Raw genomic sequence first — 131,804 nt, 5'->3', positions numbered from 1 at the left:
GCTAAAGGTTAGCCCAAAAGTCGCCTGTTGAGTTGAACACCCAACTATGCTAATTCTACTTGACCTGAATGTACACAACCGTCAATAACGCTACACAAGCGACCTTGACCTGAATGCATACAGCCGTCAATAATGCCACTCAAGCGGCCTTGACCTGAATGCATACAGCCGGTCAATATGCTACTCAAGTGGCATTATACATGAGCGACTCTTAGCTTAAAAGCCGAAAGGTCGAGTTGCGAGTAAAGCATCCAGCCAAGGTGCCAATTATCATGCCAAGAGCTCACGTGAGCATGGTTGGACAGCTACCTGGTCGAAAGGCCGCATGGGTGTTGTCCAAGCCAACAATTATGATGCCGAGTATATATGATGCAATGGTTTCTCTCAGCTTAGCAAGACAGCAAAAGTACCGAATTAGCCTTGATAAAGCAAGCGGCATTATACCCGATCAGCTCTTAAAAAGCCTAGAAGTCGAGATGTTGATGAGGGCCATCCGGCCATGCTGTTGATTATCATGCCGAGAGCTTGCTTTAGTTCTCATGAGATGGTAAGCAAATAGTAGCAACTCCAGCTTAATTGGTTGCATGAGCTTGCTATGATGACACTATGATTAATACTATCATAAACGCAAGTAATGCAATACAGGCAGCATTATGTGTGATTGACTCTTAGCTTAAAAGCCAGGAGGTCGAGATGTTGAGCAAGACATCCGGTGATTTGGTGTGCCAACTTGAAAACCGGCATCAAGAAAGCTGGCTGTGTGTATATGAGTTGAGCCATGAACTGTCCGGATGGCTGGCACTATCGAGCTACTCCTCTATTACTTTGACAAGCTGCCTATTAATGTAGGAGTAAATTGGGAAACCGAGCATGGTGTCTTTGATGGTAGCCAAGTTTGTGATGAGTATTGTGCTATTATCATATGCCGCCAAATTTATACATCCATCATCCATTATCCCTATATGATGAGAAAGCCTCAACTTGTTGACTCAAATACAAGCGGCAACTTGGCCAAACATCAAGGACAAATGCAAGCAGCACTTCGCTGGGTTGAGTCAGCCGGCACTTGATTTGATTTCTTGAATTATTTAATATTGGATTAAATCTCCCTCAAGGGCAATATACTGACCGGAAAAGGTCTAAAAAGTATGTTGAACTAGCTTTTTACATCTAATAAATGATAGCTATGTCTCCCTATGGGAGAAGCACCGCCTGTGCAATGTACAAGCGGCAAAATCTAAACATACCGTCTGCTCCAGCATGAGCAGACACAAGCTAAGTCCAAAATCTTAGCAGCTAAGCGTTGTTCCTTTTAGAATAACCTAATGACGCCAATGGCCGGATGATATTTGAAACCGTCTGCTCCAACATGGGTAGACATCCGGCGACGCCCATCCGGGTGGAATCGTCGCAGAGAGCATCTCCCATCCGGGTGGTACATTGCTCTATAAACTGAAGCCAATGGCGGATGATGAGGTAGATAGCCGGATAATATTGAATGCTTACCCACCTGCTCGATGGTCGACTGCCCGCTTGATTTGGGGCAATTACCATAGTGGGGCTAAAAGAAATAAGAGTCGATATCTGTCTAGTTCAGCGGCAATCATTATTATGATTGATTAACTTAGAAAATGTCATACCATTCGCGGTATCAAAATTTTCCAAGTTAATCAAATCTCTCTTTTATTGAACTAATGGCGACCAAAGAGACTTAAAACGGCAACAAATAAAGCCTTAATTTCGAAAGGAACAATCCCTCTTAGAAAGAGAGATTACTCCTTCTGAGGGGCTAATGTTTAGGGTAAAAATACCCTTGACGCGTGGGCCAATCAAAGTCTGCCACGTGTCACCTCAGGAGAGCCCAAAGTGGACCTATCAGGGATCGACACGTGGCAAGCAGATATTCAAAAGGGTTTGGCGGCCTTCAAATCCCAAATCCCTAGGCAGCCCGTTAGTCCAAGGTTTCCGTAACCTAGGATGGGCACGAATCCCAAGACCCTATAAATAGGGAAATATTACCACCTCAGGGGACAGATTGAATTCACACATTCAATTCAGAAAAAGAGAGAAAACACTAAGATATTGAGGCAGTCAATGACTGTCGGATAACCTATTCTCACCATAGAGAAGCTCGATCTCGGAATCCGAGAGGATCCTCCCTTATTTTCCGCACTTTTTACATACTCCATACATGTTCTAACTTGATTGTCGGAGGCGAAACTCCACCCAACCGGAGTCTCCGTTATTTTGCAGGTACAAGCGTCTGGAATCCAGTCTTGCTATTTCACCAAATGCCATAAGCCTTTTCTAAATACACCTAATGCCACTGACAAATATCACATTGACACCCCGTGCCATTAATGAGGTCTGGCCGTTAGTTGACCCCACCATTTGCCACGTGTCACCTTCTGATTGGTCCGTTTTTTAAAAACAATTTTTTTTTTTAAAAAAAAATAATAAAAAAACCAAAAAAAAAAATTTAAAAAAAAAAACAGAAAACCCCAAACCCCACCCACCACCCTAGCAGCCACCATCCCAGCCATGCCGCCGATCCCAGAACTCTACTGCCGGGACCTGCACCGGCAAGCGTGTCGGCAGCCGCCGGCCCCACTCCTCTTCCCCCGTCGTGCCTGCCAACAACAACCCGCAACAACAAAATCAACAAACAGCCACCAGTTCAGCCACCGCAATTGACCACCCGCCACCAATCGCACCTCTACAGCCCGCAATCACCAGTTCGCCTACCGCAAACAGCAATTCGGCAACCAATTACTACACTTCCGGGATTTAATTGCAGCAATTTGGCAAAGAACAACTTCAATCTTGAACCCCAATTGAAACCTGAATAGTGCGCTCATGCCGTGCTCTCGAGATTCGTGGTGACGAACCCACTAATACACCATTTAGGCACTGCATACTTCGGTGACGATGATGAATTTTGGTGCGTGCGCATGGATTGATGGTTTTGGGCCGTTGATCTTGATCGACTTTGTGATGAACGGTGATAATGGCGCATGGTTGGTGTAGGTGTGAAACATGAGATTATTCCCATTGAAGTCCATGCAAAATAGCGAAAGAGGAGGGGAGGGGGGAGGGTTGCTTCAGCGGCCGCCGGCGCGCCTGTCGATGAGGGTGCGGGTCGGCGGCGACAAGGTTTTGGGGTTCGACGGCAGGGAGCAGGTGGTTGAAGGGGTGGTGGCTGGGGTGGTTTTAAGAGTTTTCTGTTTTTTTTTTAATTTTTTGAATTTTTTTATTTTTGTAAATTTTTTTTTTAAAACGGACCAATCAGAAGGTGACACGTGGCAAGTGGTGGGGTCAACTAACGGACACTGACAGTCAACTAACATCCAGACCTCATTAATGGCACGGGGTGTCAATGTGCTATTTGTCAGTGGCATTTGGTGAATGTGGAAAAGGCTAATGGCATTTGGTGAATTTCGCAATTGCTCAGTGGCATTAGGTGAAATAGCCGAATAATATATATATGTGTTTATTAGTGACGCCGCTAAATCAAATTCTGATAAATAAACGTTATGCATTTTGTATCTTGCATAGTTGCATTACCTACTAATATCGTTTCGCTTGTGTGTTTGATGGATAGTATCATAAATAACTTATTGGTATCAAACATATATACTTTCACTTCAAATGCACTGATCCAAAGCTTATGCCATGAAATCGAATTTTTTGCACAAATTCATAAAAAAAAATTCAATTTTTTGCGTGCCAAACTCTTTACTCATTATTTAGGGTAAGAAGACGAGTTTGACAAATATCAAATCAAAAAAAGTTTAAAACTAATTTTTAAAAAAATATACAGCTAAGATATGATAGAAAGTTAGAGGTGAAATGAAGAGGTGAAAAAATTATTTGCTAATAAGAAAATGAAGATAAGAGAAAAAGGGGTATAACAAAAAAATTATTTTAATATAAAGTTTATAATAGTAATTGTGAATAGGATTTCACAAAAGGAATTGAAATTTGAATTGTAACAGTTCGAAATTTCATTTGAATTTCAAATGAAATTACACTTAGTAGAAATAAGGAACCACTTTTATATTTAAGCCTTCTTTGGTTCACATGGGAATTGAAGTTACTTTCCATGGGAATTTAAATTTCATAGGAAATTTTTTTTCCTTATCATTTTTCTAGAAATTAAGCTAAATTGTTTGGTTGATACTATGGGAAATTGAATTTCCTAGAAAATTCAACTCACCAAGGAGAGAGTTGGTGAGTAATTTTCCATTGGTTTGTTGGAATTTGTATTTGGAATTGCTAGTTCCCATGCTTACCTTATTTCTCTCTAGGCAAACACAATTTCATTTTAATACTTCCTAGGAAATTTGATTTCCAAGGAAATTGACTTCCAACCAAACAACACCTTAATTAAATATTGACAACTCATAATGTATGTTGAGATCACATGTATTGAGTGTATGTATGTTGGGTCCACATACATTAAATGTATGTGTAGTTAGTAACCCCCATTCAACCACTCTTCTTGAAAACGTTTTGTAGCTATTAACATTAATTTTGAGATCCTTTATGATTTTAAGAAAAAAGTTTGAATATTAAATGTCCAAAGTAGATTTTATTTTATTTTTTATTTAATGTTTACGGAGTATGTGATAACATTAACATATACTTTTTATATTTCATCAATATTGCAACAAGGAGAAAGTTACGCATCTCAAACCAAATTTATATATTAAATACCTATAATTATATGATAGTTTAAACTATATGCAGTTGATATTTTTTTTTTTTTGGTGTACATAAGCAGTTAATATTATGAAGGCATATTACAAGACGAATCTAAGAAGACCCCAAATGACTAGATTTTTCTGAACGTATAAATTATAATATGTGGCCAAACAACAATGATGAATATTACAAAGTTCAATTGTTGCAACAATAGTACGTAGAATGGAAGAAGTATATACACACATAATTTAAAAGTTAATACTTCCTCTGTTTCTATTTATTTGTCTAACATTCCTAAAATGGAAATGTCATATTACTTGACCATACTATATGTGGTAAGTTTTTAGTGGATAAATTCTCTAAATTACCCTAAAAAGTACACATGGAGGCAAATTTTGGAGGTAATAAGATAAGTCATGTGCAACAAGGCCCACAAAACTACATTTTCTCTATCCTCTCCTTAAATATTGTGTCCAAGGCTATGGGTCAAGTAAATAGAAACAGAGGAAGTAGCTATGAATCAAATAGTATGATGTCATCAGCATGGCATAATAGTAATTAAAGTATTATGGTATTTGCAACAATAATCTTGTGAGTGATGATGTCATTGTGATACCATTCAACATTATATTTATGATCCGTCACAAAATGTGGTGATAGTTACATTCTTATTTACATATCTAATTTCAAATTTTTACTACGGAGTACTAATATAAATTAAAACCTTCATAATGAAAAGCTAGAGTAAGGAAAGAGTAAAGGAGCTAGCAAGATAGTCCTCCTGGCTATTATCTTTTTCCAAAAAAAATTGCAAACATAATTCAAAATGTTGAAATTTTTACTAGCTATAATATTTTTGATTCTAGGAATCATAAAGCAACCATGTGTAATCGGTAGGGGGCTCTACCCAAGCCGTTTTTGGGTTACAATACAAAATGAATTTAATTTACAAACTCTCGATGTTCATTGTAGGAAAAATGCTCCAGATATAAAAGATCTGGGGTTGCAACACATAAAGGAGCAGCAAAATTTTAATTGGACATTCGTAGATGAAGCTAGGACATCCACACATTATGGTTGTCATTTAGCATGGTTACATGGCCATCTAGACTATGAAACATTTGTTGATGATGCACATTATGTTGATGGACTTTGTGGGAGTTCTGAATGTATTTGGAAAGCAGATGAAGAAGGAGTTTCTTTGTATGATCATAAGAAGAAAATATATAACCATGTTTATGGTTGGGAGAGTCCTAATTAAACCAATATTGGAGTTTGTATGTTTTTACTAAATAACATGAATTAAAATAATAAAGCTTTCACCTTTATATATGGGTATTTTCTTTTATCTCATTTCTAATTTTTTTCTATTTGGTTTAAGTTGATAAAAAAAAAATTCAAACTAACTTAGATTGGCTATCACATCTCTCATAATTCTTCCACTTATTTTTAGCTGTAATATTTTTTATTTTACACTATTCACACATGTACTTTTTACTTTGAATATGTTTTGGGTGATCTACAATTATGAAAAATCATATTTATGTGGGGAACATTTGCATGTTAGATTTATCTTGATGTACAATTTCAAGCATTAATTTGTTTGTGATTTTTATTATTATTTAATGGTTAAAGTTATGAGTTGGGATGTTCAAAATTTATGTTTTTGTTTAATTGTACTTATAGATAACAAAACACTAAAACTTACGTTCGATATCCCAATGCACATTAGTTCTTCTTTAGAGGAGTTATTAGGTTTCACACTAAATTAAAAATCCAATTTGAAGACTGTTGATCAAGGGATTTAAATATTGGAGATGGATGGGGAAGATGGACTGTTAAGGCAAGAGGAATTATAAAAATTGTCAATAATAAAATAAACTCAAAGGGTGAAGTAAAGAAGAACATGTGGTTTATATGGTTTGTATTTTCATATAAAAGGTATAGAGGTATAGATGTGTTTTCATATAATAGGTATAAATTACTTATTAGAGAAAAAGAGAAAACTACTCCCTCCTTTTTAAAAACAAAAATGCTAGAGTTGTGAATGCGCGGAGTTTTAGGGGTTTTTATTGACTTTAAGGCTTTGTTTGGTTGATGGGATTTGGCCAGATTAGAAAAGAAAGGAAGTGAGTTTTATTATTTTCCCATGTTTGGTATGATAAATGATAAAGGAAAGGGAGTGGAAAGAAAGAGTCTTTACAAAATTTCACTTTCTTTTCTTCCCAAAATTGGAGGAATTTGAGAGGAAAGAGAAAAATAAAATATGTTTCCTTTCTCTTCCATTAATCTCCTAACAATTACCAAACATCGAAAAATAAAATCACTTTCCTTTCCCTTCTATTCCTTTCTTTTCTCTTCCTTTCCTTTACTAATGTTGAACTGTTTAATCAAAAAGGGCCTAATAAAATACGAGTGAGATGTAAGTGGAATATAATAAAAATTTGGAAGAAAAGATAGTAGGTTATTATTTATTGAAAAGTAAAAGGAGCTGAGAGCGAGGGAGTAGGGACCATTAAAGGAGAGAGTGGAGACCATAGTTGGGTAAAGTTATATTTCCATATAGGAGTGAAAGTTCGGTGTTCGGTTTGGATTATGGGCCAAACCGAAACCAAACCGAAATAATTCGGTTTCAAAATTTTCAATCCGAATCCAAACCAAATTAGAATTCGGTCCAAACCAAACCGAACCGAAATTCTAATAAGCAAACCGAAACCGATCCATAAATCGAAGTTTTTTACCTCATATAAAAAAAAATTAAAAAAAACTATGCAAATTATATAATAAAAAGAAAAAATAACACAATTTAAATTGATAAATAACTTTAAAACTATTTTATATAATTAACTATTGATTACAAGGCTTAAATTTTCCCACCAATAATATTAACATCAAATGACATACAGATTAAAAAAAAATAATAAAAAATAAAAAAACAAATCTTGTGCCCATCAAAAACTTCAGAGTTCAAATTCATCATCAACATAACCTGAAAACAAGTGGTGAGGGACGAGTGGTGGTGAGGCCTAAGAAACAAGAGGTGGTGAGGCCTGAGAAATGAGCGGTGGTGAGGCCGTGAGGGACAAGCGATAGTGAGGTCGTGATGGATGAGCGATGGTGAGAAAGGACGAGTGGTGGTGAGGTCGTGACGGACAAATAGTGGTCAGTTTGTGGAAGGATGAGCGGTGGCTGAGTGAGAAAAGGGGAAAAAAAGCAGAGTTGTCGCAACTAAGAAACTAAGGGAAAGACCGAGGAAAGTTGAAAGGGAAAAGAAAGAAAAGAAATTAGGGTTTTGATCATATATGAAAGGGATATGGGCTGGGGTATTGGGCTTTATGAAATTCGGTTTTCGGTTTTTGGAAGGTCAAAACCGAAACCGATCCACAATCCATATTTTTTGAAAATCCCAAACCGATCCAAACCGAATTTTCAAAAAAAACCGAATTGAATTGTTAATTCGATTTGGATCGGTTCGATTTGCAGTTTTAATCCATATTACTTTCACCCCTACTTCCATATTTTGTTTTCGAAAATAATTATGGTGCAATATTTGTGAAACTTCCGTAAAAGGCAAGTGGTGCAATAATTAAAAAAACAAAGGAAGTATTCTTAAAATGTAAGGGATTTCCAAAAGAGGAAGTGTAAAAAAAAGGCCGAATAAGGCAAGTGTAGCATTTAAAAAACGGAGAGAGTATTAATTATTTGTTGGCTCCACTACTTGCAAATTATCTATTAGTGGTAGGTACGAACTTGCTTACAATTAATAAAAAGTCTCAACCATTGAAGTTAGAATCAGATATTGGGGGTGTTTGGCAAATGGCTTTTGGGTTGATTTTTCACCATTAGTTTTAAATTTTTTTATCTTTGTCAAACAGCCAAAAAAGTGTTTAGTTGGTAAATGGCTTTTTTGCTGAGTGAAAAGTAATCTTTTCTACCAAAATGAAAACTCTGACTTACTAGCTATTTGGTACTTTCTCAATTTCGTAACAATTGCAACGTGTGGTGTTAACAAAGTTGTTGGATATCTATAGGGTAATGACCAAAAGTAGAATTTTATAATATAAAGTATAGTTAGTAAGATATATTTGATTGTTAGTAGGAAAGAAAAATAATAATAATAAAAAATAATTTACGTGGAGTTGTAGGAGAGATAAATAATATGGAGTACAATAGTAGTTGATCCTTATCAAATAAGAATATGTTGCATTATTATGAAACATATGTAAATGGAAATTGTTGCGATTATCACGAAACAGAAGAAGTATTGGCTTTTGGCTTATCCCCTTCCAAATTACTTTTCATTAATAATCAATAATTAACTAGTAATTATTAATAAAGAATGCCCATTTGGGTAGCTTAACTAAGCTTTATTAGTTTCTAATTAAGAAAAAAAAATCATTAATAAAGAATAATTATTAATATTTACTACGCATTAATTAATAATTAGTTATTAAAAATTAATTGGTTATTAATTAAATAATTTAATTATCTAATTAATATAATAATTAATAATCATTAATTAATAACTTTTAATAATTTACTCTTATTAATAATTACTTTTTGTATACAGTAATAATTTTTTAAAGCTCCATACAAATTATTATGAAATCATAAATTAACAACATTAAATGGTTTATTAATTTATTTTGGTTTAAACTAATTGATAAATAATTAACAATTAAGTATTATTATTCTTCCTAATTAATTTTTTATATTAATTACTAAGACTCCAATATATAGATGAATAATTGTACATAATAACTTTTCCTAAAAAAAGTACACATAATAATGTCTTTAAAGGTCATAGTTATGACTGATAACCAATATCAAACCAATTAAGTTAAACAACCAACAACCAATTGTCAAACAAGGTTATTAGCTTAGCCATGAAAACTAACTTAGGAATATCTTATTTGCTTAATGAAAAGATGAAAAATGGTATACAACTACTTATTGACAAGTGAGCACATTTAATCTAGCTATTGGGGAATAGATTATTTTGAAATGAAATAAGCTTAAAAATATTTGTGCCAAGGAAACAATCAACTTACCATTGGATCGGAGATGTTAATAGTTTATTCTCATTCATTTTCATGTACTGCCACAATCTTATTATATTTATGTGCAAACTCAATTGTCGAAAGTATTCAAGAACGGAAGGAATATTATGAAAAAAACTATATATGTATATTTTTACATTTGATGACAACACATGTTACCATGCCACATGCCACTTACAAACATGTAACAAACTAAAGAAAATGCGATTTTACCAATATTGAATAATGAGTAACAAATCACTCATTTTCAGTTAAATGACTTAATTAACATCTAAGAAATTCAATTTTCGCTTTTATTTGATCACCCACAAACATTAATACTCTATATCTTCTGCCTACAAGAGTAAAAGATAAGAGATTTATTTCATTAATAAATAAACAACTAAATCTAAACATTGGTTAACAAATATGCACTAATAATCTGTCACATCTCACAATATATAGTACATTGCATTCATGTAATTTGCTACTCCGTATAAATTATTTCGCATCAAGCTATTGTATCTTCCTAAATTCTTGAATCATGAGTAGAATGATTTTTTTTTTTTTTTTTTTTGTATCTATCTAATCATTCAACAATTGCATAAATTGCAAATAGAGTTACATCTCTCTAAATATCTAGTGAATTTGGGGCTTTCTTCCACATGATTAAATAGAACTAAATCTAAAAGTTAAATAGAACATCTCGCGATAAAGCGTACAAAAATTAATAGATGAAAAAAGTCCTATAAAAAAAAATCATTGAAGCCATAAAGTGGTGATAAATTTGCTAAGATCACACTCTTATGAAAAACAATGTTCATGGTCAATATATTTTTAATTTTTATTTTATGGCAATTAAGGAGAAGGCCCATCGTATGAGGGGGTTATTTTGGAAATCTATCCTACAATAAGGTTAGTGAGATTCGACTCCTGACCTCACGTCTGAAAGTCGGAAAACTAGTCAATTACTTTAGCCTTGTATTTCAATGTTTATTGTCATCAATATAGCTATACCCAATTAATGATGAAATTGCATTGAACATATTTTGCTGAGCAATGGTGCAATCAAAGAGACAAAGGAAGCAATAAATTTGTAACAAATATCTTTATTAAATTAAGTTTGATTCATAGAGAAATAAATATAAGAGAGTTTAATAATCCCAAGTTCCCACACGCATAGAATGTGTAGTTTTAACATTATACAAGTATAACGCACCATCATCTGCTTTCCAAAAACAGTGACGCCCGCCACAATCATCATCGACAAAAATTGGGGTGTCAACAAAAGCTATAAAATTAATATGGCCATGGTCTGGCTTTGTCAAATTACACTTATATTTTATTTGTTTCATAAAATGACTTTCGAATGTCCAATTGAAATTACCACCTTTTGGAATGTTTTGAACTCCAAGATCTTCATATTTATCACCACCCGCACAATGAGCCGTAAGAGTATCATTGCTTAATACATTATCAATTTGTACCACATAGCGTGCTTTAAGGAAGCTCCAACCCATCACCAAGGGTTGATTAATGGTAATTAAAGTTAATTTTCTTTTTGGTGTTGGTATAAACTTTGTAAGAAGCAATATCTCTAGCTTAGTTTTCTTTAATTTTCTTGTTTTACATGTTTAAAGCTCAATTTTTGTGTTACTTATAGTGGTCTATAAGTGAGTAGTAAGTATGATTAAAAGCTACGGAAATTGTGGATAATAGAGGTTTGACTAGTCAATAATGGTTTTCGTTAATTTTAAACGAGTGTAAACCCTTTTTATTTTGTATTGATAGGGTTCATTAACTTTATCCAGCTGGTATCTACTGCCAACAATAATGCACCGGTTAAATTAGCCACCAATAGGCTTTGCATGTGTAAATGTGGACACAAGTCATTATGTGCAAAGACCTTTTCTTAAAAACTATAGTCATTTATTATATTTGTCTTTTTTCTATCTATTTATTGAGTATGAAATCTGTTTAGATATTATGTTGATGAATTTATAAAGCTTTGAAAAATGTAAGATGGACTTTTGCCTTTTATTTTTTTCGGGGGAAGATGGACTTTTGCTTGAATCTAACGAATAAATACGTTATTTCATGTAAAATGTCTTTAGAAAATATAGACAGTAATAAATATTAGTGGAAATTAATGTATCTTTGGTAGAAAATCCTATTCATGTCCATGCATGTTGATTGTAGTCAGTCGTCAAACAATTGTTATTGAAATTTTACCAATGAAATTATCGTCTAAAGTGAACAAGTGATCCATTTTCATGGCTGATGGACTGATGGTTGGTCACGCACAAAGTAAATTAAGACTCCTAAATTTGATATATATTAACCACTTGATGAACATTAGACACCCCCTCAAATAGATCAATTTAAATGGGTTAAACTTATGATGACTAGCAAAATATAATGAGCTAATATTGTTACTATGGCTGAAATTTAAATTCAAATTTAGATAACAAGTACTCCGCATTAATTTAATTGACATGTATACAATGTGTGTCCCTTTTAAAACAAATAGAAGTATAAAAAATTGATAAACTATAAATATCCAGGTAAATTTCATGTAATGCTCACCCATCTTGCCATCTTTCTTGATTGGGGTTGTTCAGATGATGGTATCAATCATACCAAACTGTAGTCCAAACCGTTTCTAATGGTTGATTTAGTTTATATTACGATTTTAAAATTATGATTTTGTTTTATAATTTTTTTTCAAATTAACCATTAGTTTGGTTTTATAATTTTTTTTCAAATTAACCATTAGTTTGGTTTGGTTTTAAATTTAAAGGTAACCATACTTTAAATAATTGTTTTATGCATAAAATGAGTTAGTATTGTCATATACATATGGATCGGAGTACTCCATATATATGTGATTATGTGTAGCTTGATGTATTTTATTTTGCTAAATGTTGATTTGTTTTCAAGTGTTTTATTTTACAAGTTAAACCTTTGTCGTACTAACTTTCTTAATGATACAATTATCTTCATTAAAAAAAAATTGTATAAACGCAAGTCAAATAAAACCAAACACTTTTAACACGGCTTGGTTTGGTTCAGTTTGACATATAATATAATTTGAGTTTGATTTGGAAAAATTGTACTTTTACAGTTTGGTTTGGACTAAGACCAAAACTGCACTAATTAAACCGGATTGAGATAACCCCTAATAATTACGTTTGAAAACTATTTAATGTTTACACACCTTCATGCAAATTAAACATTAACTTCAAGATCCCTTATGATTTTTGGAACAATATATATCCAAATATTAAATGTCCAAAATAGTTATAATTTTATGTTTTTTTTATTCAGCATAAGTTATGTAGTATGATAACAACAAAATGTGCTGATATTTTCTTCTTTTCAGATGCATAATTTCAATAACTTACTACTATAAATTAAGAACTCCAAAAAGAATCCAAAAGCTAGGAAAGAGTAAACGGACAAAGAGAGTCTACATACCTAGCTTTTATCTTTTCAAAAAAAAAAAAAATTTAAACATAACAAAGATATGTTGAAATATTTACTAGCTACTATAATATTCTTGATTCTAGGAATCATAGAGCAACCATGTGTGACAGGTAGGGGGATTTACCCAAACCGTTATTGGGTGACAATAGAAAATGAATTAAACGTACAAGTTCTTGATGTTCATTGTAGGGAAACTGCTCCAAAAATGGAAGATCTAGGGTTGCAAAGTATAGAGGAGCATGAAAATTTCAATTGGACATTCATAGATGAAACTTGGACATCAACACATTATGAATGCCATTTGCCATGGGGTCATGGCCATTTAGACTATGAAGCATTTGTTGATACTCCACAATTTGTTGATGGACTTTGTGGGAGTCCTGAATGTACATGGAAAGCAGATGAAGAAGGACTTACTTTGTATGATCATAGGAAGAAGAGATATAACCATATGTATGATTGGGTCGTGCCTCCTAAATAAACTAATCAAAATTTGTAAGTCAATAATTGACATGAATTGAAATAAAGTCTTTCAATATATATGGTAAATGAGTATTTTATTTTCTCCGTTTTTTTTTATTTGATTTAAGTTAATTAACATTGAATTAAAATTAGAACCGGGTTTACATCTCTCATATCATCTCTATTTATTTTACTTGCTATATTTTGCATTTTACTTTTTTTTTTTGCTTTTTTTTTTTTTTTTTGCATTTTACTTTATTCACTCTCTAATTTGACTTTTATATTTTTAGTTGGTTATTTATAGTAAAAAAATCATATCTATATGAAATCATATGTTTGATTTGTTTTAATGTACATCTTCAAAACACTTGTATCACCTTTTTATATTTTTACTTCAAACAAGATCAACCGATTTCCCTTCTTTTGCAATCAGTTTCGCTACAGCACCCGCTGCTCTAGCTAATTGTCCACCCCTTCCAAGTGTGATTTCTATGTTATGTGTGGCTGTGCTTATTGGTTTTACGAAAAAGCTTCTATTTCCTTTTCTTTAGCTCTTTCTTTTTCTTACCATCATGAAAAGGGTTTCAAAGGCTTCAATTCTTCTTCTTTTTCTTTCGAAAATGGATCCTGCTACGTAAGGTAGTATACCTTCTCAGATGTCCAAGGAGGGCAACATACATCAAAAGAATCCTTTCACGTGTAGCCAGAGAATTACCGTAATTAGTTGCGTAAACTAAATGGCGGACCGTTAAGGGGGCCATTAGGGGCCTGGCCCCTTGTGAGGCCCAAAATATTTTAGGTGATTATGGATATAGCATTATAGCCTAGTAAAAAGAATTATATAGGAGTAGGCTCAACTATAATGTATATGGCTTCTTATATTTTTACAACTGCACGGCTAAAACCCACTTTTGAGTAATTTGATCTTCCAACCAACTTTATCTCCTAATATCTAGATTATTTAGTTATTCAGATTAATTTAGACTTATAACTACAATATTTAATTTTATTGATTTTTTATTTTATTTATTTATTTATTTATTTAGAAAATTTAATTTTATTGATTTGGCACTTGAGAAGTTGAGATTTTTGGGAACTGAGGGCACTTTTGTATCAAACATTAATCTTTTACGAAATATCAAAGATCTATTGGTAAGTTATACGGAGTATTCTTTTATTTATTTTAAAAGAATATATAGAGTGTTTTATACTTATTCAATTAATTGGCGGGCTAGACTTCTGATGCAATGAATTTTGAACTTTTTTTATTAGAAATTTAGTGTTTTTTGTTGTAGTATTAATGTTATGATTCTTATAATGAAATCTAGAATATAGTTTATTTGGTTTTATTTTTAATAAATTTGGCAATATGAATATTATTTGTTTTTATTACTTCGGTTGTACTTTCTTAACACATTTAGTTTGATCGGCCCCTCAAAGATTTTTTTTCAAGATCTGCCACCGCATAAATGTAAACTCGTTCCCAACCCACCCGTTTCATATACCAACCCTATTATGACTCGAACTAATTATGACACAACCTTAATTGAAATTGTCTAAAATATATTGAACGAAACTAACTTGATAATTATTAGCATCGACCCAACCCGACCCTTCAGCCAAATGAACCCATTTCAACCCAAAATCATTTCAACCTGACTTGAAACCGAACCATCAACATGACAATGTTATTATACCCAATGTATAATGAACTGTTTTGATCATATCTGATCTCAATCAACATGCAATCAACAAAACAGATGGAGTAACAAGTATGTCAACAATAATTTTATTAAATTTATTTTGATTCATTAAGAACTACTTATGAGAAGGTTTAATAATCCCAAGTTTCCGCAATTACATATTGCTTAAGCTTAATATTATACAAGTATATCCCATCATCAGCTGCTTTCCAAAAACAATGTCGTCCACCACAGTTATTATCTAAAAAAGGTGCGGTATCAATATAAGCTATGAAATTAATATGCCCATGGTCAGGCTTTGTCAAGTTACAATTATATTGTATTGTCACCTTAAATTGACTTTCAAATGTCCAATTGAAATTAGCACCTTTTGGAATGTTTTGAACACCAAGATCTTCATAATGCTTTGCTCCACCCGTGCAATGAACCATTAGAGTATCATTGCTTAATTGATTATCTATTTGCACCCAATAGCGTGCTTTAAACAATCTCCAACCCATTACTAATGATGGCTGCTCTCTGGTAATTAAAGATAATATTATGATTAGTAAAAACTTCAACATAATTTTTATTTGGTGTTGGTATATATGAATTGAAGCAATATCTCTAGCTTACCTTTTTTTTCTTTTTTCTTTTTTCTTTTTTCTTTTTTTTTGTGTGTTTCTTTAAATCTCAACTTTTCTGTTATTTATAGTGGTATAAGAGTGAATAAGGGATGATTTCAAGCTAAGGAAATTGTGGCTAGTCGGTTACTTCTCTTCTTTGTTGATACTACTTATTAATTATTATCTCCGTTTAATAATAATCGCAACACTTTGATCGATACACATGTTAATGCACAACTTTAATCATTAATACTTGTAATTATATATTATTAAGAAGTATAAAAGTTTGATCTAATGTAAATATATATAAAGATTAACTCAAAAACTATTTTACAAAGCAATATATCTTTTTTAATATATTGATAAAAAAATATAATTAAGTATCTATATAAATAGTGTAAAAGTCAAGTGTTACCATTATTACAAAACGAAAAGGAAACAAGTAAATTTAGGCTTTGTTGGTGTAAATAAACTTCTATAGTCATAACCGTCTAGTACCAACAATGCATTGACTGGTGCCCCATTTATGGATTGCATGCATAAAAAATGGACACAAGTCATTCTGAGCATAGACTTCTTCATGGAAACTATGTCATTTAATACGGAGTAAGAAGTATCTTATTTTTGCATTTATTTAGTACTCTCTTCGTCTCCTAATACAAAGCCTCTTTCAGATTTTGTACGGGAATTAAGAAAATTGTAAATTCTTTAAAACTATGATTAAAAATACATATGTGCATGTGGGGTTAGAGAGAGATAGAGAGAAAGAAAAAGTAGTTGGAAATAATTGAAGAGATAGAGAGAGAACGTGTTAGAAATTGATGTTAAAAGTACAAAAAAGTGAAGGAAAAAAGATGACAACTCATCATAAAGAGGGTAATAATGTCAAAAAATACAACCTTTAAATAGAAAGTGGCAATCTATTCAGATACTATACTCATAAAGTCATAAGTACAAGGATGTGTGTGTGAAGTCATAAATACAAGTATTTTTTTTTTTGTTGAATACAAGTATGAAGCTACAGAAAATGTGGATAACTGGATATCATGAGACCTGATCGTGGGCAGCCTGGCCCACTGGCCCAGCCCAATTGAGAAATTAAATTATAATAGTAGTAGAAAATATTCTAGTAAGATGTTGAATATAATGTGGAGCCAACAAAATTAATCCCTTCGTTTCTTATTTGTTGCAACATTTATCATATTTGGATATTTTATATTACTTGCAACAAATTTTTTTTCTTCATTATTGGAAACTTTTTTCTGTCAAAATGGCTAATATAACCTTATTTAAAGTTTGTTGCTAATCAATGGTAAGATTGTAGCTAGAAATTTAGAATTACATGTAGCTTGAGAAATATTAGCTGGCACAACTAGCTACAAGGGTTGTAGCTAGCTGTTGCAGCCTGCAGATGCTCTAATAACTCGATAACAATAAGTAATTACCAAAAATAATAGTCACTATACTAAATTATCGTAACTAACAACTTGAAATTCGTAACTAATAATTTAAAAAACCATGACTAATAAAAAATAAAATATACTACTACGGAGTATGAAGTAACTTTTCATTCTTTTCTTGTGAATCAGATAATATTGTAGCAAGCAATAACTTTTTTTTTTTTAACTTTGTTTTGATTATTTAATATTCATAACAGACTACTTATAGTTATAGGAGAGCTTATCCCAAGTTTCCGCAAAAATATATTTCTTTTTCTGAATATGATACAAGTAAATCCCATCATCAGCCGCTTTCCAAAAACAATGACGCCCACCACAACGTTTATCTATAAACTTTCTCTCATCATAAAAAGCTATAATTTCTTTACTACCATGATTAGGCCATGTCAAAGTACAACGATATTGTAATTGCATCCAAAAACGACTTTTGAATGTCCAATTTAAATTACCACTATTTGGAACTTCTACAAGCCCTAGATCTTCATGGTGAGCACCAGCATCACCCATACAATGAACATCAATAGCATCTTTCCTTAATTTGTTCTCTATTTGCACCCAATAACGTACTTTTAGCAAACTAAAACCCATCACTAAGGGTTGTTCTATGATTATTAAAGATAATATTAGGATTAATAAAAACTTCAACATCTTTCTTTTTGGTGTTATTTTTTATGAAGCAATGTCTTGCTCTTTTTATTTTTCTAATCCCAATTTTTGTGTTATTTATAGTGATCAGGGGCGGACCCACCTTTAGTCATAGTGGGTCCGGTGACACAGTATTTTTTTTAAAAAATAAAATATCAAAGAGACCCCTTATTATAGATAGGTGGTCTCGTTGATGCTGCTAGTGGTAACAACAAACAATATCAAAGAGACCCTTTATTATAGATAGGGGGTCTGTTTGATGCTGCTAGTGGTAACAACAAACAATGTCAAAGAGACCACTTATTAAGATAGAAGATCTCTTTGATGCTGCTATTGCTACAAAAGACTGTGTGTTTTTTTTATATATTAAAGAGACCTGTTATTTATATAAAAGGTCTCTTTGATGCTGCTATTGCATTTCACACGTTACTTTCTTTTTCATTAAAGAGACCAGTTATATTTAATAACTGGTCTTTAAGTTATCTCACTTTTTTTTGTATAATTTTTTAATAATTTTTTCCCCCTTTTTATATCTTATATTTGTACAACTAATTTTAATATTTCCCCATAAAGCTTATCAATTAACTAAAAAATCATAAAGTTAATTCAATATAATAATTTTATTGTACCATTGGTTTATAACATGTTATTTGTAGTATTTTCGACTTGTAAAATTGAATTCTTAAGTACTGTATTTGGTTGTGATATGAATTTTTGTGTCCTATTTTTGGATTGAAATCAATTTGGTATATGTATATATACATATATATGTATGTATATATACATATATATATATATATTTTATATATATAAGTTTTGGATTGAAATTAATTATGAACAAGACATGGAAAAAAAATTGTACTTTCACAAATGATCAATAATTGATGGTGACACACTATCTCGGAAATCCTGGATCCGCCACTGATAGTGATGTTAAGATTGAAAAGTGGTGAATTGAAGCTAAGGAACAAGTGAATATTATAAAATATGAAGTAGTCGTTTAATAGGAATCACCTTTCGTACTCATGAAATCTATTTGGATTTTGGATATCAAGTTCATAAATGCAGGTAAGGAAATTAAATGTGGATACTTCAAAATCTTACTAGTATTTTAATTATGAACGATTTGTTTAACGTACAGTGTCCGTACAAGATATGTTAAGTTACAAAAATAATTATATTACAATCAAGAGGTTGTATTATCAATCCCATTAGAGGCAATTTTGGGTGGAGATTCTCTTAACCCCCCCCCCCCAAAAAAAAAAAAAACACCACTCTGAAAAGACTTAGTACTCTAACCTAGATCGAGTTGACCTGTAAGAGGTTCCAGTCGGATATGACCATTCTCCTTACCTTTTAGAAAAAAAAATTACTTATTTCAAAAAAATCAAAAATTACTCTTTTCAAATTATAAATAAGGAGTGGTACGGTGAACCTTAAAGATAAATTAGAATTCTCATAGTCATAGACTCAAAGGTCATTATAAATAATGATGAATTTTTATAATTTCACTTTAAGGTTATTAGAACTACAAAATCTTTTAAGTCTTATTGTGAATTCATCATTCATGGATAGACATCAGAGAATCCTTATTGTAAATCACCTTTCCTTTGTCCCAATTTTAAGTACCTGTATTTCAGTATTTCTAATAAGATGTTCCAAAATTAAGTGCTTATTATAAAATCTCACGTAATTTATTATAATTTAAATTATAATAAATATTCTTGTTACTAGGACACACTTTTGGGTAAAAAAAAAAAAAAAAAAAAAGAACAAGACTGCAATTAACATTTGCTTATAAGGGCAAAGTTGTTCAATATTTCATATGACAAAAATGGAAGATTCCAAATGAGGGCATTTTTTCATGGAGATCCTTATTGTTAGAAAAACTTCCCTTGTTCTTAATTTGAGTTCATAATCACAATAATCCATGACTTGCACTAAAACACCTTCAAAATTCTCCAACGATGAGAAAAGTTCAACCATATCGGCATCAAAGAAGAGTTTGGTACATGGAAATTAAGGATATAAATGAGAGTGTTAATCTCTTTGTAAAAAAAATCTCATGTTTGTTACGAGAGAATAAAGAGAAATTGACAAAGAGGATTAGGAATAAAGGTCTTATATTCCTATTTCTATTCTTATATATACATGAGAATAGTTAATAAAAATGTAAGTGGAAAGGGCCAAAGAGGGTTAGGAATAATAGTCTTAAATTCCTTTAAAAAAATATGTGGAGGTTGGTGTAATAAGACAGGAATTGTGAGAGTGTAATGACAAAGTTACCAATTGCCATTGGTAATAAAAAGGAGAGAAGGCTAATTTTCTAAATTTGTAATATACAAAGTGTTTCCTAATTTCTATGCATTTATATGAATCACCGAATAAGATATTTGTCCCAATCATCCACCTCTAATTTTCAAACTCTCATTCGCATATGTCAAATGCCCTCCCAAAAAAAAAAAAAAAAAAAAAAAAAAAAAAACTATAAATTCTTGAAATAATTTAGGCGGCCCTACACCAAATGCACACGAGAACACGAGTGAAGCAAAATGGTAAAGATAATGACGATAAGAATAAGTTCATAATCATAAACACATCATACCTCCAACCAACAAGTTGTAACGGTATATTCTTCTCCAAAATACACAATTTCCTGCAAACACGATCTCACTTGTTTAACCATTGCTAACATTAAAGTCTAGTGGATGTGGGGCTTCCACATGATTATAAAGGGACCAAACCAAAAAAGTTGAAATCATGACAAAGATGTCCTATTCTTGTCACAAAAGTACCAAAAAATGAGTTGGTATTGTGACCCTTTTATTAGCACTTTAGCAGCATATTCCCATTCAATCGGTGTCACCAAGAGGCCAACCATCACAGTTGATCAACAGCTTCGGATTTTCGAAAACTAAACAAAGGCACCAATTTTAGTCTTCCACGGCCACCATTAAACTTGCGCTGAACAATCACAAATTATTATACATTGATAACCATATCCAAAACTTAGGATATCCATAAGAACTTGAAAATTGTAATATGTAAGACTGTAAGAGTTCACAATCGACATTTTCAGGTTCCAAAATGACCTGAAAATGAGAATCATAATGCTCTTCTAAAACACTCTTGATATTGGCTTTACACTATTATCAGTAATGCTACCCAACTTATGACGAACATAATATAGAGTATTGTTGCTGCATTAATAATGCCATATTTCTGTCAAGAAGAACACTTAATAAAAACAGTAACAAAAATCACTTCTAAGCATATAGCAAAAAAGGCATTTGACTATCTATAAAGCAGTGGAGCCCATATACGATCTAAAACAGTTGACGGCTTCTCTGCTCACTTAAAAAAAATTACATCATTCCTTGCCATCAGCAGCACGTAGAGAGCCTAGCTGAACTGGAGCTTGGGTGGTCACGACCTTTGAAGACCCATAAACTGACAGGTCCACACCTTTAGTCTTTTCTTTTTCGATCTCTTCCTTGATCCATTTGTATGTTATCCTTAGCCCATCCTATAGGAACATGGAATAAGAGGATGAGGTATGGTTTGAGCCTTTTAATGATCGCAGCAGATAACCATTGAATTACAAAATAACCAATTACAAAGATAAGCTTCTGAGTTAGGAAATTCATGAAATCTACCTTTAACCTCATGGTTGGAGACCAGCCAAGCTTTTCTTTAATCAGAGTGTTATCAGAGTTACGACCACGGACACCCTCTGGGCCAGGAATATGCTGGATTGGAAGTTTCCTATCCTCAAAGCTCAAAACAATCTCAGCCATCTCATTCATGCTAACCATCTCATCACTTCCAATATTCACTGGCTCTCGGAAGTCTGATTTGGTCAATCTATAATGAATTTACAAAGTTCAGTAAAATTAATACTGCACAGATAATACATAAAGGTAGTAAAAGCAGGAACCATAACAAGTTAATTCTATGCAGCTTACAATTCTACCTTCTTTTTTTTTTTTTTTTTTTTGTTTTTGAATAGTGCTTAGAATTCTACCAAATTTAGGCAGCTACAGCACAAATTTACATATTCAGCCACTTTCAACTTGTGTTCTTTGGCAATCGAAACAAACCAAAGCACCATTTATGACAAAACTAAGCATATTTTGCAGGAAAAGAATTCTGAAAAACCCATCCAAAACACAATTCTGAAAGCTTTTACCAGCATATTCCTAGAAGTCAACCACATTAGCATACAATGACTCGGCCATGGAGGAATGTCTTAAGCTCTTAAAGGTTCAATATCACATGGAATACTCAATTTGTAAGCACTCACCTAAGTACACCTTCCACACATTCATCAATGAAGGTGAAGGATCGAGTCTGCAACCCATCACCCCACATCTCAAACTTGTCAGTAGAAGTAATAGCCTTCCTGCAAAAAGCAGCTGGAGCCTTCTCCCGACCACCTATACATGATTAAAAAATTAGGTAAGAGATATTATAGAGCAATATATTCAATATAAAAAGCATTATTATGAATTGTTTAATGATGAAATAGCAATCACTTAAAATTTATTTCACTCTTGGTTCCGAATAAAGCAAAAGGCATGTTTGATCATTCTAAGAGTATCTAGGCCAACATAAACATTCCACCGAATAGGAGGCTTTAATCACATGGTGTTACCTTTCCAGGTGCCAAATGGACCATAAATGTTGTGGAACCTTCCAACTCGGCATTCAATTCCAAAATCGTTAGTGTAATGCTTGCACAACTCCTCGGTAGCAAGTTTTTCCAAACCATAAGCATCTTGTGGCTAATACAAAATGTACCCAAAAGGAAAGATTATACACATAGCCGAGTGTTTAATCAAGCAAAATTTTAACATCAAATATCCCAGGAACCTTACCTCTGCGGGCCAAGCATCAGACTCTTTGAGACTAACACAATCAGTTTCCAACTGCTTGAATTCAGGGTAGATACACGCACTTGAGGCATAGAAGAACCTGCACCAAGTTTTCAAAAGAATCATCATGAACATTTTGAATCTGATTTTCACTCAAACAACACATAAGAAAATCCCATAAACACCACAAACAGCTACTCCTAAAAATCAATTATAGTTAATGTATAAGAATCAAACCTTTTAACACCACTGATCCTGGCTGCCTCGAGCATATTGAAACTGATCATTGTATTGTTATACATAATAACAGAGTGATTAGACTGGATAAAACCCATGCCACCCATATCAGCAGCAAGGTTAAACACATGATCAACGTCTTTCGTGACCTTCAGGCAATTGTCCATCACCCTAAGATCAACAAGATGAAACTCATTACAAAACATGTCCTCGGTCATGTGCTCATTCTTCTTCCAGTCCGAAGCTATGACATAGTGCCCTTCACGTTTCAAACGCCGAGCAATGTGGGATCCAATAAAACCACCAGCTCCAGTGACCGAAATTCTCAACTTCTCCGACGGCCAGTACGGCTCCCTCTCAAGCTTGTCATAGGTGTAAGCACCATAGTCATTTCCATCATTACTCCCCATTCTGTTAAAACGTTTAAATCAACCAAATTGCATGATTCAGAACTCAATTTAATCCATCCTATCATTCCATTTTAATACGAAGTAATAAACATTACAAATTTACAATTCCACTAATTATCATTAACAATTACAACAGCAAATAATTTGAATAGGAAATAACAAATTAAGCCAACAAGACAATCATATGTCATACAATTTGCTAATACTAATTTTAATAACAAATTAATTAAGTATTAATTACGGCAAATCTACCGGTTCATAGTAAACATAAATAAAGATGACACATTCCAAAACTATATTTTAAATATTAAAACAATATTTTACTGAAACGTTCTAGATCTAACCGACACCCCCATGAAATATAAATCATAATACAGCTAAAATTCATCATAAAACACATAATTCAGCACATAATTTAAAGACAGGCGCAAAAATTAAATGAAAAAATCATCATACAATACCCAATTCATCAAAAATTCCAAATTAAATACATCAAAAAACACAAAAAACAGCCCTACAAAACATAATTTTAAGCCCAAATTCAAACAAACCCAGAAACAGAGAAAGACTAAATTCAATTAAAACTGAAATTATGAAATGAAAATCGAAAACCCAGATAGAATCTTACCTGTTTGGGAGGAATTTCGAAGCGTATTATGAAGGGTAGATGAGAGAGTGTAAGATGATAATGAAAAGGTGTAGGATGATAATGAAAAGGAGTCGAAAGGCAGGGAAATGAAGAGAGGAGAAGAGAAGAGGCAACTATAAATAGGCTAAAGAGTGGTGAAGAACCGCAGAGCGATGACCACTCAATTCTCTCTCTAACTTTCTCTCTCCATCATTATCAACCAATGTTATGTCATCTTCTTCTCGTTTTACCAAGTTGGAAAATTTGATTTTCCCAAGATTTTGGGTTTATTTGGCCAATTGAGGACTATAGGCTAGCTTTTGGAAATCAAACTTTTTTTTAATTGTTGTGTTCACATTTGATTAGACACCTAACACATCTTGTTTGTGTTGTAATTGCATCATTTGCATGTGATTAATGTGAATAGTCATTGGTCAGATCATTGTTTAGTTGTTCTGCTTTACTGAAATTTATCCTGCTCTGCTCAAAAACTCAAAAAAACTAAGCCTAAGTGTGTTTTGTGCATATGCGAGTTGTGTCTAGAACGGATTAGGAAAAGCCCTATCGTGTCTGGCTAGTGTAGGCATTAATAATAATAAAAAAAAAAAGCTCGTGCATAACCCAACCCACACGTTGTGTCAAAATGAGTAGTGATGTGTCAGTGAACCTTCATAGTCATTTTTAATATATTATGTAAAGTAGGTTAGCATGTTGGTCGGTCTACTATGCTAGTGTCGGGCTTGTGCCAATTTTTAACAAAAGATGTCCATGCACAATTCATGGCTCACTAGCATGTCTCCCATGTTGTGTCAGGCTTGTGGCGGGTTTGTGCTAGGTCAAGCCATTTTTATGCTATGCAACACGTATGCAAACCCGAGCCATACCTAACTTTAACATTGAATAATAACTATAGATTTATTGCCATGAAGGCTTAGTAAGAGTCTTCTCTTGTCATTTTCATGTTTGGATAGAAAGAAATGGAAGGAAGGGAAGAGAAGAGAAGAGAAGAGAAGAGAAAGGGAAGGATGCATCATCCTTTAATTGGGTACCTAAAATAAGGATGGAATGAAAGTAAATTAGAAGGATCCATTTTCCTTCCCCTTTTAATAAATCAAATCCCTCCATTATTAGAGAGATTTGGAAGGAAAATGGAAGATCACCTTTTCCCTTCTCTCACCTCCCTCACTGCAAGAAAACGCGCTATTTCCGATGGATTGCTTCCGATGGCCACCTAAAACCGTCGGAAATTTCTTTTGGTTTTTAAAAAAATCCAATGGATCAAGCCATTGGAATTTTCCGATGGCCTTAAAAATCATCGGAAATCGTATTTCCGATGGCTTAAGCCATAGGAAATTTCTGATGGATTTAAAAACCATCGGAAAATATAAAATTTCCTATGGTTTTAAAAGCCATATGAAATTTCCGATGGTTTTAAAAACACAAATCGAAAATTTCTGATGACTTTTATGAAATAAACCATCAGAAATTAATTTAATTAAAAAAAAAAGTGGAGAAACCCTAATTCTATACGCCCCCTTATACCCTTTTACCAGTCGCCCCCTACTTTCTATCTTTCTCATTTCCCCTCTTCTATTCTCTCTCCTCTATTCTCCCCTCTATCTCTCTCCTCTCAATGTTCTCTTCTTCTCATTTCTCCTCCTTCTCCTTTCCTCTCATCCTCTTTCTCATTCTTCAATCGTCGCACCGCCATAAGTTACCGCACCGCCGTAGGTTCCCTAGCTGTCGCCCAATGTCCATGTTATTAAGGTCTAATTTTTTTTTTATTTATGATTTTAAACAAATTCAAGGTTTTTAAGGCCGCATTCGACCATGAAAACTCAAGATCTAGAGTTTTCATGGTCGAATTTGGCCTCATAAAACCAAATTCAAGGTGAAATTCGAAGGTATGAACTTATTAAGGTAAATTCGGGATGAATTTATGGCCGATTTAAAGGTATGTTATTTTTTATTTTTAATCTCTTTCTTCTAATGTTGTTTTTGAGTTTCTTTTCCTTTTTGTTTTTTTTTTTGTTTTTTTTTTTCGCGTTATGGGGCATGCATTCGTGGTGGGTGGGTTTAAGGGGGTTTAATTTCCCTGAGGGTGGGCTAGATTCAAGGTGGGTTAGGGTTGATGTGGTAGAGGTGGCAGTATAGGGTTTTTGTGGTAGTGGAGAAGGAGAGAGTGTGGTGTGGTGGCTGGTTGTTAATTTTTTTAATGTGTGTTTTTTTTTTAAAACCTAACTAAAGTTAATTTTAATGTAATATTTTACTTGTAAGGTTAACATGGTGGTTTACGGTGGGTGGATTTAGGCAATTTTAGGTTGTGGGTTGCAAATTTGGGGTTGGATAATGGCGATTGAAAGGGTGGTTTAGAGTGGAGGGAGTGAGGGAGGGGACGACCTTTTTTTTTTTTTTCTTTGCAGTCATTTCCGACGGCCTGGCCAACGGAAATTTCCGACGGTTTATCTGACCATCAGAATATTCCGACGGTTTTGGCCATCGGAAATGTAATACCCCGTATTTTTGAAAAGTATTTTCTAAATAATTAATTAATTAATATTTTCTCAAAAGGGTATTTTAGTAAATTATTTTACTATTTGAATTTTGGAGCCAAAATGATATTTGAATTTTGGCCAAAAGTATTTTAAAACTTAATTATTATTTTGGGATTTTGGATAAGATTTATTATCCATTTATTTTATTTTAAAAACCGGATTATTTATATATATTTCGGATATTTTAATTAAGCAAAACTTATATTTTATTATTTAATTAGGAGGTCCGAAAATTCCTAATGATTGGCTATTAATTTCAGATTTTCCTAGTGTGGAAAATATGATTTTCTTAGTTAATTTATTTAGTGAATAATTGGTATTCTCTTAATTAATTATTTTATACAATATATATTATTTACACAATCAGTTTTAATCCTTAAAATCTAGCAAAATAACTTCCTAAATTCTACTAAAGAGGTCCGAAATTTTGAGCTGTGGAAGCTCAAAATTTTCGGCCATTTTGATTGATTTTGGGGTGATTTATTTTGGTAGTTTGTATTTTTAACTATCTTCCCTAATTCTATTGCTTTTCCTTAATTCTTAATTTCCATCTCCTAAATATTTGATCATCTTATTTTCCTACCTTATATCATCCTTGATTATTCCCCAAGCAAAGCCATTTGCCATATTATTTTTCATGACAAACACTTTCCATAAATTAATTATTCCTTAGTCACCTTAATATTAAACTTTCCATAATTCTTTAGCGCTCTTCTCCAAGTAATTTCCTTAATTCTTTTTACCATAATTCTTCTTACATTCTCTTACCATAATTCTTGCATAAGCTAGTCTATAAATACCCCTTGAATCATAGCTAAACACTCACACCAAATTCTCTAATTTCTCTCTTAATCTCTCCTCTCTTTCTCTTGCTTTTACACGGCCACCACCACCAAACATCACCTCCACCGCCGGCTGCCACCTGCCGCCGACGCCAGCCACCGCCGCCACCTCAGCAGCCACCTGCCAGACGGCTGCCACCCCTCCTTGCCACCACCTTTCTTCCTCTTTTCCTTAATTTTCTACCTTTTCTCTTAATTAATTAATTATTATTATTATTATGGGGGTTTTATAAAAATTATTATGAGTGTTTTTAATTAAATAAAATCAGTTATTATTCAATTTTATGAAAAATAATTTATTAGGTTCATGTACATATAGTTGGGGTTTTTATTTTAATTGTTGTGATAATTTGTTAACCTTATATTAAATAAGGTTATATTTATTTGTAGGGTGTGTTTGACAAGAGTTCTTGAGGTCCCTTTTGTGTGTTTGCTAAGAAAGGATCAAGGTACGTTTAGGTGGCTAGATACCTTCGAAATTGATTGGATTGAATAAGCATGTTTTATATAATTTTTATGATGATTGAATTAAATTGAATTGAATTATGATTTATGAAATAAAATATGTTTAAAATAATTGTTTTAATAAATGAGTTTGAAGGAATGATTTTATATCATGTTTTGAATGATTAAATTATTTATCATGTTTTAAAGAGTTTGAGTTTGAAAGCATGTTGAATTAAATAAATAGAAGGTTTTGTATTGTTTTATTATAAAGATTGGAATTATTGATTTAAAGAGGATTCATTAAGTTATAAAAGCTTTACAAGCATGAATATTATATTAATCCCACTATGCGGATTCATTGAATACTATGGACTTTGTATGACCTAATCTTTCCTCTACAATAGCCTTTCAACATAAAGATACTAGCTTGGGGGTGTGCACACTTAGAGAGGAATTGGGTTTTTGAAAAGAATTGATTTTAATAATCACTATCATTTAATTATTGAGTATTGGAATTATATTTGAGTATATTGAGAATTGATTTTGAAACCATAAATTTGGAATTATTGAATTAATTATTGGAATTGATTTTAAAAGCATGTTTGCTAATAAATTGAATTTACTTATCTTGCACTTATCGTACTTAGCATATTTTGCTAATTCGTATTTCCTATTTGTTTTGGTTCGCCCTATTTACCTTAATGGTAAGCAGTGTTGACTATTTTCAGGTGGAGTCAATAAATGAGCATTTTGGGAGTCCCAGTATATGCTTCACCTAGATCTAGGAATGTTGGTCTTTGTTTCTATTTTGAGTACTCATAACATTGGTTACTATTTTTTATTAAGTATTAATAAAGAAAGAGTTTGAATTTCCGGTGCGAAGTTTTAGTTTTAATTAGAAGTTTGAGTAGCCTTGCGTGTTATAGTAGTATTTCCGTAGAGGGAGATTTGGGGGTGTAACAAGAAATTTCCGGTGGAATTTCTAGGGTTGTTCAGAGTTCGGTTTAGACCGCACCAAACCGCAATTTTATTGTTTGGCGCGGTTTGCGGTTTGAAAATTGCGGCGCGGTTTTTTGAAAATCAACAAACCGCGGTTTGCGGTTTGGTGTGATTTCCTAAAAAATTTAGACCAAACCGCACTTTGATGCGGTTTGCGGTTTTTATATTATATTTTTATTAAAATAAATAAAAAAAACAACTAAAATATATGAGCTAGTCTTTGACTATTAGCTAATTAAAGGTTAAAAAAAATATTTTAATATTTGAAATATAAATTAATAATCTCAAAATAAAATAAAAGTTTTGTTTAAAAAAAATATGGTTAAACCGCAAACCGCACCGCACCAAACCGCATTTGCGGTGCGATTTGAAAAAAATACAAATTGCAATTTTGCGGTTTGATGCGGTTTAGGATCCAAACCGCACCGCGAATACCCCTAGGAATTTTGGCCATCGGAATCCAAATTTTTTCCGATGTCCACAAAAAACAATCAGAAAACTGATTTCTGATGGCTTTTCCATCGGAAAGTGCAAATTTCCGACCAAGGAATTTCCGACAACCTTTTTCCGATGGAACGCCATCGGAAATCAGTTTTCCGACGGTTTTTGAGCAATTTCCGATGGATTTAAGCCATCGGAAATAGACTTTTTTCTTGTAGTGCCTTTCCCTTCCCTATTTTTCCTTCCCCTCTCTTTCCCTTCACTATTGTTATCTATTAGAATTTTCATGTAATTCAAGGTACATCTTAAATCGTAATTATGTGACCAATAGAGCCTGTGATACAAAAATGAAAGTATGAATTTGGAACGGTTTAAACATTCTTGCTATAGGAAAACAAGATATCCCGCTAAAATTCTAAATCAAATGTCATGTCATGAATGAGTAGAATATGGTCAGCACTTTCAAAATAAAGGTTGAGCAAAGAGTAAATCCACAAATACTTAGCTAAGTAACAAGAAAAAGGTGTTTTCATTTTTTTGTTATCAATTTTCAAAATTATCAAGATTTAAATAAGTTTGACTAATTTTTAATTCATTATATGACATATATCATATCATAAGATATATCATAAGATTTGGAAAAAAAAAAACAGAAAGCAACAACAATACCAAACGAACCCTTTAGTTAAAGAGTTTATTTTTATTAATGTTGGGGATACCAACAAATCATAATCTAAAGTTAAACGATCTTACATAGTTTACTTAATAATTTTGGGCCTCCAAATGTCAGTAAACATATAAATTTGTTTTTTCTGATTATACAAGTAAATTCCACTATCATTTGCTTTCCATAGACAATGACGACCACCACAACCTAAATCTACAAAAGGTAGTTCATCCCTAAATGCTTCAAATTGTATATAGCTAGCTTGCCTTGTCCATTGCAAGTCACAACTATATCGTATTGTTACCACGGGATCGGTATTAAACGACCAATTGAAATGACCATACACAGCAATCTCATGATATCCAAGATCTCTGCGTTTCAAAGCATGTTTTTTACAATGAATAACAACAGTATTCGTACCTGATAATCTATTTTCCACATCCACCCAATATTGTGCGGGCGTAATGCTCCAACCCATTACAATTATTAGATCTAGGACTCCCATACATAATATTAGGACTAGTAAATATTTTAACATTTTTTTTGGATGTATTAGTTTAAAATTTTTGAGAGGTATCTATAGTATTTTTGTTTAATTATCAAAAAAAATTTGTGATGATATCAATGAAGGTTGGTGGTATTTATATATGTAATAGTAAGAAAAATCTTAACAAGGAAGGAACACTTGAATGTATTCAAATAGGAATATATTGATGCATTAAAGATTTATGGTAGCTAATTTGGAAGGAAATCATACTAATATGGTAGATAATCGTGATCACATATCATAATCATGATTTCTTACCAAAATTTATCACCTTTCTTTTGCCCCAATAATTATGATAGTTGGCATTAAATATGTTGGGGGCATGTTAAAATTGAGGCTGATGAGACTAGATTGTGATCGGTCAATCTGTTAGACTGAAATTCATGTGAGAGAGAAAAATTATTGAGAACCACACTTTGTTTGTGGTGTTTGGAGTTTATACAATACCATTGAAATTCTTTTTAAATATCGTTGAAAGTGTCTTTTGTTTCATTACAATATAGGCGTACATAGTATCATTTTAAAGTTTTTATTATTTACCAAAATGCATTGTTAGGCATTTACCAAATACCTAAAGGTTAGCCTTTAGAATTACCTTAAAAGTGGAGTTACTCTACAATAACAAAGCTTTATGAAATTCTGATGAATACTAGAAAAAGGTAACCTAAAACCCCTCCAAGCCCAAATAAATTAATTGTCCTTAGTGAACCTATTTCTTTTTAATTAGGACCAAAATATGAATGCTAAAGAACTGTCCTTTTTTTTTTTCCAAATGTATCAGAAAATGACCAGAAAAAGGGTAGTAGGCATCCTTCATTCTTGGACCAAATGAAAAACAGAATTTCTACTCCTAACACCGTATCAGCGGGGCCTATGACTTTTTCAAACAAGCTTCAAATTCTTCAACAATTAAATGACCAGAAGCAGCAGAATCCCCAGCTGCTGAACCAAAATGATCACGAGGATCAACAACATCAACACAACTTTCAACCAAGCTTCCCTTTAAGGTCATTTAACATCAATAACAGTGGTACCAACCTCCGTAACAACCTCAAAGCCTCTCAAAAACAACTGATTCCAATTTACATTAATCCATTGCAATAGCAGATTCTAAAGACTAATCTACGTACTAGAAGTGCGGATTCCAATTATTAATCCACTACAACATCTTGATGTACCAGATGTGCGGATTTCGATCAGTGATTGATCCACTACTGCATCCATAGAGTATTCAAACGACTGTTACACAACATCCTTTCTTCAGCAACGTGAAAAAAAAAACTACACAGTATATATAATGGTATTAAAAAGAAGGTATGTTGTACGTTATGATGTTGGAGCAAGTGGGGGACTATCATTAATATTGGAGACATAAGTCAGAAGACGAAAAGTATAGCAGCTATCTGACTGGATAAAGTCGTATCTCCTAATAAAAAGAATTACCTAAGTCCTCTAACTAAAGTAGATAGGGAAGTAGGGTCGAATCCATAGGGAAACAATGTCTTTCTATTCCTAATAAATTAATATAATCTAGATTATCAAGTAACCAAACTATTTTTATTAGAATTAAATTAAGTAGAATAATTAAACTAAAGCAAATAAAATTGAGGGGAAATCAATAAATCAAGCCTAGGTTACAGGTTCATCAATAAATAATATTCCAGCGTAAAACACAACAATCAATCATCAATGCATCAGTTAATCAGATCGTAAAGGGCTTTCGCTACGTATTACAATCACAGAATTAAACTACCAGTATTAAATCGCATCTCTCGAATCTTGACTTAACCATTTATAAATTAACCTGCCTATTGAAACTAAGCCTAAACATCAATTCTCATCTCTCGAATCTCGAATTAATATTGCATAACTCATACAATTAAACCTAGCCAAATCTAATTGCATAGCATTAAATCAATCAATAGGAAATCAATCGAGCATTAAAAATAAACAATAATAAATTACCCCTTCATATTATTTATGGATCCCCACAACCCTAGAAATAAAACCACTCACACATTAAAATCTAAGCTATTAATCAAGCAATTAAATTACTGAAAATAAAAGGGAAAGAAATCATTACCCAAATAGACGGAAATAATGAATTGCATAAACCAAAAGAGTTGAGAGAACAAGAGTATTATTCAAAAGTTTAAAAATAAAAATCTAGAAATTAACTAATGGATGATGTCCGCAAATCTCGCTTAACAAAGTATATTTATACTTAGGCTCCTAAATCCTAAAACAAAGTTTAAGTCGGAAAATCGCTCCTCAAAAGCACGCGCCCGGTCAGGCGCCATCTCGCTCGGCCGGGCCCGCCTTCGGCTGGCAGCCTTCTCATCTTCGCCCCCGGTCGGGCGCGCTTCAGGGCAAAGAGTGTTTCCTTCCTATCTTCCTCGCCCGGCTAGGCGCGCCTCAGGGCGAGGGCTTCCCCGGTCGGGCGAGCATCCAGGCAGCTTAGACTTCTTCGATTGGGCTATTTTCTTGGCCCAATCCAAATTTCCTCTTTGGGTCCTTAAGACTCGGTCCATTGCCTCTGTTACTTCTCAACTGCCGAGCCCTTACATCGGTTTGATTGCTCCAACGCGGTCTTGGGCTACGGAATGTGGTCATATGAACGCGATCCTACACCAATGCTCGTAGTGGCTCAAATAAGTTCGGGAAAATGCTCCAAATCTGCAATTTCCTATAAAACAATACCAAAGCTACGAAAACACTAGAAAGCACATATTAGTAATATAAGTAGCTTCGCAGAACCAAAAATACTCCTAAATATGACCAAGGGACGGGGGTAAAACACTATATAAAATAGACATATCACTATCCTTGTAACACCCCCAAATCTCCCTCCACGAAGATACTATAATAATACGTATATAAATAATGTAGAGATAGACTTGGACGTATTACCGTCATGTGAAAACGTAAAGCTTTACTCATAATAGCAGTGGAAAATAACTGACTTTTATTAATAATTTTAATAACCATAATATATTGTTTGAAAATATTCCAAATAAAAAAAAAACTTGTATGACTCATGAAATAATAAATTCATAACTATGTGAGCACAATCCCGACTGAAGCATGCACACAAACTCCACACTTGAAATCAAACCTTCTTACCAATAATGGTAAACAGGGCGAACCAAAACAAAAAGGAAAACGGATTAGAAAAAACGCTAAGTACATATAAGTGCAAGGTATGCAAATACTTTTATTAGGAAAACATGTTTTCGGAATATTTACTTTTATTTTAACATGTCAATATATGACTTTCTCAAAATTCATCACTTTCCAAAATTAGACTTTTCAAAATTAAACCTTCCGAACATAGTAATGTTCATCAATAGAAACTTTGCAAACCATAGATTTCCAAATTTATAAACTTTCCAATTTTAGACAAATTTCCAAAACCAATTTTTCTCACCTAAGATGTGTGCACACCCCCCAAGCAAACCAAATTATACTGAGGAAAAACCAGATCATACGAAGTTCATGGTCTCACTTAACCAGTCCCGGATAGAGGAACAATAAATATTAAATACTCAGGCCTATAACACTACTAGAAAATAGGTTATTTCCGACGGAAATTTTTCGTTAGAAACACCCTATTTTCCGTCGGAAATAGTTGTCGTAAAAGAATTTGTAGGAAAAACGACATTTTCCGACGGAATTCAAGCGTTGGAAGAGATTTTTCGGCCCGAAAAAGTTCGTCGAAAATTTCCGCGAAAAAGTCAAAAAAAAAAAAAAAAAAAAAAACCCACCCCTAAACCGTACCCCTTCCGCTCCTAAGCCACATCAAAATTCACCCCACCAACACTGCAATTCACCCACCACCACTGCCTAAATTCACCCCATCACTATCAAAACCCCCCACCACAACCTAGATCCACCACTGAAACCCCTAAGCCATAACCGAAACCACCCCAACCAAAACCCCACCCACACCAAACCGAAACCACCACCACCAGAGTTTAACCAAAAAGAACAAAATTTACCAAAAAGAAAAATTAGCAAAAAAAAAAAACGAAAATTACCATAAAAAATAAAGAAAATTACCCAAAACAATTAAAAATAAATAGACAAATATACAATTATTTACCAAAATTTATAAATTAACATTACAATGACATCAATAATTAACTAAAATTAGAATTTAAAAGAAAAAAAAAAGCTAGATCTATAATCTAACCTAAATTAAAACAAGATCTACAATACGGTGGTGTTGTTGCGACGGTGGCTTTTCTTGCGCCGTTGTTGTTGTGCGGTGTTGGTGTTGTTCTTAATGTTGGTGATTGTTGTTGATGTCGGTGTTGGCATTGACGTTGGTGGTTCTTGTTGTTGTTGTTGTGGTAGATAGTGTCAGCATTCTTGGTTTAAAGAGAAAGAGGGGAAAGAACAGGGGAGAAGGAAGAGGCCAGAAGAAACATGCGGTGTCGGTAATTATTGTTGTGGTGGTTAGAAAGAGGGGAAAGAAGAGGAGAGAAGAAGAGGAGAGAAAAGGAGAAGATGCGGAGAGAAGAAGGAGAAAAGGAGAGAGAAAGAGAAAAGGGAAAGATAGAAAGAAAGAGGCGAAAAGTGAAAGGGGGGCTGCTGCATTAAGGTTTGTGGTTTTAAAGGGTTTTTTTAAAAAATAAGATTCCAATGGAATTTAAATCTGTCAGAAATAGTAATTTATGACGGAAAAATCCGTCGGAAAATATATATATTCCAACGGATTTTTATTTTGTCGAAAATCTCCGACAGATCTCCGACGGAATTGTTGAATTCATCGGAAATATCCGACGGAATATAATTTCGTCGAAATTTTCGATTTTTTCCGACGTAATTTTGTGTCCGTCGGAACCCGTCCGTCGAAAATAGGCTATTTTCTTGTAGTGTAAATTAATTAACACTTTAAAGATCAAACCTTTAAATCATAAAATTATATTTTACTTATCATGATAATCGTTATTTCAAATCTTTCATATACTCAACATTTATTCAAACAATCATTAAAATATTCACAAAAAACATTTACCAAAACATGCATACCAACTTGTACAAAGACCTAGCCACCTATACGTACCTTGATCACAAGAAACTTAGGTACGATTACACTTGACTACGATCGAGAGACTCCTCCTACACAATTAAAATAGTCTTAATTAATATAAGTTTAACAAGTAATCACAAAACTATAAATTCTACTCTACTTGTGCATGAAATAATAAAATAAAACTTTATTTCTCTTTGACAATATTTTAAATTAGTATCAAATTAATAATATTAGTATCAAAATAATAATATTAGTATCAACGTAATAGTTAATAGCAATAGTATTAGGAGAATAAGATGAGGAGTTTTTTTTTTCTTTGATTTTGCCGCAAGGAAGGAAGTAGAGGGGAGCAGAAAAGGGCAGTAGGCAGTAGGTGGTAGGCGGCAGCAACAGTTGGGCGGCAGAAATGGGTGGCAGCAGCTAGCTTTAGGTTGCGGTGTTGGTTTCTAAGCATGAAAGAAAAAGAGGGAGAAGGAGAGGGTCGTGAGGTTTGAGAAATAGAGAAGAGTTTTTTTTTTTTTTTGGTGTGAATGAGTGAGGAGAATTACGAGTCTATTTATAGGTGTTTAAAGGGTAGTAAGATAAAGTTCAAGGAGGAGTAAGGTTAGTATAAGAACAAGATAAATTTAGGTTTGTTAAATGAATTTAAATACACTTTAGTCTAGGTTAATTCATGTGGAAAATCTAATGAAAAAGATGGGAAGAGAAAATAAGATATATGTTAATTTGGTTAAGGGAGTAAGATAGAAATAAGCAAGATAATCTTGGAGAAACTACTTAAGTTTAAAAAAACCATGAACTATGCTATCTTCTTCAACTTTTAGGCCAACTTAAATTATTTTTTTAAAATAAATTATTAATACAAAAATTATAAATTAATTAAAAAAATAATTGATTTTGTTAATTAATCAAGTTTATCATTGTAAAATACATTAAATAAAATACTTAGATAATATCAAAACCAAAATTTGTTGTAAATAATATATATGTTAGGTGTTATCTTAAAACTATTAAAATTGTTAAATATTATGAATTAAGATAAAAATCCGAAAAATAATACGTACGACATAAATATCGAATAAAATATGGACCGACGAAGATTAATAAATATTACTTACAATTAATAATTTAGAAATCCCGAAAATAATTATTCAAATAATTAAATACTTATATTTTGGAGCCAAAATTTAAAATTCATTTTGGCTCCAAATTCAAATAATTTAAGAAATTACTAAAGTATTTTCCAAAAATTTGGGGTATTACAATCCTTGTTGTATCTATAGCTTTTCTTTCCCTTTTGGTGCACTTTTATACCAATTTTTATGATGTTGTTATTGAGAGAACTCAGTTGGAGACATTATGGAAAAGCACTGGGCTTATCATGTTCTGGTGATGGTATCCATACTGGTTGTTACAATTTTTATTGGGCGGTGCTCCCTAGGTGACTAGATTTTAGATATCTGTTAGTAAGAAAAATGTATCTCATCCAAATACTGCATAAGTTACTTCTATGGATGTTGACAGGCATGCTTACTCATTTTATTTGGTCTTTCTTGAATAGGTTATTAAAGCAAATTCTATTTTTCTTCGGTACTCCCTCCGTTCTAGAATATCTGACATGGTCAACATTGCACACATGTCAATGCACTAATTTGAATTTACTTTTATGTAATTAAATATTAATGAAAATTATTTTAAAAAATATATTATGAAACTTTATATTAATACATATTAAACAACATATTTCATGATAAAATATGTTTTTATTATGTTAGTAAAAAAATTATGGTCAAAACTAATACATGAATAATGATTAAAAAAAAAAAGAATATGAGAGAGAGAGAGAGGTAGAGAGAGAAAGAGAGAAAACCCCTCCTGAACCACCGCCACCCCTTGTTCCACCTTCCATCTCAGCTTCCTTCAAAGCCATTCTCTAGAATTCCGATACCCTTCCACCCCATTTCTCAGCCACTTTTTGTTCCTCTAGCCAGCCACCCTCCTTCAACCCAGAAACTGAAGCTTTTGTTCCTCTCCCAACTTCGGCTTTAGCCCCCTTGGCCTCTCCATGGTCATCCTCTGTTATTATCAAGCCCATAGGGAAATCCTTTGCAACGGATTTTTTCATTCAAAAATTAGTGGTATTGTGGAATCTTCCTACTCCGGTGTCAATCTCTAGCCTTGGTAAGGGTTTCTTTGTGGCCAAAATCCCACCAAACTTACTTCCATCTGTCTTAAATGGAGGTCCTTGGTTTATCAATTCAACCTACCTCTCTGTTCAGCCATGGAAACCAGGGTTTAGGCCATTAGAAGCCTCTGCCTCTCTGGTTCCGGTGTGGGTTTCCCTACCAGAATTACCAATGGAAGTCTTTGTTCCATCCTTCTTGAAATTAGTTGGCAATCCCTTGGCACCTTCCTCAAATTAAATCCAGGACTTGGGAAGAAGCATTTTAAAGTGGCACGAATGTTAGTATTAATTGATGTGGCGGCTACACTAAAATCGGTTGTCTGGATTGGTCATCTACATCAGCCATTAATTTGGGAAAATATTCCTCTGTTTTCCATAAATGACATTCTTCAGGGCATGAAGCCTCCAAATGCAAGGGTTTTCTCAAACCGGAGCCCCATCCTTCTCGGGTTGACCCGAAAAAGTCCATGCCTTCTGATGATGGTTGGACTATTGTCAATCGTAAAAAGAAGAAAAGTCAACTAGCCAAACCCAATTCAAATCTTTGTTGAAAAAAATCTTTTTCACTTACCCGCCTAATTGATTTTGAAACTACTAAAAATCTTGCTTCCTCTTACCCAAACCAAGATGACGTGTCACCTCCCACTTCACATGATCTTGCTTTAATCCCTAGCCCTTAATTCCCAAAGATCTCATCCCAGCCGCCCGTTCTCTCCCTTTTACCCAAACCTAATTTCACTTTCATTCTTTCTCAGGTCTCATTGCCTCCCCTTCTCACCTCCACCACCTTAAATGGATCCCAATTCTCCCCCCTCAGCATGCTCATCGAACGTCCAACATCTCCTTCATCTTCAACAAGCCATTGCTCAAACTCTAGTGAGTGCTTCCACTCCGGATCATCTAATTCAACCCTTTCAACATCCCTTTTTCAACCCACCATCCACGATAACCACCACTATGAAGGGCCCTTGCCCATCAGCTCTGTACGTCCGGGAGAAGCTGGTTATGACTTGGGCGGAAGTGGATTCGAACGAGTAGATTTACTTTGTGACGACTCCGAGGTGTAGGATCAAGGGGGAACCTTGGATCTTGCGAAAAGCCTACCTTCGCCCCGAGCTGATAAATCCGCCATTCGACGACATGTGCATGCTAAAGGAAGGAGACGAAGAGGTGTCTCCTCCTTACCTCCCTTCCATAGAAGATCTGCAAGGTTTCTCACCTCAGGTAGTCGCCTATGTGGAGGAGTGGATGAACACTCTGCCTCCATCATCTCAAGAACTACTTCCGAGGGAGAGGGACTTCCTGTACTTGGCGGATCTAGTGCCCATCTTGCCTCAATCGAGAGAAATATATATGTTGACCTTAACCCCAACAAAACTCCACTTCGAAATTCAAGCTCCAGCTCTAGCCATTCTCAATGTGCCGATTCGAGTCAAGCAATTGGAGATTCGAGGAATTGCGGGCAAGGATCTAAACACTAGCGTCCACTTCTCGGAGATCTCAATTAGGCCCAAGGACAGGGACTCCTATGTTTGGGAGATGGGCAAGTTCTTAGCTCTGGACGAACTGACACCGTGGGCTGCCAACAAGGAGCTTCACGGCTACCCCCCCCTTCTGCTGATCTAATGATTTTTTCTTGGAATGCTCGTGGTATAGCTCGAAAGAGCTTCCGAAAAAATGTAATGCACCTCATCCATACTCATAACCCTAACCTCCTTCTTTTGACTAAGCTGCACACCTCCAGTTTCCTCACAATTGGGGTCTTGAACGACCTCCCTTTTGATAGCCGCCATGTTGCTGAGACCATAGGCTTCTCTGGGGCATAGCTTTTCTTTGGAACTCCAGCTCTGTGGAATTCACCTCCCTTCTTACTGATCTGCATTCTATTCATGGAATTGCTAAGGTAAAACACCTTAATTCTTCTTTCTTTTTTACTGGTGTGTATGCTAGCACTGAAAGTAAAATAAGAAAAGCCATGTGGACTGATTTTCATGCTATTTCTGATACTATTGATTTGCCATGGGTAGTTATTGGGGACTTTATGATATCTCCTCCCCTTCTGAGAAACTTGTGGGTAATCTTGCTTCTGTTGCTAGATGTAATAGATTTCTTCATGTTGTTGATGCCTGTGGTCTAGTTGACGTGGCTTCACATGGGTATAGATTCACTTGGACTAACAAAAGAAAAGTTAAACAAATCATGGAAAGACTTGATAGAGGTCTAGTAAATTCTCTATGGCTTCAACTGTGGCCTCAAACTAATGTGAAAAACTTACTCAGACACTCCTCTGATCACTACCCTATTTTTCTATCTCTCTTCTCCCCCTCCTCCAATCCCAACAAGACCTAAGTGTAGGACTTTTAGGTACTATAAGCGGAATTTCATGAATCAAATTCATATGCACCTAAATCAGGATCACATGCATAACACACAAGAATCACATAATTATACCTTTGAAGCATGAATTCCACGTAGCTATTTGATCAGCAAATCAGGGAGAGAATAGAGCCCCAAGCATGACTCCTCTACTTGGTCCACGAGATTCGAACAAGCGTCCACCAATACTAGATTGGTCGAGTAAGGGGGAAAACCACTATCACTACCTTTGACGGACAACTGACCACCACGACGAACCACCACCACCTTGCACACGCCGGCGGCGAGAGGGGAGGTGAGAGTCGTGAGAGAGAGAGAGTTTGAGAGGGCTAGGTTTCGTGTTTACTAATTAGGGTTTTTACAAAATAACAGTCAGATTGTTCTCTTAGAAAAACCTAGGCACCTAGTCTACTTATAATCCTATTATAATTAGACTAGGTTAGGAAGCCCACAAACCTCCAAAACTCCTCCATATAGCCGGCCACTTAGGGGATGAGGCCCATCATGGGCCTCGTCCTCTAATGCTTGATCTAGGCCCTTTGTGTGACCTTATAGGATCCGTCCAATTGGGCTTTGGCCTATTTTATTAGCCCAAAGATAGTTAGCACCTCTAGCTATGATATAACGACGACCCAAATGAACAAACTTAATTATCTCCATAATTTGATCCATTTATATATTTAGTAATTGCACTTGACGAAGACATAAATCCTTCACTAAGCCCTTTAAATTTGAGCCTCTCTGGTATTGTGAACTAGCATTCCTTGATCTCATCCCTCAAAATTGGAACCCCAATCCTCAACCCTTTCGGTCTAAATTGCTTGCATTATCCCACTCAATAACCTCTTGGGCAAAAGAGTTTTCAGGTAATCTCTTCCATAAAAAGAAAAGGTAAATGGCTAGAATCAAGGGCATCCAACTCACCCTTGAAGTTCACCCCCATAACCAATACTTGTGGAACTTGGAAGATTCCCTTTCTGAAGAGTTAAACTCCATCCTTGATCAAAAGGAACTCTATTAGATAACTAGAGCCAGAGAAAGCTGGCTTCAGGGAGGTGACAGAAACACCAAGTTCTTCCAGCTCTCTATAATCCTTAGAAGAGCTAGAAATAGAATATCCTCTCTTGATGATAGTGTGGGGAATACCATTTCTGATCCTGTCCAGCTCATTTTAAAGGGCTTTTCTCCTCTTCTAAGCAAGCCATGAGGCTTCATTACCCTTCTGGAAGTATATCTCTAGCTTATCCTCCCTCTATGGATGAGCTAAAGTTTGTTGTCTTCAAAATAGGTGCCTTGAAAGCACCTGGATGGGATGGTTTCCATGCTTTGTTCTATTAGAAGCATTGGGACGGAAACTATAAAGAATGACCCCTTTCTTCAGATTTCTCAAATCTTCAATCAAGGGTGTGTGCCTGAGGAGATAAATAAAACTCTCATCATCCTCATTCCAAAATCTGAATCTCCCAAGACCATCAAGCAATTTAGGCCAATCAGTCTTTGCTCTACTTCTTACAAGGTTGTCACTAAAATCCTTGTAAATAGGCTAAGGCCTATGCTTCATTCTGTGATTTCCCCCAATTAGAATATCTCCCTTCCTGGCAGGGGCACTGAGGTAAATTATATTGTGGCCTCAGAAATCCTCCATTCTATGAGAATAAGGAAAGGCTGGAAGTAGGGCTGAGCAAAACTATCTGAAGATCCGAAAATCCGATGATCCGATCCCCATCCGATCCGAAAATTATGGATATCCGATCCGGATTTTTCGGATATTGAATCGCATATCGAATATCCAAATTTTGGATTTACTCCCTAAAGGCCCAAGGCCCAAATCTACTAACCCTAATTAATAATCATTCCCTCAAACCCCTCCACCGCCTCTGACTTTCTCTATCCCTTTCTCATGTATCTCTCTAACTTTCTCTCTCCTCTTCATCTTCTCAAATAAAAACAAAAAACCAAAACCACCTTCTTCCCTACCGCACAGCCACTCAGCCACCACCCCTCCCCCTGACTGCGACAACCCATCGATGGCAGCATCCTCCTTCTCCGACCGGCGCATCCCAACCTTACCTTGCCTGGCCGTCGCGATCCCCCAGCCCCTCCCTAAACCCTAACCCCGCTGCTTCCCCTTCTTGCTCCTCCTCCTTCCCCACCGTCGCGATCCTCCGCAGTTCGCACATCCCAATATGATAAATTGATGTATTTGTTGGCCGATATTGTTGATTTGGTGTCTGGAATTTGTGCGGCATCGAGAAGAAATTGGTGGTGTTGGTGGACGAGACTGGCGGTGCGTCTTACTGGTGGTGTTGGTGGGTGAAACTAGGCTTGTGGTTGTTGCGGTGCGGTGGCTGATTTGCTGATTAGGCTGATGCAGTAGGGATGGGTTTGCGACGGCAGCAGGGATGGGGGTATGGGAGGGGAAGGGAGAGGGTGGTTTTCGGGGCTAGGGGTGGGAATCGAAGGGTGATTCGGGGAGGGGGGTTGATTTCGCTGAGTATGTGGTGGGGAAGGGGGGATTCCAGTGGTGGGGGATGAGGAGAAGGGCTGCCGGAGGGTGGGGTCGTGGGGGATAGGAAGGGGGCAGTCGGAAAATAGGGAAAGGTGGCGGTGGTGGGGTTGTCGTGGGTGGGGATGGGATGGGCTGGCTAGTTTTTTTTTTTTAATTTTTCTTTTTTTTTAAATTTTGGATAAAAACCCATATTATTAGATGGGTTGGATATTGGATATCCGAAGTATCCGATCCGAAAATTTTGGATCGAATACGGATATCAAATATCTTATTTTTCGGATACGGATATCCGATCCGTGCTCACCCCTAGCAGGAAGGGCTTCTTTGCTATCAAAATAGACCTAGAAATTAAAAGGCCTATGACACTTTGGAATGGGATTTTATCCATCAAGTTCTCTGTTATCATGGCCTGGATGCTATGTCCATCAAACTCATCATGAGTTGTATCTTCTCCAACTCCTCTTCTATGTTATTCAATGGGCAGCCTTCCCCCTTCTTCCCCTCCTCTAGAGGAATAAGGCAAGGGGACCCTATCTCCCCCTACATTTTTATCATGTGAATGGAGTTGTTGTTAGAGATGATCTCTGAAGCTTGTTCTGATGCTTCCTGGTTCCCCTTCAATTTTCTAAGATCCTCTCTTTTAATCTCCCACCTCTTATTTGCTGATGATATCCTCTTATTTGGAGAATCCTCCCTTCAAACAGCTTCTGCAGTTATGAATGTCCTGGACACCTTCCTTCATCTATCTGGATTGAAGATGAACCCCAGCAAAAGCAAGCTCTATTTCTCAAAGAACACCTCTCCTAAGCTAAGAGATCATATCTCTCTTCACTTCAATGTCTCCCCCACTTTTGATTTGGGTACCTATCTGGGCTTCCCTCTATGTGACAAAAGACCTGCTAAATCTACCCTTCTTCCAGTCATTCCAAAAGTTCAAAACAGGCTTGCTCAGTGGAAAATTAAGTACCTATCTAAGGCTGGTAGACTTATGTTGATCAAGTCAACCCTGAATTCCATCCCTCTCGACACCATGCAGTGTATCTTTATGCACAAGTCCATCCTTCATTCTCTTGATGCCATCACTAGAGATTTCTTCTAGGGAGCTAGCCTTGACCACAAGAAGCTTCCGATGGTGGCTTGGAAAAAAATTATCAAATTTGGGGGTCTTGGAGTGAGGTCTAATGTGATCTCCAATGAAATAGCTATGGCCAAGCTATGTTGGAAGATGCACTCCTATGACAACCTTGCCTCTAAGGTTATTCATCATAATTATATTGCTAACAGGCCCACCTTTAAGCCCTTCAAATCTGGTTCTCATATCTAGCAAGACATGGGAAAAGGTTGGAACCTTTTCTCTTCCTCTACTGCTTGGGTTGCTGGTCAGAACTCTCAGCTCTCCTTTTGGTATGATAAATGGTGCGTGCTCTCTTGGCTCTCTTAGACAGCTCATTTATGGCCTTTTACCCCCCTCTGATGAATCTCTCACTATTGACCAAGTGACCAGCCATGAGGGGTGGGACTTCTCTGCCATCTCCGTGCATCTTCCCCCTGATATAAAGGAGAAGATTCAGTTTATCAGAATCGTCCCTGGTACTGAGGATAACCTTATCTGTTCTCATGCCAGTGGGGAATCTTTTAATGCTTCCAGCCTTTATTCCTAGGTCTCGCTGGAGTCTAATGGAGTTGACATTAGCTCAGCCTTTAATTTTTGGGAGGCAATTGGACTGCTCCTATTCCCTCAAAACTCAAGACTTTCTTGTGGCAAGCAAGCCTAAATGCCCTCCCAACCAAGCAAGCTTTGGCTAGGAGAGGCATACCAACCTTTGCTTCCTGCCCTTTTTGTCAGGTTGTGGATGAATCCCCAACCCATGTCTTATGGAAATGCCCAAGAGCTGTTGAAGTTTGGCAGATGCTAAGCCCCCCTATACCAACTTTATACACTTCAAGGAGTGGATTAGAGTTAATTTGACTCATAACTATTCACATGATGGCATTCCTTGGCTCTTATATCTTTGTTGTGTCATGTTGGCTCATATGGAAGAGAAGGAATAGTTGGGTCTTTTCCCAAGTTAATACCCCTCTTCCCTCCCTTGCCAAATCTATCAAGTGGTTATGTTCTGAATATTTCTATGCTTAACCTTGTACCCCTCCAACTGATCCCTTTAACAAGCTGATTCATCTTCCTCACCCTTCAAAATTTGTCATTCTAGTTGATGCCTCCTTTAATCAGCACACCTATGAGGTGGGCATTAGGGGTATCTGCTACACTTCTTCTAAGGAGTGGTCAGGGGGCTTCTTATTGAAGTCCAAGTCTGAAGATGCCAATTTTTCTGAGTTCCTAGCTATACTAATTGCTGCTGCTTAGGCTAGTTATCATAATTGGAGTGATGTGAATATATGCTCCGATTCTAGAATTGCTATTACAAGTATTGTGGGTGCTCCTAAAATTAGAGACAAATATTTAAATATTGCAAGTGTTTGCAAGGAGTTTATAACAAGGATAGAGGAGCTGAATGTTCAGTGTCTCCCAAGAGGCTAGGTGATTCAAGCACATCTGCTGGCGTCCGTGCTTGGTGGGAAGGAAGTGTTGTGGGCGTCATTAGTATGTTATGTATGGATCCTATGTTTGTAAACTTTAACTGTGATGAACTCCTAGCTCCCCTAACTGCTACTGCTACTAGTACTGTTGCTACTTTAAGCCTTGATGGGCCTTAATTAATATATTTACCTATTTTAACCAAAAAAAAAAATAGTGAAAAAAGTCTAAAGCCCAGATATTCTGGGACTGAGGGATTAATATTTTTTGTTGACTTTAAGTTTTCCATTAAGTTTGAAATAATTTGTAACTTTTTATCACACATCATGTTAGGGTTGGTGAGTGCACACAGCAAAAGCAAATTAAAGAGGTTGAGATTGGAAAAATAAAAAAAGTATCAAGGCAAGATAAATAGTGAAAGAAATGGACACAGATATTTAACGTGGGAAAATTATCAAAAAAAACCTACGAATGACGAGCACCAAAATAATCCACTGTATGAAAATAGGAGAGTACAATAGCCCTTGAAAGGGTGAATTATAAAGAGGGTAGATAAGTAGAAAGGCTTATGTATAAGTATGGTTTCTTGTGTGCGTGTGTGTGTGTTGATTGAATGCCCATGAGTCCATGACCTATATTTATATATAGGTGAAGATGGAGCTTGTATGAAATGGCCAGAAGATTCCATAACTTCCTTCATTACTTTTATAGCCATAATATTCTAGAATGTTTACGAACCATGTATTATATTTACTTCTAATGTCAAGAATTCTCAAGAAGAACAATAAAGTAGATAATTCTAAAGAAAACATAAGCAAGAACTAACCATACTTGATTATTCTTGAAGCTTCTAGAACAGGCATAAAAACTCCATCAAAATAACGGGCCTAAAAATTTAGGCCATATACATCACTATCTGAAGTCCCACGAATTCAAGTGTGCCTGCACCTAAAAGACTATCGAACCTAGCACCTCAAACATTCAACATAGTCATTAAAAGTATAAACAATTTTCCAGCATCAATATAAGCATATGGGAAGAAAAACATCCCCATTCGATAACTTTGATATGTATAGGGCTACATTATATCTATGACCAATCCTCATCCTAGCATTGTGCCAAAGTAATGAGCCAAACAACATTCAAGATTTAAACCAGCCAATTTTTAATTTTTAATTTTTTTTTCTTTTTCTTTTTACGTTAAAAATGTTACATGGATAATTTGAACCAATCACATAGCGCCACCTAGTTTGCCTTATGGTAATTATTTTTAGGATAAGCCAATAAAATCATCCTAAAATAATTCTGATTAGAATCCTAAAATTAAGATAGATTTTGTAAGTATCATATAACCTGATTCCTTAACACAGTTTAATTCCATTATATTATCTATCTCTAATAATATTGTATCTACGTATCGCTTACTTAACCTAACCATATCTTATACTTCCTTCTTTATTATTATTGAAATAATTTTTTTAGTAGTGGGAAAAAGGAAGAAAGAGAGGGGTAAAAGTACAATTTTATCCACATGATGTAAACCTAAACTAAAGAATCTAGTTTGAATACAAATATTTTATTTCCTAAAATAGATAGGTGCAATATTTATAAAACATCCTTAAAAACAAGTGATGCAATAAAGGTATCCATTACCAGACCCACCCCTATTTCTCCCCTTCACAGTACACCACCACTACCCACCCCACCTCCTTTCCTCCCCTTCCTACATACCACCATGACCACCCCACCCCACCTAAAACGAACCACTCTAACCCCTATCCTTACAATTCAGATTACCAACCACAACCCAAAAAATTCTATATAAGAAAATATCAAAAACCAAAAAAAAAAGAAGAATAATAAAAAAAAAAACGAGAACATACCTTAAATTCCACCACACAATCTCGAATTTAGCCTCGGATTTGGTTTTATCAGATCAAATTTTACCAGATCGAATTTGATTTGATGAGTAAGTGGCTTAATATGTTGTGGTGGTAAAACTTGTGATGATATCAAGATCCTTAAAACTAATAAAAGTCTTCGCTATTTTCATTGAAATCATGAAAGCAAAAATACCATGAACATATATTCAAAATCTAACCATAATGGAATAACCTTCATGATTATAACTTTTATAAAACGCCCATATAATATCTTTCAAGATTGTGATTCTAACTTGTATTCTTTTGATAATTGATCCTTCCAATAAGATACATCTAGAAAGCATAAATTATTGAGTGTCCAAGAACATACTTCTTCCGTTCTATTAATATTGCAACAATGGACTTTTTGCATTATTCATCACTCTAGTTTGACTATATAATATGATTTATACGTTAAGCAAAATATAGTCATGTGGGATCTTATTGGATTCGTCTCATAAAATACTTTCACAATATCAACATTTTATAATTTTTACTCTTACACAATTATAGATATTTAGCATATTAAATGTGATTTGGGATGCGTAATTTCTTCCTTATTGCAATATTAATAGAACGGAGAAAGTATAAGATATAACTCATCCATTCAGAACCCCCCAACTTCTTAACTAACAATATTTACCCCCCCCCCCCCCCCTCACATCTATAACATATCTTCGAAGGTCAACCTAATTCCGCCCGAATTTTAAAAAAGTTTAAAAGGACACTCAAAGCAAGTAGCAACTTGTAGTAATCGTACATACACTTACACACATAAATATATATTTTAAATAAAAATTTATTACATAGCCATATAAAAAGAGAGTTGTTCTTGGACGATTCTCCATTAGCTTTCCCAAATATACCAACAACCCACCCTCTTTCACAAGAAAAACTCAAACTTTATCAAATCAAAAACACCCAAAAAAATCATACCCTCATCATCATCACAATCCAGATAATACCAATCCACATATAAAAATCAAATCTTTACACAAAAATATAAAAAAACCCATTTAAATAAAATCAATTTCTTCCCTCTTTACCCCCAAAAAAGCAAAAAAATAAATTAAAAATAAATTGAAAAATGGACAGAGTCTTCTCAGTTGGAGACATTTCCGACCAATTCTGGTCACCGCCGCCGCCTCCACCGCCGCCACCCGCCGGCGAATCAAAGATGAACAGAAGCGCATCTGAGTGGGCTTTCGAGAGATTCTTACAAGAAACTTCACCTATTTCTGATTCTTCTTCTTCTAAATCAATGGCTGAAAACGACGCCGTTGAGATCAAAGATCCCCCTATTTCTGCTGCTGCTTCTGGTACCGCCGCCACCTCAGTCACCGCCGCAACTACCGCCGATGTTACTAGTAAATATAATAATTTGGGTGCGCAATCGTTGGGGAACGGAACGACGTCGTTGAATCGTCAAGGATCGAGTGTTGTTCCTATTGATTCTGATGATTATCATGCTGTTCTTAAGAATAAACTCAATTTGGCTTGTGCTGCTGTCGCTTTGACTGGGGTAATTTTTTTATTAGTTATTTTTTGCAAATTGTTGATTTTTTTGATTGATTAGTTGATTTCTTTTTTAATTTCCTTGAATTAATTTGAATTGGGTAGGTCTTCTTGAATTTCCAGCTCTTTGTTGATTTGGGAATTGGTTAAAGCTTTGATTCTTGTTTTGGGGTTTTTTTTTTTTTTTTTTTTTTTTTTTTTTTTTTTTTTTTTTATATATATATTTTGATTGGCTGATTTCGTGTTTAATCTCTTTGAATTGATTATGAGCTCAGATTTTTGTTCTTTTTTTTGGGTTTGTGTGTTTATTTGATTTGATGGTTTGGTTTCATTTCATCAATTTCAATCGATTTGATTTTGAAGGGGGTTAGTGCTGTGTGAGTTGATTGGGCACTTTTTCATGATTTTGGGGCTTATTTTTGAGGTTTAGTGCTCTCTGATTTGATGGGTTGTTTATTTATATTATTGATTTGAGGCTTATATATGAAAATTTTGTGTTATTTGATTTGGTGAATGGATTCATTTTCTTGAATTTTTGGGCACAAATTCAATGCATTTTAGTGAAAATTGTTCAATGTTTTGTAATGCTTTCTTGCCACTAGATTGTTCTTTGGCGGAAGACAAATTATGGGTCGAATAAAAATGAATTGGAAGATGAGTTGATCATATATAGAATTAAGCTAGTGTAACCAAATTTTGTCATAATTTGGTTTGTAATTACTTAAATTCTATGAAGGAATTGGCTTGTGTTGTATTGTTTTGCTTGTTTGAGTTGGATGAATATTCATAATTGCAAATTCGCTTTAGCGTATTTTTTTGGCTTATGCTCTTTACCTATGCAAAGGAGGCATCTTGACTATGACTTTCAAGTACTTGCTTTCTTCATATTATAATGCAGCTTCTATGTGCCATGAGGCCCATGAATATAGCCTCATTGCATGATTTTGAACCTGCCAGAGTTCCAGGCCATAGTAGACGAATTTTTTTGGTAACTGGAATATTTCGTTGACCATCATACTTGCAACGGCTTCAAATCGTAATTAAGTGCCCATGACTCTTTAGAAGCTTCACATGAAAGATCTATCAGACTTCATTTGCAAGCATATGACTCTGTTGAAGGGCTCTCACCTTACCATGTCTGAGGTGGTTGCATTACCATTTTCTCTATCTCTTTTGAATGTCATTGAGATTTTGGAGAGTTGGAAGAGAATAGAATATGTTTTCTTTTAAAAAATTAGAACATGTTACTCTTTTATGAACCAGCAAAATCTTAGAGAAAAGAAATGGAGTAGTTCCAAATTGTTCATCAGATGAATATGGAAACGCGAACCCCTTCAAAAGCCCCTGAACTTTAAAATAACAAGGTTATGGACTGGTGCTACATTCCGGAATAGCTTTTATTTGTGCTCTATTGTTTTTTTCTTCTTCTTTGTGTTAGTAAGCAGACATCTTTCACCTTGGTCATTTATTGTAAATTTATCATCTGATTGCTCCTCATCTATTTTTAACAGGCACCCTTTGTTATGAACCATAATTCAGCCGTTGCAGCAGAAAATGTAAAACAGGGTACAGCTGATTCACGACCAGCTTCCATTCCACCATGTAAAGGTTTGTGTCTACAGATTCTTAAGACTTGGAATGTAGGCAACCTTACTTTCTTAATTTATGCATCACAGAATATCTTCATTTTTGTGTACATTTTGTGTTGAAGGAGTTCTATGTTATGTCAGCTCGCTAAATTTGACATTTTTTAGTGGAATTTTACCAGTACCCAGGAAGCTGTTTCTTTAAAGCATTGGGTAGCGTTGAATGTTAATGTTGTAGTATACAATTTCTTCTCTTTGATCACTTTCTGATTTTTGCACCATATTAGTCTAAGTTCTGATGTGAACCTGAAATAAGGGGCTTCTTGGTTTGGTTTGGTTTTGTTCAAGAAATGGAAGGAATAGAGTTGATACCCAAAAATCAGATACAGTTGTTTGGTTAATTACGGTATAAGGTTCCATATTCTCCTTCTCAATGTATGAAAAGGCGCAATGAGTCAGTGAAGGTCCTGCAGCACCTAGGTGCATCTTGGGCGCACAATATAAAACAGTAAAGAAATTTGCTCATGTGTGCCTCTTTGAATGCGGTTTGCCTAGAGCAAAAATGGCGCTTTGCCTAGCGCCTGAGCACGCCTTTTTATACACTGCTCCTCCCTCCCATTTCACGAGTACCACTAGCAGCCCACCACAATAAAAGCGGTCCTTCCTCTCAACAACCCTCTTCAGCTACCCTACTAACTCCATGGCCACATCCTTCTTTGATCATTGTCTGTTCCAGTCTCCACTTTCGTGACTGTTGATTGTTATTGCTTTAAAAACTAAGGCTCTGTCTGTTTCATCTAATTTTGACTGAAATTATTTTATTTTAAACTTATTTTATTTATATTTTCATATCTTATTTTATTTTATCTAAACTTATTTTATTCTATTTTGTTTGAACTAATTTTTTTTATTTGAATTTTTTGAACTTAATTTTTTTTCCTGAACTTACTATTATATTAAATTATTTTTTTTAATCTTTTTTGTCTGAACTTATCGGAACTTATTTTTTCTAAAATAAGATAAATTTAAATAAGATGAAATAAACAGACCCTAAGTCTTCCAAACTTACAGCAACTCGTTGAGTTAAGAAAATATTGGTTTTGGTTAACAAATTTTGTAAAGGACCTCTCCTGTTTGACTTTTTAGGCACTTTTATTCTATTTTGGTGAACTCCTTTTACCATCTTACAATTTTTTATACCTTTCCAATCACATTCTCTTACTTTTGCTTTTTTCTTATGCCTACCCACCTTTTCGCTCCATCTCTCTAATTTTATTCACCCTTTTCTCACATACATTTTTTAAATTTAAGAAATCAAGTTAAGGAATAGTGATTTTAGCTTATGCTTCATTGTGAGGATACCAATCTTTTAAAAAATTTCGTCTTATGAAGTCTACAAATTTTATAAGTGGCCAAAGACAATCAAGTACGAGGTTTCAATCCTTACTTTGAGTGATAAAGTTATTACCAAACAACTAGACCAGTAATGGATTCTTAATTGAAAAATACTGGCTTCCTATTCTGATACCATCCCATTTCAGTCTTTGAAGCATCCAGTGAACTTCTGTCACTTGGCCTCTATCTAGTTTCCTTGAATTTTGGAATCAACCTAATTTTTACGTAAGCATGGTTGTAATTACCATATTTCAACCTATATCTAGCCCGTGTGGGTCATTGTAATGTGAGATTAAGATGTTAACTTGACATAACTGTTGAATATTTTAAGGGAAGTTAGTGATATAATTGTTGGGTGAGAATAAAAAAATGATTGATACCAAGTTGTAATAGTGCACAGGAATTAATCATTATTAATATTCATATTTTTTTTTTTTTGTTTTGGGAAAATAAGTCTTCTTAACTTTAGATATAGTATAGCTTAGATTGTACTCCCTTCGTCCATATTTAGATGACTAAGACTGCCACAAAGTTTTAGTCAAATTTCATTGACTTTCAAAGAGTTGATAACATCCAAAGATTCGTTAAAGAGTATAAAATAATATCATTATTACTCTTCTCCAATCCAAAACTATGAATTAATCAATATCGTTGTGGCTCAAAAAGAGTAATAGAATCTTTCACAAAGGATATTTTTTCCATCTCTATTTCGCAAGGTCTTATCTTGTACATCTTCAAAATATGTAGATTGTTCAAAAGTGATTCCTCATTTATTTTTTAGGAAAGCAACGATATTTATTACTATTGGGAATTTGATTTTGATTTAGGGTAAAAATAGGTTCCGTACCCCCGCCCCCCCCCCCCCCCGGTGGGTTTCTTCCATAGATTTTAAGTTTTTTTCCCCGTTGAAATGTTTTCCAAAGTAAACATAGATTCACTGTTAATGTTCTTGTTGAACTTTTGTGTATCAAATAGCCATTTCTTAGGTCATTCATGGGTATAAAAAGTCATCTTTATTGGATTTTGACCAAAAAAACAAAAAAAAAAAAGCTTGCTCAAGTTCTCGACTGAACTTTAAATTTGACTGTATCTTCTGTCATCCAACAGATCTTTAAATTATTTCTCTAATCTTTAGGAGATTTTGTGAACGATTGGAACAAAACATCTCTATAATCTTCGAGTATGAAAAATGTAAAATATGGGGTAAAGTAATCATCAATATCAAGGATCTCAAATCTATCATCTCCTTTTTATAGTTGGACAATAAAAAGATTCAATGGCAAAATCTTACATTGTCAACTTTAACTCAATGACTTGAGTTTTAGTAGTCACATAAAATCCTATATAATAGCAAGTTCAACTTCACTCAAAAGTTTAAGTTGGATGGCGTCAGTTTAACACTTAAGAGTCCCACTGATTTAAAGTGATCAGTAACAACAATTGCCCAAGATAAATTCCAACAATTATAGTTCGGATCTGTAGTACAAAGTACCAATGTAAGAAGCAACATACAACAATTATTGTCAGTTAAATTTAAAACCAACGTACTTGGTCCTTTGGGTGGTTACTAGGTTTTTAATCTTACATAACATAGAATAAGAAACCTCCATAAAATATGTAGGATAGATCCCCTAGCCGTGAGTTTGAAGTGTTTATGAAGTGCACAAACAACGTGAAAAAGGTTAAAGTACAATCTTAAAATTTGACAGTACTTCCGAAATAAGTAAGCGCTCAGGCACAAAGCTAACTCAATTTCAATAGATAATCCTTTGCGTAAAATTACATTGTACAACCTTTTATAGCCACTTATAATATATAACATATATCTATAATATTCCAAAAAATTATTATTCATGTTAAAAATTAAATATAATAAATCATGATGTTAGTAACATAAGGTCACTGATATGTTGTATCAAACTAGTTATCTAAAACTTGCTTTCAAAAAAACTAGTTATCTAAAACTTAATACGGTAGATCTTAATGAGCCAGAAGATTTACCCAGTATATAATTATGTTGCAGATTAGGCAAGACTCAAAACTTATGAGATCCTACCAATCAATCAATCAAAACCTTAATCCCATAAGTGGGGTCGGCTACATGAACCAAATTTGATTATTCCGTGTTATCATCGACAAAGATCCTCCTCCTCCATCCCTTACAACTTATGAGATCCTACTAAATTATTATTTTTGGATTGGCCAATGCTCCCTATACACACACACACACGCACGCACGCACGCACACACGCACGCACACACACACACACTTGTTTGTTGGATGAGTTCCAAAATTATGTTACTGATTTTGACTATTCACATAACTACCTCACAGGGTCGCTAGATAAGGATTCAAAGCCTATTGGAATTCTCTCCCCTCCCGCCCTGCCCAAGAAACCTGTTGTTCAGGCCAACCAAACCACCAGCTATGATTCTGATCAGTCAGATGATGACGATTTAGAAGGTGAAACTGACAATATGGATCCTGCTGATGTGAAGCGTGTTCGGAGGTAGGTACTTTCTGGAGCATACTCTTTAAATAATTATCCTGCCATCCCATTGCTCAGTGATGGGGAAAGTGGCAACCTTTTCTTTTCTGACACTCCTATTATTAGTTAGTTCTTGCTGGTGTGACCAGTACTCTATTTGGATTGTATACAACATGATATATGATCACTAATTAACAAATCTTTTGTGGAAAATATGATGCTTTCTAAATTAAATGGAACTAAGATAGCCTAACTTAGAAAAATGCTAGGCAATTAAAGTATAAGGAAACTAAAGTGATCTTGTATACTTCAGATAATCTGATAGATTACTAATTTATAAATTATAATAAGATATCTGGTATGGATCCTGCTGAGGTGTTTGTCTCCAACCTTCATTTAGTCTATTCTTAATGTTGCAGACTTCATAATTCACTCTTCTATCAACTCAATGTTCACATTGATAGGCTTCTCTTGCATGCTTTTAGACTGATTATGAATTTTCTATCATAATTCAGCATGTCATCTAAAGGCTTCATTGCCATTGAATTTGCATCAAAGTTGCATGATACCATTTGTTTCAGTGCAATGCTTCCATGAGTTCCTCATGATGTCATTTGGATGATGTGTTGCTATGTAAGACTTCACGTGAAGCTTATTCCAGCTATATCGAGAAAGTAATTTATGTGATGTCAGTTGTTTTATAAAACACTTCCATAAGCTCCTCGTGATGTCATCTGGATGATGTGTTGCTAAGTCAGACTTCATGTGAAACTAGTAATTTATTTGTGATTTCAATTAGCAACATGTTATAAAATTACTATTTCTTCTTATAGGGAGCCAAATTTGATGAAGTGCAAATTGTCTGCTTACTTTAACTAACACATCTAATTCATAGACACCACTTTTCATAGCAAAGTCAAGTGAGACTATATTAAATTGTTCCTTTTTGGGTTGTTTTTAAATAGTCATACGTCGTACCATCTCCTAATGGGGAACGTTACACCCCCATAAATGACTTTATTGCCTTATAATAAGGTAGTCAAATTAAATTCAAGCCCCGTCAACTCACCTTAATTACTCAATTAATCTCACCTCGCCGACTCACTTTCTTTTATATTTGAATCTCCAACAAACATTTTACATCTAATTACAATCTAAGGTTTTTCTGTGACAATCACCTCCACCATTTATCACTAGTCACTCTCTCTCCCCTCCAAAACACTCAGAATTCACAGACTGCCGACAAGCGACAACTCATTTATACTACCCCGGCAACGTGCAAACCTTTGAGATGAGGATGAAGAGGTTTATTCTATTCAAAGAATTTTATTTTTTTTTGAAATAAAATTTTGCAAATAAATGATTATTGCAGATCTAATAATTCCCATGTCCTTTTTGTTTGATTTGCATTATTTTTCAATTTTAAATGAAAAATGAGTGGCGCTGGTCTTCTCTCTCTCTCTCTCTCTCTCTCTCTCTCTCTCTCTCTCTCTTTATGCGGGGGTGTAGAATGGTGACCAAGATGGTGGTGGGTCACAGGGGTGTTCTTGGTTTTGGGTGTTTTTGGTGGTGGAATTGAAAGTTTTATGAGACGGTGTTGGGTGGGCTCGATTTATGAGGATGTTGGGCGGGATTGGTTGGGGAGTATGGTAATGGTGGTAATGGCTGGACAAGGAACAAATTATGGTGGTAGGTGGTGAGTTGTGTGGGGATTGTTTGAAATAGTGATGGGATGTGCTTGGTTGTGGGTTCTTTTGGTGGTGGAAGTAGTGAGAGCAAGTGGTAGGAGGGCTTGATTTGTGAGGGTGGTGGGTGGTAGGTGTGAGCAACGCAAGGTACCCTACCAAGGTTCCTAAAACTGGACTTGGCTCCTCAAAATGCAACCGGAACTGGATCTGCTACAGGCTTTTGGATCATTTTTTAGACTTCTAATAAATTATTGCCAACTTATTTAAAAAATAAATCTTTTCTTTTATGATTTGGTCTCAAATTATTATTATTATTTTTTTTATTTAATTTTTTTGCTCCAATTTTGGGTTTCCTTATTATATGCTCACCCCTGTTGGGTGGGATTAGTGACTATGGTGATGGTGGATGGACAAGAAATGAGTTATGGTGATTAGTGGTTGTGGCTGGAGATGGATGCATGGGATGTGCTTGATCTGTGAGGGAGGTGGGCAGGATTATTGGTTTTGGTGACGGTGGCTGGATAAGGAATAAGTTGGTTGTTGCAGTGGTGGATGGAGGTGGATGCATACGTGGTGATGAATTGTTGAATTTGAATCAACTAAATTTCCCCCTTATAACATGAAGTATCTAATGAAAATGTCCTGAGATGGCCATAATGTTTCTAAGTGATGAAATGCTGTAGAACAATACCTCATAAAATTTTTATATCTAATTTTCAATTTTGTGATTTTGGTCTTCTCAATATATCTATTTTTCAATTTTTGTGATTTTGATCTTCTCAATATGTTCAAACAAGAACCTCCAAGTATGGATTCCATTGTGTGTTTCCTGCACTAATTTGTCTGGCTCTTTGAGTTGCTATTAGGTTCGTACTTGTTATTTTTTTTATTCATTTAATGTCTTTAGGTTAAGTATCAACTCTCTCTCCATTCATGTTTACATATGACTGTTCTGTATATCAGAATGCTTTCAAATAGAGAGTCAGCTAGACGCTCAAGGAGGAGAAAGCAGGCACATCTGACTGAACTTGAGACACAGGTATTTTGGATCTACTTTTGTATTGATATTGATCTGTACCATTATGTATTTTACTCATCATCTTCAATAATTCCTCTGTTCACAATAGGTTTCTCAGCTGAGAGGTGAAAATTCTTCATTATTGAAGCGTCTTACTGACATAAGCCAAAAATTCAATGATGCTGCTGTGGACAATAGAGTTTTAAAAGCTGATGTGGAAACTTTAAGGGCAAAGGTATTCCTTGACTTGAGTATCATGTATTACAAATTTTGCTGAAAACTAGGAACTAAAAGTTTTTTTAATCTGCTTCCCCTAGTTAATGGAAAAGTTTGTTCTTCAGGTAAAAATGGCAGAGGAGACTGTGAAAAGAGTTACAGGGATGAATCCTTTGCTGCAGGCTATGTCCGAAATCACTGCTATGGGAATGGGACCCTTTGGTGGGAGTCCTTGCCCTTCTGACTCAGCTGATGCTGCTGTGCCAGTGCAAGATGACCCTAAACAAACTCATTATTATCAGCCCGTTGACAATCCTCTTCCTGCGTCTCATCCAAGAGCTGACAACGGTGTCACTGACATTTCTTCTATTGATGATGTGCTGCAAAATGCTGCAACACAAGTATTGGGTGGCAGCAAGATTGCAAGAACTTCTTCCATGCAAAGAGTTGCCAGCTTAGAGCACCTCCAGAAAAGGATTCGTGGGGGAATGGATCAAGGTAGCCCACATGGTGGTGCTGATCAATAATCATGCAACCAATAACCATTGTCCTGCAGATTTCTTCAGATCCATTATTGATCTGCCATTGTCATGTAAAGTATTGTTAATTTTTTCCTGTCATTGCATATTGGACCATGAGGCATTGAATTGCCTTTGAATTGCCAAATAGCATGAGCTACGGCGTTGTCTTGCCGTCTAATCTATTTCATTTATGGATTAGCATTACTGATAGCTTCTTGTAGTTGTAGGATCTACCTTGTGATGGCCTTGAGGTTATATGATCGAAATCTCCTAACTACAGTAAAGGGATAAGCGTTTCTGCTAATCTCTTCCCCCTCCCTCCAACGCCCTTGAGGGTCCTAGCTTGCTAATTTGAGCGTATTAGTTGACACGTGAGGAATCTAGTCCATCTCATCTACCCAGAAACAAAACAAACAAAAAAAAAATAGCTATGAAGTTTAGTAGTAGATTGATTCCCTGTTGATATTATGGTCATTGTTACTGTGGAAAAGAATTCGTTGAACAGATTAAACAACCTTCATTTGCCTTAATGAGGAGGTTAATGTTATTTGCTGAAAGTTAGTTTTGAGTGGTCTACATATCTTGACAAATTCGTACATGTATTAAAAACATTTTTAGCGTGCGACAAGCTGCATGTGTTTGTTCACTAATTATAAGTGAGCGAGCTGCTAAAACTTGAGACACTAATATGGTTTGGGTCTTATGTTGCCTCCATTTAGGCGTTTAAGATTGAAGTTGTTCTTTCGTTTTAAAAAACTTGCATAGTTTTCCATATTATATGCAGCAAGGTAATCTTCACTTTCTTTTATGATATTAAAGCTTTTACATAATACTCTCTTTCTCCGTTTCAATAATATTGCAACAAGGATAAAATTACGCATCTCAAACACATATTATATGTTAAATATTTATAATTATATAAGAGTAAAAATTATAAAAAGTTGATATTGTGAAAGTATTTTATGAGACGAATCTAACAAGATCTTATGTGACTATATATTTTGCGTAACGTATAAATCATATTATATGGTCAAACAAGAATGATGAACAATGCAAAAGTTTCATAGTTGCAATATTATTAGAACGAAAGAAGTATGAAATAATATGCACTTTCTTGTAAGGTATTGGTCATTACTCATTACTTTCTTTTATGATATTAAAGCTTTTACATAATACTCTCTAAGTCCGTGAAAGACTTCCATGAAATAATATGCACTTTCTTGTAAGGTATTGGTCATTATTTTCAACAATCTCTCTTTCTCTCTCTGGTGCAACTGTTAATCATTCTCATACAATTTCCACACCTGCAAATTCGCTCAGTAGAGTGACCAGCAAGGCAGCATAGTTAAACTCCTCCAAAGATTAGATCCTCGTGCAGATAACCACTTTACAAACACTTTCAGCCACGACAGCAAAAATTCCTGAGAATTATACACTATAGTACAAGTTTCCTGTAATCAAGCATAATTTCAGGCTGTCATCACTAGTCTATCATACTTGAAGGTGAACAACTTAGCTCAGTGAACCACTCTAGTGTACTCATCGGTTTCCCTTCGCAAAGAGATGCACTACCTAAACCAGATTACTTGGTGGACAGCACTAGTTGTATTCAATAGATTTCATTCGCAATGAGCTAAACCAGATCATTTAGTGGACAGCACTATGGCCAGGCTTAATTTCTAAACCCTTCATCCTCATCTCTTCTCTAATTGTTCCTACATCTTCCCACCTTTCTGCCAGTGCATAGACATTCGAAAGACCTATATAATCTTTACTCGTAGATATTTCATTCCCTAAATGTAAATCTAATTGGAGCTGAAGTAGTATCTTCCCCACTCTCTCACCCATCACGAAATCCCCATGAAGCCTACATGAACCAAGCAAACTCCTCCACAAGACTGAATTCGATTCAGTAGGCATTCGAACTATAAACTCATAAGCTTCTCTCAAGAGCCCTGATTTTCCAAGTAGATCAACTATGCACCCATAATGCTCAATCTGAGGCGTGACACCAAATTCCTTCTCCATGTTGTGAAACAAATATAAGGCCTCTTCAACAAGTCCTGCATGACAACAAGCAGACAACGTACTTGTGAAGGTTATTGTGTTTGGCCTTACATCATATTCCCTCATTTCATTTAATAGCTCTATTGCTTCTTTTCCTTTCCCATAGAATGCTAGTCCTGTAACCATCGCGGTCCAAGTACGTACATTCCTCTCATTCATCATAGCAAAAACTTTGGACGCGATACCAAGACACCCGCATTTAGAGTACATATCAACCAAACTAGTTCCAACATACACATCATTCTCCGGGGCATCAATCGTTTTCGCTATATACCCATGAACACTACACCCGCTCTCTAGGGAACCTAGCTGTGAAACAGTGGAAAGCACACAAACCATAGTCATGCCATTAGGTTTCACATCCGAATCATCCGCCACCATCATCTCCTTAAAAGACACCAAAGCCTTAATTGAATTCTCATGGGAATTTTGTTTCTGCGAGGAATACCCTGTTATAAGCGCATTCCAAATTTCCAAGTAGCAGAACTTCTCACAGGCATTTCATCAAACACCTTCCTTGCAAAATTGATACCACCATTATTCGCATAAAAATGTAAAGCAGTTGTAGAAACTAAAAGATCCGGCATAAACCCGAGTTTCATAGCGCGAGCATGAATCTGTTTTCCTTCATATAAACCCGATACGAAAGGCGACCGAGCACACGCGCCAAGAGCAAAAATGAAGGTATAATCATCAAAAACAATGGAAGAAACAGAAACCCATTTAGCAAAAAGATGAATTGAATCTCTGGGTAAGCTGCATTTGATCAAAGTATTAAGGAGAAAAAGTTGGTAATCTGTTTGATTATTATTAACAATGAGATGAGCATGGATTGGAGCTTTATTAGGAGAAAGTGAAAAATGGTTTTCGATAAGTTTGGCTAATGTTGAAGGAGATTTAAGGTTAGTTGTAATGAGTATGGCATGAATTTGTTTCAATTGATTGAAAGATTTTGGTTTTCGATGAAGGAGAGTGTAGATCAACTTTGAAGTTGAGGACATGGTTTTTCTTTGTGGTGAGCTCTGTAATGATTGTTAAAAATGGCGGGAAATGAATAAGAAAAGCAAGTGTTTTGATCTTACATGTGTATGTTAAAGAGTTGTCAACAACTAATCCAGCTCGAAACCGTTAGAACTAGGAAAAACCGATTATAACCCGTGGACCCTTTGAAATTGAACTATTTATAAACCCGTTTAACTCTGATAGAACTTGAGAACAAATTGATTACAATCCATGAACTGTTTACAAACTCGTTTAACTCGAATCAATTTAGCCTTATTAATTGTTTACAAACTGTTTAAACCAAAACGAATACGGAGGTACATACTTACTAATTTATATTGTATACAGTGACATTAAGTTATCAATCACATCGAGTTACTCGAAAGTTTGCTTAAGATGTTGTTAATAAAAATTCTCCTCAATTTGACAATTTTTTTCTTACATAAACCATCACAACTTCACAAGAAGGGCTTGTTCTCTTCAACTTGTTTAAGATACTTATTACTTATTCCTTAATAAATTCAAATCAGACAAGACCAAAAACATTCAGATCTGATCAGATTAGAACTTTTAATTATCATTTACTTATTGCTAAATATCGTTAATTGCGTATTAAAAAAATTATAAAAATTATAAATTTGAAAAGTTCATAATGAGACGAATCTAATAAGATCCATTTTGATAATATTTTTCTTTATAGATTAGTATTAAAATGAGGTCAAAATTTAGTCAAATTATTAAACCAGATCAGATTAGACCAGATAATAAAAATTCAAATCAAATCTTTTAAAATCGGACCAGATATCCATATTTCAGGTGAAGAGAACAAGTTCGAATATTGGGAGTTTGGTTCTTAGAGTAATAAGGGTGTGAAATCAGAATTAAAATAAGAGTGTTGTACGGTGTTGGAATTTAGTTCTTAATACTTGTTTTTGGTGTTGTTCAAAATTGAATTTATTGATTTAATTTGATATGAGGATTAATATGAGCTATACACTTATACTCTCCCCTAGATTTCTAAACACCATATTGTACCTTGATAAATCACAAGTTTATCACCTTCATAAACAAATTTTTATTTATCATATGACAAAACTGTAAATAAATCAACAAGTTTTTTAAAATTATATATGGGCCCACATTTTTTTATATAATTACGAAAATGGCATGTTGATTTTTGTTGATTTATTTATAATTTTTTAACTTGATAAATGAATTTTGTTTATCACGTGATAAATTGGGGCTTTCTCGTTGTACCTTATGATGTTTGGATTAGAAATTGCAATTTTCTTAAACAACCAATAAGGGTGTGTTCTATTCACTTAATTTTCACTTATCTAAACTCAACCCTTATCCAGAACTTATTTTTCTTGAACTGAAATTATTTTAAAAATAAGGTGAACAAAACACTCATTCTAATTCTATACCTCATACTATGACTACAATTTTTACAAACCAAATTACCAAACACCTTTATTTTTCAATGTGTTTAAATTAATCACCATATAACAATGAATATCACAAAACAATAGTGTTACTTTGTATAAAATACTTCATATGAAGTGCTCCTTAATCTGTGTTATACAATACGAGCATTTGAGAAAATGTAACAACTAATACGAAATGAGACACCAAGCAAAACTTGGTATAGTGGAAAAATTTAGGCTCTTTGGGAGTGGGGATTCTCTTACCCTTCCCCCCTATTCCCAAGAGCCGTGGCCTGCTAACTCGAGCCAAGTAGACTTGTGAGAGGTTCTTACTCACTAGGGGCCTTAACTTTATCAAATTAGGAATTAAAAAAATAAATAAAAAATAAAAATAAAAATAAAATCAACATATACTATAATCAATTCATAATCAATAATCTATCATTTTCCTATGGATATTTTGTGATAACAAGTCACAAAATTCCAAAGAAAAATGAATTATCAAACTCCATCACCTCTTATCCAACACCATCATATTTTACCCTGACCTCAAAATTCCAAAAAACCCACCAAAAACCTTTGCAAAAATGGAGATCTTAACACTCACACCCTCACTTTCTCTCTCTTCTCCTCAAAAATCCACCTTCCTTTCTTCCTCTAAATCCTCCTTATTCCTCAACCAAAGCACCACCACCGCCTTCTTCCGGGTCAACACAACGGGCCTGGGCTTGAGGGCCCGAACCTGCCCCGCAACCCGAAAAGGTTTTTGTTGCAACTCTTTGTTCGGGCTTGGTGTTCCGGAGCTTGCTGTTATTGCTGGGGTTGCGGCGCTTGTGTTTGGTCCTAAACAGTTGCCGGAAATTGGTCGGAGTTTTGGCAAAACTATCAAAAGTTTTCAACAGGTTTGTCAAATTCATTTCAATTTATAATCTTTTTGGAATTCTATTAAATGGTATTTTTATTTTGTTATATACAAGGATAAGTTTCATTACTAAGGTAATTGATTGAAAATATGCTCTATTGTTTTGATGTGTTTTTGAATGATTCAAGGTAATTGATGAATTATATGAATGAGAGTGATTAATGAATAGGGTATATGAGGAAGTTATTGGCTTATTGTGTGTAAATGAATTCGTGCACTCGGAAGTTTGGATTTGGATTGTGTTTTGTGACCGAAAATCGAAATTGACCCTTTTTGAAATGAACATGATGGAGTTCTATAGGAATGGTTGGGTAGAGGTAGGATAGTGGTGCTTAGGGCTGGCCATGAGCTGAGCGAACCTATGTAATGAATCGTCTTGGTAAGAATAATTTGATTTGGTTAAAACATGTTCTAACCACTAACACTATAATAGTGATGTTGTTACTCTGAATCTATGATAGTATATAGCTTGCCAAGTCATGTTGAAAATTCCCTACCTTGTAAATGTGCAATAATCTTGAATCTAGTGATTGAAAGCCTTTTGATCCTTCCATTTAAATAGTAGTTATATTGATATTTGATAGGGTACTTGGAATCTGTAATTCAGCAATAATATCCATATAGAGTATTTGAATTGGGTTATTTATCTTTTAAATGTGGTAATGTTACCTAGAGATAGTATTTGAATTGATTGGGTGCTGGAGTACAAGGTACTACGTACCAACTCGCACGTTTCAAGTTGTGATTCGTTGGGGGATTAGCGAATTAGGTAACAATGTATGTGCTTGTGGGTAAGACACCTCTTCATGTATCTCCTTTCCTTAATAATTAGAGAATGACTTTTTTTTATTTTTATTTTTTTATTTTTTATGTTATTTTTTTTTTGTTTTTTATTGGTGATGGATGATCTAATTGTGTCACACCTTTTGCTTTCCCTTCTTAAATATTGTCTGATTTCCTTTTCTTTTTAAGTATAGAATGACTTTCTTTTGTGATGGATGATCAAAATGTGTCATTCTTTTTGTTTTCTCTTCTAAGATATTCTCTGAGCATTCTTATTTGAGATGTGAATGATTTTCAATAACACAAACATTTGTTAGATTAACCAAAACGGATTGATCGTCGTTGTATCTCAACAAAATTATTGGGCAACTCCATTGTTCTATTAGGGTCAGTAAATTACTATTAGGAAAGCAACATTGTTACTTGCCTAAAATAACGATTTCTGGTTCTACCCTATTGTACTTATTCTAACATTGTGTTATGGTTTGGTGGGAAAAAGTCTATTGTATTATGTATATATTTTTTTAAATGACACTTACACTTTTGCTGAGAAGGTTGGCATAGAGGTAGAGAAACTTGTGTCATTTTTAATAACAAGGGATTTTGTCATAATGCATTCTTTATGGAGCACGAAGAAGCGAATGAAAAAACTATTTACACATGGAACAAGGGCCTAGTTTTAGATGTTTAGACACAGCCATAGGAAAATATTTCGGTGATGCCATTTTTTTATTACATTTGCCAAAATTATGTCTTTAGCATATAATTTACGCCAGTGCACAACCCAGCCCCTCTTTGATTTTATCTTCATATTGTCCTTAATAGTGGCTTTCTTGATCTCCAAATTACATTCTCCATTCTACTCTTAGTTCTATTTTACACTGTATAGTCCAAATATATGCAGTTGTAATGCCCTTGGCCCTTAGACACCTTTATGTAATCTATCTATATTCTTAGTCCTATGTTTTTTTCCACATTTTATAAAAACCACATAAAGATTTGTTTATCCTTGTACTATCATTTACGAGTAGAGTCTTAAGAAATATATGGATTAAATTTTTGGAACAATCCCTACGTTTTCTCTATTCTCTTTCTCAGACATTATTTTGGATGATATTCGAGTTTATACTGTCAAATAAGGTTCGACAACTTATGAAGAGTCATAGTAGTATGAAGATGAGAGCTATAGGAAAAATCTATTATTTTCTGGTGCTTAATGCTGCAAAAGCAGAAAAAGGTAACTAAGTAAGATATAAGCTGGGTAAGGAGGTAAAGGAGATAGTTTCTGAGATCGGACACCAAAGAAAGATTTTTAAAAAATAAGAATAAAAATAATTAATGGGTTGGGAAGATTAAGGGAGTGAAAAAATCAAGGAACTTTGATCCAATATAGCTACATCAAAGGTGAAGTATGAACAATCTTGTGGCTGAGGTATTGAGGTTAACTATCAAAAATGGGTGAAAAAATGTGCTTTTATGAGCTGATCAATGGACCAGGGACATAAACATTTTTTGGAAGAGCTCAATGAATACAATTGTTACCCTTATGAGGTTTGAAGTTAAAAAGGTGAGTTAAACAAAATGGGATGTTAGTAGGATGGCTGGGAGCAAATGAGATACCTATAGAAATATGAAGGTGTTTAGGTGAAGTTGGCATTAAAGCTTTTCAATGCTATTCTAGAGTCAACAGTACTTGGGAGTAACATTTTAATCTCTTTATACAAGAACAAGGGGGGCATTGAAGTGGTTATAGTTACAAATCCTATAAGGTATATTAAGTTACTTAGCCATATGAGTGAATAGATATTTATGTCTATAAGGATATATTCTGGATCCCAACATATTAATTATAAGATTGTAGCCTTTAGTATTGTTTCAGTGTAGTGAGTGGCCAAAGTGCGAACATCTTATGGGGAATAAGTCAAGAAACTGGGAACAAAAATTCAGTATAGTGGGAGTTTAAATGTTAATTCAAGGAACTAATCTAGTGTGTGTCAAAATAGATATGAGCTGTGATCGTGAAATGTGAGAAAATTAGAAGCGCGGGTCGCTCATGAGATAGGACCAAAACCCATGATCTCGATTCTTCTTCTAGCTTAATTTCAGTTACGAATCTGGGGTTCACGTAAAACTTATACCTAGATGAAGCCCTCATACCCAGAATATCATAGGTTGTGTTATTAGGTCTATAATATTCAAGATTGGAAGTAGGCAGTTTGTTGACAAATGAAAAGGGGATTGATCAGCTTTGGGAGAAGAGAGTCTCCCAAAAAATGTTTATGTCCCTGGTCCATTGAGTATTACTTAGTTAGCTTTGGGAGAAGAGAGTCAATTCTTTTGAATACTTGACATTTATCTTCAATGTACTGTAATTTCAGATCTATAAATTTAAATATTTTCTTCTTCCTTTAAGCTATGCTAGGTCATAACATATTCCTAGATTATGTTTCCTTTTAAATTCTTAAGATAGTTATTCTTCGGGGTCCCTCTTCCTACCTGTTATATTCAAGGCAAAAGAGAAGCAAGTGACAGCACCTACCCGGATTGCTAGCTTAGAGAGACTCAATATTGGATTTTAGGTAAGGCATTATCCCATCATGTGTGCATTTTGTGTCTTGGTAGTTAGTAGAGTAAGAATTGTTTACTCTTGCTTTGTCAGGTAGGTGTTAGCAACAATTGTTTGGTAAAAATACAGTGGGGTGCTCTGTTGATTGATTTGGGCTATACGATAAATTAGGGTTAGAATGAAAAATGAGCCATTGTTAATTTGTAGCAAGCTGCTTTTTTCTTTGGCTATTATGTGGGTGCTCTGTGGCCTAAGCTTTATTCATTTAAGAGTTTATGGAAAGATAAGTCAAAAATAAGTATAAGAAAATGGCCAATATGTTAAGAGGCTACCATCCTCAACTCATAAGTTTGATAAGGGTCAATCTTTGGTGAGGGTTAAACAGAGAGCCTAAGAGTTTGTACTTTTCACCAGAAATTGACTGATTGGATTTTATATGAATTTATCGTAGCTGTGAAGTGAATTTTAATACCCCTTATTGGATCTTAGTTTTTGTTTTTTCTGTTGTTGGGACTACTGGACTAGAGTGAAACTTATTATTTTGAGTTGAAAATAAGAGTCTTAGTTGGAAAGGATTGATAGAATCTGTCATAGTGGAAGTCTTCTTTGGTTTCATTTTGGGATTGGGTGTTGATATGAAATAACCAACAAAACCAAGAAAAGAGGGGAAAAATCAACTAACAACAATTTCAAATCAACAAAACAAGATAAGCCTATCTCAACAATCACCAAGATCTATGAAATAGGGGTTCTTAATCAAAGCTAACACAAAGTAAAGCTAGGATTAAGGTGTAACCACAAAGATTACAAAATAGCAATCACAAAGAAAGCAAATAATCACAAAGATTATGGGTAGAGAGAGAAAGTCTCATTGATTTCAAAATTAAGCAAAAGTTCATCCCAAAAGAAAGCTTTAGCCCTATTTAAAGGCTTTACAAATAAACCCGAAAGTTCTTAAATTACACCCCTTGGATTACAAATGAAAGGCCAAGATTAAAAGATAGCAAAAAGAAGCACAAAGAAAAGAAATTGTCCGCTCTAAAGGGTAATTTAATTCTTTATTCTCCCTTCAAAGTAGTTTCTTCTTCTTTTCTAAAAGGAATTTATAAATTAATTGGGATAAGTATTGAAGAATTATATTGGAAATAAGCCAGGAGTTTGATACCAATGTTAATACGGAGAGCTGGAGGAAAAAAATGTTATGCTCTCAAGCTATCACAATAAAATGAATAGAAGATAGTGACATACAAGTGGAGCACTTGACTCTAATCATTTAGCAGTCTTAGGAATTGCAACTTTGGGCAAGAAAGCACATCTAATCTGGAGGATTTTAGGATTTGATTAATTTTTTTATACAAGTATTGTGGAATTACATTAGCTAGAAACTAAGGTTGTGCACGTGTAATCAGAGGTAACTCTAGGGCATTATCCTCTTTAGGACATTAGACACACCAATGACTCACTTGCAAACTCTTGAAATAGTCAAGGATAATCCAGTAGAATCGGTCCATGTTTGTCCCGTTGCCATCCCTATATTGATATTAAAGTACAATCGAAGAGCTGGAGCAAAAAGTATTTTGCTCAGAAGCTAAAAGTAAAATTAATAGAAGACTTGTGATATTCTAAGCAGAGCATTTTACAGTTTTACTCCAATTACCTAACAACCTTAAGAAACGAAGCTTCTTTTCATAAGGGTAAGAAAGCACATGACATCTAAAGGATTTTTTAGTTTGTGTATTTATTTTTAACTAGTGTTGAAGATCTATAGTATTTAGACATTTAGGGTGCCTTCTATTCACCTAATATTCAACCTATCTAAGCTTGATGGAACTTATCCGAATTTATTTAAGTTGTAAGTTGAACTGCGGTAAATCTTTATTGACCCTTATCTGGTTTATCCCGAGTTTGAACTTATTTTTCCTAATATAAGTGGAAATGAGGTGAACTAAAGAGGACGTTAGGGTTTTGCAAGTCAGTCAAAGCCTCTATGGCTCTAGGGCATTTATCCTCTTTTGGACATTAAATACATTAATGTGTAGGAGCTAAGTCCCATTTTATATTGCACATCTTATGTTAGAATTTTATCCTTGAAGGGTGCCCATTAGGATAGCTTGTAATAGGCACATCTTTTATCAATGAATCTTAAAATGAAGATTGATATGTTGATTCTTTTCGACTGAGTTACAGAAGTTGACACTGAATAATTTTGCATGGCCAATGTATCAAATATCAAATCATCTGCATCATACAAAGCTGCTTTTTCCGAAAGTGATTATATCAGTCTAAAAAATCAATATTTCATACTGTCATCAAGTAGTCTAGAGAAGGAATGATCCCAATGTTGGTGGTTACCTTTCCAAGATATACCACCTCTTGTATCATGGCATCCCTTCGTGAGGCAATTCGGATAAGGCCAGTCATTTGGACTTTGATATTTTGAGTCACATCCAGAATAATACACTTTGATTTACTCTTCAAACTGATACTTTCCAAATCTTCAAACCCTTTGATTTCTCTCTCTCTATTGTGTACCACACTTGACACACTTGTCACGATAGAGAACAAGGACATGAAATGCCTGCACAGTGTTAGTTAGATCATTCCCTTGCTATATAAGCATATTATTTTCATATTGAAAGCCTCTTTTTAAATCCCTATAGTGCTATCAGATTTGTTTCAACACTCATTTGCAGTTTATGCAGTTACACTTCAGTAGTTCAGTGTGTATCAATATGATTTATCCGTGTTCGCCTTGTTGGTTTCTTGTTTTGTAATTTTTCTTGCAAGTCTAACTAAAGCCACTGGAGATGAGTTCAGTCTATAAGGGTTCAGGTTTCCTGCCTTTCTTTTATCCACCCTTCTGTGTGTGAGGTGTTTCATATACTATGGTTCCAACAATTGCCTAATTGATAAGATAGATCATTTTTCATATTGCATGTAAGCAGTTCCTGAACGCCTCTCTTTTTTTCACTGCAGGCAGCAAAGGAGTTTGAACAAGAACTTAAGAATCCAGAAGACAGCAAATCTTCTGACAACGTGATTGAGGCAAAATCAGCATCTGAAAGTTCAGAAGAAAAAGAAAATGTTGTCTCTTCATCTAAAGAGAGTTCGTGAGTTAATTTATGTATCCTTCCACTTCATTTAATCCAAAATTTTCTTCATACATTTTCTTCTTGTTTTGTGATGGTTAGTGAGATGATGTGTATAATCGAATACTTGTGTAAGAGATCCCTTTATCTCAAGAGCAAGTTAGCAAATTAGCAATTAGAGCTATATCCAAATCAAATATACTATAGCAAAGTTCCTAGAAAAGACGGTATATGGTATATCATGGACAGCAAAGCTGTGCTAAACTAGTTCATATATATGCATGTGTGTCATAAGTCTGGAAGTTGTAGGTATGGAAGAATGAGGCCGAAGACAAGCTGTTTTGGTAAATACTTTGTCCATCCAGATCTGTCTATAGTAACATCGTCCCAATTTTTATACAAGACCTTGAATAAGTTTTTGAAGTTGAAACTTTGGAAGGCGATAATTTTTTGGGAGATCCTTGATTTTTGGATGGGTGGTATTATCGTGGTAATGTATTATATCCTCATTTTTTTTTTAGGGAAAAGTGAGCCGGAAATATTATTATATCGCATATAGTCTCTCTTTTTGGTTTTTTGCAGTCTAAAGTAGTGAAATAAAAAATGAAAAATTTGAAGGGGGGTACCACAGGCTTTTCTACCGCCATTTTTATAAATTATTAAAATTAGTTAAAAATATGTGAGGGCCGTAATTTGCGTGTTTAGAAATACAAATAAATTTGAGAAAGTAGAAAGACGTATAAGATATGATGTTGACAATCAATGAAATTAGGAAAAAAAAAGTTCGAAAAGTAAAATGCAACTAATTGGTACCACAAATTTAAATGATGCTTCTTAATTAAATGAGAAAAAGAAACTTAGAAAGAGGCTACTTTCCTCCGTTTTTTCTTCAACCTTTGTCTTTACAATTCCGTTTTTAGGTGAGTTTCGTGCCTACAAACTTTACAAGTAGCTATAATTGCTTTACTATGATCAATAAAAACGTTTCATGGTTTTGCACGAGTTTGTTCTTTACACAATTATTATATGTAATCCGTATATCATTGTTATATACACTTTGTAACTTTGTAAATAACTACTACTTGATTCATTAAACATTGGATGAGGATTTGATAGATGTAGTGTAGCTAGCATAAACCGATCATATGTATTGTTATTGCCACTAAAGTTTGGTCGTTTGGGGATTGTTTTTATATGCACGTTCTTTCGATTTTGGAACCTAACACCACAAAGTTTAACTTCGGATAAATCTAGAAATTATTTTCAGTAGATCTTTTATTTCTCTATTCCTCCAGTCTTTCTCCTTTCATTGTCATATTAAGTGGCGAGACATTGTTAGGGCCATAGCATGCCATGACCCTCCAAAAGCCCAAGAGCTCTCATGAGTCTCATCTATACTATCGACGTTTTATTGACCGAAGACCAAGAGCTAACTATCGAAACTTTGGGTTCAATAACAAAACTGTCGTTTTGCCACTTTCAACCACAAACCCCCAAGTAGCTAAAACTCGATTTTTTTGTACTCTTCATTTTCTTTACGAAAAAAGGATAACTTTGCATAATTTCCGTAACTTTCAAGTTCTAACACTGTTTATCTTGACATGTGCGTGATATATCTCGTACATTAGTATACGTACATCCTAATTAATTGGAGAAAAAAAAAAGTTGATATTCTTGATAATTTAACATTTTTTACTTTTCTATTTTCTACCTTCTCAGTCCACTTTCTTTAATCGTCTAACCTCCATTAACGCTGATGTCCAAAAAAAAAAAAAAAAAAAAAAAACCTCCATTAACAATCAAGTCTAGCTACGACCTTGTTCATGTTCCTCGTGTCATTCTCACTCTCTACTTTGATTACTCCCTCTCCACTCTCACTAAAGTATTCAACTTCATGCTTTGCTTTCTCTCTATACTGGCCAAATTAACCATACCATGGCCAAATTCAAACAAGGGCATTTTAAGTCTTTTCATTGTTTGATTATTTTGTTAATAAAAAGTTTTTATGTCTAGGTTTAATTTTCTAAATTGATCTATATACGTTCCTTACTAATTTTTTTTTTACTATCACTAAAACGACGCTATTTATTTATAAATACAATCATCCCATGCCAGTTTATTTTCCTCGTAGATAAGATATTCCCACACTATCTACATCGATAATGGGACTATGTCTATGTGTAACACTATTGTGAGAAATACCCCTCCCTTTTCAATGCAATCTTGTACTTCCTCAACTAAACTTCACTTAATAGCTCAAACAAATCCCAATAATTAAACTTAACATAAGGTGTAAGTATTAGCTAACTACAAAAAATATGGTAGCAAAGGAAGAATGATTGGGAAGTGTGTCACACCTTCCAAGAGGCAGTTTGTTTGTACCCCTAAAAATTCCTTCAACCACCCACACACACAAACAAACACTCAATTCAATTTAAAAAATTAATCCTTTTTTAGTACTATTCCTTTTTGGTCTCTCTCATACTTTACTACTTGTACTACTAATTATATTACTAATCACCAAAAATACCACTCACTAGAACAAGTCAGACCATTTTTATTTTTTTTTAATAAACTACAAAATTATTTATTTAACAATAAATAAATAAAAATAATCCAGAAAACACTCCCATAATTCTCCCCCTTTTTCTCTCTACTTTTTCTCCTTCTCACACTATATTTTACATCATATCTTTCATTCATCAATTACATCATTTGGGCATTTTTGTTTTCTCTTCATAAACCATAAACCCACCAAAAATCTTGTATAAAATCATCAAAAAAATTCAAAATTTCCAACATTTAAACCCCACCAAAAACCCCTGTTTTTGCCACTCAACAAATTACATAAAATTAATCAGTTTTTCATCAAAATTACAAGTACCCAGAAATTTAATTTTTCTGGGTTAATAAGTTATAAAGGTCTAAAAATGGCGAATAATCAACCACATCATCATCATCATGAAGGGTTAGGAGATGAATTTTTTGAGCAAATATTATCAGTTCCGGGTTATAATACGGGTGGTGGAAGTGATGGTGGCGGGTTTGTAGGTGGCGGGTCGGGTGGAGGTGATGGGTCGTCAATTTTGTTGGGCTTGGGCCCAGGAGATGGGTCGGGTCATGGAGGTGTGAATGTTGGGCTTGGTATTAGTGGATTTAGAGGTGGAATGGGCTTGGGCTTGCCTTTGGGCCTGAATTTGGATCATGGTAGTTCTTCCACTCATGGTGGCGGTGATGGTGGTGGTAATGCTTCTTCATCTTCTAGAATTAACGTAAGTCTTACTTGGTTTTCTCTCTCTGTTTTTTTAGTGTGATTTGGTTTCAAGTTTTTATTTGTCTTTTTCTGTGGAAAATTATTCAATACGAAGTACTTCGTATATGTTGTACTAGGTATAAAATGCTCTAAGTTCGTGAATAAAATTATTTAAAAAAAGTTTGTACGGTATATCAGGTTATTTCTTTCCAAATAATAAAACGTGTTATTTAATATGGAACAGAGGAAGTATATGTTATACTAGGTATAACATGTTCCAAGTTCTTAAATACAATTAATAAGAATTTGTACGACATATCGGGTTATTTCTTGTACGAGGAGGGTCTTCTAATGTAAATTTGTTATTGTTTTTGTATAATCAAATTTCTTGTTTGCAAAATATTAGCTAAAAAGGGAAATATTGAGGATAAACATAACATTAATTACACCGATATGCCCGTGATTTGATTATGAATTCTCAATTTAATTCCGTTTTAGGAAGTATATTTTATGTTTATATATATCATAACCCTTCATTTATTAGTAGAAGTTAAAATTTTAGATATGGTATTAAGTTCAAAAGCACAAGTTTGTGTAATTTAAATGATATAAGTTCAAATAATATAATTTCTTACACTGTTTTCATAAAAAAAATATAATTTCTTACGGTATACGGTATAAGTTCGAACCAAATGATGAAATGAGTAGAGCCCTACTATATACGAAGTTGAGTTTTAGGATGTTTAGAAAAAATATCTCCTATATTGTGGATTGTACTAATGGTTTTGAGTTTGGTTTTAACATTTTACGGAGTACTCTTTTTAAGGTCGTAGACTGACGTAGAGGATATAGAGTGTTCAATTATCATAACTATGGTCATGTAAAATGTGTACAATACTTAATTTTTATATGTTTAGATAATATGACTCTTACAGTTTCGGATAGAGGATTTATATTAATTTTCCTAATTAGGTTTGGAGTTGAACAGTGTCCGGAGAATTGAAGTCTAGAGTCTCCATGTATGCATTCATGAATTCTTCGTCCTCAGGAGAGATTGTTATATACACTTGGGTGCATGGTGCTCCCAAAGTTTTTTTTTTTTGATGATTGTTGTTCATTTAATCATCAAATAAACAGCAAAACTAATCTTGTGTTAGTTGGGTGCACCGGTGTACCTAAGTGTATGTAAAAAATTTCGAGTTATTTTATTGTTTGTGTTGTCGAACAAAAAGTATTTTACAAATTGTTTAGCTTCTTACTTAAAGTTTAAACAGCATATTGACATTATGACAAATTAAGATTTGACATTTGACATTTGACATTTGACATTTGACATTTGACATCCATATACATACCAATATAATGTCACTTAATCTTATAAAATGACTGTATATTTACTTATATACCCTTTATCTATAAGATGGAGCCAATTAAATTAATGCTAACTATTGATTTATTTATTGCATGTGTAATTCAGGATCTGATAAAAAGTGAGGGTAAAATTTGTCAGCTTGCGTTGGGAATTATTCTGTCCTTGAGAATCATTACCTAAAACTATAGAGTAACCAAGTTGGACAATTTTCCAGTTATATAATAATATTTGATCTTTGATTTTGATTTGTTTAATTGACTAGTTATTGAACTGAAGGGATGGCTAGCATTAGGGGTGGTCTTAAAGGGGTCCAACTTTGTTTCCTAACACCAAAACCATACAAAACCTAATTAGGTTTGCACAAAGAAATTATCTACCCTTGGCTAATGATTCCACTGTCCCCACTTGATTTTAATTTGGATGTTCAAACCTCAATTAGGTGCTCGTTATGTACTACGAGTGAGGAATTAAGGAGGGGTTCAGATGTTCGCAATCTTATACTGTGAGATAACAAGAAGCTATACTACAAAAAAGTGACGTAAGATATGATTTAGTTTAGTACAAAGTAACAAAGTTTGAAAAGTGGTTAATTTTTATATTATTGGAGATAAGGAAATATTAGTATCAACTTGGTCACTAGTTGTACTTGATGAGGATTAATTAGTCAAGGAGGTAATAAACCTTTGTCATTGGTTGATTAGAGTTAGTGGTCATTGACAATTACATTCTTTTCCCAGGGTATCTTTTGTGTGCTACTTTTTGTCATATACAGTACAGTAATGTCTACTTACAGTAGACAATCAGGAATACATCAAATTCTCATCAATATGCACTCTTCAATTATGATCTTAAAGAGTACTCTTTTTATGTCCTCTTGAAAATTTCTCTAGTTACCCCTTTGTCTTTATGTATTTCTTAAGGTACTCCTAGTATTTCAAACGTACCCTTCAAAACTACAGTCTCATTCATACAGTATCGATAGATTCCCTTGTTATTTTTATGTCGTGTTTTGTTTTAGAGATAAAATCAATTTGAAGTGTGTCAAGCATAAAACAGTTGGTAACGTCTAGGCTTCAACATCCTTTTATGGACAAGGGAGAGGCCGATGTAAGAGTTAAGTATAAGGATATTTTACTAGTAAAACTATAATTCAAAGGTATCTTGTAAATACTGAAATAGCCAACGATACTATATGAATTTTTTTCTTCTTTATCTTTTTACTCCACAAAGTGAATAAAAAAGTGATAGATGATGCTTTTTTTTGGGTCAGTTTTCCTTTTTGCTGATAGAAGTGGTCAAAATTTAACCCAGTTTTTTTTGGGAGGGATTATTTGCTGAATGAAGGAAAAATTAGGGTGTTTAAATTATTATTATATCTTTGTACTGTATTATTTTTGACGGGATATTTGATTTGCTTGTTACAGGAGAGTGACTCAATGCATTTATCAAACTTGTTTCCAGCATTTGGTCAGCTGCAACATCAGTCACTTCGTCCTGCACCTCCTTCTATTCAAGTTCATCGGGTAACATTTTCCAGCATCCTTATGTCTTCAATTTCTTGTTCTTTCTATTGCTTGAGTATGTTTTGTTTGTAGGTGGAAGAGATTGATTATCATAGTATCTTATCTAAATTTTTAATTATGATCCTGAGTCAAGTGTGACTTGGTATCCAAGAATGAAAGTAACTTATACCAAGGGTGGATTGAAAATTACACATTATGAAGTTTCATCTAGAATTAATAACTACTAACTAGCACCAAATTAAAAGAAACAAACTAGCTACTTCTTCTTTTTATGTCTAGAAAATGTATGGAAGTTATAGAGATTGGTTAAATGTCAATTATCATCTTGTTACTTTCCCATTTCTAACAAGTCCTATAGCTTTACTCCAACACGTCTGTTCTTCTTAAGCTATATGATTTTGTCGATTTTGGGCGCTTTTCATTATTTTGTTGACATTATAACCTTTACTATATCTAATAGTATCTCCTAATACTCTTTACTTTTTCTTTATGCCAAAATTTTGTATAAAATCGTCTTATAATGTCATTAAAATGTTGTGAAAGCCAAAAGGGTAGCTTTGTTTAATTCTAGAGGACATTTCACGGTAAAATAATGAAAACATCAAAATAGTGTAAGACGATTTCACCTACAACTTGATTTCCATTTACGGATTGCATATTAATTTATGGATAGGCCATTTCATCCAATTGGTAAACAAGTTAACAAACTATGATTGCGTGCTTCACTAAATCTTGATAGATGGCCAAGTAGGCCACTAATATAAAACCTGAGATGATTAAGACATCAAATCATCAAACACTCAAATGTTTTAGCATAATAATGAAGAAAATAGTTGAGTTTTGTGAGACTGTGTTGCACGTGTGAAGTGAGAGAGTTGGATTGGTCTATGTTTGCACCACTACATAGATGTTGGGCCTTCACACGTGCAGAACACTTCCTTACAAATTGTGGGGACCCAATTGTCCTTTCCAAAGTTTTTCAGGGTTAATGATGTCACCAAAGAAGGGGGTAAAACTTAAAAGCATCCTACTCATCCCACTGTCCCTCCTTTGACGCGCTGGCCAAACATCAAAAGGAGCGCGTGGGTCCCACGCGTGATACATTTTTTATTTATTTTAATTTTTTAATTTTTAATTTATGTTCAGTAGTATCCTAAGAGTTGACATTGAAAGCTTTGGGGTTAGTAAAAAAACTGGGAATATCTGAAGAATATCAAATTCACAGCCATGGCTTTTTCAACAGAAAGTTCATGCTTTTTTCTGGATATCAATCACACTATTAAATAACAAGTTGCTAAGAAAAAGAAATTTGAATTGGGAGGATCCCTTTATTCCTTTTGAGAATACATTTATTGTTGTTTCATGTGTCTATATACTTATTCTTTTGACATATATATATTTTTTTTTTTACTGTTTCATGTGTTTTTTTTTTTACTGTTTCATGTATTTTTATGTGGAATTTCAAGATGCTTAATTAAGCAGAGCCAAAACTTTATATCCATGATTAGCGGCGTAAGGTAAACGAATGGGTGTGTACATGAAGTCATGGAATAAAATATCAAAGAAGCATATTCTTAAATCATAATTTAGCCCAATAGTAAGGTTTCTCTTTTCTTGGCAATGGTCTAGAAAGACTGGATTATGAAATCTGTTTGAAAAAACACTTGTGTGAGGAGTGAGAAAATTCTTCAGTTTTGACTCTTGTGTTTTTCCTAGACAAAATGCTCCCTATTTAGTCTGGTTGTACCCAAAATCATCAGTAACTATACCAGAAACTACTTTAAAATGCATGAGCAAACTAAAATCTATTCAGTTTTGTATACGAGTTCTTTATTTCTTTTATTGTCCATTCTTTCATTAGAAATATGGTCGCTTAGGTAAAGTGGCCTGTTGAGACCTATTCTTACGTGTTGTGTTCATGTGAATTGTTAAACGTAGGAGAACATTTCCAACTAACTCTGGCTTACCAAATTGCTTATATTTGTAATTTGTTGAGGGGGAACTTTACTTAGAGTTGTAAGTAGTCCAACTTTTTACTTTCTTTGTCTAAGTCTGTGTTCATATATTTATCAATACCTAAACTAATTTTATCCACTTTAACATCACATCAAATTAAGTGCCATTCTATTAAGTACAATAATTCAAGTAAAGCTGTCAGAAATACTTTTTTTGAACTAGAAATTTGCTACCTCTATTTCATCTTGCTAGTTAGGAATGAAGAGAAATCCATACTTTGACCCCTAGGATTTGAATATATGGAATTCTTTCTATAACTTGAATGTATTAGAAAAATATTCATTATGATTTTAGGCAATATTGAAAGCTACCATCTTCGTTGGTTCTGTATTTGGCTAAGCATAATTTTGTATGCTTCATGACTATTTTTTTTGGAATTGCATCCCACTTCATCTTCATATATATTTGGATTTTTTGGAACAATTAATGAAAGTTTGAAACAACCCCATATATTTCTATATTCACTTGGTAAGCTTTGAGAAACTAGCTATTTTTGTCAATCCTGTAGATACTTTCTGCATAAAGAATATTAAACTGTAAAATTGTAGGTGTATTAAAAAAATTTCCCCTTCTAAAAAAACATTATTTATATATGCCTCTTGCAAGATGAGAAAACTCATTTTGGTTACTGTATGGGTATGCAGACTTTCCAGGGTCACACAGCACCAGGACCAGCTCCCCCGATGTCACATCCACCCGCAATCAGGCCTAGAGTGCGAGCAAGGCGTGGTCAGGCCACTGATCCCCACAGTATTGCTGAACGGGTAAGCCTCATTTCTCTAATCTAGGCTTGCATTAGTGTCTCTACTTAAACAATTACTGATTTTTGCTTCATAACTGATTTTAACTGATCATAACTGATTACAACTGCTGAACTAATAGTATTTACGTCCATTACATTTGTAGTTACGTAGGGAAAGAATAGCTGAAAGAATGAAGGCTTTGCAAGAATTGGTTCCTAGCTGCAACAAGGTCAGGACCTTGTGTTTGGCATCGACTAATTATTTTACTTGTGAATTTTTGTTATCTCTGCTTCTTTACCAATAAAGAACTGTTTAATGATGCTATTATTGCTCTAATATAATATTATTGCTTGCACAGACAGACAGGGCGGCTATGCTTGATGAAATTGTTGATTACGTGAAATTTCTGAGGCTCCAAGTCAAGGTATCCTCTTTGGGATTCATCATGGTTCCACCAAATTTGAGGGATATTATAATCTATTCAAAAGTTGTGTCCCTATTAATAGAAACTTCATCGAGCTTTATATTATACTTCTACTGTTTAATATCCAGGTGCCAGCATTTTATTTAATCAATGGCAATTAGCAAAGATCTTTTATTTTTATGTTTATCATGTGTTATGTTACTCAGAATTGGATACTCGTGTTGAATACAAGTACTTGTCCAAGTGTCATACTAAGCTACCTTATGAAATATATATACTCGTATAGTTTAAAAATTCAAGTGACCATATAAATGTTGGAGTGTAAGGAGCTGACACGAGTACTTCGGATGAAATGAAGATTCCGAGACCAACATAGATCATATGCTTTCCTTATGCTGTTTTAATTTTCTTTTAGGGTGGGGTAGTCTGTCTTGCAAATCTGTAGTTATCTAAATTTTTTCAGTGTAATTGAAATCAACCAGGTGTTAAGCATGAGCAGATTGGGAGGAGCAGGTGCTGTGGCACAACTTGTAGCTGATGTACCCCCATCATCCGCTGAGGTAACATAAATTGTCACACACACTTGTGTTTGTTTCGATTTTATATGCATTCCAATAAACTGAAACAAAGTCTATCATGATCATATATAGGGGGAAGGCGTTGATGGGGCACAGGCAGCATGGGAGAAGTGGTCAAGTGATGGCACAGAGCAGCAAGTAGCTAAACTAATGGAACAAGACATAGGAGCTGCTATGCAATTCCTTCAGTCTAAGGCACTCTGCATCATGCCTGTATCACTGGCATCTGCTATTTTTCGGTCACAACCACCGCCTCCTGATCCTCCAGCAATCATCAAGCCCGAGGCAAACCCGCCTCCATGATTAACACCCCCTAAGGATAAGGATTTCAAGGGCATTGCTAAATGAAGATGAGGTACATTTTAGATGAAGTCATTTTCCCAGTTTTTGTCAAAGAAGAGGATGATTGGCAATGTTTAGGAGGAGAAAAAGCAAATGGTGGGCACTAACATGTTTTTCCTATGCTATGTTATGGTGGTCAAGTCTATAAAGTATAAAGTTTGTCAAATATAAATTTGAAAAAATTATAAATCTTCTAGTAATCAAAGGTGGGGGAAGTTAGTGGGGTATGACCCAGACATTTGTGACCAATGCTCTTTTGTTTTTCCTGTATAGTGGACAAAATGTGGGACCCAAGCTTTTGGAAAATGTTTGTAGCATAATTTATAGTATGATGTTTAAGTAGAATTGAAATGTATTGGACGTTGAAATAAATTGATTAATGGTTAGTTGTTTGAGAAAGCAATGTTGGAAGCTTCTTTTTGTAGGATATTTATTTATTTTTAATTTACAAGATTAAAATATAAAAGAGCAACTGGTTCTGCTGTTTTCTTTTGGAAAGTGAGGAGCTTTTGGATCGATTTGGTGGTATTTTTTATTTTTTCTTCTCATATCCTTGAATCCTGATTGATTTTGAGAGGGTGGATAGCAAAGAAGAGAAAAAGAAAGCTATTCAATGATTGTTATTATGTGCACTATAATAAATTCTTAACAATGAATTCCGTGAAGATTATGACGAGTCACTATTGGATTTGCACTATAATAAATTCGTAAAGTATTAGGTGACCTTTTGGACTTCAAGGACCTCAATATAGGATTTTATATGCATCAGTGTTATCACCACTATCCTATACACCCCTATGCTACTATGGAGTAATTTGTAGTTCAAAGTTGGTAATCTTTCATGAAATTGATGCAAGTGTACGTTAGCGTGTTGACTTGAGGCAGAATCAAGTTTCGATTTTGCTCTGGCCTTGGACGCCTGATTCATTGGCTGAAGAACATGAATGCAGAGGTGTGCCTATTATGCATGAGCTTAATTGGTTATCATAGCAACCTTCTTGGCTTTTGAAGATTTTCCTTGCGTGCATCTAATTAGAGGCTCTTAGCTAGGAGGGCCCGATGTATTGCCCACCTCAAGGATTCCTGGTGCTTTAGCTTACTTCTTCATGACTTGCTCCTAACCTTCAATTTTCACAAAATCCTTGTACCTTCTTGTTCCCGTGACCGACTTGTGTTGGCTAGGAGAGCTTGTCCATTTTACTGACCGCCCTTCAAAACTTCATACATGTTCTGTTTGAAAATTCGTCATAATAGTTCAAAGGTGTCCTAGCATCACTGAGTGAACATTAGTCTCATCAGATACAAATGCATGATTGTGATGAAGGCTTAGGTTAGCTATGTCCATGAGCTAGTCATTCCCTCTTTGGAAGATAATCAAGGGAGTCTTCATGTAGTTTATCTTTTTTAAAGCGAAGAGCTTGCCACCAGTTGAATAGATCATCTTCGAAGACAAACTGCAAATCTATAAAGCTTAATAGTTATGGTCGAAGAATTCACAATCATGTGCCATAAACTCACACTCGCAGTCTTAAGAGTTAGTCTTTAGTTTTGAGGGATAAAATTAGTAAGAGGGGAGCAAATCGACAGTGATGATAATAATATAATTCGTCACATTAGACCTAATGACAAAGGTATTTATAGGAGTTAAGAGTGTTCCAAAAGTTACAAAAAATGTTTATTGTCACTAATCATCGAAGGAGTAGAAAAAATGAGTTGTGAATATACATCCTCCTTTTACTAATGTGATGAAAAATAATGAATTTTCAATCAGTTTTTATGGGCTTTATTAAACCCATTCACAAAAATAATAAATTTAACAATTTAGAACATCAAAAAATAAAATCTATTATTTGGCATAAATTAAGATTGGGAATTAAAATAACTTCTTTGAACCTGATTTGAAAAAGTTCGGTTTGGACTTGGACTCCAATATTGAATTCAAAGTAGTTTTGATATCATAGTGGTGAGTCATTGTCTCGATTACTTCATCCGTTCCACTAAAATTGTCCCATATTTTAAAATAGGGGTCCTTTTCACTTTGTTTCACTCCTTTAATGAAATATTTCCCTCCTTTACAACCATGTGCAACCATAATATTAAATTAAATTAAATTAAAAAAAAAAAAACTTTATACACTTTCAAATAAACCAACTCTTAAATGGTGAACAAAATGTTGTGAGGCAACCTTAGTGTTATGAAAGAATTAGAAACCCTATCGCTAACATTACGTTCCCTCTAGGTTTTCTACTTGGGAGAATTTTTCTTGGTTCCATCCAGAGTTTCTCAATTGGGAGGGTTTTCCTAGCCTCCATTGCCAGGTTTTTTTTTTTTTAATGCTTTCCTTTTCTCTTCTCCTTTTTCTCTCCATCTCAACCATCTCTTTTCCTCTTGGTCTCAGTTGTAAATTTTTGTAAAGGCTTCCACCGGTATTCTTACCAGTGGTAAACCTTAAAAACCTTTTAATTGCTTTCTATAAATATATCTTATCCTTGAGATGATGATTTTTCTTGTATTTATTTTCTTTTTCTGGTTGTATGGCGAGAATTGAAAATCTAAGTTTCATAATTTTCATAAGAATTCAGAGAGCACATGAGTATTTTCACTCGAACGACTACGTATTAGTAAGATGTCAAGCCGAATCAGAGCTAACTCACAGATTATATTGCTATGAAGTTTTTTATCAAGGCAATTATTAATCGAATCTATGATGTATTTAAGTTGTTATGTATTCGCGTTGGAATTCTTGAATTCTTATGAATCTGTAAGTGTCGTTTGACTATATTTTATTAATAAAATCCATTTTCTTCATATCAAAAAAAGAAACCCTACCGCTATTTCATATGTTAATTGGAGTTGCTAACCTAAGCCTAAACGCCCTGAAGCAAGCTAATCACATTAGCCCAACATGCAACAGGTAGAATTGAGTTGATGCAAGCTAGTCCAACTATAACAAAATTTATTGACTTAGGGTCAGCCAAGAAATGTAGCCTAAGGCTGTAAAACCAAAAGAGGAGTTATCACACCATGTTGGCCAGTGGTAGAAAATTGGGTGCTCACATATCCGTGCGACCAAACTTGAGACTCTAGTCCATATAAGCCACATGCACACATGCACTAGAGCTGGTGCTAATACGCACTGGAGCTGGTGCATAAACATGTATACCTTATACACGTTCATGTGGAACCTCTAGATATCTCGTGTCTGCAAAAGTTGCGAAGACTTGCATAGGTTCAGATCTGTTGGTTAATTTAACTTCTTTCTATTTGGGGGGACAGTACAATAAACTGAGGTGAAATTTAGACCAATATTCCCACTGGAGAACCTAAAATCTGAAGGCGGGCGCTTAAGCCTCAATTCAACCCAACACAAACTAAGCACTATTTGTGGCCATTAGATTAAAATTTAGGTATGTACTTATAACAAATACACCAAGCAATTCCAACTGTTCCTTTACACAAATTCTAGCCCTGTGACTATTTCTGTACAAGATGAACTAATTCCTAATTTAAGCTTTGTCAGAATACATATGGTAATCTCAAAATTATGATACATCCTATGACTAATCATAGGTCTTCATGCATCTTCAGGTTAGCTGCTGCTGAAGCAAGGCATTGAAATCAACTACACTTTGCAAGCAGATCCAGGAAACTCAGCCACCGGCATATCAAATCTGCTTCGACTGAGGATCAAAGAATCTGCTAGCTTGATTTGTTGATCATCATAAGTTGTGCACCAACCTTTGCTCTGTCTAATATCTTAAACCAAAACTATAGATTCCAAAAAAAATAAAAAAAAACGAAAGAAAACGGCATGCAAGAACTATGATGATTAAAAAAAAAATCATGAGGCTCCAGAAGTTCCAGGAACTCCAGCGCCACTATCCCTTAGTCCCTGCAAACACAAATGTAATGCCCTTTGGACATTATCGGCAACTAGCCTTAGCCTCCCTTGAGCAATATCTGCAGGTGAAGATCCAGGAACTTCTATGGCACGAGCCACCCTCTGTTTACATTTTTCCCATTCATCAACTCTCAACCAACAGGCACGACCTCCATGGCTTCCTTCCATACCAAGAAAGGAAACAGCCGTGTTATCTCCAAAGGAGTATCTTAACCTCACTGACACACAATATGGTAACCAAGCAGCACCACCAGCAGCATTAATGTGAGGTATGTGAGCTGGATCAAGAACAACAGTGAGAGCAAAATCAACTGAGTTGTTGGGCCGATCATAATGGATATTACTTTTAGTAGCAGATAAATTTCCTGAAATCCCATCCATATTCAAACCAGCATGGTTTTCAAGACACAATTCTATACGAGGTTTTTGAGCAGGTGCCACATCTCCACCTTGAGATTGGGACATAACTTTTTTCCATGTAATAAGTTTCAAAAACTCTCTTAAAACAGAGATTGGCAATGTAAGAAGGGTGATAAATGATGCTACACGTGATGCATCATATGGCTCTGATGCAACACGACGGCTGAAGTAGTCACATATCTCACTAATTTCAGATTGTGTTAGCTCCTCTTGGGCAGAAGCCGAGTTCTGCTGCTGCTGCTGTTGATGAGAGAAGCGCTTCACGCTCAAAACTTGCAGAAGAAGCTGAACTCTATGGACACTAACAGCAAACACATAACCCCTGTTGCATGCACATTCATAATAAGACAAAATCCAAGAATTCAAAAGGCTTAATTTTTTTTCCAAGAGCTAATGTGTACAAATTTTAGTATTTTAAAAAAACAAAAAACAAAAAAAAAAAAAGAGATTCCAGGGAAAAGTTAAACACACTCTTCCAAACCAAATACGAAGTAGTATTCATCAGAATTTTTGTTGTTGAACATTTTCATATATCTTATGCCAAAAGTGCAATAAAATAACAGACGCCAGGGTACCAATGATGATCAATACGCTCCACCAATTTCCAACTTTAGTTTTCCTATTTTCCTTCGAAATATATGATGAGAAAAAGGAGATTGTATAAAGTGGCTGATAGGGTGAAATCCACCAACAAAAAGGAAACCAAATTTATTTATAGTAAGCAAATAATGAGATACTAAAAAACTGAAGAGAAATTGGAAAAAAAAAAAAAAGCTTTTCTTTATCATTTAATTTGGCGATGACAACAGTACAAGTCATATCAAGGCAATTTAATCAAATTTGGGCTAAGTCACTACATACTGACATACAAAAATACTATGTACCAAATATACCTATTACCATACATTTCATAAATTGATTAAATCGTATACCATTCCATAACGTTCTTCAATTTAGCAATTCGCAGTCTCCGATGCAAACTTTGACCATTAAAATCTTCAATCATACATCAGTAAAGACTAAAAATTTGATAATTAGAAACTTTACATTGAAAAGTATTTCGTATTATCCCACAAGATTATGTTTTTTCTAATACCTAAACAACCAATTATAGTTAAAGTTTAACTTCAACCACATTCACTAAATATGAAGAACATGTGAAACAAGGGAATTACTACGCAATACATAGTTTAAAAGCTATCAGATAGTGACATGTTTTGACATGTCGTTATGGGATTTACTAAACGTGGCCCCAATTTCGTTTCCTATTTTAAATAGACAAATTATTTACTGAAAGGATCCTTAAAACTTCCTAACATCTTATTTACATTCCATGATTAAATATATACAAGTATATAATAAAAGAACAAACAGGAGAAATGTTATATTTGATCTCTAAATTCATTTTCAATTGCACCTACTTCACATCAGTTAAAGTTTGCCGACATGTATTCAAGTACTCCCTCCGTTTCTTATTGATTGTCCTATTTGGAATCTAGGGAGATTCCAACGCAAACGAAATTGAGGATACAATATACTTCAAAACATAGTCATGTGGGATCTTGTTAAATTCGTCATAGGGGAAGGCTATCGTGAGAACCCCTCTTATATGTGAGAACTCTTTCATATGTGAGAACACTCTCATGTTCTAAATTTGTACTCGTATGTTCTAAATTATTACTCACATATTCTAAATCTTAAGTTATTTGTTCTAAATTTAACTTATATGATCTAAAAATTGTGTTCTAAGATTTTTATTCATATGTTTTATATTTTAAATCATATGTTCTAAATTTTACTCATATGTTCTAAATTTTAAATAAGGTGTTTTAAATATTTACTCTTATGTTCTAAATTTTAAACCAGTTGTTCTAAAATTTTACTCACATGTTCTAAATCTTAAATCAAATGTTCTATATTTTTACTCACATGTTCTAAATCTTAAATCATGTATTTAAAATTTTATCACAAGTTCTAAATTTAAAATCAGATGTTCTAAATTATTACTTACTTAGATGTTCTATAGTTTTATTCATATGTTCTAAATTTTAGATCGGTTCTCATATAAGTATGAGTTCACACATATGGATCTATTCTCACCGAATCCCTCCCCTATATAGCTTGAGATATTTCAATTACAACATAACGTAATTGTGCATATTCCAAATAGAACAATCAATTAAAAACAAAGGGAGTAAAACAATTTTATATGGAGAAACTAATTAAGTATGGATGCGAGAGAAACTGTGAACATCTTACCCCACAAAAAAGCGCAAGGCTGGCTGCTCTTGATCCAAATTCAACAAAGCCCCTTCATTTTCTTTTAATATTGAACCAAGGATCTCCTTTAAAAGATCAGGTAACTGTGCAAAGAGCCACAAAACCCCCAGATATTTCAAAATTCCTCTTAGAACCTTTTTAAGAGCAACAAGTGGAACCCAACCACCACCATATCCACCATCATCGCCTAAGCCAATAATAGCAGTATTCAGTTCTCCTCTAACATGAGCAGCGCCACCTGAAACAGGATATCTCCGTAAAGAAAATCCTGGACCAGCTGCAGGCATGTTTGAAGGTGCGGTAAGAGAATTTCCAGCACGATTCATAGCAGAAACTTGGTTTCCTGGCCTAGAAAGCCCAGAAGTACTTGGTGGATTAACTCTGCTTCCATTCACAGAAGTTAGTGGCGGACTTAAACCTGAAGTTAGATTGCTGGAATTTGAAAGTCCAACAGTCTGTTGTCCACCAACAAAATTTGGTTCCAAACCATTCAATTCCTGAGCAACATGTTCCATAATGAAAGGTCTGAACTGAGGGCAGGGCAATGATCCTCCAACAGAAGGGCCCCCCTTTGGTGGAGTGGCAGGTTGAAGCCAGACCTGGTCTCCTGCAAAGCATCGCATATCAACAGCAAAATGTTTCCGGTATATTATTCTTATCCAATAAGGTCCCCGTAGCACAACAGAAACATCAATAGGCAACAATGAGCTGGGAACAATGCCTGAACCACCCCTGCCAGCAGCAGCCAACATGACACCTGCATGATTTCCAAGAGCAACAGCAGCTGCTGCTGCAGATGCAACAGAATTTCCTGCAGAACCAGCAATTCCCTGACCACCCACACTGGGTGACAGGCTACTAGGAGGAGCTCCTAGAGCTGAAGCATAAGTCCCTAGTCTAGATGAAGCCGACACAGTAGAGCCAACTCCCTGAATAATGGCAGCTTGACCAGCTCGAGCAGGTCTTGTTGCTGCAGCAAGTGCGTGTAAAGGTCCAGCAGTGAGGCGAATGCAATCCAACAAGGATGCTACTTCACCTCCATTTATAAAATCCTCAAGAAACTGCATAAATCAAATTATACACATTATTTCAAATTCTTCAGATGCAAGAAAATCTAATAAATATACTTAAATAACTCCTTGTAGGTGTGCCACCAGAGACACTATCCACCAGAATTTGATTAAAAGAACCACACCATTATTCTCTCTCTCTTCCCCAGGCTGACACCAATTAATTCAGACTGTCACCCATACGGCTCCCCAATCCATGTGTGTACCGCACTGCTTATCCAACTTCATACAGGTATAAGTTTATAATATACTCCCTCCGTCCACCTATTTTTTTTCCCCATAGGTGTATGTTCACATTATTAATTTTTGGTTGAGTAAAGTTGATGAGAGAGAATAATGGTGGGTCCAAAATATTGTTTGGGAGAGATCATTGTGGTGTCCCTATAACTATATATGGTATGGAGCAGAAAAAAGGGACACCCCAAAAGGAAAGTGAAGCAAAAATTAAGGGATGGAGAGAGTAACTTTAAAATAAAGACTCAATAAAATTATTTCTTGCAATTTTAACAAATTTCTCCTAGCTTACGTCAAATATAACATCTACCTTAAGTAGAGCATATATCATCTAGAAAATGCATCAAACTTCAATCCATCCTTCTTATACATTAAATCAGAACTGTTCAGACCATGTTTATAATGTAAGTGATGCAACTTTGATTCAGTAAACTTCATTTTATGAAATCTGAATTTGAACATGCGAATCTCCATCGCAATTAAAAGCCCTTTTTTTTCAAATAAATCCCACTACATCATTCCAGGTGGAATTTAGTGGAAATAAAAATCTTCCTTGAAAGTTTTTCCTCCCATTTTTATTTAACTGCACAATTTGTTAATTCACACCTACCAATTACATAAATTTGGACATTTGTATCTTTAGCTATCTTTTAGTAAAATTTTAAAACTGCCAGAAGACTGCCATACCCGTGCATCACAGTACTTCAACAATCTATAGTCTGAACTGCAAATTCTATTATGATATTACTACTTTCTAACAAATCATTCATTAAAGTGTTTAAGAGAGCTTGATGACACTATATGAGCTCAACTTAAGGTGTTTGCTGAGTTTTGACCAAGTCAAACTCAGTTATAGCAAATTGTCTAAATTCATTATCATCCCCTTCAACACCCAAGAGCAAAATGTAGAAACTTCAAATAAAAAAAATAAAAGAAAAGAATACTTGAAACTTCAGAAAATTTCAACAAAATCAACGCAGAAAAAAAAGGAATATATCTTAACAAAGTAAGCCTAGATTTAAAAATGAGAAGTTGATAACTTTAAAATGTTACTTCAACAAGTCAAGACAAAAAAGGCCAGAGCAGAAGAAGAAATCACAAACACAAGGAATAAATATTCCTACCTTGGTATGAGGCCAAAGCTGATCTGGTGAAACATGCATTGTGCATCCTTCTCTACCAGATTCCCACTCAACAACAAAACGAGCCAGGACCCCAGAACCAAAACTAAACCAGAGACTCAAGAGCCCAACTGCTTCGATTCTAAATGCCCTCCTCATCTGTTCAGAGAACTTGTCCACTCCATCAATAGAACCCTTAGCTCCAACTACTGATTTGCAATCAGAATTAACTCCTTCCTCTAGCTTCTCTTCTGTCTTAACGCCTAGCAGTTTTCTCATTCCAAGTGCAAACATTCTTGCATTGGAGAGCCGATGAACGTCTGCTACAAGCTTCTTAATGCTATCCACTTCAACGGAATGGTAGATAAGAACAACTCCTTCAGAATCATAACGGATATGAGAGTCTACATCAGATGTATTAGCTATGCGAACACCACTTCCCCACGGTGTATTACTGCTTCCTTTCTGAAGCTCCCACAGGTCTCGAAAATGTTGATCATTAATCTTCACATCCCAACACAAGCTTCCTGGTTTTCCAAGACGCAAGCAGATGTGTGGCCATGAACCTCCTCTAGCAGATGGTAGCTTAAACCAAATGTTCATAGTTGCATTTCTAAGACCTATTTCTTCAACATATGGAATGTCTAGAGCCTCCATCTGACTAGTTAGCATGGCATGCTTGATACAAAGAGAGCAATGCCTAACCACGTGGAGCAGTGCTGATACATATACACCTGAAGGTGCATTTCCCTTGTTTGCTTCAGCTAAGAGATCACCATAAGTGTATCCTTCAGGATTACAAATTGTATTCGATGGGATATCAGAGTTAACTGAATGCTGGTCATTCAATAATTTTCTCCGCTTAGAAACTCCATCAACAAGACCCCGAAGTGATGGTAACAAATTCAGCATATCTGAAACTTTCCTTTTTCTAGAATCCTTATCATGTTCAGAAGCAGTTCTGCAACCTGCATCTGTACATGTTGATCTAACTTCGTATTAACATTAATCTAGCCAAAAAAAAAAAAAAAAGATATAACACAACTCTAAACAAAAACAAACAAGAGAATAATGGTAGATAATCTTACATACGGGAGTAGCAGCCCATAATTTAAGTGCAATTCCATTAGCATCAGACGCTGATGCACGGGCGCCAGCGGATTGTAGAGACGAAATTCGCAATGATCTACTAGAGATTACATCTTGTGATTTTCCATTAACAGACCTCAAGTGATCTTCTTCCATTGACCTAAAAGAACTAACTTCCACTGATTGCGGTGACCTAAGAGAAGCAAGGTCCTGCTCGGACTTGGAAACTGAAAGTTTCTGTGTTGCTCTATTCCTCTGTTGAGCAAAAGGGAGTGAACTAACAGAAGTTGACTGACTTAATCCTTTGACATTGGCTGCTGAATATAAAGAACCAGTACAGTGGGGTGAAAATTTGATAACAGGATTGATCTGTGACATTTGGGCATTTTCCTCCTGTGTTGATGAACCAATTCCAACTCTAGAAGAGGGGAGATTCAAAGGTACAGAGCCCAAATGAGAAGCAGCAGGTGTACTAATTGATGAGGAAACATTAGGAACAGAATGAGGAGCAGACGTTCCTTTCTCAAGCTCAAAGATTTCATCGACGATAGAGGAAAAACTTGATGGCGGCAGACAAAGAGTAACTGGCATCAACCCCTCGTGACTATAATTAGACACCAGACCAAAATTAGAAGGCTGATTGGGGCTTCCAGCTCCCACTTTACTTAAATCAAGAATGCTCAAATTCAATTCATCTTCAAGCATCTGCATCTGACCTACATCAATTTTTTTAACACGCCCAACAACAAGGTTGTTCGACTTACCAGGTTGTTCTGGCTGTGTTTCAACCAATTCAAAGACAATTTTAAAATCCTTATCCAATTGCATAAGCAAAAAGTATGCACTGCCACAGTCAGGAAATCCCATCAACAAAAAGCTTGCACCAATTAAGATATCTTTTGGAACCTTCACTGAACAGAAACCATTTTCATACACCTGCAACAGCAAAAGGTGCAATCTATGAATTCAAACAAAAACAGATCCACCACAATTACAGAAGAATGAAGATTGCATAACCCCATGGAGTTCTAAATCAAAAGTCACTTGTTACCAAAAAGGCAAAAAGGACACAAATGACCCTTACTGGTACTAAATAGTGTGTTGTTGGTAAACATGACTACCAAGACAAATGTCTAATGGTACCAATTCAGCCCATCTTCTAATTGATAAAGACAACTTTAGTGCCAACAGCATACTTATTGGTACCACTCAAGGTGGCTTATGTCCAAAATGGACAAAAGCCACTTTTGATTTAGACAAACTCGCATAATCCCTATTATTAAACCTCAAAAAAGAGATTTCCACAAAAAATCAAATGCACACAACGATAGTACTATACAAACTCATTTCTAACATGCATATGAAGAACCAAAACAATAAAGATCTTCAATCAACATCACTAAATTTTTAACTTCTTATCTAGCACATCAGAACACACATTCCAAATTCTAGGTTAAAGATTCTGCCAAACTAAAATCACAACCAAAAAAGAAAATTTTTCTTTCATACAGGTAAAACATCTCTTTTATTGAGGTAATTGTCTCCTAATTGTGAGAGCTATAGGGTTTACAAGTTGGCCGTTAATTGATAGACTCACTGAATCTACTTCCAGGCAGACTTAGAGCCCTCTAGCTACGAATCTATGCCCTGGTCTAGCTCAGAAGCATCTATCCAATATAAAATGATTAAACTGCCATTTGGATTGGAGAATAAAAATCAAGGTATCCTTCGGTGATAAGGAAATACAAGTATATTATAAGGTCAGCAAGCAGTTGTCACACACACCCCAAAAGAAAATTATCTTACAGTCAATTTTAAGATTGAATTTTAAGGAATAAAAAGCTCATTATACATCAGCAAAAATCCTTACATAAGATATAGTCCACTCAATTCACAAATCTAACTGCACATAATAAAATAAAAATAAAATAAATAAAAAATAAAAAAAAAAACAATTACCTCAAGGCCCAAGAACTTGCCAATCGATGCAAACAAGTGAAGAATGGATTTGCTCCGCAAATTAATAAAAATTTCAGCAGCACTCAGAGATCCCTGGTTCAAAGAATCTTCGGAATCTGACAATACTGACGGAGTTATGATATTTCTGGACGACTGTAGCTGATAACGTCCATTCCTGCCAAGAAGCAACGAAATGGTTCCATTCAAAGAAGCAGTTAGAAGATTACAAAAACAACAAACTTCAACTTAAAAAAGGATCACACAAAAGTAGTATTCTAAGATAAATTGAACCAAACCAAAAAAAACAACCATCTTGCAACAAGTCCAACATCCCAACTTCCCAAGTACTGTCTCATAATTGAACAATAAAGTTCAAAAAAATTCACAGAAATTTCATTCGTAATTGAACCATCCACTAACTCTACAAATTCAAAACTTTCTAACAAACTACTCACAAATGTCTAATTTAATTCATTTTCGTGGTTTTATGTTATTTCTCCCTTACTTTTGCATCTTAATTTCCAATCCTTTTCAGGAAAATTAAAAAGTTGGAGAATAAAAGGGTTTAAATATTAATTTTCACTTTATTTTCCAACCCTTATTAAGGAAATAAAAAGTGGGGTTGGAAACAAATTAGGTAATTAGAGATCTAGCGAAATAAAAAGGGATGATGTATAAATGGAAAGTTTAAAATGGGAAAAATAAATTTTAAAAAACACAAAAAATGAATTAAAATTTGGCATTTTGCGGAGTTTGCTGGAAATAAATAGATTTTTTTGGTCGAAATGTCGCCTAAATTAATTTTTTTTTTAAAACAAAATTGCGACCGCAGTCTCTTTTTTTTTTTTTTTTTTTTTACCACACTGTCGCAAGAGTTCAATTTTGTTTAATCTACCAGATAAAGCAACACCAACATGGTTAAAAGGATGGAAACTAGAAGCTAAAAAAGGGAAATTCCATTTTAGTAACATAATCTGTAATCTTAATAAAAGAGAGAGATAGGGAGAATACCTTATGTTTATTCCAAGAATAAAAAATGATGAACCGTAAGCACGCACATATAGTACTTCTTGTCCATCAGATTCCCTTGCAACAGACACTGCATCTTTCTACAAAACAATAATCAATCACTAAGTAAAGTCTGTGACCATAACATGTCATTTAACTTCCAAAGGAACAAAGAATCATAACCATGGACCTCAGTGGACAAGAAACCACTCAAATCATACAACCCAAAGTATTACACCAAACAGCATAATAAAATAGAAACACTTGAGACAGGACTCTAAAGCTATTATACCAACCCAAAAAAAAAAAAAAAAAAAAAAATACTAACAGATAAAGCACAAGCAGAAAATAAATCAGTGTCAGTTTGGTGTGTTTAAAGGTACTAAAGCAAAAAAAGGGTCTGTAGGGAAAGCAATTAATATTCAAGAAAGAGAGCTTGAATCACCATATTTAAAAGGGAAATAAATCATTTCCTCCTATCATGTTAAGTAAGCATAAAGAATCATACTATCAAACCCTAATCCCCTCCCCATCCCAAAAAATCTTACAACCCTTTCAGTGCCTCCTTCCTTCTCCTCCTACAGATAGACATGCTATACCATCTTCTGTCTCCTCCCAGCAAAAACCAAGTACTCATCCTCCTCCATGACCAATGCTCAGCATTGTCCTTTGCTATTAGACCACCATCCTCTTCTTCACTTCCTCTCACCACCACTCAACAAACCACTCACTTTGCGATTTAGAATTAAGCCATCCTCCCCTCCTACAATAGGTTGCATCTGACCATTACATGGTCTGATTGGACCATCAAAGCTCTTAACAAAGTGTCATACTTTTCTATCATTGACAAGAAATTTGAAGTCAAAGGGTATGTGAATCTATAGCTGTGGTGACCAGGATATTCCTGTTTAAGGCCAATTTAAGGGAGGTAGTTGGTAAGGATGTATGTATAAGGATATAGAGAGTGATGAATGGATGGCAGCAAATTGTGAGCAGGTGGCTATGAGGGTGATCTCAATGGTAGTGATATGTAAAGACCTTGTGGAAGCAGCCAAGAGATGGAAGCGGGAAAGGATTGATGGTGGCAGAGCATGGCGTCACTTGATGGATTGTAAAGGTGATAGCTGAAGATGGGTGGTGTAGTATAGCTTTCATTATAAAGCCTAAGAGATGAATAAAAAGCCTAGGGGGATGAGAGAAATCAGGAAGCCCTGGTTTGGGGTGAACCTATCAAATGAGATATACTGAAACACTCAAAAAGAAAGTGTTTTTCCATCTATTAATACCTCTTACAAAATACCCCCTAACCATACTAAGCACCACAAATCAAGAAAAGGTATGAACATACAATTCTTAACATGCTCCAAGTTCCATAGGAGCCTAAGGCTCAAATAATTGGTCACTAAAGCTTCAAGTTGAAAACTATCATTATATAGGAAGCATAAGACAATAACAAAAGCTTCACCATTAATCAACAACAAATACACTCTTTTTTGGAGTCCGGGAAAGGAGTAGGGGCAGAAACAAAAGTCAGAGCAAAATCTCATTTACATTCATACAAACCATTCTTTGTACAGGATATCATAAAAGAAGTTATCCTCGTAATTGATTCAACTCAATTTCAGGACATGATTCAGCCCAAGATTACCCTGTAGGACGGATTTTTGAAGAATGTAAGTTTTACAAAGATTAAACCAAAAGAGAATTAATTATTGATAGTCTTCATTAAAGAATAATAATAAATAATCTAGTGTCCAGGAAAATAACAGATCACAATCAATCCAGCAAGTCATTTCATTGAAGTCGGCTACACAGATTAATAAATATGCTTGAAAGCTGTATCCAAAGCACTTTTGCAATGGGGAATGGCACATTTGTGCAACTGAGTAACAGACTGGGAGGATGAAGGGTCAAGTGACCCAGCCTTGGGAGAATTGAGATTTTCAGTTAAAAGAATAGAACCTACAGCCCTCAATTATCTTTTTCCCAATCACTCTCCTTGTCTCCTCTCTACATTGAAAAACTTGTCCAGAGGAATCAAAAGCCAACCTATAAGTGTTGTAGTCAGATCTTCCACCTCTAATTCATGTGAAACAATATTGATATGATATTTCTTTTCCCCATAATTTCAAATTGCCTTGAATATATTGAAGCAAACTCATTAAGTGAGCTTCAACCCAAGATTATAGAGGGCCCAATGGTTTCCTAGGTCAGCACATGAAGATTGACCCTCCAAGTTTTTTTTCCTTTGATCAAACATCACCCGCCTATGCCCAACTTATAACCCACCCCAACCTGACACTATTGGGCCCTGTTCTCCTCAACTTAAAAAAAAAAAAAAAAAATAATCAGCATATATAAGTTTGGTAGAAAAGTAAGTTAAGTTCAGCAAAAATAAGTTTTAATTAGTAGAAAGCAGTAACTTCAAAGAACAACACAGTAAAGAACTAAAAACAATAAGTTTTAATCTGTTAAAATAATATAAGTTCAACAAAAATACTTTTAGTTCAATAAAAATGATTTTAGTTCAGCCGTAAATATCAAGAACAGGGCCTTAGAGCCTGAGCCTAAAATAAATAAAGTAGGGGCTTCAAGGTCCTTACCAAGGCCCCTTCCAATTGAACTGGTATATTGTCATCATACATTGTAAACACTACCAACACACCCAGTAAAGAGATAAAACTGATAAAAAAAATTTTACTAACCTTCTTATGGTCCACACCAATTTCATCCATGATACCCTGAAGGAGAACATCACCAGCACCTCGAAATATTTGACCATTCTTAGTAAGCTCTTTATTAATTTCAAGTAAACGTGTATATCTGTTGCATCGTATAGCTTTAAGCAACAACTCTTCCACGTCAATGCAGCTCTGATCTAGATAAAACTCAGCCTCCTTGCCTGTTGATGGATCTATAACAAATGTACTATGTATACATTTGATCTGCAGATCAGGACCAGGTTCAATCTTGATGAATGGGCATACTCCACCATCAGACGTACCAGAGTTCTTATCTAAATCCAACCAATAAACAATCTTCACCCCTGGAGTGCGTTGACCAGATGTCTCATATTCTCCATCTTGACTTATTTGTGTGGCTGAAGCACTCCCTCCTTGCGTTGTGCTACCATCAGAGATAAGTTCAAACTTAATTGCATCTTTCCATCTTCCCTGACGAAGAGCATGGACCTGTCTTATAACAGTATCCATGATCAGCGCCACACAAAACTCATGCAGAACTGAGTACAATATCATAAATGGATTTTGTTGTTCATCTGCTGCAGCCATTCTTCGCTCTAAATCATCCCCGAGAGCAAATCGTCTCAACTCTTCAAGTTTTATGGCCCCATTTCTCTCACCAACAAGAAGCTCCATATGTAATATCCTCCATAAATTCAAGTGACCTCTGTAACCAAGAGTAACTAGCACCTGAAATTCCCCATCTACACGTAAAAGTGCTGTACCGTCTGAAACTTTAACCTCAGATATCTCCTTTGGAAGTGAAGTCTCAACCAATTTCGACCGCACAAGAATGTCTAGCTTTTTTAAAGCTGGCTTTTGTTGGATCTCGTTCAAGGAACTTTGCATGCCCACATCTTCTATACATTTAGGCAAACGCTCATAAGATCCAGTAAGAAGGACTTCAATTGCTGATGGCACATCATATATAGGTGCACGTGCTTGCTGGAGCCCTTCATGCATAAAAAATAGTGAATCCGCTGTCTGTGAGAAACATGTGTCATGGCTAGATAAAGTGGACGCAAGTTGTTGACAATATTGTATCAACGGAACCTAAAGAATGAAGCAAACAGGATTGGACGTTAGTGATGATATTAATTAATATAAGCAAGTAAAGCAACCAAAAAAATAATTAATACTCCGTAATAAAAACAGAGCTTTTATATATGTCTTATTTCCTACTCTGTCATTTTTTTAAAGTTCCATATTGACCTTTGCACTATGACATTTCTTGCTTTAACTATATTTTTCTGCTACTATACGTATATAAACAACTATTACTATGTAAAAAATAAGTTGATTAGTCACAAAATATAATTAAATAATTACAACAATATAACATTATTGGTCAAAGTTGTGCATACTCCCTCTGTTATTTTTTCATCTTTCTACTACTTACTTTTCATACATTCCTACTTACTACTTACTGTTCATATTAATGAATTAGTAAGTGGAAAGTGAGTCCCTTTTTTACTTTTTAGGTAACAGAGAGAAAGTTGTTTTATTTTGCAATGAAAGAGAAAGTTGTTTAGAAACATTGGTATTACTATATGGTTTTAGTGGGAAAAGGAATGATAAAAGTGAAAATTTTCTGTACCATAAAAGGAATAAAGCAAAGTAGGAAGATAAAAAAAAAATTTAAAAAATATCTTAATGGTAAATTTAAAAAAAATTATACATGAAGGGAGTATGAAAGTCAAAAGTAAAATAAATTTTTATTAAAAAAAAAAAAAAAAAAAAAAAAAACAGAAGGAAGCAACATCAGTTTAAATTAAAGGTACAAACAAGTGACTAATACTTTAAAATCTTAATGATGATAAGGAAGACAAAAACAAAAACAAAAACGTAGACATTCAAACTCAAATATTGAATTGGATCTGAGCTTGAAAGATTCAGATCATTAACAATACAGCATCCAATAACAGTTGCCATGAATTCACAATTCCAGTCAAAACCAGGCTTTTTATAAAATACCCTAATAAAACCTATAGGCATTACACAATTTCATAAAAGCTTCTATAAGGACAGAGCTAAGTCCAAAATTGTTTTACAACTTGGCGTAAATTCTTCTGCTATCTTAGAAAAAGGTGCTGATTGTAAGAGAATGGCTACTTGACACGTCAATGCAACTCATATTTCAGGTTTCTTTCCAGCTTTGGATCATTAAATCCTATTTTGATTTTATATATGCCTCATAAAAGCATGATAACCTCAGCTATCTTGTTCAAGTTTTTTTTTATAAAATAAAAATAATAATAATAATTAAAAGGAAGGGGGAAAAAAAAACTCCCATTATGCTGAGATTTAGCCCACTGGAGTACTTCAGCTCTCTTACCCATTACATCAATATCCCCTTGTCTTCAGCTAATCTCATTATTAACAATATTAAAAACAAAATAACAAAATGTTGCCTCTCCAATGTAATACGGAGTATGGTACTATCCTTCCAGAAAACATGTGACATTGTACCACACTCTCAAGGTCAGGACTTCAATTTCAAATTTTCAAGAGACATGTTATTTGTAAAATTGAATCTTGCAATTTTACTTTCTAAAACTATGTTCAGCACATTGAAATCCATTCGAAATTACCAAATGCAACCTAGATGATAATCATCAAACAAGCCAAAATGATCCAAGCTTTCTCAAATCATTTCATCCATGTATGTAACAGGATGAGGATGGTATACGCCTATACATAGCAGGAAAATATTGGTACTTTTGACACTTGAAAAGCAATCTCATATTTGCCAACCATCTACAAAACCCGAAAAAGAACCAAACTCTCTCAAATCACTAAATTTCTAAATCAAACTAACATTCAGCTCCCCAACAATTAAGCAACCCTAATATAGATTAAAGCAGCATTGCAACTCAATCCCATAACAATTTCAAAATTCAACTAACATTCGAGTCACAAGCAACAGTCTAAACCCCAGAAAATCGCCTCCACTCCATAATCTTGGAATCAACAACAAAAAACAAAAAAACTAACCTGCTGACACCACTTAGCCAGAACATTAAGACGCAACTTTACAATGTAGAAAACATTAATGAGTACTTTCAAAACGTTGGAAATAAATCTCATATTCGCTGCCCATGTACCAAAACCCATAAATAAATAAAATAAAATAAAAAAACCCGAACTTTCTCAAATCACTAAATTTCAAAATTAAACTAAGATTCATTCAACTCCCCAACAATAAATTCACCCTAATATAAATTAAAGCAGCATTACATTTCAATCCCATATCAATTCCAAAATTCAACTAACATTCGAGTCCCGAGCAACAGTCTAAAACCCAAAAATCCACTTCTAGTCTTCTACTCTACAATCTTGAAATCAAATTTATAAGAAACTAACCATTTGACACCACTTAGCAAGGACATTAAGATGCAACATTACATTTAGAAAAACATTGGAAATAAATCTCATATTCATTACCCATCTACCAAAATCCGAAAAAATACCGAACTTTCTCAAATAACTAAATTCCAAAATCAAACTAACATCCAACTCCCCAACAATTAACTCACCCTAATATAGATTACAGCAGTATTGAAATCTAGTCCCATATCAATTCCAAAATTTAACCAACATTCGAGTCGCGAGCAACAGTCTAAACCCAGAAATTCACCTCTACTCCACAATCTTGAAATCAAATTGATCAAAATAAACAACAAAAGAGTAACAAAAAAAAAAAAAAAAAACAAACAAACAAACTAACCTGTTGACACCACTTAGCCAGAACATTAAGCCGCAACATACGCTGCTGAGTCTTGACAATAAACTTAAGAAGATTAATCTTCTTCTCAGAATCAGACATATCAGACGACTTAGATTTCTCAACCAATTCCTTAAGAGAAATAAACGATTCTTCCGCCGCACGGCTCACCAGTGTCGAAAACTCCACCGTCTGTTGCCCTAATTCCGCCATTATTACCCCCAAATTTGACAATCTTATCCTTGGATTCAAGTGAATGAATCTAACTCTGCATTACGAAGAAAGTAGCGTGGGAAGTGGATTGAATGAGTAAATTAGGGTTTCGGAATTGGGGAAATTGAATTGGGGAAAATGAAGGAGAATTGAAGAGAGAGAAAAAATGGAAAGTGGAGAAGTAGCGCGAAGGTGAGTTTCTCTCTCCACCTCTCTCTCAAGTCTGAGTCACCGCCGTTGTGATCTTGAAATTGGCTGAAGCGTGTAACGGGGATGAGAGAGAGAGAGAGAGAGAGAGGAGGCTGAGAAATTAGACTTACCGTTTGAGAGGTAGATTTTTTTTTTTTTTTTTGACAGAATAGTTGTGTAAATATTATACGTATATGCTAAGTTGAATTACCAAATTATTACTTGATTTATATTAAAAAAGAAATTAAAAAAAAAAAAGACTGATTAAATGGGTTGTTGATTATATTACTGAAATAATTGTTACAGATTGCTGACATTATTGGGATACATCCCTGGGATTCTTTTTGCTATTTGGTTCATCACCAAGACGAAATGATCACTCACTCCCTTGTATGTAAGTGTGATTCAATCTTCCCATCTTTACAACTTTATTTTCTTAATTTCCTTTCTAAATAAAATCACTTTTATGCATTTATGTATGATAATATTCCGTACTTCGTTATAGATGTTACTTTGTAGTAATATACCAGAGTACTTCTAATAATTTTTCATCTAAAGATATGTTACGATAATAACCAACAACATCGATATATGTGGGTTTTTTTTTTTTTTTTGAATAAAGATATATGTGGGGTTATTATTTGAGAAAAGCATACTCCGTATTAATTTAGTTAAATACCATACTCTGTAAAAAATTATACTATATTCTTCATTCTTATCAAATGTTCTCCCAATAATGAAATTTTTTTTTCCTTTTTTTATAAATTCTCCCAATATGATCAATATTATGCTATTAATCCTGGCTTTTAACAAGGACTTACATAGAGAAAACTAGATCAGGTTGCACGTAATAAAGATTACAGCTAATATACAAGCATATAAAGATTACTCGCTCGTAAGTCATAACTAAACATGCTAGACGGAGGTAGTGGGATAAGCCCAAAGTCTCAAGTGCACAAGGGCGGATTCACATTGAGATTATTGAACGAACCCACCGTTTTTTTTTTTTTTTTTTTTTTTTTAATTTATAATTTTATTTTTGAGCAGGTAAGAGGTAAGACGTGGAAAAGGACCCTCGATCTCAGCTCATTGGTGATGAAGATATTGCTGAAAGTCGTAATTTAGTTTGATTGGTTAATCATTGTCAATATATATGTACGTATCAATTACATCCACCTTGTTTGATTTCCAATTTAGTGTGAAAAGTATGTTTTTGTATTTGTAATGTACTTTACTTCTTATGAAACCTAAGTGTATGATTGTATGTATTTTTTGGTGTATATTAACCAATAATGTTGCTTATAAGTTGTGCCTAGACTGCCTACTATTAATGTTTAATAATCATTTTTTATGATTCAAGTCTAAGAGACTAACATATCGACCTACCAGTGACTTCTTACGTTACGCATAAACTTGCATACAACGGACGTCTATCATTCAATTTGTTAACATGTATTTAGCCATTAAACGGCTCATCGTGAATTGGGGAATAAGCATCGTGATCAATCGTATGATGCGCAACATATCATATCATAATAATAAGAAAAAATATGTAAATGTTTTGCATTATATTCCACTAGGTAGCTTTTGCAAGATTCTACAGCTTGTACACGAGCCCAGGCATCTTGTTGCACCATGTACGCACCGGCCCAGTTGTAGCATTTATGCACCTCTTTCCAGTTGTTTTTATAAGATTTCACGTTATACAACTTCAAAATTTAACTCCAAAAGTCCATGCATTATCGATTATGTTACGTGCATCTACAATACATATTACTACGGAGTATTTCGAATCTCACGAGATCATGTATTAGTATGTTTTTTTCTATGTACTATGTCAATGAATACTCGTGAAAAAACCTTTATTGTTTTTAGATGAATCGATATATTTCATAGTAGTCCATACAATATATTGTGAGTTGAAACATATAGAAATGGACTAATGGAGGTAGTAGATGATTCGTGGACACATAACTACATGAACCTTGCCTTTTTGTTATTAGCCTAATAATATTTAAAATTCAACAACCATATTAATGTGAATAATATTGTGACTTTGGGGAAGGAGATTGTCCTAATAATTGTACCAAATTTTTTTTTTGAAGAATAAAATTGTACCAATTTTAGTTAGAGAAGAAAAATAAAATGTCAATCCTAGGTATTATTATGCTAACCATTGACATAAACCAAAAAAATCACTCTCCATCTTAACTAGCAACATGTCTATTTAGTATTTACACTCGTCAAAAATGTTAGGGGGAAGCTTCGAACTTGGAGCTAGAAAATGATCTCTATATTACATCCAAAACCAACTCATCTATAATACAACTAACATAAGTTAATGCAACATTTACTTCCTCTGTTCTTTTTTATTTTTTAATTCTCCATAATTAAAAATTATAAAAGTTTTATATTATGATAGTACTTATTGAGATGAATACAAAAAGATCCCACATGAATATATTTTTCCTTAAATATTATTCACATAAGACGGTCAAATAAGGGTAATGAATAGTATAAAAGTCAAAGCGGGTCATGTAAAAAAGAACGGAGGAAGTATTAGATAACTAAAACCAAGGGGGAGGCCAAGGCCCACCCCAGCCCCCCTTGGTTCCACCCCTAGTATACACTAGACCCTAGTGTAGGTACCATAACCTACACCCCCTACAAAACGCAGCGTTTTGCGTTTTTCCCCTACCCCCACAAACTACAGTAACTACCCCCACTAACCACAGTAAAAAAAAAAACTATCCATATCAAATTATTCTCTCTCTAAAAACCATCTTCTTCATTTTTGTAGAATTTCTCTCTCATCAACACCGTCGAATCGGAACGAAATTCTCTTCAAATTATTGCAAAATTGCTTCAAAACACTTCATAATTACTTCAAATGTCTGATATTCGAGATGAAATTAAACAATCGCAGCAGCATTTTGATAAAGAGTAAGTAATTTTGTTCATTTGATTACGATTTTAGTACAATTTTTGTATGAAGCATAATTTTGGTTCTTTTCCTTGTGATTGTAGAGTGATTTTGCAAAAAAAACGCTTTAGAGAAGAACATGGAAGATAAAACTGGAAAATCAGAGCAAAATGTTACCAAAGAGTAAGTAATTTTGTTCATATTCTTGCGATGACAATTATAGTGCGATTTTATGTGTGAAACCTAATTTTTGTTCAATTTTTTGCAATTGTAGTATGATTTTGGAGAAAAATACTTCACAGACGAGTAATTTGTTGAAAATTTCTGAAGAAATGTATGAACCCTAACTTTTGTAAAACCTAATTTTTGTTAAAATTTTTTGCGATTGTAGTAATTGTTCTAAGATTTTACTGAAAATAACTAAAACATTAACAATTTATTAAATAAAACAGAGACGATGATGATGATGTACCTCTTCAGTCAAGAGTAGACAAATTGAAAAAAAACCGCCAAAATGATCCAATTGTAGATCCGGAACTTTTAAAAGATATTGACAAGTCAATTGGTACGGATTTAACAATGTCTCCACTACCAAGGTAATTAGTCATTTACAGAATATATTATGTTCATGTCTAATATGCTAGTTGTATTTGATAAAATTGGTTTTATCTTTGTTTAATATGTTATTTGTATATGATCATATTTGATACTCATAATGTTCATTTATAGATATAGTTATGATCATATATTTATATTTGTTCATATGAGTATTTATTGAGATTTAAAAACAAAAGTACATTTCATTGAAACATCATTGTATATGATCATATTTGATACTCATAATGTTCATTTATAGATATAATTATGATCATATATGTATATTTGTTCATTTGAGTAGTCATTGAGATTTAAATAACAAATATACATTTCATTAAATCATCATGCACATATATAAATATGATAATAATCATTTCAGTGATATGCATTCAAACTAATGTCATGTAATTAATTTATAATGTAGTGATGTGCCATTTAGAGTGATACACTTGCTTCAATTTAGAGATGGGAAATCTGAACCATTAACTCTAAAGAAGGTTATACAACAAAATGAATATGGTAATAGTTATGAAAGATACACTTTAAACAAGTAAGTTTATATGTATAAAATAATTGTTTTTACATTCAATTATTGTACATTGTATATATATACCAAACTTATTAGGTAATTCTTAAAATTTTAGTGAAAAAAAAAAGGTTCGAGTGAAATTTGTTATGTCAAAATCAAGACCACCAGAGACAAATCAAACAATAAGGTATAAAAGCTTTATACAAAATAACTAATTATCTTCTTCATTGTATAAATTAGTTCATACTTTAATATCATATTATATAAAATAATTCTGTTTTTTTTAAGTGAACAAAGTGAGAACATTCCTGCTACTAATGCAACAACTAAGAGTGTGTCTGCTACACATAACACAACTGACAAAGAGAGCAGGGATGAAAGGTATACTAATGATCAATTTTATATAAACAAATGTTCATTTTTATAACAGTATATTTTATGTACAATTTATGTGCATTTTTTATTTAAAGTATTTCTTAATATTGATTTCAGCAAGCAAGAAGAAGTTCAACCAAAAGTGCAAAGCAATCCAGTAAAGAATAGTCTTGGCCAAAAGTAAGAAAACTTAAATGTTCAATTTAGATAGACTATATGTTCATTTGAAAATCAGTACAAAAAAGTTTGCTCATGGCCAATAGTAATATAAGTTATATGTTCATTTTTTTATTTACTAATCAAAATTGTAAATTCAAACATATTTTTAATGAAATATCAGAAAACCCAAAGATGATTCAAGAATAACAACATTAAAGGACAAGATGCAAGAAATACATTTAGACATAGAGAGAAACCCAAAGTATGTTTAAATTTAAATAATTGAATTAATTTAATCAATTAATGAATATATTTCAAAGTTAATATCATACATTTACAGAAAGTACAAAGAATCGACAATCAGAATTATGAGAAATCTCAAAAGAATGGAAAAGGCAAGCAAGGAAATCAGGAAAGGTAAATGATCATATTTATTGAATATTTTTGTTTAATAGTCATAAATATCAATTTTAACAATACTATTACTTTTGAAGGTGAAGCAAAAAAGAAAGAAAAAGGGCCAATAGAAGAGAAAACTGTGGAAAAAGGTAAAAATTTTAAAATGTACATTTTTATTACAAAAAATGTTCATATTGGAAAAGCATAATATTAAATATTCAATAAGATTAAAAAAATTAAATTTTAACTAAATAAATTTTAATAGAAGTACAAGAAGGAAAAAAAGGGACTGAAAAAGAGAAAAGCCCTAAAGACAAAACTGTGGAAGATGTCTTTCCAAAGACAACAAATGTAGAAGGTAAAAATTTATAAATGTACATTTTTATTACATAAAATGTTCATATTGGATCTACATAATATTGAATGTTCAATAAGATTAAAAAAATATATAAATATTAACTAATTAAATTTTCATAGAAGGACAAGAGGGAAAAAAAGAGCCTGAAAAGGAGAAAATCCCTAAAGAGAAAACAGTGGAAGATGAGTCTACAAAGACAACAGATCCGAAAGGTAAATAGTGGAAAATGTACATATTCATTACCTGAAATGTTCATTTATATTGTATATAGTAAACTTTTGTCATCCAATTTAATAATGTTTATTTAATCTTTTATATTTGATCATTTCATATGCAGCACAAATTGCACCTGATTTTGTTCAAATTGAGGATGAAACTTATCTTCTAGATCAAGATGATGATAAAGTTTCCACAAAACTTAGTGAGGAGACAGCTCCATCATCACAAAAAAGTGATCAGTCAACCAAAATGAAAACAAGATACAAAATGGTTGCAAGGAAAAACAAAAACAAAAGCCTTGTTGTTGTGCCAAGTGGTAGAATTACAAGGAGCCAAGGTAATCATAATACTTTTCTGTTACACAATAAATATTACACTTTCAAATATACTAACATAAATTTTTTTAAAAACAATAGATGTTCTGTTAGATGAATCTAAAAAGGGAAGCCTGAAGAAGGATGTTGAGCCTGCTAAAGAAACCGCAAAAATAGGACAGAAGAGAAGAATGTCTACAAGGAATTTTCCTATTCAAAAGGAAGCTGATGCACCACCTCCAGCACCTACTCCAATAAAAAAAATGGCAGGTGCTCCTGCTGAATATCCTCCAGACCAAGGCAAAAAGGGTAAATGTTCAATCTTAATGTATAGAATGATCATTTATGATGGTATATCATTAATGTTCAATTTCAATATATAGGTGGGAAAAAGAAAACTCTAGAAGTGAAGAAAACTTCTAAGGTTGCTGGCAAAAGAAAAGCAGGTATATAATGATATATTATAAATGTTCAATTTCTATATATAGAATGATCATTTGAGAAAACAATTTTGTTCATTTTATCATTTGCTTACTGTACATTTTCAATACTTAAACAAAATTATATATTTAATTTTCAGATGTCAGTCCTGCCAAGAGAAATGCTGGAAAGAGAAAAAAAATACAAGAAGTACCATCAGATGAACCCTCTCAAGATCCTGACAGTGATGATGATAGTGAAGAGTCAGTTTATAGAGCAGAAGAAGAGCCTGTCAGTGAGGATGATTATGAGGTGGAGGAAGAGGAGGAAGAGGAAGAAGTAAAGCCAAGGAAGAAACAGGCAAAGAAAGGGAATTCAGTGAAGGCAAAGGTTGAAAAGGAGGAGCAAAAGATGGTACTGTATGATGAAGGAAAGATTGAAGGTAGGAGAAAAAAGAAAATGAAAACTGAAATGGTTCAAGCAATAGAAACTGATGAAGTTGAGGAAATTCAGGAAGATGAATTTGAGGAAGAGAAATCTTCAAAGAGAGGAGGACATGTGAAGTTCATTGCATGGATAAAAAAGATGACACCTACCCAAAAACAACAAATTATTGATATAGGGTTAGGATCACTTCTTGACATTAGTTTACCTCAACTTGATCAAAAGTTCTGTAACTGGTTATTGGGAAGTTTTGAAGAAAATAGCCAGTATTTTGAACTACCAAAGAATGAAAAAATAGAAATTGAGGTAGAGGATGTTAGGGTAGTTTATGGCTTGCCTACAGGAGAAATTCCAATTGTTGAGCCAAAGTCTGATAAAATTAGTGAGGAGTATGCAGAATTTCTGAAGAAATGGAGAAAATCATGGTCAGGAAAAACTCCATCAGTGAGTCAGGTATGATCAGTTTTAAATGTTCATTTTAAATACATTAAATGATCAAAAGTATAAATGTTTTGTTCATTTTGTTTGCAGATTGTGAATGGATACATAAATGATAAATTCACCAACAACAGACCACCAAGTGAACATTTCATTACTAACTTTTTAGCAGTGGCTGTGAACTGCTTGATGAAATGTGTATCAAACAATCAATGCCATTTCAAATTTCTTTATTCTATGATGGACAAAGAAAACATAAAAAATTTGAACTGGTGTCAGTTTGTATATGACTCACTTATTAAATGTCATGTTGATTGGAGAAAGCAGCAAGGCAAGGGGTTCTACAAAGGCCCTCTTCAATTTCTGATGGTATATTCTTAGATACAAGATGTTCATTTAAATTTAAATAAATGCACTTTTTTTTATTGTTTATGTTCTGTTCCATGTTTTCTTTTTTCTTGTAGTTGTTCTATTTTGATAGAGTTCAGAGGTTAGACAAAAGGCCTCCAAGAACAATTCCTATCATATCTGCATGGAATAGAGACATGGTTCTTGAGAGGTTGAAGATTGAATTAGAATTGGGATTTGGGAGAGGGAAAATTCTACCAAGGATTGCTGCAGAAGTTGAAGAAAGTCCTAAGGTTATAAAATGATCACTTTTGTTAACATAAATGTTCATTTGTATAATCTGAAATGTTCAACTGCATAATTTTTAATATTCATTCATATAGGTTTTTATGGATGATTTTGTTTCCCTGGTAAAAACAACTTGTTCAAACCTGTCAAAGCTTTCTTCAAAATTGGTGAAGGCAAAGGATATCTTCCCTGGAAATGACTTGGTGAAAAAAGTTGATGAAGTTTTAGGAAAGGTGGTAGCTAGGGAACCATCAATTCTAAGCCAAGATGAAGAATTCTTTGGCAGTGAGGATTTCCTAAATGCACTTGCACAAGCTGAGAAGAATCTGATGCAAGGGTCTGAAAAGCAAACAACTGAGAAGCAAATGACTGGGAAGAAATTAACCAAAAAGGGAAAGGAAAAAGAACAAGAATATGACATCAGAAAAGCTTTCAGCTTGGGGTTGACTCCACCTTCTCCAGCCATTGGTAAATTCTAACTAAAAGAGACTATATATCCTAATTTTTATATGAAAAATTCTAAATTTGTGGTCTAAATTGTCCTAAACAGAAACAGGGCCCACCTTTTCAACACTTGGTGATATAATTGAACAACCAATAATTTCAACAAATGGTAATATGTTCATATATTTAATAATAATGTACATAAACTTAAGTAGAAATGTTCATTTCTAATTATTATGTGTAAATACTATTAACTTAGTGTATCTCCAAAATGATGATTTATAATACAGCTGGAGAAAAGGATGTGGGTAAAACTTCAGCAGCTTCAGAACAAAGAATTGAAGAATTTTCTAGAACTGGTATAATGTTCAATTAAAAAGTGTAAAATGTTCATTTACAAACAAGAAATATTCATTATTAATTGTATTATTTTGTTAGACGCAGCAACTGGTTCAAAACTTGATGCTGACACTAGGTCAGATAATGAAGGATTGCCTAGAACAGGTATAATGTTCAATTATAAATACTCAAATGTTCATTTACAAAGAAATTATATTATATCTAATTAAATTTTTTCTTAGATGCAGGATCTGGTTCAGTGGTTGATGCTGACCCTAGGTCAGATGGTGGTGAAAAAAGTGATGATCCAAAAAACACAGTTGGAGGTGGAAAACAAAACAAGGAAGATGTTTTTGAAAAAACAAAAAATGATGAAAAAGTGGAGGGGTAAAATCCTGAAGACATGTCTTACTATTAGGGTTATGTAATGGTGTAGGATAAAATATCTAGATGGAACAATTTAACTTATGTTACTATCGTGTTGTAACTTGAAACTGGTGTTTCTCAAACTATTGTATGTGTGAACATTATTTTGTTGAATATGTAATATGAATGTGTGGTTTATGTTAAATCAATAGGTTTATGTTAAATCAATATCTTTCATTTTATGAATTGAAAATGATTCAGGGTGTTACATAAGAAGCTTTTATTTTATTAATATGTACTGACATTGTTTCACTTTTCAGTGAAAACAAGAAGATTGTTGCTTCATCCTCAAAAGTCACAAAAAGGTACATTATTTATATTAAGTAAATGTTCAAAAATAATAATGAACATTTTCATATACCTAAATGTACATTTGTGTTATGTAATATGACCAGGAATGATGATAAGAAAAAGTCAATTGCAGAAAAGAAGAAAAAAACTGAAAAGGAAAAGGTTGAAAGGTATAATTTCAAATTTATTTATATACACTCAAATGTTCATTTATGTTCCTCATAATTTTCTTAATTTAACAATATTTTATATTGAACAACAAGACCAAAACGCGAAAAGAAAACACTTCCTCCTGCTTTCCGATCTCCTTACTTGGTCAAGTACAAGGATCTGTTTAAAGATGAGAAAGCCATGAACCAAATTGCAGTAGACTTTGCTCTTGGTGGAAAAGATGAAAGGTAATTACTTACACTAATTAAACTTAAGGTTTAATATCTTTTATAAAAATATGTTCACATTCATATTATTAAATGTTCATAATGCAGTGCACTCTTATACTATGATGGCTTGAATCTCATCAATAGAAATGAAATGAAAACTCTTGGAGATGATGTTGAAGTGACAAATTGTGTCATAGATGGATGGGCAAGGTTTCTTAATCATAAAAAGCCGAGAAACAAGATTTATTTCTCAACAGTGCTTCATGTTAGTCTTTCTTCTTTTTTTATATTATTGATTCTATTTTCCTATGATAAATAATTGCTAAAAATTCATTTAACTTCTATATGTTTGTTTGTATTTCAACAGCACATTATGTGCACAAATAAAGTTTGTCAAGAAGGATCATCAATGAAGACAAGAATTAATGCCTTCATAGAAAGAATTGACAATGAACTGAAGTTGAATAAAATTGACAGCATTGTTGGATATAAACAGGTATTAATTCTTGTTTAATACAAATGTTCAATTACCTTCAATATATTGTCCAATAACATTATATAATTTGTTCAGGTCTTCTTCCCAGTATCAACTTCTCAACATTTTTTTCTGTTGTGCGTCAATCATATAGAAGACAAAATTCATATAATTGACAATAGAAAACTACCAAAAAAGGTATCAGTCCAAGCAAAATATGAAGAACAACCAAAAATGATGGTGAGATAATATGTTCATTTATAGTTGACTACATGATCAATTATATTTTATTAATTGTTCATGTCTTCATCACAATACAAACTTCTAAACAATTTTTACTCTTTTTTCTATCAGTTAAAAGGATTGGCAGAGTACATGAAACACCTTGGATATCAAGATGCAAAAAGAATTGAAGACTACACAGTTGTTTTGGAAAAGATGAAATGGCGTAGCAACAATGACTATACAAACTGTGGAGTTTACATTATGAAGCATATGGAAACCTTCACTGCTGATCCTAATGAGAGCTGGATTTGTGATTTAAAACCAAACAATGTAAGAGTTATAAATGATCAATTATTTAAGATATAATATTCATTTATGAAACAGTAAAGATTGTTTAATTAAAATTTGACAATTCATTTTGTTCAACAGGTGGAACAAATTAGAAATCTAAGGCTCCAATACACAGCAGAACTGATGTTATTTGAAGAAAACACTGAATCAAGAGCAAATAGAAGGAAAGCTAGAAAATTTGCAACTTTGTAGTTTCAAATGTTCATTTACAACTATGTATATGTTCATTTCTTATATATGACTATTTTTTTTTTTTAGAAGTAGACTTATGGATTTTATTTTAATATTATTGTAATTGATATTTCATTTTAATCTTTGAATGAAAGTTTTTTATATAATAGATCGAAAATTCAAAATTACAAAATAGTAATTAAATCAACATTACAAAAAAGTCTAATGTTTATAAAGTTCTGGAATACTAATTATTTATCTTTATTAGCCAAACGTTTAGCTACACTTGTATCAAAAAAGGCTAACAACCTATCATATTTAGAAGAAATCTTTTTAGAACCTAATTGAACATTTCTTGATTGAAGAATTGGAACACGAGCACCTTGATCATTTCTTTGAACTGTGGGAGGAGTAACTTGAACATTCTGAACAGGAAATCCTTGATCATTTATTTGAACCGTAGGAGAAATAACTTGAACATTTGTTGATTGAACATTCCTGGAGTTGGATATGATCATTTCTGGATTGGTGTTTGAACAATTCTGAGTTTGATTTTGAACATTCCTGGGAACAGTAGGTTGAATAACAACAGGAGATTTTGTTGACGCACTAGTATGAATTGGAACTCTTGGATTAATTTGAGAGTAAGTTTTAACACCAGAAGCACCTTCATTTGCACCAAAATTAGAACAAGGTTGAACAGCAGAAACACCTTCAAGATTTAAATCCTTCGCCTTTAAAAAAATTAAATTGATCATTAATAAACCAGTATATGATCAGTTACAAACACTTATACAAACAAATATGGAAAAAAAAAAACCTTAGCAATAGATGAAATATCAACATCAATAGATATGATAGATGAAAGAGAGCTTTCACCAGTAGCCTACAAAAAAACCAAAAAAAAATATATAAAATAAAAAATTAAATAAAAAAAAATTATAATATAGATCATAAATGTTCATATACCTGATCAAAATCATTGGAAATACTATGATTTGATTCCTTAGAACTAGAAGGAATTTCTTCTACAACAGCTGATTTTAAGCCGACCTATATTTTTAAATTATAAAAATCAATATTAATAAAATATAAATAAAATGTTTTTTTTGGCACATTTGAATTTACCTGAGCCCGTTTATTGCTCAAAACAATCAATTCAATGGGATCACTAATAGAATTAGCATAAGTAACAGCACAACCGTTCTCATCAAGTTCCTATTTAAAAAAAAAAACATAAATGATCATTTACGAAAACTGAAATGATCAATTTGAAAATATGAAATGATCATATACCTGTACAACTGCTTGCCCTATACCCCTTTTGTAAGGAGTGTACAGAGACTTTTTCCTCTTGAAATTACCCTTTGCCTTGTTACACTGCTTCTCCAAGGTACTCTTAGGCCTTACATTCCTCTCACCTTTAGGCCTAGCTTTTGGAGGATTCTTGATCTCAAGATCAACAATTTCAACCTCTTTAACAGGTTCACTAAAGTCAATTACACCTGATACACTCTCAACCTTTTCTTTTAACAGATTGAAATAACACTCAACCTCTGCCCTTGCATTCAAAGAATTCTGACAACTTGTTATCAACTTAACAAACTTTCTGATTGTTTGTGACCTCCAAACACTAGTAGCCACAACATTTGTCCTCAAAGTAGGTTCTTCAATACCATGACTACACATGGCAGCCTTTGTCCATCGTTTCATTATATACTCTTGTGGAATATTACGCACACAATGCAAATGATATACTCGAAGAGAATGAGAACAAAGTAAACCAATCTCACTAAAGTACATGCATGTGCAACAAATTGCATGTGTTTCCTTATTAAAAACAACTTCATGCTTAATTATATCCTTCCCAGGCCTCCAAAGAAGATATGAATATTCTGGAAAACGCAAACCATTATCAACATGATCATAAGCTGTCCCCCTAATGAACTCCTCTTCAAAAAGAACATAAGCTTGAATAGTGTACAATGATCTTGCATGAACTAATATACCAATATTAGCAAAAGCTAGGTGCCTATTACCCCTCAGAGTATTGTAATCTCTTGCACCTTCCTTACTTCTCCACTCAGAAATGACATCAAGAAAAACATGATAAAAATCACATAAACCTTGAGTCTTATTAAGACGTTGTGAAACTGACTTATTAGTAGTTTCACTACGTTGAGAAGACAATATACCACCAGACCAATACTTCTTAGAATAAGCAGGACACCACATTTCCTTTATTTTATACAAATCACATAACCAATCATCATTTTCACATTTGTATTTATCACACATCCTGTATAACAGAAATGATCATATATTAATTTAAAAATGAACAAAATATAAATTAAAATATGTACATTTGTGTAAAGAATAATGATCATAAACAATATGGACACTAATAATATTATGATAACATACATAACAAAGTAAATTGTATGATCATATGTAAAACACTAAATGTTCATATATATATCACATAATAATCAAATATATCACATAATAAAAATAAAAAATAAATATAAAAAACAATAATTTACCTTTTCCAGAAATATTCAAATTCAGCAGGAGTTTCACAATACTTCAAAAGATATCCAAACAAATCTGTAAAGCCTTCCAAAGCTCTCAATGCTCCAATGTGTTTCTTAGAATTTTGTTCAAGATGCCATACACATAAACGATGATGAACAGTTGAAGGAAAAATGTTTCTTATACCCGCTGCAATCGCTTGTGCTTGATCAGTCATAATTGTAATGGGACTTTTCCTCCCCATTGAGTGCAAAAATGTATCAAACAACCAATCAAAAGACTCGGTGCGCTCATTAAGAATAAAACCCATACCAAACATGACATTGTTACCATGATGGTTCATCCCAACAAATGGAGCACATATCATTCCATATTTATTAGTTCTATAAGTTGTATCAAAAACCAACAAATCTCCAAAGTAATGATAATCTCTCATCATCCTACCATCACGCCAAAAAAAACTAACTAAAGCACCACTATCATCTTGTTCAAAATCATAATAAAAATCTGTCTCATCCACATGTCTCTTGGCAAAATATTTAATCAATTGGTTACCATCACATCCTTCAATTTGGGCAGCTTTTTCAGATGACAATGCATTATAAGCATCAGAAGCAGTAAAACAAAGATTAGGAGATCCCCCAACCTCCTTCTTTAGAACCCTCAAAGAATCAGTAACTTTGACTCCACTCAATTTCATTGTTGAAATGAAAAGAAGCTGCTCTTTATTCACATCTCTTTGAGACCTTATCAAATGCCTTTTTTCAGGAGGAATCATAGCATGATTATGAACCATTTCATGTCTTGTACATGTATAGACCCCTAAATGATCAATATGAAACTGCACAAAAGCTAAACAACCAGTTCGATGATCCAACTTCTCATAAATCCTTTTATTCTTACACTTATTATCTTTGAATCCCTCATTACAACAAACAAATCTTTTCATCAAAAAAGAATCATCTCTTCTTCTCTTACTCTTCCCAATTCGAATTCCAAAACCTTTCCTAAAAGCATATTCATTATACGCTTCGAAAGCTTCATCTTCAGATTTAAATTCTTTATCCTTTAATTCAGACTGTTCTGCTTCTAAATACATAATATCATCATTTTTTTCCACTGCACAATATACAATTATAAATGATCATAAAGAGTTTCATGAATGAACAATAACAAATAAGTAAAATGTTCAATATCAAAACAGCACATGATCAATTGCAAAAAGAATTTCAGCACATAATATTTTGAACAATATTTTCATTATTTACCACTACACATAATATCGATATAAAAATGTAAAAATAAATGATCAAAAATGACTTTAAGACTGAACATAAACACATTAGTAACAATGAATAAGAAAACATAAACGATTAATTGAAAGTATAATCTACAAAATATACGACAAAAACACACAATTCTAAAACACAGAGAAAACAACAAATGAAACAACAAATGAAGCAACAAAATGTTCATACAAAGTACAACAATCCAAAAACGTTCATCATAATGTAATCAAAGTAGTAAATTCAAAAATCGAAAGTGAATAATAATACATCAATTAAGTTCAAATTAACAGAGCATTATAACAGAACAAATTAGGGATAATTAAAAATTGAAAAATTATGATCACAATTACTCACATTGTTGCACAAACGAATCAACGAAACGAAGTCCAGAAGGAAACACACGCTCGCAATCGCGATCAAAATCAACGCAATCTCCAGATGCAGAATTCGCCATTGATGATCGGTAACAATTAACGAATTCGTTCAAAAAATCAAATGAAGAAGATGAATTAGCGAGAGAAAAATGTAGATCAAAAATGGAGGTTGGTTGATCAATTGAAGAGAGAGAAAAAATAGGGTTTAAAATCATATATATACATAAATTGAATAATAAGAATCAAAGGAAAAAGGAAAAAAGAGGAAGAAAAGAAAAAAAGAAAAAAAGGAAAAAAAAAAAAAAAAAAAGGAAAGAATCGCAAAAGGAAAGAAGCTGCACATGAGAACTCAATACCAGCTACAAAACGACGTAGCATAGGGGGGGTGTAGGGAACACACCCTACACTAGGGTGTAGGGTAAAATTTTCAGGTTTATGATAAACTCATTTCAAATTTCATGTTGGGTTGCTTTTGCACATGTTAATGGTCACTCATTTCAAATTTTTATATGTAATTTTAAGTATTATTTCTCTAACTTTGGGATGGAACTCCGATCCCCTATCATAAAAAAATCTCAGCTGATTTTCAATAGTATATCTAAAAGGTTGACAAATTATAATCAGATATTTATGGTTGGTTTAATTTTGCTTATCTAATCTGATCTGATTTTTTAATATGACTCAATTTTTTTTTTATCACGCACATAAAACGATAAAGCATATTATAACTTATTTTTTCTTATCTAATAAAAAATAAGTAAAAATAAGTTGTACACATTTTACTTTATCATTGAACATCATTCTTATCGTTTCTTGATTTTCTCATTCATATTTTGTGCAACACTTTCATCAATTCCATATTACAAGTAATAGATTTTACGAAGTATAAAAAACTCAATCTCAAAAATACATATAAATTGAACGAATATAACTCTTATACTATGTAGTTATATTTATTTTTGTAAACAAAAAAATGACACCATAGTGAATTTTATAAATGTAATTGATCAACAACAATGAAAAGAATTAGTGTTTAACTTTAGTTTTTTTTAACAAGTAATTATTTTTTTATTTTATTTTATTTTTAATATGATGTCTTATGTTTTTCCTTTTTTTTTATTTATTTTGCAAATATCTTTTTTTTTTTAATCTATTTTGCAAATATCTAGGATCTACCAACTAATTGGCCGACATAGTTTATTAATTTTAAAATACTCAAAATTTTGAAAAGGGATAACGGTTTAAAGCCCCTTTACACCTAGCTGGACAAATGATCTGTAGACACGTGGTACATGTCAGTTTTTCACTATATATACTCACGATTCTAGAGACATTGAGATACTTGTACCAAATACCATTTTTCATTATTATACTTTTATTAAGTCTCTTACTCTTTTTTTTTTTTTTTTTTTAATTTCTCAAAAAAAAAAACTCTTACTCAAAATTCTCTCAATTTATTTTTGAGGAAAAAAAAAAAAACCTCTCTATTTCCAAATTCAAAAATGAGTACAGCAACTTTCATTGATGTTATTATTGCCATCATTCTCCCTCCTCTTGGTGTTTTCTTGAAGTTTGGTTGTCAGGTATATATATTTTTCACACCTACTATAATTTGTTATGTTCTATTCTCTTCCCCTTATTGTTTCGTAAATTGTTTTAAATCAATTAGTTGTATAAATACTGAATTTTGTTTACAACCTAAAATTCGAGAAATTAATTGTCTTTGATACATGACAATTATTTATCAATAAAGTTCCAAAATTCTTCTTTAATAATTTTTATGTGATTAGTATTAAGATACTTTCAAAAAATTATGTGTGTATTGATCGTAATTTTTTAATTACGTGTTGGTGGTTTAGAAATGATAAAGGAGGTTTATATATATATATATATATATATATATATATATATATATATATATATATATATATATGATAACTGAGGTTATGACTATAAGTCTATAAGAAATGGGATTTTAACTTATCTTAGAAGATATCATTTTTCTTTTATTATTGGAAAGGAAGAATTCAAAGAAGTAGATGTTGTACTGATTTATGAAGTAATTAGGGTTTTTCAAATAATACGATGTGTGTCTTTAAAATTATACGAAGTACTAGGTTTAACGATTTGTGGTGTTGAACAACAAGTTATAAATTTTGAAGCCCTTCTATTTCAATACATTCTTAAATTTTTAAAAATAAAATCACGTAATTAATAAATTATTAATCAATTCGAAAAGAATGAGTTTTTAAGGGGCATGAAATCAAAAACCAATGTAAAAAAAAAAAAAAAAAAAAAAAAAAACGTGGCCCTCTTTCAAAATTTCATTTTATTTAATACTATGAGTGCTCCGTAGTACTCGTATAGATTTGATTCATTTGAATCCTTCAAAAGAAAAATGAAGACGGAGTAATTATTTGTTTGATTAATTGTTAGAAAATTAAATGATTTTGTGAAAATTATTTGGCTAAGGCAAACTAATATGATTTTATTTGATTGATATGAACAGGTTGAGTTTTGGATCTGTTTGGTACTGACATTATTGGGGTACCTCCCTGGAATTCTTTATGCACTCTATGTCATCCTCAGATGATCTCTTCACTCCTTGTACGTATTTCATTTCCTCTTCTAGTCAATTATGCTTTCTTTCTTCGCCTTTTTCAAAAAAAAATAAAATAAAAAATAATCCCTTGTATAATACTTCGGACAAATTGCAAAGTAGTAGTAAATAAATACTTACTTCCAATAATATTGCAACAATTGAACTTTTACACTGCTTATCACTCTTGTTTGATCCAATAATATGATTTATACGTTAAACAGAATATAGACACATGTGAAATTTTGGTAGATTCTGTCTTATAAAATACTTTTACAATATCAAAACATATCCTTGTTACAATATTATTAGAACAGAAGAAATATATAACACAAGTATACAATTTGTAATACACCATATACAATTAGACACGCATCTTAATGACTAAGGCTTAGTAAAACTATCTGAAGATCCGAAAATCCGATGATCCGATCCGAAAATTATGGATATCCGATTCGAATTTGATTTCGGATCCGATATCCGATCCGGATTTCTCGGATATCGGATATCCAAATTTTGGATTTCGGATATCCGATATTAAAAAAAAAAGTCAGATATCGGATACCTATCCGATATCCGAAAAAAACACTTATTGTTACATATTATTTTTTGGGTGAAGTATTGCTTGGTTATTTAAAATACTCCCCAAAGGCCGAAGGCCCAAATCTACTAACCCTAATTAATAATCATTCCTCCAAACCCCCCACCGCCTCTGACTTTCTCTCTCCCTTTTCTCATCTATCTCTCTAACTTTCTCTCTCCTCTTCGTCTTCTCATATAAAAACAAAAAACCAAAACCACCTCCATCCCTACCGCACAACCATTCAGCTACCCCCCCGACCGCGGCAACCCATCGATGGCAGCATCCTCCTTCTCCAACCGGCGCATCCCAACCTTACCTTCCCCAGCCCTCCCTAAACCCTAACCCCGCTGCTTCCCATTCTTCCTCCTCCTTCCCCACCGTCGCGAATTTCCGCATTCCGCACTGCCCAATATGATAAATTAATGTATTTGTTGGCCAATATTGTTGATTTGGTGGCTAGAATTTGTGCGGCATCGAGAAGAAATTGGTGATGTTGGTGGGCGAGACCGACGGTGCGTCTTACTGGTGGTGTTGGTGGGCAAAATTAGGTTGGTGGTTGTTGCGCTGCGGTGGCTGATTTGCTGATTAGGCTGGTGCGGTAGGGATGGGTTTGCGACGGTAGTAGGGATGGGGGTATGGGAGGGGAAGGGAGAAGGTGGTTTTCGGGGCTGGGGGTGGGAATCGAAGGGTGATTCGAGGAGGGGAGGTTGATTTCGCTGAGTATGTGGTGGGGAAGGGGGGATTCCAGTGGTGGGGGATGAGGAGAAGGGCTACGGAGGGTGGGGGATGGGAAGGGGGCTGTCGGAAAATAGGGAAAGGTGGTGGTGGTGGGGTTGTCGTGGGTGGCGATTGGATAGGCTGGCTAGATTTTTTTATTTCATTATTTTTTTTTTTTTTTTTTGGTTTTTAAAATTTCTCTTTTTTTAAAAAAATTTGGATAAAAATCCATATTATTAGATGGATTAGATGGGTCGGATATTGAATATCCGAAAATTTTGGATCGGATACGGATATCAAATATCTGATTTTTCGGATAACCGATCCGTACTCACCCCTATTAATGACTTCCCCAATCCCCATTAATGGTTAGTTCATCAACCGTACCAAAGAATCCCCAAGTTTTGCTAATACGTGTATGTTACATTCTTACCAATCCAATTAAAAAAAAAAAAAAAAATCTAAAAACAGTGTTTTTTAACATTATAAATTACAATATTTCAAAAAAAAAAATTATAATTTATAATACTTCGTACATGACATGTTTTCTGCCAATACCGACATAAGCACCTGATAATAAGTTTTGGCCACTAGTGTGAGGGATTTATTTGATGATAAGTTGGACCACTTTTTTAAATAGGAAAAAAACAAAATAATACAAAGTAATAATTAAAACAAAATTGTAACACGCTACATACAAGATAGGGTTATGACTTTGAAAGAAAATGCATAAAAAGATTACAAGAAATCAGTTCTTCATTTTCATCAACTTTTCTGATATGAGTGGGTATAACAAGGACAGCCACAGAGAAAATAGGTGTTACTTAAGCATGTTAAATAACTAAGTATCTTACGCGTTCATTGGTTGTAACCATCTTACAACCCCGAAATAATAGAAGAGATTTTTATAATACGATGTAGCTTTTGTTACGTTTTCCTTATTAACTTGATAATGCTTCTAGTTGAACATACATTGACAAGAGGACTTTTGTTTTTGAGCAGAAATGGTGTGAAGGATGCTCGTTGTTGTCGATGATGAGTATGCAGTAGAAGTTTCTTGTTTAATTTGATTGGTTATTCATTGAGGGCATCTTTAAGGGTGAACTATTTAATTGTTCACAATGAATAAACAAATAAAGTGGTGGCTTAATGGCAAACTTTTAATGGTTCATGTTGAGTGGTCATGGGTTCGATTGCAGGAGCAAGCATTTCCATGAATTAATTCGCTGTGGGCCCCACCAATATTTTGGACTGGTATTATAGCAAAACGACGTCGTTTTGCTGTTTCATGGTGCAAAACAACGTCGTTTTGCTGTTGAAGCTCAGAAAAAAAAATAGAAATCAGCGGCTGGGAGCGCGCCACTTGGCCCAGCCGCTGCTTGACACGTGTGCACTGTTTTAAATATATCCGTTGTAATTTTGCAACGGATATATTTTACAAAATACAAATAAAAAAAAAAAAAAAAAATTACCAACGACTCTATTTTTTTCCCCTCTATAAATAGACACCCATATTGATATATTTTTTTCAACTTTCAAAATTCATTTTTTTCTACTATATTTTTCTCTTCAAAAATCTCCTCTATAATTACCAATATTATTATTATTATTTATACCAATATTAATATTATTATTGTTATTATTATTTTAAATTATTATCATTAACATTATTATAGTTGTAGAACTGTAATCACGATTTGTACCTCCTTTTTTTTATGTTAATTAAAATTAGCTGCGTTGTTGTTTAAAAAATATTAATCACAAGAATTAATTTTTTTAAAAGCTGATAAAAAAACGCGATAATTTCTTAATTAATAATCACGATTAAAATATTAAATACGTCAATTAATTACATTGACATCGGTTAATAAATTATAATTATGAAACAAAAAGATTATATTTACAAAAATAAAATAAGGTGGGGTAGGGAGTATTGATGATGAACCATTATTTAGTGTTTATTGTTAAGAGTGAATATTATAAATGGTTTGTTGGGTTGATGTGGATGAGAGAGAAATGGTGATAGTAACCCATGAACCATTTTTTTTTGTTCACCAATAATGGTGCTCTGAATCGGCCTTGTAATTTTCATTACTTTTTTTTTTTCCTGTAATGTATGAAATTGTTCACTGTTGTTTTGCTACATGGATTTCTTGATGTAATTAAAGCGAAAATTGCTGATTATGAAATGGTACTTTTATGTATCTACTAGTTATGTTTGTCAAGTCTTGTTTTTTAAATTATTGGCACAAAAATTGGCCAATTGAAACCTGTATGAAAATTGATTTTTGATCATTTGAAAAAAAACAAAAAAAAAAAAAATCTTAAAATCCTCATAATTTTAAACGAAGTAGCCTCACTAAATCTGCTAGAACATCATGATATTGTAGGAGTATGAAGTTACACTTAGTACAAAGTTTGAATCAGTCCTTCGAATCTAATTGTCTCTAACTGTAATCGCGTCACCTTCCCAAATCATAGCAATTGGTCATGTCCTTGCTCATTTTGAAACTGTCTAAAGGTTTCAATTGAGGCAGCTATGACTGAAAGTATTGTAGATGGAATCGACCTCAGGTATCATCCTCAAGCCTAAACTAAACATATTATCATCCAGGAGATCACGACGAGTCTAGCATTATTTAGTATCTCAGCCATCTACCCCCACCCAAACTAATTCTATCAGTCGAAGATGCTACGAGTACAGGTAAGTAGTATCTCAGGATCATACAACAAGAACCTCACTTACACCAGAAACATGCATCACCATCAAGTCACAAAAATAACAACAAAAAATTGCTTGTCACGTCATATTCTTCCCTGTACAGAGAAGACAGAAAGAGAGGAAAAAACCAAAACAATCATATGACCATAGTAGTACACTTGTTCACAGCATTTACAGGTACAATTCCTCATCTACATGGATTGAAAGAGACTTGGTTAAGGTTTGTTGGCTAATTGATTTTGATTTTCCATCACTCCATCATGCCACTTGGCTCCTCGTGAATCATGAAAATATAAGTAATTTAATCATGATCAACACAAAAAAAAAATGTGCAAACTAATATGATGACCTGTAAGTTCAATCATCTACCAAGTTCAATCATGTCATTACACCAAGTTACAGAGAAGTTTTAGAATAGCTTACTAAAGCAAAGTTTGTGAGTTGTTCCACAAAATTGGATATGATACCAACCACTTGTATCAAACGAGATTGAAGCTGAAGCAGATATCGCCACATAAGATAGATTAAGAGTTATACCATAGTCAGTTAGTCACTGCAATAACACGCCATTTTTCACCAGATAGTGATAATTGAGAAAGAGCAGGTGAAGAAATGATCAGTCCTTAAAATGCCATTCCCGGCGACACATAGGACAATGAGCTTGAGAAGTTTGTGAATTCACCCACTTCAAGATGCAATGTAGATGAAAAGCATGGTTGCATTGCCCCCAAACTGCAACCATTAAACATCATTAGTTTCACCCAACCTCATAATTGTAAAATTTCAAGATAAGGACACACAAGGACGCCACTCAAGCCAAAACACCTCACAAAATAGTGAAATTCACACACACACACGCACCGTTGAGGAAGTATAAACAGCACTATCCAGGGTAAATCCATGCACACATGTAAAATATTAGACACCTCAGAACACAAGCACAATTGGGCTTACAGAAAACCCTGCCTTTTTTGTATTCACGGAAACAAACAGAATGCTTTACAAAGTTTAACGCAAAAATAGTTGATGGTGGGTTGAAGTCCTCAACTAGAACTTCAAATCGTCTAGAGCTCTGGGCATCAAAGTTTGATTTTCTTCTAATTAGCCCGCTGGTATGGACAAATTCCTCTTCTAGTGAACACCTATAGCGTTGGTCACAATTGATCCCAATTGATACACAACATGAGAAGGGATCCTCGTACTTACAGTCCTCTCTCCATAATGGAGATGGCTTGTTCTATTTCTGAAAGTGATATCGAGAAGAGAGGTTGATAAAGGACAAAAGCATAGCAGTTGACAAAAGGCAACCAATCCATGCCAATACCATTTTATCATCACCATATACATCATTTGGCATAGATTGTGTTCCGATTTCTGATTTAAACTTCAGATATCAGAGGAAAAGATCATAAGATGCCAAGTGACCTATGCCATGTGAGCATACTAGATGAATAGAGTTTAGGTTGCACGGATCAACTTAAGAGGAGTTGTTTTCTGGTTAATCAGCGCTACTATTTAAATAACTTATCCAGTTAACCCAGATGAACAATGTCATTGTCACCACATTTTATCTTCATTCCCACTATTCACCACCAAATTGTGTGATTCAGACCAACATTACCATATATATTTCAGATCTCAATGTATCACTATCAATTTTTATTTTATTCTCCTATAAAGTACAGGCTCTATTTCACCAAAAGAGTGTGCTTGTCATATTTAAAAGACAAAACACCTGGATTACTAGATGTTAAGTGGATTTTATTGAGCAAATTTCCTACTCTGAATAAAAAGATTGCCAAAACACTAGATCAGGCGCATTGATGTCTATATACGCATAATGCACTCGATCAGCATATCTATTTGCACTCTAACTATTCAACAGGACAATCACTGATGTATCAAAAGAAGTCAAAGTTTACATAAAAATAAAAAGAAAGTCACATACTTAATGGGCAGTCATCACCAGGTAGTTTGCAATCTGGACAACAACCATCAAAGGCCATTCTACATATTCCGCATGTTTCGTCCTGGGCATCCCAGGTCCATGAAGCTACAGCATGCCATTGTAAAATGTTAGCTTTCATCCTCTTTACTCTGGGAAGAAGCAAAAACTCAGAATAGTTAGCATAGTGTGCAGCTAACATCATTACATAGTAAAGCAGACTATAAGCATAAATTATAGTTGAATAAAATCAAGAGATTTTCCAACCACCCATCAAGTTGATGGTAATACACACGAGTAATTTGGGAGCATCATAAAGGAAAAATATGCTTTCTTTAAATTGCTGTTCAATATTCATGGGGTAGTAGTCGTATAGCTTGGAATGGAGTTTGTCCCATTCCAGTGTTTGGTTGAGCTTTTTACCCTAGAATCTTAAACCGGACAAATAGAAACTCCCTAGTCCCCACAATTCCTCCATTTCTAGTGTAACAAATCAATGACAATGGAAGTAACAGTCTTCTGGGTATGTCTAAAAAAAAAGGTCCCAACATTTTTTTCTCATGATAAACCATTTCCGCATAAACCCACGTAATGATATAAAGTACTACAATGCAGTATCATTATATTATTTAAAGTTTAGAAAAATCATGATTTATATCATTATATGGGTTTATGCGGAAATGGTTTATCATGAGAAAAAAATGTTGGGACCTTTTTTTAAGACATACCCAGAAAAAAATTGCTCCATTACCTTTCCACTATCTCTATCTACAAAACGCAAAACAAGAGCTAGTTGTTCTTTTTGGGACACATCACTTGACTCATCGGCCAATATAGCAAAGTAATCATCATCAACTTCTTCTATTATGCACCTAGTTGTTTCTTTGGCACAACAATTAATAATGTCCTTTTGAACGGAAGGGGAAGTCATTTGACAATTTCTAGTTGCATTTTCAAGAGTATGTTCTCTTACTTCCTCAACCTTTTCTCCTAACCATTTCAAAAGCTCAAAGAAAATTACCCCTATTATATGACTCCCCCCCTTTCATCATGTCCACGAAATGCCAAACCTTGCCCCAAAAGAAACCTTAAACAAGTTGAAGATGCATTCAAGCAAATAAAATATTCACTTTTAATCACATCACTTGCATTGCCAAGCACATTCAAGATTGATTTCTTTTTTTTCATCTCTTAAATTCACATATTTCTCATAAGCAAGATTACGAGCACTTTTAATTCCACCAACATGCTTCTCAAATCTTTCCGGTTTATTCCATGCCCTAAACCCTCCATCAACAAATGCATCACCCCCTGAATTATTATCAACTTCATTCTTCAACAAGTAACATACAAAACAAAACGCAGCATCTTTTTCAATACTAAAATTCAAGCCAATCCCATTTCTTGAACCAATGAACACTAAAGCGACGTAAACCAGACACTTGTCTTGCAAGGAAGTCAAGAGTTTTTGGTTGGCAAGGTTTTTTAAGAATATAACCCCTCCTAATAGCATTTCGTTCATTTGCGGGGTAATCCATTATGTTTATTCTTTTTCCCGGATCATGAGGAAGAAGTTCAACATCGTACACCGAATCTTCCTCTAATGGTACATTACTATTACTTGAACCACCCATTTCCATACCATTTTCTTGACTTTGAGGAGAGCTAAATGAAGGTGAGTTATTGGACTCATTTTCATTGGACTCATTTTCATTGAGTTTCTGTCTTTTAAACAAGAATTGTGGAAGATCGGGTTGTTTACTAGTTGCCTTGGATTTGTTTGAATTAGGTGAATCTTTGACATCTCCTAATTAAATTGAAAAATATATATCAATTTCCACAATTCCACATCATTACATAATAAATAAACCTAAAATTCTAAATTTCTAATTCAACTATACATTTCAATAAATTCACAAAAACAGGAGAAAAAAATGCAATCAAAAGTTCACAAAATTAACTATACATTTCATTATTTCAATAAATGCACAAAAACAGAAGAAAAAAACAAGTAATAAACCAATCAACCAACAGATTTCAATATTCAGAGATTTCGATAAGACAATAAACCAACACATTTCAAAATTTCAATAGTTCAATACTTCAAATCTTCAATACCCAGAATAATTGAATTAAGTATAAACTATAAAACAATTAAACAAGTAATAAACTAATAATTCAGAGATTAAATTCAGATTTACATACCGTGAATTGGGTCTAGCGATTTAGCGAAGCGAGCGAAGTCGAATGGACAGCAGCGAGTCCAGCGACGAGCAGACGAACGGACGAAGCAGTGAATCACGAAGCAGCGACGGCGGCGACTCGACTAACGGAGGGACGGAGTGCCGGGAGTGGAGCCGACGAGCGAGAGCGGCGGATTGGCAGAGGATTTTCGAACTTCGAAGAGAGAGGAAAGAGGAAAGTTAGGGTTTCATTTTTCAGAGTTCAGTTTCTTTTCTTCCTTCTTTCCGGCTTTCTGTCCGTTACTCTTCTACTTTTTTTTTTTTTTTTTTTTCCCATGTCCTTCACTAGTTCACTAGCTACGCTCGTAACTCTGTTATACATTTATACTTACGCCTAGGGTAGTTTCATTTAAAAATTATAACAAAAAAATATATAAATTTACGATAAATAATTTTTAAAATTGAATGAAAACCAAAAATTAGAGCAACTTTTTTATTTTATTTTATTTATTTTTTTAACTTTTATTTTGGAATGGAATCTAAACTACATTACTACAGCTTAAGCTTTGTTCAAAAGTATGGTTTCATGAAAGTTGTTAATGTCCAAAAATAATGCAGAAGTAACAAAGACGTTAGACGTAGACATATAACATTACGTACGTAGAGTCGTTGTCATGTTGGCTTCATTTTCTTAGACATTACAGGCACGGGTCTTGAGACTGTGTTGTGCTTTGGCCAGCTATGCTTGCTTGGCTTATAGCCTTATGGGTACGTAGTGGCCACCTGATTATTAGCTGCGCCGATGTTGAAGCTCGATGACAAGAAGGGCACGTAGGCCATTGATGGAGGAAGGATGATGGTATAGAACACTAAACATGCATCCGAATACTAATTAATGGATTGGAAAATACTACGAAGTTAATTAAGAGTTTATGGTGAAGATGTTGCTTTAAAATCGCATGGGTATGTATGTTACGTGTAGGCTTTGACAAACGAATTACATCATATTTTTAGATTCTTAGTAATCTAGAGTAGGGACTTTTTTTTAAAAAAAATATGAAGTAATTTGTAAGAAAAAAAAAATCATTCATAAAGCCGAATTTGTGATGCTTGTGAAGTGTACCTTATGAGCCGAATGATACAATTATTAGACTTCATACAACTTACTATGGAGCGCATATAAAGTACGAGTAAGATTTTGCACTACAAAACAAGGAATGTAAAAGATAAAGAGAGATCGATTATGATTTAAACTTATAACAATGTATTATCTATTATCCTAATTAATAGAATAACAATATGATTGAAGCATTTGTAAATTAAGTATGTTTAACTAAGTAAAGGCCTGTATCTATTTAAAAAAAAGGATAAAGGCATGTTTAAACATCACTTAATTATTCCCATTGTGTCATGGTATTAATTATCATACTTGTAATTATTTATTGTCATCTTCGCCTGACTTATTAAATTTGATTTTGCGCCTATAAATAATCTTTCGGAACAACATCATCCGTTCAACTCATACTAAGCTATTAGATTGTAACAAAGGATAATGATTCTGCGACGAGTACACTACAATAACATCAATTTCATGGTATAAAACTTTTGAGATGAGTTTATATATATATATATATATATATATATATATATATATATATATATATATGTTATATATATCTATAAGACTATAACTTGATCAATTATGTGATTTTCAACCAGTCTCTCAAAAATTATGTGATATGATCAATTGTGTAAGTTCGATAATCACAGATCCAAAACAAGGCTGGCTACTAGGCCGTACATTAATATTGTACCATGATATAATGTCAAATTTTAGACCAAGCTAGCAAGCCAAACCTTAATTTGCTTCAGATCCTTTCATTAACCTAAGCCGTTTGCAAGAATTAATAAACATTTCCCATGGAACATCTCCAACCAACATCCAATCTCCATCTTTGTCTTCATAAGTTGGTTCATCCTTACCAGCTTTAAAGGTGAACAACTCTTCTAATGCCTTTAAGAGTTCCTTGTAATCTTTGTATTGTTTTAGATCAACCTTTCTTAGGTAAGGAGCTCCGTCCATGCTAACCTTGACGTACATCCTTGTGGATTCTTCTTTTGATTTTGTAATTTGGAGGCTATTTTTTCTGTAAGATCTGATCGGAGGCCATCCAATTGCTTGTACCCTATAAATAACAAGTCGCACAATACAATTAGTGTCATGAAAAAAATTATATGAAGTTAAAAAAAAATAGTGAAAAGAAAATTCAAGTGACTAAAACACGATTAAATCTAAATGTATGCGATCAATCTACTTACTTTGATGGTGGAGTTGGGTGGTCATCATGGCAATCTTCAACACACGAAGTAGTAGACGACTCATCATCATTAGTTTCCAAAAATGATCTTTTCTTCTTATTATTAGATCCATTAGTTCCTGGTAACCCTAATCTCAACTCGGTGTCTTCATGAAAACCCAAGTTATCGTTGCTCTTTTCCATTGTTAGTGATACACGACCACGAAAGCAAAAAAACAAGCTCGATATGGATCCTTTAACAACTTTGAATCAGTAATCGAAGCTTGCAATAACCTTGTGCACGTTAGAAACAAATTGTAGATGCTTTAAAAATAATGAATTGAAAGTAAAAGTTGTATTGATGATGAGATGAAGCACAAAACTATGTGCTATATATATACACATAGAATTGTATAAAAGTGGTTATAGTTAGAGCACGTTTGGTGTAGTTGGCATTGTGATTGGAAGACAGAATTAGCAAGTCATTAGTTAGTTGTCTCTTAACAGCACATGCCCTTGTTTATCACTACTTTTGGTCTGTAGAGTGTATATCTTCCTAGCTTTTAAGACAATTATTATTTTGGACAAAATATAACTTTTATTTACTGTCTTCTACGACTGTATTTCCTCTCTATTTCTCTAAATAATGTTAAATAAATTTTTATAAGTTTTTGTTTTGTTTATTTATCACCATATATCATGACTAAAAAATATGGATACAACCTTTAAAAATAAATTTGATACTCATGCATTATTATTTGGTAAAATTAACTAAGTTTAGTTGTATATGATCATAACTCTATAGTCAATAATTCATCAATTTCAATTACTCACTACTCAATTTATTTGTGATCAATCCGATCAGTTCTAGATTATAGTCAATACACCGTCTATATCAATTACTCACTACTCAATTTATTTGTGATCAATCTGGTCACAGCTCTAAATTATAGTCAATACGCTATCAATTTCAATTACTCACTACTCAATTTATTTGTGATCAATCTGATCATAGCTCTAAATTATAGTCATTATGCCATCAATTTCAATTACTCACTACTCAATTTATATGTGATCAATCTGATCATAGCTTTAAATTATAGTCAATATGTCATCAATTTCAATTACTCACTACTCAATTTATTTGTGATCAATCTGATCATAGCTCTAAATTATAGTCAATACGCCATCTATTTCAATTACTCACTACTCAACTTATTTGTAATCAATCTGGTCATAGCTCTAAATTATAGTCAATACGCTATCAATTTCATTTACTCACTACTCAATTTATTTGTGATCAATCCGATCATAGCTCTAAATTATAGTCAATACATATGCCATCAATTTCAATTAGCACTACTCTTTTTATTAAAACAGATAGATACGATAAATCTAAATCTGCCATATTCATGACACGTGCTACCATACACATGTCACGTGAAACAAGTAACAAATAACACACCTCATCACCTTTGTGTACCTTTGTGTATAGTATAGTGTATTCTTGTGCTGTGTTTCTTTAGTTTCTTTTGTGATGAATGAATTCACCCCCCAGCCTATTCATATACACTCATGTATGTGTGTCATCTCTTGTGTCAAACTCTTAATCTCTCACTTTTCGTCATTAATTGCATTTCTTTTACCAAGTTACACTTACAAAAAATAAATGATTCAATATTATTATAGCAGTTAGATTTTGAGATTTGATTGTTCCATATAGAATAAAACTATGGAGTATTTTACGTACAAAAAACACAAAATATGACATTTCTAGCCGAAACATGCATCACGTTAGTTATACATCAAATTGATTGGTGATTATTTCACCCTAGGGTGGAATACAAATTTAAATTAAACAATAAACCTTCACCCTAGAGTGGAATACAAATTTAAATTAAACAATAAACCACAAATTAAATGTCGATCATAAATATATGATACACCCGATTTGATGTATATTATTACTCCGTATAATGAAAATCGCAAATCCACCCAAGATACCAAAGTATATATACACATCATACATATAACTCATTATATTGACAAGAATAATAAGAATGTTGATTTGTATCCACACCACATATCAGATAATTAATATGATCATATATGTATCCGCATGACCGCGTCCTCCGACCCAAAGTCATGGGTGTCAGTTAAATGGTCCAGATCTTCAAGCTGTTGTTTGCAAGATTTTGCAGGGCATTTTCATGTGGGATAGTTCTCTCAACCACCACCATCTACTCTCATCCAACGGTCCACATTACTTTCTAAATTCAATCATAACCACCCAAATTAGAGTTCTTATTAATTAAAAAAAATAGGGTTTGCATTAACGTATGTCCTAAGCTTGTCCCTCAAATTAGAGATAGTGTGACCTACACGTCTACGTTACAACTACTATCCTTATCCAACTACATGCATTTCAGATTCTTGCTTTCAAATTGTCGGTAAAGTAATAGAAGTCATTATATTGATCATAATTATGATTATGACTTTATTTAATTTTTATAAAACCTATGATATGATGTTTTTTTTTTTTTTTTTTTTTTTTTTTTTTTTTTTTTGTAACACTATAAAATGGGTTATATTTTACGTAGTTATTTACTACACCACAATTATAATAATAATCATAATTAATTGAACACGTTTATATAGATATGTAAGTTAATATCTAAGGATTGATCAAGTAAATATTTAAGGCCTTTAATTTCGTTCTTCTAAACTACATAGTACAAGCTTACATACTTTAAGTTTTATGATTTTTTAGATTTATATATGAATAAATTATTAGCGTACATCATAATCGACATTTAATAAAGTAATTGCATACACAACCATTCGTTAGAAGTTATTTTGGTTCTTGATTAGAATCAAAGAGACAAAGGTTTATTAGGAATTACTAGGGATGACAAAGGTAAATCTTTGGAAATTGGTGATGTCTAAATTTTGTGCTACACCAAATGTTCTTTTACTTTATACGGAGTATCATCTATGAATTTAATGTTTTCAAATTTAAGGTACTAGAAGTAGAGTCATTGCGTTTTCGCACTTGTATAGTATTTGTTGTTACTACTCCGATCCTTCCGTATTTAATTATGTGCGGCTGTAAAATAAATCTTGTTTCAAAGAGAGGCAAGTGGGTGTAAGGAAAAAAAACATAGCTAAAGTAAGAGAAAGAAAACAATAGAAAAGGTGTAGTCTTGTAGATATTGCGAGGTACAAAGAGTACGAGTGCATTTTTGTCACCTTAAAAAAAATTAAGTGTTAAACAAGTTGAATTATTATGGCTTATTAGGTCCAACTAAGTGTAAACGCAAGGTACAGTGTAAATCCTTAATAGGCTTATAGGATTCAAATTAAAGCGTAATAACACATTAATGTAAAACACACTTGATATGATGCAATGTAATTACCAACAAACTATACACGCCCTTTGTTTTAGAAAGTTCGACCGATCACTTTATTGTAGTCTTTTGTTTGCTCATAATACATGGAAAAAAGTGAGTGGTGTAAAAATAAAGTGAATAAATTAGTGTAGCTAGATGAGGTAATAAGGTGGATAAAATAAGATTAGAGAGAATGTAAAAAAGTATAAGGAGGGTAATAAAATAAAATTGAATCGAATTTATTGAACAGCTCAAAAATGAATATTGAGTCGAACTTTTAGTAATAAAAAAAGAAAGTATAATATATATATTTGTGCATCTTTATTAACAGAATATTCATGAACAGAATGAGATTATTATGCTGGTTTGCAAGATTGATCACAAGTCTTGTACGTACTCTTGTATAAACTAATGCATTAGTTGCCATAGTATCATATTAACATTAATGGTTTGATCTCTG

The 131,804-nt window shown here is 33.8% G+C and overlaps 13 protein-coding genes and 1 pseudogene across 15 annotated transcripts; 6 read left to right on the top strand and 8 right to left on the bottom strand.

Annotated features, from left to right (window-relative positions):
* Positions 1-17,657: 17,657 nt before the first annotated feature.
* LOC110735974 (S-protein homolog 1-like) lies at positions 17,658-18,047 on the bottom strand. The gene has a single exon (XM_021916143.1). It carries the CDS (start codon positions 18,045-18,047, stop codon positions 17,658-17,660), a length of 390 nt encoding a protein of 129 aa, XP_021771835.1.
* A 3,056-nt stretch (positions 18,048-21,103) lies between these two features.
* Positions 21,104-24,469, bottom strand: LOC110737093 (GDP-mannose 3,5-epimerase 2). Its single transcript, XM_021917462.1, has 7 exons — positions 24,254-24,469; positions 23,216-23,626; positions 22,982-23,078; positions 22,759-22,888; positions 22,408-22,540; positions 21,761-21,968; positions 21,104-21,630 (listed from the first exon to the last, which is right to left on the bottom strand). The coding sequence occupies exons 2-7, from the start codon at positions 23,623-23,625 to the stop codon at positions 21,475-21,477; spliced, it is 1,134 nt and encodes a 377-aa protein (XP_021773154.1). The 5' UTR covers position 23,626; positions 24,254-24,469; the 3' UTR covers positions 21,104-21,474.
* Positions 24,470-48,065: 23,596 nt separating this feature from the next.
* On the top strand, positions 48,066-58,302 carry LOC110737092 (light-inducible protein CPRF2-like). Its single transcript, XM_021917461.1, has 6 exons — positions 48,066-48,839; positions 50,344-50,440; positions 54,149-54,323; positions 56,954-57,029; positions 57,118-57,243; positions 57,350-58,302. The coding sequence occupies exons 1-6, from the start codon at positions 48,405-48,407 to the stop codon at positions 57,749-57,751; spliced, it is 1,311 nt and encodes a 436-aa protein (XP_021773153.1). The 5' UTR covers positions 48,066-48,404; the 3' UTR covers positions 57,752-58,302.
* A 562-nt stretch (positions 58,303-58,864) lies between these two features.
* On the bottom strand, positions 58,865-60,984 carry LOC110737091 (annotated as a pseudogene).
* A 1,632-nt stretch (positions 60,985-62,616) lies between these two features.
* Positions 62,617-70,047, top strand: LOC110737089 (sec-independent protein translocase protein TATA, chloroplastic-like). Its single transcript, XM_021917460.1, has 2 exons — positions 62,617-63,143; positions 69,489-70,047. Exons 1-2 carry the CDS (start codon positions 62,829-62,831, stop codon positions 69,624-69,626), a joined length of 453 nt encoding a protein of 150 aa, XP_021773152.1. The 5' UTR covers positions 62,617-62,828; the 3' UTR covers positions 69,627-70,047.
* Positions 70,048-72,202: 2,155 nt separating this feature from the next.
* LOC110737088 (transcription factor UNE12-like) lies at positions 72,203-80,267 on the top strand. The gene is made up of 7 exons (XM_021917459.1): positions 72,203-72,873; positions 75,651-75,749; positions 78,410-78,529; positions 78,672-78,737; positions 78,867-78,932; positions 79,415-79,492; positions 79,583-80,267. Exons 1-7 carry the CDS (start codon positions 72,532-72,534, stop codon positions 79,811-79,813), a joined length of 1,002 nt encoding a protein of 333 aa, XP_021773151.1. The 5' UTR covers positions 72,203-72,531; the 3' UTR covers positions 79,814-80,267.
* A 2,940-nt stretch (positions 80,268-83,207) lies between these two features.
* On the bottom strand, positions 83,208-99,958 carry LOC110737087 (mediator of RNA polymerase II transcription subunit 14-like). The gene is made up of 8 exons (XM_021917458.1): positions 99,403-99,958; positions 95,640-96,728; positions 92,938-93,035; positions 91,927-92,101; positions 89,967-90,903; positions 88,882-89,852; positions 86,433-87,514; positions 83,208-84,495 (listed from the first exon to the last, which is right to left on the bottom strand). The coding sequence occupies exons 1-8, from the start codon at positions 99,610-99,612 to the stop codon at positions 83,694-83,696; spliced, it is 5,364 nt and encodes a 1,787-aa protein (XP_021773150.1). The 5' UTR covers positions 99,613-99,958; the 3' UTR covers positions 83,208-83,693.
* A 2,882-nt stretch (positions 99,959-102,840) lies between these two features.
* Positions 102,841-109,034, top strand: LOC110735973. Its single transcript, XM_021916142.1, has 22 exons — positions 102,841-102,907; positions 102,999-103,058; positions 103,177-103,320; positions 104,139-104,231; positions 104,343-104,405; positions 104,566-104,646; positions 104,725-104,801; positions 104,879-104,932; positions 105,049-105,141; positions 105,261-105,353; positions 105,479-105,697; positions 105,777-105,983; positions 106,058-106,120; positions 106,255-106,991; positions 107,070-107,345; positions 107,441-107,617; positions 107,708-108,080; positions 108,163-108,225; positions 108,347-108,415; positions 108,501-108,560; positions 108,644-108,744; positions 109,023-109,034. The coding sequence occupies exons 1-22, from the start codon at positions 102,864-102,866 to the stop codon at positions 109,032-109,034; spliced, it is 3,159 nt and encodes a 1,052-aa protein (XP_021771834.1). The 5' UTR covers positions 102,841-102,863.
* Positions 109,035-109,143: 109 nt separating this feature from the next.
* On the top strand, positions 109,144-110,814 carry LOC110737086. Its single transcript, XM_021917457.1, has 6 exons — positions 109,144-109,510; positions 109,598-109,757; positions 109,860-109,988; positions 110,064-110,207; positions 110,322-110,522; positions 110,622-110,814. Exons 1-6 carry the CDS (start codon positions 109,464-109,466, stop codon positions 110,733-110,735), a joined length of 795 nt encoding a protein of 264 aa, XP_021773149.1. The 5' UTR covers positions 109,144-109,463; the 3' UTR covers positions 110,736-110,814.
* Positions 110,815-110,942: 128 nt separating this feature from the next.
* On the bottom strand, positions 110,943-112,493 carry LOC110737085. 3 transcript variants are annotated; one of them, XM_021917454.1, is made up of 5 exons: positions 112,011-112,493; positions 111,843-111,932; positions 111,684-111,767; positions 111,535-111,600; positions 110,943-111,448 (listed from the first exon to the last, which is right to left on the bottom strand). In XM_021917454.1, exons 1-5 carry the CDS (start codon positions 112,425-112,427, stop codon positions 110,966-110,968), a joined length of 1,140 nt encoding a protein of 379 aa, XP_021773146.1. In that variant the 5' UTR covers positions 112,428-112,493; the 3' UTR covers positions 110,943-110,965. The 3 variants fall into 3 exon arrangements, with proteins under 3 accessions (XP_021773146.1, XP_021773147.1, XP_021773148.1); XM_021917455.1 differs by lacking the exon at positions 111,535-111,600; XM_021917456.1 differs by lacking the exon at positions 111,843-111,932.
* Positions 112,427-115,360, bottom strand: LOC110735972 (protein FAR1-RELATED SEQUENCE 5-like). The gene is made up of 4 exons (XM_021916141.1): positions 114,890-115,360; positions 113,258-114,365; positions 112,473-113,013; positions 112,427-112,435 (listed from the first exon to the last, which is right to left on the bottom strand). Exons 1-4 carry the CDS (start codon positions 115,122-115,124, stop codon positions 112,427-112,429), a joined length of 1,893 nt encoding a protein of 630 aa, XP_021771833.1. The 5' UTR covers positions 115,125-115,360.
* Positions 115,361-116,255: 895 nt separating this feature from the next.
* Positions 116,256-119,979, top strand: LOC110737084 (hydrophobic protein RCI2B-like). Its single transcript, XM_021917453.1, has 3 exons — positions 116,256-116,492; positions 117,419-117,516; positions 119,811-119,979. Exons 1-2 carry the CDS (start codon positions 116,412-116,414, stop codon positions 117,500-117,502), a joined length of 165 nt encoding a protein of 54 aa, XP_021773145.1. The 5' UTR covers positions 116,256-116,411; the 3' UTR covers positions 117,503-117,516; positions 119,811-119,979.
* Positions 119,980-120,903: 924 nt separating this feature from the next.
* Positions 120,904-126,098, bottom strand: LOC110737083 (anaphase-promoting complex subunit 11-like). The gene is made up of 3 exons (XM_021917452.1): positions 125,681-126,098; positions 123,479-123,627; positions 120,904-122,262 (listed from the first exon to the last, which is right to left on the bottom strand). Exons 2-3 carry the CDS (start codon positions 123,615-123,617, stop codon positions 122,147-122,149), a joined length of 255 nt encoding a protein of 84 aa, XP_021773144.1. The 5' UTR covers positions 123,618-123,627; positions 125,681-126,098; the 3' UTR covers positions 120,904-122,146.
* Positions 126,099-127,398: 1,300 nt separating this feature from the next.
* LOC110736079 (auxin-induced protein 22D-like) lies at positions 127,399-128,316 on the bottom strand. The gene is made up of 2 exons (XM_021916219.1): positions 127,978-128,316; positions 127,399-127,844 (listed from the first exon to the last, which is right to left on the bottom strand). The coding sequence occupies exons 1-2, from the start codon at positions 128,157-128,159 to the stop codon at positions 127,517-127,519; spliced, it is 510 nt and encodes a 169-aa protein (XP_021771911.1). The 5' UTR covers positions 128,160-128,316; the 3' UTR covers positions 127,399-127,516.
* Positions 128,317-131,804: the final 3,488 nt, after the last annotated feature.

The sequence above is a fragment of the Chenopodium quinoa genome, unplaced genomic scaffold (assembly GCF_001683475.1).
Source record: "Chenopodium quinoa cultivar QQ74 unplaced genomic scaffold, ASM168347v1, whole genome shotgun sequence".
NCBI classification, from domain to species: Eukaryota; Viridiplantae; Streptophyta; class Magnoliopsida; order Caryophyllales; family Amaranthaceae; genus Chenopodium; species Chenopodium quinoa.
Note: the sequence above shows the minus strand (reverse complement) of the source record. Positions and strands in the feature narration are given on the sequence as shown.

Excerpts from the sequence above, each read along its gene's own strand:
- LOC110737085 (XM_021917454.1), bottom strand. The coding sequence starts at position 112,427 with ATGAAACGATGGACAAAGGCTGCCATGTGTAGTCATGGTATTGAAGAA. Across the intron at positions 111,933-112,010 it reads TAGGGCAAGCAGTTGTACAG|GAACTTGATGAGAACGGTTG; the intron begins GTATATGATCAT and ends TTTTTTAAATAG. Across the intron at positions 111,449-111,534 it reads ATATTTCATCTATTGCTAAG|GCGAAGGATTTAAATCTTGA; the intron begins GTTTTTTTTTTT and ends ATTTTTTTAAAG.
- LOC110737089 (XM_021917460.1), top strand. The coding sequence starts at position 62,829 with ATGGAGATCTTAACACTCACACCCTCACTTTCTCTCTCTTCTCCTCAA. Across the intron at positions 63,144-69,488 it reads CTATCAAAAGTTTTCAACAG|GCAGCAAAGGAGTTTGAACA; the intron begins GTTTGTCAAATT and ends TTTTCACTGCAG.
- LOC110737086 (XM_021917457.1), top strand. The coding sequence starts at position 109,464 with ATGAACCAAATTGCAGTAGACTTTGCTCTTGGTGGAAAAGATGAAAG. Across the intron at positions 109,758-109,859 it reads ATTTCTCAACAGTGCTTCAT|CACATTATGTGCACAAATAA; the intron begins GTTAGTCTTTCT and ends GTATTTCAACAG. Across the intron at positions 109,989-110,063 it reads GCATTGTTGGATATAAACAG|GTCTTCTTCCCAGTATCAAC; the intron begins GTATTAATTCTT and ends TAATTTGTTCAG.
- LOC110737093 (XM_021917462.1), bottom strand. The coding sequence starts at position 23,625 with ATGGGGAGTAATGATGGAAATGACTATGGTGCTTACACCTATGACAAG. Across the intron at positions 23,079-23,215 it reads AGGATCAGTGGTGTTAAAAG|GTTCTTCTATGCCTCAAGTG; the intron begins GTTTGATTCTTA and ends AACTTGGTGCAG. Across the intron at positions 21,969-22,407 it reads TGTGTGGAAGGTGTACTTAG|ATTGACCAAATCAGACTTCC; the intron begins GTGAGTGCTTAC and ends AATTCATTATAG.
- LOC110735972 (XM_021916141.1), bottom strand. The coding sequence starts at position 115,124 with ATGATTTTAAACCCTATTTTTTCTCTCTCTTCAATTGATCAACCAACC. Across the intron at positions 114,366-114,889 it reads TGATTCGTTTGTGCAACAAT|TGGAAAAAAATGATGATATT; the intron begins GTGAGTAATTGT and ends TATATTGTGCAG. Across the intron at positions 113,014-113,257 it reads TTTGAATATTTCTGGAAAAG|GATGTGTGATAAATACAAAT; the intron begins GTAAATTATTGT and ends TCTGTTATACAG.
- LOC110737083 (XM_021917452.1), bottom strand. The coding sequence starts at position 123,617 with ATGAAAGCTAACATTTTACAATGGCATGCTGTAGCTTCATGGACCTGG. Across the intron at positions 122,263-123,478 it reads TGGTGATGACTGCCCATTAA|TTTGGGGGCAATGCAACCAT; the intron begins GTATGTGACTTT and ends TAATGGTTGCAG.
- LOC110737087 (XM_021917458.1), bottom strand. The coding sequence starts at position 99,612 with ATGGCGGAATTAGGGCAACAGACGGTGGAGTTTTCGACACTGGTGAGC. Across the intron at positions 90,904-91,926 it reads GCAAGTTCTTGGGCCTTGAG|GTGTATGAAAATGGTTTCTG; the intron begins GTAATTGTTTTT and ends TTGCTGTTGCAG. Across the intron at positions 84,496-86,432 it reads GCCTTGCGCTTTTTTGTGGG|GGGTTATGTGTTTGCTGTTA; the intron begins GTAAGATGTTCA and ends TGCATGCAACAG.
- LOC110735974 (XM_021916143.1), bottom strand. The coding sequence starts at position 18,047 with ATGGGTTTTAGTTTGCTAAAAGTACGTTATTGGGTGCAAATAGAGAAC.
- LOC110735973 (XM_021916142.1), top strand. The coding sequence starts at position 102,864 with ATGGAAGATAAAACTGGAAAATCAGAGCAAAATGTTACCAAAGA. Across the intron at positions 104,232-104,342 it reads AAAGAGAGCAGGGATGAAAG|CAAGCAAGAAGAAGTTCAAC; the intron begins GTATACTAATGA and ends TATTGATTTCAG. Across the intron at positions 105,142-105,260 it reads AAAGACAACAAATGTAGAAG|AAGGACAAGAGGGAAAAAAA; the intron begins GTAAAAATTTAT and ends AAATTTTCATAG.
- LOC110737084 (XM_021917453.1), top strand. The coding sequence starts at position 116,412 with ATGAGTACAGCAACTTTCATTGATGTTATTATTGCCATCATTCTCCCT. Across the intron at positions 116,493-117,418 it reads TCTTGAAGTTTGGTTGTCAG|GTTGAGTTTTGGATCTGTTT; the intron begins GTATATATATTT and ends TGATATGAACAG.
- LOC110737092 (XM_021917461.1), top strand. The coding sequence starts at position 48,405 with ATGGACAGAGTCTTCTCAGTTGGAGACATTTCCGACCAATTCTGGTCA. Across the intron at positions 57,030-57,117 it reads TGACTGAACTTGAGACACAG|GTTTCTCAGCTGAGAGGTGA; the intron begins GTATTTTGGATC and ends TGTTCACAATAG. Across the intron at positions 57,244-57,349 it reads TGGAAACTTTAAGGGCAAAG|GTAAAAATGGCAGAGGAGAC; the intron begins GTATTCCTTGAC and ends TTTGTTCTTCAG.
- LOC110736079 (XM_021916219.1), bottom strand. The coding sequence starts at position 128,159 with ATGGAAAAGAGCAACGATAACTTGGGTTTTCATGAAGACACCGAGTTG. Across the intron at positions 127,845-127,977 it reads CACCCAACTCCACCATCAAA|GGTACAAGCAATTGGATGGC; the intron begins GTAAGTAGATTG and ends TGTTATTTATAG.
- LOC110737088 (XM_021917459.1), top strand. The coding sequence starts at position 72,532 with ATGGCGAATAATCAACCACATCATCATCATCATGAAGGGTTAGGAGAT. Across the intron at positions 75,750-78,409 it reads CTTCTATTCAAGTTCATCGG|ACTTTCCAGGGTCACACAGC; the intron begins GTAACATTTTCC and ends ATGGGTATGCAG. Across the intron at positions 78,933-79,414 it reads TTCTGAGGCTCCAAGTCAAG|GTGTTAAGCATGAGCAGATT; the intron begins GTATCCTCTTTG and ends GAAATCAACCAG.